Raw genomic sequence first — 144179 nt, 5'->3', positions numbered from 1 at the left:
GATGGGTTCCTACTTGAAATTCCATGTAGGTACATCTTTTATCGGCATATGCTTTATGCTATTCTTGGGAAGCCTTCAGGTTTCCTCGTATCTTCTTCACCTTTTGTTCCGTTTCTTTTAGCACACCCAAACCACAACACTAATCTATCCTTAGGATAATTCAAGTTAAGGGGAGTCCTACATCATCGCCCATATAATACCTCAAAATGACTCATCCTTAAGGAAGCAAGATAATTATTATTGTATGTGAATTTCACCAAGTGGATGTATTCTTCCCATTTGGTAGGTTGTTTCATGAAATACATTCCTAACATGTCCTATGATACTTGATTCACTCTCTCTTTTTGCCCATAAGTCTGCAGGTGATAAGCAGTGTTGAATTACACCTGGGTACCCAATCCTATAAATAAATACTTCCAAAAGGCTGAATCTAACTCTACATCTTAAACATAGCTTATTGTTTTAGGTATGTCATGTAAGTAAAAAAAATCTCATAAATATATCAACAATTTGGACTGCCTTATAAGTAGATTGCATTGGAATAGAATGTGTAGTTTTACTTAATTTATCAACCACAACCATTATTGAATAATTTTGTATTTTTGATTTTAGTAAGCCATTAATGAAGTCTAGGGCGATAATCTCCCATTTCCACTAAGGGATTGGTAAGGGGTGAATTAGACCTGCTAGATGTTGGTGTTCTTCTTTCACCTGTTGACACTCTAGACACTTCGTTAGATATTCAACTGCTTCCTTCTTCATGTCAAGTGAAAAATATATTTTCTTATAGCCATGATCAATTTCTAATACCCGGAGTGGGAAACATAAGGGATTTTATGATACTCATCCAAAATCAATTGTTTTATAGATAGTTGATCTAGTAAATAAATTCTATTTTTATAAATCAAAGAGCCATTATTATTAATGTCATATCCTAACTGCCTCTCAATGCTATTTTCTTGCTTAATTTTATGTTGTAGAAATTGATATTATTGATATTTTGAGGATGCATCTTTAATTTGATCTTAAATATCAATTTTTTCTTGACTAAATGAAACCTCATAGATAAATTCACTTTCCTACTTAAGACATATGTTACTCAGTTTTCTTTTCCTTTCAAAGGCTTAATGTCAAAGTCAAACTCGCTTAAAAGAGGTCCACCGTGCTTCCTGGGCATTAAGTGTAGGTTGCTTAAATAAATTTGTCAAGCTACTATCGCCAGTCATCAAGGTAAACTTCTTCCCTAAAAGATAATGTTGCCATGCCCTTAAAGCATGAGTCACCACTGTTAACCCTATATCATAGGATGAATACCTTTTTTTGTGCTCATTTATTTTCTGAGACTCATAGGCCATTAACCATCCCTCTTGCATCAACATGCCCCTTACTCCTTCCTGACTAGTATTTGTACAAACTACAAACATTTTTTTAGGGTCTACAATTCTTAAAATAGGGGTTGTAGTTAACAAATCTTTCAGTTGATCGAAACTTTCTTTGCAAGCCAGGTTCCAATTGAATGGTTTCCCTTTCTCATCCTATGATGTAATGGGGTATGCTTCCCTTGAAAACCCAACTATAAAACGATGATAGTAGCTTGCTAAACCCATAAAGGACCTAATATCTGCAACATTCTTAGGAATGAGCCATTCCATAATTGTCCTTATCTTTTATGGGTCCAGGACTATCCCTTCTTGGGTCATGACATGCCCCAAATATTGTATCTGGTCCTTAAAGATCTCACACTTACAATATTTAGCATACAATCAATTATCACGTAGAGTTTGCAGTCCCATTTGTAGGTGTTGTTTATGCTCCTCTAGACTCTTTGATTAAACTAATACATTATCAATAAATTATAGCACTAACTTATCTAATTATGGGTGAAATATGTTGTTCATAAAGCACATAAATGTTGTCGAGGCATTAATAAGCCCAAATGGAAAGACCACAAACTCATAGTGCCCATATCGCGTCCTAATTGCAGTCTTACAAATATCTTCTTCTTTAATTTGTATTCAATGGTATCCCGAGCACAAATAAATTTTAAAGAATATGGATGTGCCCTTAACCTAATTGAAAAAATCATTGATTTAGGGTAGTGGATACTTGCTTTTAATTGTTAATCTATTAAATTTTCAATAATCAATACATAATCTCAAAGTACGATCTTTCATTTCGACAAAAAGCACAGGAGCTCCCCATGGTGATACACTAGGGCGAATGTAGTTTTTGTCTAATAGTTCTTGCAACTACATTTTTAACTCAATTAGTTATGGTATACTCATGCAATATAATGCTTTAGACACGGGTCTATCCCTCAAAAATAGATCGACTATAAAACCAATGTCTCATTTAGGGGGAAGTCCCAGAATAATCTCATGGAATACATTTGTAGAATCTTGAACAATAGCAAGATTTTCCAAAGTCATTGAATTTTCCATAGAGTTAGAATATACTACTTGAACTATGAAAACTTGGCAGCCTTTTCTAATACATTTCGTCAATTGTGATGATGAAATGTGCCTTAACCTTACAAGTCTTGTTATTCCTTGAATCTGATGCCTAACACCTCCTTTTTTTAACATAAATACTAATCTTGTTTTTACAATTTATGATAGACCAACGTTCCTCCGGTGAATAAAAACCTATTTAGATGTCGTAAGAGCCTAGCGTAAAACATTCAGATTTATCTCTGTCAGTTGTCCCACCAACTCTACTGAGCACTTTACAACTCTTGTCATCACTCTTATTTTTGCTCCAATGGCCAAATGAACCAACCATGGGTGCTTAAATGTATTAAACTATAATCAACATAATTCTACTAATTTGGGGTTGTTGTAGCTTAAACTTTCCCTGTGCTATATTAAAATTGACACAACATGATACCCTCTAATTCAATCATTGTAGATTGATGCTCAGCTTGGTGGTCCTCTATAGCAATATTTATTCTGGGCATACATCTGACGACATCTTTTAATGTAGATCCCTCTTGAACATTTTTTACCTACTATGTCTTCTCATAGTAAGGATAGCCTCTGAGGTAATGTGTTTCCCTATAACCCCAACAATGTATCGGTCATTTCTGCACTTTACCAACATCAAATTTACCTAATGCTTCTGGTTGTTTGGAACCATTTTGAGGTTGAGATTTTTTGCTGACCCTTTCTAGTAAATTTACTTTATTTCCATTTGCTAAAACTTTTAGACCCTGCAACCTTTATATTTTTACTGTTTAGAGGATACTTCTGACCCTTCTTACCTAACCAATATTGATTATTTTCTCCTTTCCATTTTGACTTCTAATATAAAAGCCACGCTTTAGAGATGGATTCATCCATGATATTAGGGTTATGAAACTCTAAAGGCTCTTTGATAGACATTGGCAAATTTCTTATAAAATGTTGTCCATTAGCCTTTTATTCTCTTATATAAGGAACATACCTCAATAAGGAGGTGAATTTCACAACATACTCGTTCATAGTCAGTTGACCCAATCTGAGGTCATGGAAATCCTTGGATTTTTCATCATAATAGAACTCAGTAAGGTATTTATTTTTAAAATGTTGCTGAAAATTTTCCCATGTTATCTCTTGCTCATAAATCCCATGAACTTCTTTAATTTCTTCCCAGCATAAAGTCACTTTTCCCTAATGTTGGTAGATTGCTAGACGAGCCTTCAAATTATGCCCATACTCATAAATATTGAAATACTTTTTATTATTCATTATCCATGCCTCAGATCCTCCTTCTAATTCACCATCGAACACCAGGGGTTTTATCTTCTTGAACTCCCCTTGAAGCTCTGTTTTCTGTCTTTTTACTGGTTTAAATGATTTTCCTTGAGAGACATTCTCATGTTCTTCTTTTGGTCCCTTATCACCTTAAGGATTAGGTTTAGGACTTTTCTCACGAACACTATCTTGCCTCTTCCTATGTGATTTTGCTCTATTTCAATTATCAGGGGTTGGTGATAAGGCCATTTGATTTTTCCTATCAATTATACTCTTAATTATTCTTTATTGATCTATCATTAATTGTTCATTATCATCCCTTATGTTGGATATTTCTACCCTCAATTTTTGCATTGTTTCAAACAACATAGCAAATATGGATTGAGGTTCTTCACCTAGCTGCACCCACATCTCATGGTTTGGTTATGGTAAGGGTGCATAACTTGGTCTTGTAGGCAGTGTCGTCACGTTTTACAATTCTTCTTTTCCCTCTCCATGAAACACAAACATTGCTTGTTATTATTTATGATTTTCCTTAAATAGGCCACAGTGTTGTAACCTGAGGCTTCAATACCACATGTAACAACTCTCTTGACGAATACTAAATTACCATGACAATATTTGAAAAAATATGTTGTAAGGAAACAATTTATATAAATTTATTCTAAGATAAAAACTAAACTACTAATTAGATTGTAGAAATTCCCACTGTAGATCACCTGATAATGCAATATACTAAAGCAAAATACTTGATCTACTTCTACAAAGAAACTTGCAGAAGCTTAATTGATTTTTAGCAAGATCAAATAGAACACATATAACAGAGAATGAGAAATCAATCACACATGAATACAGAAGAATACTCTGGGAAAAGCCTCAGCTAAAAACCCTACTATCTGTATTATCATACAAGTGGAAATATCTCAGGATTACACAAAGCTTTAGCTCACAATCTATCCATCTCTCAATACAATCCCTCAATGCTTCTCATAGACTGAATAGACACAACATATGTGTTCCTCTAGTCCTCCAAGCCTCCTATTTCTGTGCGTAGTTTCTCCTGGGTCCTCTGGCTGCCACCTGTGTGAATTCACCTCTCACACAACTCACCAAACTCAGAAAGAACTGCGCAATCCTCAAGGAATGAATTCCTTCTGCATGAAAGAGATATCCTCAAGGGAATATTCCTACAACTGATAGTACGTTGTCCCATCCTCTAAAGTCAACTGGGTCTCTGATTGAACTGACATGCATGAGTTATTTATGAGAGAATATTCAATTATCTGAAGTACACTAGTTACATGCATGAATGCATTAACTAATTGAACTCATAATCAGTTCCAAAAACTGTTGGAACTAATTAACTGGACTTAACTCAGTTAATTCAGCTAACTAATTACAACTCAAAGTACAACTCATCCTGATTTCCTTAATTAAGGGATAACTTCCTCAATCAAAGGGATAACTATTGCATGTCTTCACATAGACTTCATGTTTTATTTTCTCCAACTAATTAACTCAAGATGAATTAATTGATTACTTTTCAAATAGCTACTAAGATCAAATTCGAATTTTAATTATTAATTTTAGTCCAGGGACTAACTAAAATTGGAATGTATCCCGAAATGCTATTTATAGGAATGCTATTTTTAGCACTTCTATTTTTAACATTTCTTGTTGCTATTTTCAACACTCCCTCTCAAGAAAAAACGGATTATCTGTCACCCCGATCCTGTCTATGTGGAACTTGAATTTTCATTTTGACAATGCCTTAATCAAAATATTCGCATCCTACTCCTTGGTCAAAACATACAGCAACAACATGATTCTCTTCACCACACAGTCTCGAAGATGATGATACCAAACATCGATGTGCTTGGACCTATCATGAAATACTGGATTCTCAGAAAGTTTGATACAACTATGATTATCACAATAGATCACAGTTGGATCCATCCTCTGATCAAACAATCCAACTATAATTTTCTGCATCCAAATGACCTCACATGCTGCCTAACTAGTAGCCATGTATTTAGCCTCTGCTGAGCTAAGTGCAACTAACCTCTATTTCCTGTTGTGCCAAGAAACTGCAACTGAACCAAGGTTGAAAATTTCTCCTGAAGTGCTCTTCCGATCTGATGGACTCCCTACCCAATCTGCATTTGTGAAGCCCTCAAGCTTCACTACCTCTGTCCATCTGTACCATAATCCATACTGAGATGTGCCTCTGAGGTACCTCAGCACATGCTTCGCTGCCTTCCAAAACAGCTTGGTAGGTTGAACCATAGCTTGAATCAGCTGGTTCACCGCAAAGCACAAATTTGGTCGTGTGTCCACTAAATACATCAATGAACCCACAGGCTGCCGATAAATAGTAGCAGCTACTACCTCACTTGAAGTATCATCCTCCTTCATCCAGTTACCTGCTAGAGGAGTTTGCATGGGCTTGCACTTCTCCATGTGGAATCTCGTGAGTATCTCATTAGCATACTTGAGTTGTGACACAAGCACTTCCCCATCCTTTTGCCACACTTCCATGCCTAGAAAGTAGTGCATGAGACCCATGTCTTTCATCTCGAACTCTCTTGCAAGGTCCTCCTTGCAAGACTTAATCAACTGATCATCACCTGTCAATATCAGATCATCAACATAAAGAACAATGATCAATGGCTTACCTTCTACCATGATGTGGTAAAGGTTCACATCTGCTTCACTCTTTGTGAAGCCCAACCTAGTGAAATAGTTGTCGATCTTGGTGTACCAAGCACGAGGTGCTTGCTTCAACCCGTACAAAGCTCTCTTGAGTCGGCACACATGTGACTCATGATCGAAGGTCTCAAATCCTTCCAACTGCTCTATGTACACCTCTTCCTCAATCTTGCCATTGAGGAATGCAGTCTTCACATCCATCTGATGGATCTTCCAACCCATCTATGCTGATAGTGCCAACATCGATCTGATAGATGAGTACCTTGCTACAGGAGCAAAAGTCTCATCATAGTTGATCCCCTCGACCTGTGAGAAACCATAGGCAACAAACCATGCATTATGTTTCTCCACACTACCATCAGCTGCTTGCTTTACCTTGTAAAGCCATTGGGAACTCACCACTGGCTTATCCTCTAGTCTTGGAACAACATCCCAAACACTGTTCCAAACTATGGAGTCATACTCCTCCACCATAGCATCTACCTAGACTGGCTATTGCGCTGCTTCCTCGAAGGAAGATGGTTCGGTCTCTACACACTCCCCAACCAGGGCCATGTGACCAGTGTACCACTCAAGTGACCTCCTATGTCTGCACTGAGAAGATGCTTGTCCCACATTCTCTCTCGCATCCATCAACAATCTGTCAGTTTCCCTTGAGCATTTATGCCCATATCTAGAAGACTCTGCATGAGTGGATGTCTCCACTCCTGGATTCTTTGCATGTTGCTGCTCTGCATCAGTCTGAAGCTCCTCCTCCTTAGGAACCAAAATTTCCTCCTCTACATGTAACTTGAGCTCCCTCTCAAGGGATACTCGCATGGCCTTCTGCTCGTCAAAGTTTAGATCTATGCATACCACTATCCTCTAACTGGTAGGCAAGAACACTCGATAGTTGTGGGGTGTATCAATGTACCCCACAAGTATCCCCAACTCAGCTGTTGGCTCTAGCCTCTTCCAAGCATCTTTGGTCACATGCCAAAATACTGATGAGCCAAAGATCCTAAAGTGACTCACATCTAGTCTCTTCTCGAAAAAAGCCTCCTCGGGTGTCTTCATTCCCAGTATACAATGCATGCTTCTATTCTGTAAGTATACTGTTGTATTGCATGCCTCAGCCCACAAATGAAGTGGTAGGCCTTGGTCAGGTAGCATTTCCCAAGCTGCTCCCACAATCGTTCTTCTCTTCCTTTCAACCACCCCATTCTACTGTGGGTTATGGGGTGCCGTCAACTCCCGTTTAATTCCTTCTGCTGGACAGAAGTCCTTAGACTGTTGAGAGACATACTCTCCACCATTGTCGCTTCGCAAGGCCCTTATTTTCTTTCCAGATTCTTTCTCAACCAACGCTTTGAACTCACAAAACCTTGAGAAGGTTTTATCCTTCTTATGCATGAAGTAGATCCAACATCTACGAGAAAAATAATCAATAAAAATAACATAATACCTGTGTTTAGCGATGGAGTCTATTGAGAATGGTCCACACACATCTGTATGAACTCATTCTAGGATTGCTCCAGCTCGATTGGCTCGATCCGGAAAGGAATATTTTTCATACTTACCCAAGGTACAACCTTTGCATGTATCCACTTGCTCCAGTTTACCATTGGGAAGTTCGGTAGAAATCTGTTACATGATCTTCAAGGCCCCATGGTGCAAGTGGCCCAATCTTCTATGCCATAGCTTGCCAATATCTTGGCTTTGCACCAGCTCTCCTTTAGAACTCAATGTAGCACAGTCATCTACCTCCAGCTTGTAGAGATTCTTTACTCGAATCCAAATCCTCTTGGTTTGTCCAGTGCCGATGTGCCTCAGGAATGCGTTTCCTTTACTGAAGACTACATCATAGCCCTTGTCTTCAAACATAGCGATGGATACCAGGTTCTTCTTCAGTCCAGGCACATATTTTACATCAGTCAGGGTGAGAGGAGCTCGATGCTCCCTCTAAAACACAACCGTGCCTTCACCTGAAACATGGTACTTTCCATCATCACACATCTCTATGCACATTTGGAGGTCCTTCTCCTCCAAGGTACTGAATAAACTCTTGTCATCGGTCATGTGGAATGAGGCTCCACTGTCCAGGTACCAAACACAACCCACCATCGATGAAACCATGCATGTGATGAGGGTGAAATCCAATTCGAACTGTAAGGCTAGTGCCTCACCATCTGATCATTTTGAGGATCCCTTCTTGGATTTCGTCTGTGGACAATTCGTAGCATAATGGCCCACCTCATGACAATGAAAGCATCGCACTTTCGATTTGTCAATCTTCTTCCCACCATGGGAAGAACTCCATTTGGAATGGGAAGCCTTCCCTCTCTTTCCTCGCCTTACTCGCTAAGGCTAGATTTTCTTCATCATCATGCTTTGATGAAGAACCATCTCTGGTGCTTCTCCTTATCTCCTCCTGCATCAAATCCGACCACAGTCGTTCCCAATATAGGAGTTTCTCTCTTCCATTTATTGAGTCTTGGTAGCTATGCCAGCTCTTAGGAAGATCGAGGAGAGCAAGACTCACCATGTCATCATCAGTTGTCATGATTCCTACACTTCCAAGTTCATCCCTATAGGTGGTGCGCTTGTTCAGATATGTAGAAACCGTGTCGCCCTTTTCACACTTAATTTTTTGAAGCTTTTATTTCAACACCAACTTCCTCTGATCATTGATGTTCTAATATAGATCCTTCAATGTTTTCCACACTGAAAACGGTGTCTCCTTCCCATGGAGACTCGAGACAATGTGGTCTTGAACTCCCTCTAGAAGAATCCTCCTCGCTCTGGCCACACATTTCTTCCATTCCGCCAATTCTTGGCCATTAGCAACTTCTGGCTTGGGGACTTCTTGCTCAAATGAAGTCCTTCAAACCATTGTCCTCTAATACTACTTCCATGCGATCCTTCCAGGCTATATAATTTGAGCTGCCATCTAGGGCATACTCGAGTCTCAAACCGTTGCACCCCATTGGTGAAATTTGAGATGTGATAAGAATTCAATTTCTATAATCAGGAACTTCAAACTTCAAACTTCTCCCTTCTTTGTATATTGTTCTCTGCTTTGATCACCTTTACTCTGATACCATGTAGAAATTCCCATTGTAGATCACTTGATAATGCAATATACTAAAGCAAAATACTTGATCTACCTCTACAAACAAACTTGCGTAAGCTTAATCGATTTTGAGCAAGATCAAATAGAACACATATAACAGAGAATGAGAAATCAATCACACATGAACAGACAAGAATACTCTGGGGAAAGCCTCAGTTAAAAACCCCGGTATCTATATTATCATACAAGTGGAAATATCTCAGGATTACAAAAAGCTTTAGCTCACAAGCTATCCAGCTCTCAGTACAATCCCTCAATGTTGCTCATAGACTGAATAGACACAACATATTCCTTCCTCCAGTCCTCCAATCCTCCTATTTCCTTGCATAGTTTCTCCTGGGTCCTCTGGGTGCCACCTCTGTGAATTCACCTCTCACACAACTCACCAAACTATAACTGTGCAATCCTCAAGGAATGAATTCCTTCTGCTTTTAAGAAATATCCTCAAGGGAATATTCTTGCAATTGATAGTACACTGTCCCCTCCTCTGATCTCAACTGGGTCTCTGACCTGAACTGACATGCATGAGTTATTTATGAGAGAATATTCAGTTATCTGAAATACACTAGTTACATGCATGCATGCATTAACTAACTGAACTCACAATCAGTTCCACAAACAGTTGGAACTATTCTAATTGGACTTAACCCAATTAACTGAGCCAACTAATTACAACTCAAAGTAAAACTCATCCTGATCTCCTTAATTAAGGGATAACTTCCTCAATCAAAGGGATAATTGTTGCATGTCTTCACACAGACTTCATGTATGATTTTCTCCAAGATGAATTAATTAACTCAAGATGAATTAATTAATTATTTTTCAAACAGCTACTAAGATCAAATTCGAATTTTAATTCTTAATTTTAGTTCGCGGACTAACTAAAATTGGAATGTATCCCGAAATGCTATTTATAGGAATGATATTTTTAGCATTTCTTGTTGCTATTTTCAACATAGATGACATGTCTTCTTTCTTTAATTACTGTTACATATATTTCCAAATCTTCCTATCCTAATGGAATTTTCTTTTATTTTATGTTATAGTCTCTTATTTGGCCTACATTAGTTGGTTATTAATTTTTATTTTATCCTCCTATAGTTAGTGTGTTACATGTAAATGGTCCTTATCTAAGTAGGGTTCTGAGGGTATTACCCCTTTAAATAAATCAAGATATTCTTAAGGAGAATAAGCATAGATAATTTTGCATAGCCCTTTATGCTTATGGGGCATACATGTATTATTTTAAAAATGTTGGTGTTAAATTTTCTGATTGCTCTATGTTGTATCAGTTACTTTAGCCCAATTTACTTTTTCATTAATAATGCATCCAATTATTAGCAGTGTAATCAATCATAAATGTAACTGAGTAAAGAACAATATATGCAGTGACAAACAAGACAAACACACAACCATAAGAGACAACATATTGGTCCAAGACCAAGGAAAAATTCCACAAGGAGGAAACCCTTCTAAATCTTCTTCTTTAATAGATCACCATTAAAAAAAAAAAAAAAAAAAAAAAAATTAGTGGAGAGTACAATGAGCTCAATACATATGTTTGCAACATATACCAATCAATCAGATCTATAAATTTGTACAACAGCAGAGGGAAACCTAGATCCACTAGATTGTTGGGATGGTGTCCCCTCAGTCAATTTTGTTAAAATACTGTAAATCTCCACATTTTGAAGTGAGGAGCACGAGTAGCGCAGGTCAAATAGGAGCCAAGGGGTTTTAGGAAGGTCATAACTCCTTATATGTTTGTATTGTTTTGAGATCCACCCATGGTATTATAAGGGTAAATGATATAAAGTGATGTCTTAGCAAGTTTAAGGGAATTGAGTACTTCATGTTATGATATGATTTTGGGTTTGTAATTGTAGATCTTTCTATGTTTTGGGTGAAGGGGAAGGCTTCTATAGCTAATTGCAAAGAGACCTTGGTAAGTCCGCAGCTAAGTGTGTAGGCCCCTGCAGCTATGTGCGTAGGGTCTAGAAGGTTGTATAAGGAAGATCTGAAGTAATAGAAAGACATTTGAAGCAAATTTGTGTCTATTTATTTGCACTTGTGTATTTTCTATATTTACGCACAACTGAATGATATTTACCTGTATTTTATCTTAATTACTCCGCGAAGATTCAGTTCAAATGTTAGATGTTATTTTATGCATGACTAGATAGTTACGTGAAGCTTATAAATTTCTTTAATTAAAAATCATCTAAACCACATCACATAGCCTTCGAGATGCAGAAGCCTGGTTCTAGCATCCCTAATACTGCCTCGGTTTGGAATACAACTTGCGCTACGTGGGTTGTTACCGAAAGGGCCGATAGTGTATGGTTTTTTTGGTTAGCATAGCTAACCCTAAACTTGGGTCCAAGCCCCCTCAAGCCAAAAAATGGTTCTGTTGCTAGGACCGGGATATATCTGAGGGATCTGTGATGTGGAATAAGTTGATATCGACTAAGAAGGAAATCGAGAAGTTGATAGATGAGAAGTTGCAGTTTGCAGGCCAGGAGAATAGGAATATGCGCTTATCAAAAGAAAAGTGGTTACAAAGCTATCTTTACATAGAAGTACACAAAGTTTTATTTTCATCGTTCCCTTGCGAATTATACAAGTGGTTATCCAAATTAGTAGATAACGAACCTACTAATTAGCACGATGATCCTATTGTGTGGACTCCAAAATTAGTCAAGCGAATTGAAGGATATGATTATAAGATTGAGAGCGTGATTGATTACTGGAATGATAGTATCTTGGGTGGTTTCCTCACTAAATTTCAATAGACACATCTATGTCCTATAGTGAAACTAAACGAATATTCTCCAAGGGTCCAAGAGGTAAGTACCTAAAATCACTAAAAACCTAGATTAAAATGCTTTTGTGAAAAAGGAGGGTTATGCCTTTACCTTAATGTTTAAGAGGGGTCCAAATAGATCTACATGAAGTGGAAATCAATTCAAAGTAGATCAAGAAATTTTTTTTGAAAGTAAATACAATCCCTTATTGGGAGAGTTTGGAAGTGAAGAAGAACCAGGTAACCCTATTACGCCCAGAGGTGTGGTGCAGACTGTAGATCAGTGTACTTCTGGAACTGAACATACAACCACTCCACCTACACCTTTTCCTCCACCTCATACACCTCCACCTCCACCTATGCTATTTAGTATGACAAATATTATAAAAATTCTTGTATTTAGGGGTCAGGGATGAGAGTATACCAAATAGTTTTAGTTCTTTGTAGAAGTTGTGGAAAGCACAACAAATCAATGATGATGATATGAAGAAAGCACAACTGGTTACAACGCTACAGGACATGGCGCTTACCTAGTATATCAGATACAACACGACGCACCTACTTCATTGGCTAACACGAAGGATGTGATGAATGTGAAATTTATGAAGTCGAAGTCGAAATATTAGTGTGTGTTTGAGATCAAGGAGATTAAGCATAGGATTAATGAATCTTCGTGGGATATAGATCAGTGACTGAAGTGCTTACTAAGTCAAGCTAACCTTCATATCTTAGATGAACAACATAAGGACTGGTACATAGCTTCACTATTACCTCACTTAAGATTACCATTATCTCAACAAAAGATTGGATCTTAGGCCGAAGCATTAGATATCGCGATGAAGCTAGAAGCTTCGCCGATCCAGGATATGAATGTATGAGTTCAGCAGATCCATGCGCAGTTAGTAAGCTTGCATATGGAGTTGCAAGATCTGAAGAAGTGTTATGAAACCAGGTCACAAAATAGAAGAAAAGATAGATCAACGAATTCAAACTCAGCCTCTTCGAGGGGGAAACCTCCTTTACATTACACAAATGAACAATTCTTGGATGTCACAAATGAAAAGTAGGGGTCTAAGGGATCACAATATAGTCAAGTCGACACAATAATAATAATCTAAGGGCACAACAATACAATAAGGGGATACAATGATAATAATAATAAGGGAATACACTAGTATTATAGGGGCCTAACATGCCCCTCTCCTTCAGAAAAGTGTTGTCCTCAACACTTGAGTAGTTATGGATGCTTCTATACAAAATTCTCATCCTCCCATGTGGAATCTTCAGCGGGTAAGTTATTCCACTTGATGAGATACTCTGAAATTTATCGATTTCGTAGTTGTTGAGTTCTTGTTTCTGTGAATGCTTCAGGTTTCAATATGATATTTTCTTCCTTGTCAAGTTTTGGCAATATTGTTTGAACTAGGAGCTCGTCGCCTATAACCTTATTTAAGCATGAAACATGGAAAACTTGATGCACTCAAGAAGCTGTAGGAAGCTCCAATTTTTATGCCATAGTACCAATCTCTTGCAACACCTTGCACGGACCATAATACTTTGGTGATAATTTATTATCCTTCTTAGCTTGTTTGAGGGACATTTGTTTGTATCATTGTATCCGTAGAAATACCCAGTCAACTACATAAAAACTTATTTCGCTGCAATGTTGATCTACCTGTTGTTTCATTCTATTATGTGCCAAAGTGAGGTTATCCTTTAAGAGTTTGAGAACTTTCTGTTGATGCTCGATGTGATCTTCCACTGCTTGAACCTTAGAATTTTCTCTTAAATATGATGTGATGGATGGTGGATGTTATCCATAAAGTGCCATAAATGGGGTCATTTTTGCTGCAGTATGGAAGGAAGTGTTATACCACCATTCAGCCAGAGGAAACCATTTGACACATTATGTATGTTTACTAGATACAAAGCAATGAAGATATCCTTCCAAAAATTTGTTCACTAACTCAATTTTCCCATCAGATTGAGGATGATACGATGAGCTATGACCTAACTGAGTACCTAAACAAGAAAATAATTATGTCCAAAAAGTTCCAGTGAAAATGGGATCTCTGTCGCTTACAATAATCTTTGGGTTTCCATGTAGCTTTTTAATTGTTTCCATAAATGCAGGAGCTACTGTATTGGCTTTAAAGGGATGAGACAATGCACAAAGTGTGCATACTTTGTAACTCCATCAACTAACACCATGATGACACTCTTTCTTTCAAACTTGGGTAAACCTATGATAAAATCCATTGAAACCTCCTCCCAACGTTGACTTGGTATGGATAAAGGTAGTAATAGACCTGGGGTCTTAATTGTTTCAACTTTATTTTGTTGGCAAACCAAACATTCCACCACAAGCTTTTGAATATCATATTTAAGGCCATCCCAAAAAAATTCCTTCTTAACCGTGTGGTAATTTCTTAAAAATCCTGAGTGCCCTCCTAAAGGAGAGGTGTTCAATTCCATAAGAATATTTGGTTTGAGTTGGGAATTATTAGAGAGGTATAAGAGATCTTTGTACCATAATGAATCCTTTTTCCAGCTAAATGTATCAGATGTACTGGGGTCTTGTTGTAATTTTTGAATGAGTTTCCACACTTCTTCGTCATTCTTCCATTCATCCCTTGCTTCATTTATCCAATCTGGTTGGATAATAGAAATGGCAGAAAGCAATGCTTCCACATCCTCATATGTTCTTGAGAGTGCATGTGCAACAACATTTTTCTTCCCCCTTTTGTAGATGATTTCAAAGTCATACCCCAACATATTTTTGACCCATTTTTGTTGTTCTTCTGAAGATAATCTTTGTTCTAAAAATTATTTAAGACTATCATGATCTGTTTTTACCTTGAAGTGTCTTCCCATTAGGTAATGTCACCATTTCTTAAGTGCATGTAGTATTTCCAACATTTCCTTCTCATAAATAGCTTTGTGTAAATACTTTCCTTTGATTGGATGACTTTCGAAAGAAATGGGTCTTTCTTCTTGCATTAAAAAAACACCAATTCCATTTCCCGAGGCATCACGTTCTACAATAAAAGTTTGTGTGAAGTCTGGCATAGATAAGGCCAGTGCTTGGCACATTATCTCTTTAATATGTTCAAAGGATTCTGTTGCTTCTAGAGTCCAAGAACATGCGTATTTCTTCAGTAATGTTGTTAGAGGTGCTGCTATTCTCCCATAATTCTTAACAAACTTGTGATAATACCCTATCAACCCTATAACACCTTCATGAGATAAAATATGACCCAAATATTCCACCTCTTGTACTCTAAAGAGACATTTGGAGGTTTTTGCATATAATTGTTTCTCCTCGAATAGTTTGAGCACTCTATCAACATGTTGAACATGATCCTTCCAAGACTACTTGTAGATTAGTACATCATCCAAAAATACTAACAAAAAATTTCGAAGGAAGGGTTTGAAAATGGAAACCATCAAACCTTGTGATCCGGACTTAAACAGGAATGCAACAAATTATAGAGATAACCATAAACACAGATATGCAGCGGAAATAATACTTCATTTCATTAATGTAAAATACTGAAATATGCTTACAAACAGTAATGGAAATAAACCAACTAGGGCGATGGTAGCTTATCTCTAAGAGGAGATGTGGTCGCTACATGCCTCTGAACTCTGTGTTACAATGAGGCTCGAAGGCCTATTTATTGTTGAGAAACAATGGAAAACCCTTAACATTCCAAAACCTAACCCTAGAAGATGAAACGCCAAACTGTGGGCCCTGTTTGGGTAAATTGGTACATCAACTTCCCGGGGTTGTAACTTTGGAATACGATCTCCGTTTGACGCGTACAATAGCTTGTTAGAAACATCTATCCGAGCACTACCACTTTGGGAAGGGAAACATCGGTCCATGGACCCATGTTGCCCCCAGATTTTCCAAAAAACGTTGTTTAGGGCCTCAAAACGGCTCTGGAAGTTTAGGACCCTAAAAGCTGCTAAAAATAATAAGTTGTGCTACAATTAAGGAAACTAAAAATGCTGAGAGAAACAATGGTGGGGGTCTAGGTGGACTTGGCAGGTGGCCACCAATATCCACCTAGATCAAGACCCAAAAAACTGCTAAAAATAGTAAGTTGTGCTACAATTAAGGAAACTGAAAATGTTGAGAGAAACAATGGTGGGGGTCCAGGTCAACTTGGCAGGTGGCCACCAATATCCACTTGGATCATTCCTGCCCCCTTAGGAAGCAATGGTCCCCATTGCATTGAGTTCCTCCATGAGATGAGGAAACTTTTGCTGAACTTGGTCCTTGGTGAGCCACTTGCCCTAGTGAAGGAGTTGGCCTGCTTTGACAACTCGATACAGTTGGATATTCTGTTGGCGAGTGTTCTTGATCTATGTGTCCATGATCTGATCAGTTGCAACTTGTTCCATGCAATCTGGATTTAATTTTGTGGGTGTGAGCTATTCTGCAATGTCGGATGTGTCTAGCAATGGAGGAAAGTATGGCTAAAGGCGGTCCACATTGAACACTGGGTGTAGGCCAAGGAATGGGGGAATGTTGAGCTCAAATGCATTGTCTCCCACAGCATTAGTAATGGTGTAAGGACCATATCGGAGTGGTCTCAGTTTCCGATAGACTCCAGTAAGGCGTTCTTTTTGCAAATGCAACTAGACTTTGTCGCCCACCTGAAACTTGTGTCACTGCTTGTACTTGGCATTTGATTTCTCCAGAATGTCATGGACCTGCTGGCAAATATGTTGGCTGTGCTCAATGAAGCTGGTTGCCTTGTTTGTTTCATACTGGACATGAGCTGACTCTGTGTGAGTAGCTACAAGTGGCATGGCCACATCAATGGGGCATAGTGGCTGGAATCCCAAGCCCACCTGAAAAGGGTTGTGCCCAATCGAGCTGTGAAGAGCTTGGTTGTAGGTGTGCTGAACATAGGGAGGCTTTCGTCCCATGTGCGTGGATGCTTTGAGTTGTACATGCACAAAATGTGTACAATCATCCTATTAACAACCTCTGTCTGGCCATTAGTTTGAGGATGGAAGGCTGTGGACTTAGTGAGTTTGGCGTCCAGCATGAACCAGAGACTGGACCAAAATGTACTGAGGAACCGACTGTCCTGATCTGAGATGATAGACTATGGGATCCCAAAGTGCACCCACACACTCATTCAAAGAAGAGTTTAGCAGTGGCTTCTACTGTGATATTCTTCTTGCAGGCCGCCATAATGGCCATCTTCGATAACCTGTCGATGACCACAAAAACACAGTCATTTTCATGCTTAGTGGAAGGAAGGCCCGACATGTAATCCATGGAGATGGATTCCCAAAGTCGACTAGGGGTAGGAAGCGGGGCATAGAGGCCTTGCTTCTTGATGGTCGGTTTGGCAATGGCACATGCAGTACAGGGTCTGATGTACTTCCCAACATCTTGTCGAAGATTTGGCCAGTATAAATACTTTTTCAGTACTTCCATCATTTTCTCGACCTCGAAATGCCTAGTAGCCTGACTGTAGTGTGCTTCCCAAATCATCTTGGCATGCTCGCTTGAAGGAACACAAAGGTGACCGAGGTGGCATAACAAGTCATCCTGGAGGTGAAAATCTGGAACATGCCGACCCTCCAAGAGTGTCTAGTATGTGTGGTCCAATTCTGGGTCACTTTTGTAGAGAAGTGGCCAATCAGAAGTCTTGTGCCCACAAGATTTGAGCACGGTGGATAACGCCATGATCGGTGGTCGACTGAGGCAATCTGCAACATTATTGGTGCTTCCCTTCTTATACTTGATATTCAAATGGAACTGTTGCAGGTATGTAGACCACTTCTGATGGCGATCATTCTGCAATTTCCCTTGGATCTCTATGAACTGCAGGGGTCGGTGGTCTATGTGGATGATTGTTTCCTTCCCCAAAATGTAATGCTTCCATTGTCGGCGGAACTGCACAGTGGAATACATCTCTTTATCATAAGTGGGATACTTTCGGACTGTGTTTGAAAGTGTTTCACTATGATATGCCACCGGATGCCCGTGTTGAGTAAGGACTGCCCCATTAGCATAGTCAAAGGCATCTGTCTCGACCTCAAATCATTGTTGTAAATCTGGTAACGTGAGCACTGGTGCCATGTAGAGGCGATCTTTCAACTCTATGAATGCCTTCTGTTGAGATTCAAACCAAAATAATTTTGCTTTTGCTCCTCCCTTGGTGACTTGACTCAAGGGCCAAGTGATATGAGAAAACCCCAACATGAACCTGTGGTAGAAGTTGGCAAGACCTAGAAAGTTGCGGAGCTCTGTCAGAGTGGTTGGAGATGGCCAATCTCGAATGACTTGGATCTTGGTTGGATCCACATGCACCCCCTGTTCATCAATAATGTATCCCAGATACTGAACCTGGGTCATGCCAAAAGTGCATTTCTCCAAATTGGCACATAGCTTGTGTTGCCGCAGTGTTTGGATAACCTATCGGATGTGGTGGAGGTGCTCTTCCCAACTCTAGCTAAAGATCAGAATTTCATCCAAGTATACCACTACAAATGAGTTGGTGAATGGCCGCAAGATGTCATCCATTAGCTTCATGAAGGTTGCAGGAGCATTCGTCAATCCGAAAGGCATAACCAACGATTCGAAAAGGCCCTCCTTGGCTTTGAAGGCAGTCTTCCACACATCAGAGGATTCGATAGGTACCTGGTGATGTCCTGACTTCAGATCGATCTTACTGAAATATTTCGCCCCCTTTAGTTGGTCCAGGAGGTCATCAATCCATGGGATCAGGTACCTATTATGGACAGTGATCTTGTTTAGCACCAAATAGTCAATACAGAGTCTCCAAGTCCCATCCTTCTTCTGTACCAACACGATCGGGCTCCCACAAGGCAATGAACTTGAACGGAAGTGACCTTTCTGCAGGAGCTCCTGAATCTGCCTCTTGATTTCATCGTTCTAAAAAATGGAGCGTCGATAAATTGTCCATTGGGTAGCAGCGCACCTGGGGTCAGATCAATGGAGTGCTTGACCTGACAGTGCAGAGGAACCCTGCGAGGGAGGTGAAGATGTCCTTGTACTCCTCCAGGACCTTGTCCATCTGTAGTTGTCGTGCGGAGGGGCCCTATCTGAAGGCCGTGACCACCATCTTCTTCTTTCCTTGAGGTCGTATCATGAAGAAAACAAATTTCCCGGTTTTGGAAATGAGCTTACTGCATTGTTTTGTAGTAATCAAAGAGATGGAAGTAGGTGGTGCTACCTTTGGTATCCTATACAACTTATTTCCCAATGTAATATAACAGCATGGGGCCTTGATTCATACACAGCGTGTCGCTTCCACAAGTATGGTTGTCCTAATAATACATCGCAAACTTCAAGGGGAGCAATGTCACACAATACCTCATATGTGAAGGGCTTGATGTTGTATGGAAGGCAACACTACTGGCTCACGCGAAGATCCCGTCCTTAGTGAAGCCACCCAATGGTGTATGGTTGTGGATGTGCTATGGTCGATAAGCCCAACTGCTTCACGACCTCTGCTGAGATGAGGTTCTTTTGGCTCCTTCTATTGACAATGAACTGTAGCAGGGAGCCCTTTACCCACATCTGGGAGTGGAAGAGACGCTCCTCCTCCTCTGGATCTTCAGGTTCATTTTTCTGGATCTTGGCGGTAGCAACAGTTGCGTTGGGATCCGCATCAATGATCTGCTTCCCTTTGTCATTCCCCTTGTCGGGTTCTGACTCAGAGTCGGAACATGCATCTGATTCTGAAACCTTTAGCTCAGCCACTAGTGACTGCTTGGCTCGACACTCACTTGTCTTCTGAGTGGAGCTCTTATGGAACTCACACCATTTTCCCGTGTCCTTTTTCAGCTTTGCAGCACTGTTCTATGCTTGCAGCTTTGGTGGGTCCTCTTGGGCTACCCCGCCTTGGCTTTGTCCTTTGTTCTGTGGTTTAGGGGCACCTTTCCCTTGCTTCGGATTCGCAGATCCAAAGTCTCGCTTCTTTTGTTTAAACTTCTGCTCGTCCTTGATGGCATATCAGTATGTTGTGTCGTGTGAAGAGATGTTCAGGAATTCTATTTCTTCCTGGATGTACTTGTGCAGGCAGCCGTGGTATTTGAGTATCAAACACTTCTCCGAATCCTTGATACCCAACTTTGTATGAAGGGTATGGAAAAGATTGGTGAATTCCAGCACGTCTTGGTCCCTTCCCTGCCATAGCGTGGTCCACTTTATGTATTCATCCTCATAGCTTCCGATAGGGTAGTACTGCTCCTTGATGGCATCCCAGAATGAATTCCAGGTGGGTGCGGCTGAAAATAGTGAGTCGATATTTTCGTCCTTCTGCTCGCAGTAGGTTTCCCACCAGTCCTTGACGTGGGGGGCTGCTTTGAGAAGAACGAAAACAATCTTTTCCCGACTCAAAAATTCATGAACAGAAAAATAACCCTCTAGTAGATTTAACCATTTATCTATGGCATCTACATCAATCTGACCCTCGAATATGGGGATTTCAAAATTAACTTGTACCTTAATGGGTGTGGTGTTTCCAAAGTAGCTGTTGGAAGCCGATGCGTTGCTTCTGGGTAGCCGCTGAAGGATCTGGGCAAAGTTGTCCATCATTGCGCTCCGTTGTCGCTTGAGGGCTTCTTCGAGCAAGATTTTGATAGTATCTCCTGCCCCCTCATCTTTATTCTCATCCACCATGGGAGGCCCTTAGGATTTGCGAGGCTGGTCTTGTAAAGATTCAACCAATTCAAGCCCTAACTCCTTATATCCCAACCTCGTTGGGGACATGCAAAGAAAAACAGAGAAAAAGCAGACCGCTCTGATACCACTGATTCGGAGTTAAACATGAATGCAACAAATTACAGAGATAACCATAAACACAGATATGCAGCGGAAATAATACTTCATTTCATTAATGTAAAATACTGAAATATGCTTACAAACAGTACTAGAAATAAACCAGCTAGGGCGATGGTAGCTTATCTCTGAGAAGAGATGTGGTGGCTACATGCCTTTGAACTCTGTGTTACAATGAGGCTCAAAGGCCTATTTATTGTTGAGAAACAATGGAAATCCCTTAACATTCGAAAACCTAACCCTAGAAGATGAAACGCCAAATTGTGGGCCCCGTTTGGGTAAATTGGTACATCAACTTCCCGGGGTCGTAACTTTGGCATATGATCTCCGTTTGACACGTACAATAGCTTGTTAGAAAGATATATCCGAGCACTACCACTTTGGGAAGGGAAACATCGGTCCATGGACCCATGTTGCCCCGAGATTTCCCAAAAAACATCGTTTAGGGCCTCAAAACGGCTCCGGAAGTTCAGGACCCGAAAAACTGCTAAAAATAGTAAGTTGTGCTACAATTAAGGAAACTGAAAATGCTGAGAGAAGAAATGGTGGGGGTCTAGGTGGACTTGGCAGGTGGCCACCAATATCCACCTGGATCAGGACCCAAAAAACTGCTAAAAATAGTAAGTTGTGCTACAATTAAGGAAACTGAAAATGCTGAGAGAAACAATGGTGGGGGTCCAGGTGGACATGGCAAGTGGCCACCAATATCCACTTGGATCACCTTGAAATGTAGAAGGTGCATTGGTAAGGCCAAAATGCATGACCAAAAATTCATAATCACCCTCATGAGTTCTAAATGTTGTTTTCGGAATGTCTCTAGTCTTCATTCTGATTTGATGATATCCTGAACAAAGGTCCAACTTGGTGAAGTAAATTGTTCCATGCAATTCATCCAATAATTCATCAATGATAGAAATGGGAAATTTATCTTTAATAGTGAGCTTGTTGAGTTCCCTATAATCTGGACACATGCACCATGATCCATCCTTCTTGTGCACCAATACTACTAGAGTGGACAAATAACTTTGACTGCGTTGAATTATACTAGCCTCTATCATTTCTGCAACCATACATTCAATTTCACTCTTTTGGGCATAGGGATATGTGTAAGGCTTGATTTTTGGAGGAACACTTCCTTGAGTCAAATGAATAGCATGATCATGATCACGAATAGGTGGGAGGCCTTTGGGAGTCTCAAATACCTTGGAATGATTGTCCAAGACTTTTTGGAGATCTAGAGAAATAGATGATTTTGACATGGGAACCTCTAGTGAAAATAATTGTGCAATTATGCCATGTTGTTCTTTCTTTAGAAGTTTTTTCGTGCCATTAGAGTTGATTATATTTCCTAGTTTCCCTGTGATACCCCTTAATTCAATTTCCTTTCCTTCTGAAAAAAATTTCAAGAAACTTTCTTGAAAATTAAAAGCTATTGTACCCAAAGATTTTATCCATTGGACTCCTAGTACAACATCAACAACCCCCATTGGAATGGAAAGCATTGGATTATTCAACACATATTCTCCCATGGATAGCTTGATATTATGGCACTTTCCAGAGAACTTTATGGTTCTTCAATTTGCAACTATCACTTGAAACTCTGGTGTTGGATATAGGAAGCAATTAAATTCCTTCCCTATCTTACAATGAATAAAATTATGGGTACCGCCCCAATCAATCAACACTATTACCCTTTTCTTCTTGATATGCCCTTCTATCTTGATAGTTTTAGGAGTAGTTATTCCGACCAATGCATTACAAGATATGGTTGGATTTATTTCTTCTTTCTCTAGGATTTATTCCTGGTGTTTATCCTCTTCTTTGATGCTTATTATTCCTTTTCTTCTTCCTCTTCACAATATATGTAAAATAAATTCTTCTCAGCACACTTATGACCTTTAGTGTATTTTCTATCACAACTGTAATAAAGCCCTTTTGCTTTTTTTTCTTCCAATTGTTGGGGTTTCAACCTTGTAGGTTGTGGAAGTCTAGTGGAAACAACATTTCCATCTTTATATTTGTGATTGGTAGGCTTCCTTGTTGCCATAATTTTTCTTGCCAACCTAAATGCCTTCTCTAATGAATCAAGTTCCCAAATGCAAACCTCATGTTGGATGTTATCCTTTAATGTCCTTATGATTACATCAATCCTCTGCTCCTCTGGAATATCTTTTACCCTTATATTCAATTTTTGGAAGTCCTCAATGTGCTCCACCATTGAAACTTTTTGTTTGAGATTTATTAATTGGCTAAGAAAGGTGTTTCTTTTTGTATCCTCATATTGCGCTATCGTTTCTTCCGTAAAAATTTCCCAAGTGATAATTTGTTTACGAGAGCAAAGCCATCGATACCATATAAAATGATTGGGTTCCAAATATAAAGTTGCAATGTGTACCTTTTATGTGTTTTACACATTATGGAGATCAAAATATTGCTCCATCTGTAGTATCCATGTTACGGGATCCTTGCCATCAAAGTTCCTCATATCAATCTTTGGAACATGGTGGGTTTTCAATCCAATGTTAGAGCCTATGAAATCATGATTAACATTTATTTTGTTCTCATCATGAGTTTCCTTTACTACCCGTTTGCCATTAGTAAGCATTTCTTGTAGCAACTTTGTCAGATCTATCTTCGAATCTTCCATGTTTCCTTTAATTTTTGCTTCTATACCATCCATCTTAGCTTTCATGCCATCCATCTTAGCTTCCACACCATTCAACTTAGCTTCCACGCCATTCTTTAAACCATCCATCTTATATTCCATGTCATTCTTTAAACCATCCATCTTAGCTTCCACACTTTTCTTTAAACCATCCATCTTAGCTTCTGTTACGTTTTGTGAGAGTGAAATTTGTTGCACTTGGTCTCGTAATTTTGATATATCATCTTGCATTTCATCATCTTCTTAATGAGTCATGCTAGAGATTTTAGATTTCTTACTAGGTGTTTCCATTTTCTTTCTTCGAGGCATCTGTTAATGATAATTATGCTTCACTATGTCCTTTGAATTCCTTCAAACTAATTTTGAAAACCAAACTTACGAAAATTTTTAAAAAGACTACACATTATTTTTGGCTTTGTAGGAGCTCGATATTGAATTTGTTGTATCTCTGTAATTGTAGATCTCCAAGGTCTAAAATTTTGTCCTATGGTAGCCCTCTGCATCCTCATTCCAATCCCACAAGTCCGATCAAGATTGGATTTGCCAAGAAAGCATTATTCCAAATCTCCCATGATGATCTGATTACAGACTGGTTCCATGAAGTGAACTTGTACGGAGCGCCATGTGTCACTGGTTTGACCTTCGGACCTGAAACTGATACACAAAAAACTAAAGTTCATCCTATTTCTGTACCTTTTTATGAAATTTCAATCTGATGCTTGAAGAGATATTTATGATGATTTTTCCCCAGTTACCTGTTTGAGATATAATTTGGGAGCCTCCAAAATCCCTAACTTTCTTGGATCATATCTCTGAAACTGTAGTGCTAAAAGATCTGAAATTCATACCCAAGGTTCATAAAGATTTCAGCTCAAATGGGTTTTAATTTTAGCTTCTACAACATTGTATAAATAATGTTATATCGAAAATTCCACGATGGCCTATTTGAAGCAACGAAACTTTAGAATCCCAAAGCTCTGATACCAATTGTTATGCAACCAGATCACAAAATAGAAGAAAAGATAGATAAATGACTTCAAAATCAGCCTCTTCGAGGGGGAAACCTCCTTTACATTACACAAATGAATGATTCTTGGATGTCACAAATGACAAGACCTCCTTTCTATATATAGAGGTCTAAGGGGTCACCATATAGTCAAGCCGAAATAACAATAATAATGTAAGGTCACAACAATAACAATAGTGGCCTTCTATGGGGCACAATAATAATAGTATGGGGACAACATGGGCACAAAAATACAATAAGGGGCTATAATGACAATAATAATAAGGGAATACACTAGTATTGTATGGGCCTAACAAGAAGGGAAAGGAGGTTAAGTTAGAGACACATTCTGATGTTTGGTGCAAAAAATTCAAGGTTGAAGGTCATCATAAGGATCCATTCCTTGTATTCCAGTATTATATAGTTGTGGGAGATCATAACCCGCTAAAATCAGAGTCTTCCACTAGATCAAGCACTGGTGAAAGTACCTGGAATAGTATTTGCCAAGTTTCAAGACATCATTCAAGTGGAAATTGCTCCTTATTACAGAAGTTTATACTGTCTCCAAAGAATTTTTTTTGCAAATTTTCTAAATTAGTTGGCCATGATGAGAGGAATTGTCGAAGCAATGAACTAATAATGGACAAAACTCCACTATATAGGATGCAGGTTGAAAACCATGCGCAGAACGAATAGGGCTTACCTACACCTCACGGAGGATTTCAAGGATGAGGAAGAGAACGAGGACGAGAAACTGGAAGAGGTCAGGGCTAGATTATTTGTTACAACTATGGAGCACCAAGCCACTTTCCATGTGACTGTCAGAATCAAACACACCCTTCGTGTCAATAGTATCGTCAATTTGATCATGTTATAGAATATTTCCCTATAGTAATAGCAAAGATGTGGGAAAGAAGACTCATCAACCAACACAGAATATCCAAATGATGAGATCCAAGCCCCGCGAAGACTATCCCAATGTCAACATAGTCACGCGAAGTGATGTAGCCACTGGTTAAGACAAGGTTGAAGGAAAACAACTAGAATTAGAGTCATGGTTCCGAAAAACTGGTGAGAAGAATGTTGGGTTTGATTTACATAAAGAGAAAGAGACATTCATGGAGGCAAGAAAGAATTTTATGGGTTCAAGTGCTTCTACATCTTAGAACCCAATGTTGATAGCCTCGTGAAAGGAGAAACTTGAAGATGCTATTGCAACCCAAGAGTCAGATCCCACAGTGTTGAAATCATTTCTACACACTTGTATGAAGTTACTATGGGATCAGAAGGTAGTAGAGGGACTGCAGGAGCTAATAGATAATTGTGCCAGCAAGGATAAGTCATCACTAGGACAATGTGCAGTCAATAAAGTAAACCAAAGAAAGAAAAGGACCAGTAGGGAGATGCGGCTAACTTCACAGATCAGTGATTTCGAAATGGATGAGGTAATCCTAGACTTGGGATCTAATGCTAATGTAATACCAAAGAAGACTTGGGAACGTATGGGAAAGCCTAAGTTACAATGGTCACCAATTCAGCTACATATGGTGAATCAGTAGAAGATAATTCCAATGGGGCACCTACATGGAGTAACTGTAGATAATGAAGGTGCAAGAGCAGTGGTTGATTTCAAAGTTATTGAGATCATCGATGATAGTAATCCATACCCAAATTTGCTTGGGATTGATTAGAATTTTGACATGAATTCCATCATTAAATTAAATAAGCGAAGCATGGTATTTGAGAAGAATGAACTTCAAGTAATTGTCCCACTAGATCCAGTTGAAGGTGCATGCTACACAAAATCGAACCATGACTATTATGTATATGGCGACATTGAGCACGTCTATAAGTTAACTGCGCAGAATTAATATTGGATCAATCCCACTGCGGATGGAAGGATTAGCTGGGAGAAGGTGATCCAAAAATGGGTCTTGGATAAACCTCTAAGTCTAAAAGACTTCATATAAGAGGAAAAAGGTGCCCAATGGCACAAATCCTTTGTAAATCAGAGGAAAATGAAAATCATAGGATTCTCTGAGAAATAGTCTCATTGTAGAGATCTCCTCATTCTGAATCCAACGCAACTTGAATGGACGAAAATGGACTTTAGATGAATAAGTTCTCATAAAAAGAAGTTCCCCTTTGTTCTTTGGGAAAGAGGCAAAAATCTGAAGAAATAAGGCCTATTAGAGGCTTAAGTCAACAATAAACAGGAGCTGTCAGATCTGGCTGATCAATGGTCTAGATCCGATCGGCAATCGCAATCGGCGGTGGCAATCAATGGCTATCAAAGGCAATCAGAGGCATGACATGCAATGGGACCGAGCTGATACGATACCGTGATCAACGATATCGGCAGATCGCAATCGGCGTTGGCATAGACCATACTATATGGCAAGACCTCGGGCTGATGCAATATGCGATTACGACAAATCGCATCGCAATATCGCATCAGTGCATTACAGAGGAGCGGAGATATGTTAAACATATATATGCGATCTGATTGCCAGACCCGATAGCACTTTAAAACGATATTCCATAAACATTTCAAATCAAATATAAAGCCATTGCTAGAGGATTTTGCGATATTGTAATGTATTTCTAAAATACAAAGGGATAGGCCATTTGCGACTTGCGACAGTGACTTGTGGGCGGACCCAATATCACTTTAAAACGATATTCCATAAACATTTCAAATCTGATAGAAAGCCATTACTACAAGATTTTGCAATATTGTAATGTATTTCTAAAATACAAAGGGACAAGCCATTTGCAACTTGTGATAGTGACTTGTGGGCGGACCCAATAGGAGTATAGACCAGATTTAAGGGCTTTTGAAGTCCGAAAAGACTGTGTTGTGGTGGATTTTCACAGTTTCAAGGCATTTCTCTATGTTAACAAAAAGCGGCCATTTTAGGGATTTCACAAGCCCAATGCACTCATCCATTACAGAATAGGTGGCGTCCCTCCTTGAGGGCATTTAGCAATTATTGCTAATGCTCAGAGAAGGGATTCGAGCAGACCAAAGCCAGAAGACAAGAAGCCCGAAAGGGAAAATGAACAGGCAGTGTCAATTTGGCTTAAAAAAGCCACAGAACAATAGAACAAGGCGACTGTTGGTTGCTGAGGGTGTTTTTGGGGTTTTGTTGCTGAAAGTGAGGCCAAGGCGAAGGAGGTAGCGCAGAAGCAAAAAGGTAGCCAAGGGAGTCACTTGGAGTTCAAGTGAAAAGCCCAGAGAGCTGTAAAATGATAGAGGGCAGAAAGAAGTAAGAGCTGAAGAGCCATAGCCCGAGCAAGAGCCAAAGAGACAGAGTCAGAGCCAAAGAGCTAGAACCAAGAACCAAGAGCCAGAGCTTCAAGAGCCAGGGAATAACATGGTGTCTGAACCCACTGTTTCTGTGTAAAATAGTAGGAGTTAATCCAAGAGCTTGTAAAACATACTTATTCCATAATCCCAGAGAGCCTCGTTGAATTGACTAGAGCTCACGGAGATGTAGCCCAAGAGTTGTGGGTGAACTCCTAATTAAATTGTTGTTTTTATGTTCATGTTTATTGCTACTCTATTTTCTGTTACATGTATTTATACATCAGTTTCAATACATTAATTTACAGCACATAATCAGTTAAAAACAATTATCAGCATACACCTATATTTTCAAACATTTCTTAATTCCGTATTGGTTAATCAATAAGACTTGGGAATATTTAAAGCTTTGGAAGTGGGAGCGGTCCTTGTAAGTTAGACAGGAAGCCTAAGTGCCACATTCTCAAATCAGAAGGAAAACTCCTGCCAATCAAAATCAGATGAAGAGTTAGAAAACTAGAAGAATCGGTTGCATGAGGTCTCTACGTTGTGACGTATTCAGTGTCCTAAATCATTATACTGTGTGTCTACTTAGGTATGTAAGTTACCCTATTATGATGGCTTGGGTGATGTCAATATATTTCTTAAACATTTTGAAAGGGATGTAGCAGAGGAACATCAGTTCCAAGCCTTAGAGATAGCATTAAGAGCTACACCTACAAGATGGTGGGGTACGCACATAGATAATTTTGCTAACTAGAAGGAATATCGGTGAATGATGCAATTAAAGTTTGGCTACGCGAGCACCCGACTCACTGAAAAATACATAGGGAAGGATGATCCACACATACATCTGGCACGGTGGACTAAGGCATGGGGTGAAATACCTAAACTTGAGTGGGTGCATATCATTATTCAGACCCTGGATGTTATCTCAAAGAATTGGTATTCAGAAACAGAGCTGTGACATAGGACCGCTGACTGGGATGAGATGAAAAAAAAATTCTTTCTCACGTCCAGTTTTCAAGATGGGTTCAAAGGCATTGATGAAGCACTTTAGGAGATTAAAGTAGCAGTCTTTTGAATAGCCATTGAAACTATCACGTGGGTACAACCTGATTGGAAGAAGTAGTTGCAACATGATTTAGAATGTTACAATGTTACAACGGAAGAAGTTGCAAGGATCCATGAAATATTAGTATCCTTGAACTTGAAGGACAACGTGAAGTTGGGGGACCTAGTGCGAAGATCCTTGATATTTCGCAACCAGTGCACACAAAGCAGGTGAACATTGGTTCAAAGGTAGAACCAAAATTCAAGAACATTGGCGACTATTGGGATGAATATATAGTGGATAAGGTAGCTAAATTATTACATGAATATCTGGATTTATTTCCAACCAATTTCTCTTACTTGAAGGGGATAATAGGAGATTTGGGGGTGACGAAGATCAATTTAAAACCTGATGCGAAGCCAGTTAAGTAGCGCCCATATCGGTTGAACCCCAAATACAAGGAAAAGGTACAAGAGGAACTTGATAAAATGATTGCGGCTGGAATAATTAAGCCTATAGAGGAATCTGAGTGGGTCAATCCTATGGTGGTCCAAGAGAAGAAAACAAAAGGTGCTATCAAGATTTGTGTAGATTTGCGGAATCTAAACGATGCATGTATCCATAATCCATTCCCTACGTCGTTTACAGATGAAGTTCTCGAGAATTTCGACGGACAGGAAGCTTACTCATTTACGGATGGATTTTCAAGATACCACCAAATTAAGATCGCGTCAGAGGATAGAAGCAAGGCTACCTTCACTACAGAATGGGGGTCATTCAGGTATACAATTATGTCTTTCAGATTAAAAAATTCTCCTGTAATTTTCTCTAGGGTGGTTGTTGCAGCATTCAAGGAGTTCATTCATAAGTTTTTGGAAGTCTACTTCGATGATTGGACAATGTTTGGGTTGGTCAAGAAGCATGTTTCTAGTTTATACCTGGTGTTAGATACCTGTAGGAAGTACCAGATCTCTCTGAACCTAAAGAAATGTATTTTCTATGTACCTTTCATCATACTATTAGGCCACGTTGTCTGTAAGTGGGGATTGATGGTAGACCCTTCTAAGATATTCATCATTATCAATATCGAGTCCCCTAGGAACCAAGAGTAGCTACGTGTGACATTGGGTCATACTGGGTACTATCGAAATTTTATTAAGGCATATGCACAGATCACTGCACACATGAAGAAGTGGTTAAAGAAGGATTTTACGTTTTGTTTGGATGACAATTATCAGAAGAGATTGGTTACTATGAAGGAGAAGATGGTTACAACACTAATCCTAGTATTCCCAGATAGGAAGAGGAAATTTCATGTACATGTGGATGCGTCTTGCATAGCGTTGGGAGTCATCTTAACACAACCAAGGGTAGGAGATATCAATCACTCGATTTCCTTCGCCACTCAGAAACTATCTAAGGCCGCAAGTAACGACTCAACCACAGAGCGAAAAGGTTTGGAAATGGTTTATGCACTACAAAAGTTCAACCATTATCTACTAGGTGCGCACTTTATGATGTACATGGACCATTCTACTTTTAAGTACCTCGTCAATAAACCTATGTTGGTGGGGAAATTTTGTAGGTGGTTTCTCCTTTTCCAAGAATATGATTTTGAAGTCATAGTGAAGCCCAGGAGATTGAATGCTAAACCAAACCACCTCTCTCAGATCGAAAATGGCGAAGAACCTATAAATATTGAGGAAGGATTACCTGACATGCAACTCTTCACTATCGAGGTTGTGGACAAGCATTTTACAGACATCATTCAGTTTTTATCTACTAGCATAGCTCCCGAAGGGTATACGATGCAGCAAAAGAAGGAACTAGATGTGAAGGCTACCGATTTTTCTGTAATTGTAGGACAACTATATAAGATGGGGTCAGATGAAGTTCTATGCCGATATGTGCCTGAATATGAAAGACACAGTATTCTAGCTGAAGCACATGGTGGTGTCGTTGGAGGACACTATGAGGGTAATGCTACTGCACAGAAGATCCTACGTGCAGGATTATGGTGGCCAACAATACATAAAGAATCCAAAGAATATTGCAGTGCGTGCGATGTGTGTTAAAGGACCGAGAGACCATCACGAAGGGATGAAATTCTATTGAATCCACATGTCATGTTACAAGAATTTGATAAATGAGCAATTGAATTTGTTGGACCTATTCAAGTACCTGGAAAAAGGACAGGGGCACGTTATATTATCACTACGATGGAATACTTAACTAGGTGGATCGAAGCACAACCTGTGAAGGAATGTAGCGTGGACACTGCTACAAAGTTCATATTTTAGTTTATTCTGTCAAGGTTTGGATGCCTGAAAAGTTTGATGAGTGATAGAGGGTCACACTTCCTGAATGAGACAATTGTTGTTTCAACAGAAGAGTTCTAGATGTACAATTAAAACAGTATGCCATATCACTCCCGGGTGAATGGCACTGTTGAAGCTTTCAAAAAGATCTTGGAGAATTCCCTCAAAATGGTATGCAACGTTAATAGGAATGATTGGGATGTGAACATACTAGCGCTTCTATGGGCCTATAAGACTACCTGTAAGAAATTGACACGCCAAACACCCTTTCGACTAGTTTATGGACAAGAAGCAGTAATGTCGATGGAATACACAGTGCCCAACCTATGTATCGCAACAATAACCAAGATGGAAGTTCGTGACATCATGGAGGAATGCATTTTGGTTGACTTCCATCAACAAGTAAAAAAGCTAGAGAAAAGGCATGGCACAATCGACACATCAAGAAACGCACCTTCAAAAATGGAGATTTGGTACTAATGTATGACAACAAGTTTACCAAGTTTCCAGGGAAGTTTTAGATGCACTAGCTAAGACCATATATAACTGAGGACATTTCGGATGGTGGTGCAGTTTAGCTCGTGAATCTGAATGGGGAAGTATTTTCAGGCATGATTAATGGGAGCAGGATAAGGTTTTATTACTTAAAATTTTATTTTTATTTCTATGTAATTTGATCTAGTCAATTTTTTTATATAATATAACATTACATCATCTCTCCCATACTAAGATGGAGAGTGTCTCTTGGCAAAATAAATAAAAATGTAATACCCAGATGCATTATACAAGTGTCAATCTCTGAAGATCCTTTTGCCTCTTATTCATTTGAAGTATCATTAACTTACTAAATAGGATTGCTGACTAGTGGGAACTTGCTAAGAGATGGTGCAAGGTTGATGATTGGAGTTGGTTGTAAATAATTTGAATTTCCTCACTAGTATACCCTTTTCAGGTGTGGAGGTGAGTCTCAATACACTAGTTGTAGGGAACATTTTACTAATTATACTAAATATACTATCCTTGTGAATAAGGAACATATCTATTGAAACAATGTAATATCAACATATAACATGGATTCAACAAGAACTTCATGTAAAACATACATGGTACTCTAGATTATTAGTTCATTTCAGGCCACACGATCATATGAAGACAACTAACACTAGTTTAACATTTCTTGGAGGGCACACTTTATGATTCGACAAGAGGTTCTACAATTTTATTAAGTATTAATAGGATCTGGCCTAGATGTATTACACCAAAGATTACACTGTGGGGTGGGAGTGGGGAGAGGGTAGTGTTAATAAATGTATTAACAAACTTATCATTTTAAAACATTTCATCAATAATTAACTATATAGAAGTGCATCAGAAAATAATTTTCATCATAACAATGAATGAAAGTACGCATCAAAAATTTATCATCACGCCAACATAAGAGAACACAAACTTTTACATGGAAACCCTTGTGTTGGAAAATCAAAAATTATTTTTCTTTTCTTCTTTAATTCATTTACATATATTTCTAGGAACCAACCTACTAGAGACATCAACCCCAAAGATGTGCAAGAACGCACTTGTAATAGGCTACAACCCGATTAAGGCACCAACCTCAAAAATGTGCAAGAACCCACTTACAATTGGCTACAACTTGATTTAGGGACAAAATTCGAAAATGTGCAAACACCCACTTACAATAGGTTACAACCTAACTGAGGCTCCAACCTAAAAAATGAGAAAGAAATCACTTGCAATAGGATACAACCTAATTGAGGCACCAACCTCAAAAATGTGCAAGCATCCACTTGCAATAGTCTGCAACCTTATTGAGGAACCGACCTTGAAAATGTGCAAGCACCCACTTGAAATAGGCTACAACCTAATTGAGGCACCAACCTTGATGGAGGCACTACCTCCTTATTCCCTTGAAGATGTTCTGAAGATATTTTACCTTGGAGGAGGCTTGATCCTTTGTTCATGTTTTTTCTTAATTACATTATTGTCTTCCTTTTGATGGGGCTTCTTGAGAACACTGGCATAAATTCTTGAAGCAACAAAACTTCCAACCTTCTTCTCGTTATCACTGTGATTTGGATTGTGAAGAATGCAAACTTTTATTTTAGGTTTTTATTAAAAGATAACCTTTGGATACTTGCAACTTGCTTCACTACTATATATAGTAATAAATTCTGACAAAAAAGTATGACGATACTAGTAAAATTGGCCATTACATCGAAAATTATAAGACTTAATGTCAATTTTTTTAAATATTTTTCATTAGATTGAATTCATCAGTCTTTTGATGACATGTCTTGAACTCGTTGTAATTTTGACAATATTATGCCTATCATCGTAAGAGTAGCGATATTTGATGGTTGTCACAATACCAACCAAAAAACTTTTTCCCCTATTCACTGCGCTATTAATGCAACAGTGGGTCACTTTTTGACTAGTCAACTTTAAATTGGTCAGCTATCATCGTAATTTCGATGATAAGTAAATTTATAAATGTGTTTATTTTAAGAGACATTGCAACATTTTCAGTATAACTACAATGATTCTAAAAGGTTATAAGTATCCTTGTTGAGTGAAAAAGAGATTTTATTTTATCTATATACATGTACATCAATTCATTACAAAATATAATAGATCTAGTACTCTACTCAATTTTATAACATAATCATCGCATAATTATTTTGGGGGGACGAATGTCAACAAGCGTTAGTAGGGGAAAAAATCAAGGGGATGATCGGAGATGTTATTTCCCTTGCATTAAATGTAGGGGCTTATCTACCGTAAGTGTTTTAAGAGAAACAACTAAAAGAGATTGTAGGAAACATGGGCACATTGAAGGGGGACTGAAGGAATATCATCCCTTGGTAAGCTATATATTCATTATCTATTGTGTTTATATTACTTGTATTTGTATAATTTTAAACATTTAGAATATTTGATATGCCGACTAATTTTAATTTTCATGGTTATTTCTAATTGAAAAGTCAAGTAGGCCCCCTATTTGGTGTTTGAATGCCCCAAGTAGTAGTAGAAATGTTGTACAAGTTGAGGAATATGGAAAAAGTATTGAAGTTAAATTTTAATGATCCAATGAAAGAAGATGACGATAATAACATAGTTCAAGATGATGGGAAAAATGAATTGATCCAAGGCTTGTTCTCTCAACCAGTCAATGATGAGGATGAGGACAATGATGATAATATTCTTGATGAACATTTGCTAGAAAAGGAAACAACAACACTTTATGAAGGCTTAAAATAAAATCTTCTCTCCACTACATTATTGTTGGTTAACTTAAAGGTTTTGAATGGTTTTTCAAATGCTTGTATGACACACAACCTAATTTATGTAATGTGTTTCATCACATATGATACTTGAAGGTTAATTTATTTTCCCTTTTTTTGTGTTGATTAATATATAAAATAAAAATTGAATATTTAGGATTAATATTCTTTACAATAACTAGTGATTTTTTGTGTTGTAGATTATTAGGTGAAATTTTGTTACCATCGTCAAATATTTTATCTCGTACATATTGAGATTTATATGCCATTATGAAAGAAATTGGAATGAAGTATCAAGCTATAAATGCATGTCCTAATGATCATATTATATATTATAGACAACATGCATTGGAAACAAATTGTCTGCAATGTACAAGAAATAGATATCGAATCAATCAAATAATTAAAAAGGTGACTGAGAAAGCTCTTCATTATATTCCCATAATTCCATGTTTGCAGTGATTGTTCAAGTGCAAAAGCCATAGTTTATGGATTACCATGCACGAAAGAGAAGTGGAGATGGTTTTCCTCGAACGCATACCGATGGTTATGTATTTAGGGAAATTGAGGAAAAATTGACGCATTTTAAGGATGAACCTCGTAATGTTAGGATTTCATTAGTAGTTGACGATGTTAATCCATTTGGAGAGCTCAGGTTTATTTACTTTGAGTGGCCAATTTTTGCTATAACCTTCGTCCTTAGATGTCAATAAAGTGGGAGCACATAACGTTGACAATAGTTGTTCCAGGTATTTGTTTACATTAAGTTTCAAATATAACATTTTCATTTGTTTTGTTTGTTGCATAATATCTTATACTTGTTTATTTACTCATATACATACATATCATGGGAATCATTATGTGTAATTTCAAACAATTACTAGGTAAGTACCAATTTAAAGATATGAAAGTATATTTACTAGGTAAGTACCAATTTAAAGATATGAATGTATATATCGAGCCTCTTATTAATGAGTTACTAATGTTATGGGTTGGATTCACTATGTATGGCATCTGTAAACCAATAAGGCATAGGAAGTTTCAATTCCATGCAATACTTTAATGGACAAGTCATGATGCCCCGGGAATAACACATGTTTGTGATATGTAACATTCCAATATTGCACTTTAATAGTGAATAATTATTTGAATATATCATGCATGTTTTTAAATAATCCCTATGTATAATTGACATTAATCCATCTCTTAATGTGGGTATTCAAACAAAGGGTAAATATGCATGTGCAATTTGTGTTCCTAAGATGAAATCTCGACATTCAAGAAGTTTAGGAAAGGTGTTTGATGAGTATAAGCACTTCCTCTTTAAGAACCATAGGTATCACACTATAGAAAAACATATTTTCAATGGGAAAGAGGAGACTTTATTAAAACCACAAAGAATGACAACTCACCTATGGAAGTTGGAATATAATAGAAATTGGAAAGATATGCAATTTGTTTATTTATCATATATATAATTTTTTGAATTTTGAATTTTATATAATTTATTTTACTGAATTTGATAATTATTGTTGTGATTTCTTCTATGCTTCATCATGAAGGTCATGATGGTATTAATAATGGGCTTCCACGGGGAATGAAAAGTTATCACACTCAATTCATGAGGTTTTCCTACTATGAGGACCTAAGAGTGTTCATTTGTTTGATACAATACATATCGGGAAGAATTTGATAGAAACATTATGGAAAATCATAGATGATAGGAGGGATAAAGAAACTTGAATTGCCAAAATTTGTAGTGACATTCAGGAAACCAATCATGCAATGCAATGTGTGATCTAATCAAATAGCGATGGAGACTGAAATTTCCTTTCATGGTTATTAATAGAGAAGAAAAGAAATGATGTAAAAGAGTTCATTCAAAGAATTAAATTTCCCACAAGTTTTTCTTCAAACATAAAAAATATCTTAATAAATAAAGGTGAATTGGCGGGGTTAAAACACATGATTGGCATACCTTCACTGAGGTAACTATTTTGTTATATATATTTATATTTTGGTATACATCTCAATTTTTTCTTGTCCACTTTAGATTAAACAGATAACAAATCATTTTTATTGCTACAATATGTTATACATCTATATCTTCTAGATGACTTAGACAACAGTGTCAAGCGAATTCTATCTTGGGAAATACATAAGCTAAGTAGCGATTTATATGCAAAGTGGTTTTTCAATTTATTGTTCAACTTAATGACATGTGTCTTACTTGTAATGTAATAGATTATGTTTTTCTTAAACATGTTATTTTCTTGTATAATTTGTAGATTATATTATATAATAATTGTGGTTCATCTTAGATTATATTATGTTTTTTTGAAACAATTGTGGTTTTGAGATTAATGTAGAAACTATTCAAACTGAACCCTAGATTAGGATTTTGTTCCTGGTTTATAGGATTCAGTTCAACTTCCCTAAATGTGTGATTGTTATATATATTCCACATGTAATGTATGAGGGATAGAGTGTGTACTGCATAGGCGTTCTTACAAGAGGTGTTTCACACTTGTAAGCTGCTAAGTTGTTTAATAAAGATTGATTCTTTGATTGTTTGACATGGTATCAGAGCTACAGGGCTAAGGAAGCCTGTATCTGAGTGGAGAGAGGCCGACACGATTGAGGTGAAACCAGTGCGGATTTTGGCGAGAAAATCGCATCAATTTCACTTCTACACTTTACGCAATTTTTAATCTTCAGATCAGTGCGAGTGCTTGGAGGAAAATCGCGCTGACCTTGTGCGAGGGGAAAAGGCTATTTTTTTTTGTATTTGCATGCTGCGTGTGTTTTTTAGTGTGGTGGGCTGTTGTTTGGGAAGTGGACAGCTGCAAGTGCGATCTTCATTTGATGAGCTACTACTGATTCGATCGGGACTATTGAGGAGGCCGATGATTAACTCTCGTGGTGTTGAAGGTGGGAACCAGATAACTCAAGTGTTGAAAGCAGCAGAGATCGATAACACTTGAGACTGAGCTGTCGATTGGCACATCCAGAGATTAAACTGTCGTGGAGGAGGAGCCTGAAGGTTGTGTGTGGAGCTCGGTGCTCACCTGAAATCTCAAGGCCACACATCGGAGGGCTGGCAGACCATGCATCAAGGCGATCTGGAGTGAAATCAAGCTGCTCACCTGAAGCTTGAGAGTGTTTTTTAAGATCCGGGTTTGTTTTTTTAATTATTGGGGTTGAATTTTTTTATTCATTCAAGATGAATAACGAATTAGCAGAATCTTACCTCAATGAAAACAACAAGCTAGATGTATCCAATTACTTTGGTTGGAAATTCAAGCTGCAAACCTTGGTTGATGAACACAATGCATGGACGATTGTGAACAATGATGAGGTGAAGCCAAACCTAATTGCAGGAGGAACAACAACAACAATCCAAGACTGGGACAAGCAGGAGACTAAGGCGAGAATGCTCCTAAAATTGTCAGTCAAAGATTGCATTATCCTCCATATCCGTGATTGCAAGACTGCACCAGAGATCTGGAAGACGCTCAAGGATCTCTATGAGGTCAAGAACACCAATCGACTGTTGTTCTTGAAGAGCAAGATTCTCTCCATCAAGATGGAGGAGAATGAGACAGTTGTAGCATTCATTTCGTGGATCAAGGATCTCAAGAACAAGTTGGGTGATATCGGTGAAGTTATGTCAGATACAGATCTGGTCACGATTACCATGAATGATATGACTAATGAGTATCATATGTTCATCATTGGCTTGAATGCAAGAGAAAAATCCCCCCTATTTGAAGAATTGGTAGGAATCCTCTTGTAGGAGGAGGAGAGACGACTGACTCATAAACCCCATAGTTCAAATTTGGCCTTAATGGAGAAGAAGAGGCCCTTCAGAGGAAAGCCAAATGCAGCATAGAAGAGCAGCTTAACCCCACATAGAAATATGCCCTCACCTCAAGGTACGTCTCTCAATAGAAATGACTCTGCAACCAAATGTTTTTATTGTGGTAGAACCATCCATATAGCCAGATATTGCATGAAAAAGAAGTTTGATGAAGGTCAGAAGCGACATAAGCAACATGCAGGTCATTTTGTTGATGAGGAACACAGTCAAAACATCAGACTGTTCATATCTAACTCTGCACTTTCGGCTAAGGAGGATGAAACAGATACCTGGTTTGTCGGCTCAAGTGCATCCATCCACATGACAGGGAATAGACAACGGTTTGAAGACTTCAAAGAGACCAGCAGTGGAGCAAACATATATCTTGGTGATGATAGAGGGTACCAAATCAAAGGTTATGGTAATATTCCTGTTGTTTTGCTTGATGGAAATATTAGACATATCCATAATTCTATTTATGTACCCGGGATAAAAAAGAATCTGATCTCTGTTTCTACTATGATTGATCATAATCTCAGGGTAGATATTTATAAATCAAATTGTGTCATTAAAGACTTGTTGGATTCTATGAAGCCAATTGGATTAGGTATTCGTGTGGGAGGATTGTACAAGTTAAATGTCAAAAGTGCACCACATCAGGCATTGGCATCATCTGCCATGACTACAGTGGACTAATGGCACCAGAGGTTCGGCCATACTAAGTTCAAAGATTTGCTACTTTTACAGAAAAGAGGTATGGTCGAAAGTCTTCCTTTTTAAAATCTGTGATGCATGTGCACTGGGAAAGTTGCACAGAGATGAATTTCATGTGAATCTTGATAGAAAGAAGAGAGATATACTCAAGTTGGTACACACATATCTATGCGGGCCTATGCAAACAAGATCGTTAGGCGGTGCATACTATTTTTTATTGTTTATTGATGACTGTACTAGATTTACTTGGGTGTATTTCCTCAGGAAGAAGAGCAACACTTTTGAATACTTCAAGGAGTTTAGAAGTATGGTTGAAAAACAGACAGGTAAATGCATCAGGATTCTCCGCTTGGATCAAGGAGGAGAGTACAAGAAAGCTTTTGTACTCAAATACTGCAAAGATAATGGGATATAGCAGCAGTTTACAGTACCCCACACTCCTCAACAAAACGGGGTTGCAGAGAGGAAAAACAGAACCCTTGTGGAGTGTGCTTGCAGTATGTTAAAAGGTAAGAATCTTTCTAATGGCTTTTGGGCTGAAGCAATTAATACTACAATATATCTAAAGAATAGGAGTCCAACAAGAAGTTTAGATTTCAAAACTCCTTTTGAAGCTTTATTTGGTTATAAGCCTATAGTTAAGCATTTGAGAGTTTTTGGCAGCAAAGCTTTTGCTCATATCCCAAAGGAAGATAGAAAGAAACTTGACTCAAAGGCCATCAAATGTATTTTTGTTGGGTATTGTACATAATTTAAGGCTTACAAATTGTTTAATCCCTCTACTCATAAAGTGTTTGCGAGAAGAGATGTAGTGTGTCATGAGCAGGTTAATGATGGAAGCCATGAGAGTGCTAAGGAAGACTGGCATGTGCCCTTATTGGTGGAAGAAGGAAGTGATGAATCACGTGACAAAAATGAGTAGCAGTAGCAGGAAGGGAAAGAAGGTGATGTAGCTGTCAACCCAAGTCCAAAAAATGATGATCAGACAAGGTTTGAAGCTACCCCGGCACTCAGGAGATCAGATAGGAAAGTCTAGATGCCATCAAGATATAGGGAAAATGCCTTTATAACTAGTATGATGAATGTTTTTGAACCCTCTAGTTATAAAGAAGCTAATCAATATAGTGAATGGAGGGATGCTATGGAAGAGGAATATGAATCAATTCTAAGAAAAAAAAACTTGGGATTTAGTTAAACTACCTAATGGCAAACAACCCATAGGATGCAAATGATTGTGTAAGCCTAAATATAAAGCAGATGGGAGCATAGATAAGTATAAAGCTAGGTTGGTTGCAAAGGGGTATTCACAATAAGAAGGCATAGATTATGATGAAACATTTGTCCCTGTAGCTAAATTAAACACAATCAGAATGATAATTCCTTTAGCTACCAAACACCATTGGATGATTCACCAGCTAGATGTTAAATCTACATTTTTAAATGGGGACTTAAAAGAACAGGTCTACTTAGTGCAACCTGAGGGGTTTGTCAAACAGGGGGGAGAACTTCTAGTTTGTAGGTTGAAGAGAGCATTGTATGGATTAAAACAGGCACCCAGGTCATGGTATGACAAAATTGATTTATTTTTCTTGCAGCATGGTTATAAAAGAAGCAAAAATGACCCTAATCTTTATACCGTGTTTGATAAAGAGGGGAGGATTGTTTTGATTTCTTTATATGTAGATGATCTAATCATTACAAGGAATGTTAATGATCTCATTAAAGAAATCAAAGAGCAAATGTCACAAGTTTTTGAGTTGAAAGACCTTGGAGAACTACACCACTGTTTGGGTTTGGAAGTCTGGAGGAATTCTGGACAAACTTTTCTGTGACAAAGTATGTATGTAAGGATCTTATTGGAAAAGTTCAGAATGGATCAGTGCAAAGCTACAATAGTACCCTTGCAACAGAACTTAAAACTTTAGAATGATGATGGATCTAAGGAGGCATATGCAACGTTGTATAGACAGCTGGTTGGGAGTCTCATCTACTTGAATACAACTAGGCCTGATTTGGCTTATGCAGTCTATGGATTGAGCCAGTTTATGTCAAATCCCCTTGAGAGCCATTGCGTTGTAGCTAAAGGTGTTTTAAGGTATCTCCAAGGAACCTTAGATTTTGGTATTGTTTATACTGATTCGTGTGATGTTAGATTGACAAGTTTTTCAGACTCCGGTTAGGCTGGAAATGTAGATGACAGACGATCCATAACAGGCTATGCATTCAACATTGGATCCAGGGTCATCTCATGGAGTAGCAAAAAGCAGAACACAGTATCCTTGTCTCCTGCGGAAGCTGAATATCAAGCTATGTGTGCATCGACATGTGAAGCAGGTTGGTTGAGGAGACTTCTCCTTGATGTTGGAGAAGAACAAAAGGTTGCAACAGTGATCAAATGCGACAACCAGAGCTCCGTCAAACTTGCAAATAATCCAGTATTTCATAAGAACACAAAGCATATCGATACACAGTTTCATTTTGTCAGGGAGAAAGTTCAGTCAAAAGAAATCCATATTGAGTATTGTAATACAATGCTGCCGATATTTTTACCAAACCTCTTGGTAGAATCAAATTTGAGTTGTTTAGGGAAGTGTTAGGTATATCTGTGAATCCAATTCTCCATTAAGGGGGAGTGTTGAGATTAATGTAGAAATTGTTCAAACTAAACCCTATATTAGGATTTTGTTCCTCGTTTATAGGATTCAGCTCAACTTCCCTAAATGTGTGATTGTTATATATATTCCGCATGTAATGTATGAGGGACAGAGTGTGTACTATAGAGGCAGTCTTACAGGTGGTGTTTCACACCTGTAAGTTGCTCAGTTGTTTAATAAATATTGATTCTTCATATGTTTGACATGTGGTTCATCTTCACGATCGTCAATTGCATTATTTAATTAATTTTTATTATTTTTTTTTAAATTTAGGAAATGCAATATGTGTTTTGCTATTTATTACAAGTGCCCATAGGAAGTGTATAAAACATTGGATATTTTGTTTGGCCTTATATTAGTTTGTGGTTGACCAAAATGTTTCGAGAAGATTTAACATTACAAATTGAAGTTTATTATTGTTTTTAATTTTTAAATTTATTTATCTTAATGTGGCTGACTTCTTATTTTTTAATGATTACATGTGTACAGTCATTATTTATATATAGTTACTATTTTTTAGAATCTTATGAGTTGTGTAATGATGGTAAGAGCAACCTTTTCATAATAATATAATGCCATGTGATATAATTACTGTAATAGAATTTTTTTGCAATAAAAATGATGCCAAATTGTATGACTTTTTAGTTACAATAATCATGAGGTAATTCCTGTAATTACGTTTTTGCAATTGTAATTTCATTATATTATTTTAAATATGTTATAATACTATAAACCTAAATTAAAATAGATGAATAATAATCATTATCAATTATTCAAGTTTTAAATCTATATAATTATTCATCCGTCCGCCACTGCAATCTGCGTTAGGGACGTCAGACGCAGACGTCAGTCCATGACTATATCCAATTTTTGCCCTTTTATTATATAAAACTCGCAAATTCAGGGTCAAACGATTCTTCAGGGCCAGTCCCGTGAACCATGCTAACTCCCCGCACCTAAATTATTCATTCGGAGCTCTCACAATCAATTCAATATTAATTTGTATATTTTAAAAAAAATGCACACCATTTCACCTCCCCTACAAGTAACAGTGGGCCAGTTGCACTCCCTCTCATAACAGTTGTGGGTCAACTCTTCGATCCTTCACCACCACATTTCCATGGCTCTTTGCACTCCTCATCACCACCACGTTTCCACGGCTCTTTGCACTCCTCATAGCAGTTATGGATCAACATCCACCGGAGGTATATGCCTATCAGCGAATTAGAGTATGAAATCTCCAAGTAATGAATTGCAAAGCCTAAGCTCTAACATTAATAAAGTTAAAACCTAGTGGTATTAATAAAGTTAGAAGGATGCCCTTGATTTCCCATTATCCCAAGGGCGTGCTTGGCTTTATCCTAGATAGACATTCAAATTCCCTAGTATCCCCTACTCTAAGGATTTCTGAAAGAAAATATAGGACTAAGTTCTTTAGGAGTTTCAAAAAATATTCTTAAATAAATTATGAATTCATTATCCCTCGCAAGAAAATTTCAAATTGTACTAAAGTATTTGTTGATACTTATGCATGGAAATATTACTTAGATTTTTTCTCAATTTTAATAACCACTATGTAAAGAGGTCCCATGTGCTTCTTTAAGAGGAAATACCACCCAATAAAATTTCATACTTCTCGATGAAGACACTATATAAGAAAGACACATAGGCCCTATGTAACCTCTAACACAACCAGTGTGTAAATTAGAAGGGGGGAGCCTTGAAAGCATCATCCAATATTATTCTCATAGACATAATTATTCTAGAGAAGATTTAGAGGAGATCCCAAATATCCTCTTTCGTAGACCAACATGATTAATGAAACAATTAGGAACCAACAAAAGGGTTTTATGGAATAAAAGTTGATTGAGAATTATAGAAGGGTTTCTAATAGGTTGAGGCTCAATGGTTGGATTACTAAAATCCACCTTGAACTCAAATTTTGAGATGGTAGTATTAATAAAATTCGGCTCCAATTAAACTTTTGAGGAGAAGACTTACTTTTATCCACTGAAATCCAATTCGGCTCCAAATAAAATTTTGAGGAGAAGACTTACTTTCATCCACTGAAATCCATCTTGAAGTGGCACTTAGAGCCCAAAAAGGCCAACTTTCATTCATTCCTAAATCATGCTTGTTTACTAATTTGAATTAGATCATTGCTAAAAAAAGAGAGAAAAAACTCTTTTTCAACTTTGTAATAAGCATCTAATAGTTTTTGGAAAAGTTTAGAACATATCTAAAATTTACTTGGAAGTTGAAATGAAGCATTGTGACGGTTGGGTTCACAAGGAAACACATTAAAAATGAAGGTTGTGGTGAAGAAGGGAATCAATGAGTAAGATTCAAAGAGAACCGGGGGAACTTGAAGGGAGATAGCCGAGATGAAAACTTGAAGAGTGAAACATTCATGAAGATAAGAGGATGAAGGAGTCAAGGAGCCTATCCATAATGAGATAAGGTGTCTATGAGTCATGGTTATCTACACTTTTTTTTTTCTAGTAAGTAACAATGCATGAGATTTCTTAGCATGTGCAAAGCATAATAAATCCCAAACAAAACTGGTTTTTCCATTTATTTTCAAGGTAGAATCTACTTTATGGTTGGAAGTTTTGTCCTAGATATTGAATGTGAATTCATTCACTGTGATTTTGTTGTTGATTCAAAGGCAATTCCATCAATAAACTGCTATTATTAATTAATAAAATGTTGGAAGTTTCAGTTTGATTGAACTATTCACTAGCCATACCTCAAACTATAAAATTTCCCTTATTTTTGTTAGTACACTTAGTCATACATCTCTATTCTCAAGAATTTTTAATGGAATTTACACGTACAATTAATGTAACAACCTCGAGTTAAAAGTTAAAGTAATCAAAGTTAATAAAGGTAAAATATGACCATGGGCAAGGGAGACTTATTCTAAGCTAAATGTTGGGAAAATATCCTAGTGGGCATCACTTGTTGTGTTTTATGGCTAAGGGGAAATTGGCAAAGTAAATGTCTAATGCTTTCGAAAGGAAAAAAGGTATTGTGGAACATTATTTATGAAAATAATGGAAATTAGGAGAAAAGGAAAGTGAAAGGTCACAAGCTACATGTGAGGAGTAAAATGAAGGAAAATAATGGAAAATTGAAGAAATTAGAGGCATGAATAATAAAAGGATTTAGAGCATCAGTTCGTAAAATTTGTCAGTTGTTTCTCAGTTTAGTGTTAGAATTGTCTTAGAGAGGAGAAAGCACCAAGAGGGGAAAGAAAGTAAGAAAGCAAGGAAAGGAAAGGAAAAGCAAGGAAAAGGAAATGAAAACAAGGATCAAGCAAACTCAGCGGGAATATTTGTAGGTAGCAGACTGCATCTGTGATTTCCTAGTTGATTTTGACATGCATGGTATGTGCATGTTGGTATTTTGTTTTTTCTTGTCATTGGAATGGATTTTGTTGAGATTCGAAATACAGGCTGAGGTGGTCTCGGGAAAATTCCCAAAGGCCTGGGAATCATTTTATTGGTAATGGAAGGATACATTGAAAATCATGAGGGTGGAGACATGAAAATTCCTCAAGGATGGTGAAGAAATTCTGAGGCATCCAAGCTTGGTTCGATTTTGTGATCTTGACATTGGTTTAGGTGTGATCATGATATGGAGAGGGTGGATGTGGTTTAACCTCTAGATTCCCTTGGTTGTCTTTGGATTGGTTTGTCCCATGAGATCCCACATTCATGCTTGGAATATGGCATGAGGGTGATTGGTTGAAGTTATATTTGGCTCAGCCAACCTATGGTCGGATGGAATGAGGAAGTCCCAAACCCGGTTGGTAATTTCCAATGGTTAATAAAAGCTAAGTTTCTCTTGTTTTTGTTAAGGAAATGTACTGGATATTATGTGGCTTTAATGTTTGTTCTCTTATGGTTATTTATTTGTTTATGTGTTGGTAATAAGCATAGTTTTATGACAAATCTTAGTCATGGCTCTTTTCATGTTTTCACTATAACTAAATAAATAATGAATCTAAGACCTAATTGGTGTCAAGACAGCTAATGAGAAAAGGTAGTGACCCTTCTTGTTAAACCTCATATATGTTTTCAGTCCCTTATGTTGAGACATTCATGACTTGTATGTTGCATATCTACCAAGTGTTTTACAAAATGTAAGTCCCGGTTAGGGACGGTTAGGGTAGGTCCTGGTTCTAATTTTTGGTTTACAACCATCATCTTCATGCCTTTTATGATTTTTGGAAGTTTCATAGCTTTTTGGATAGATGCTAAGCCCAAGCCCTAGAAAATAGCCTTAATTCTCAAAGTTGTTGGCACAAAATTGGCAGAAAAAGGCCACAGTCACATCGATTCAGGCTTATGGGAGCGACTGGGAACCCATAGTTGCATGGAGGCCTTGGCAAGGGAGTGATTGGGGCTCTAGGTCAGGGAAAATGTGAGTTGTCTCAGGGATTTGACACCTAAAAGAGTTGGGCTATGCCCGGGGTTCCTGTGGCACCTGAGGGATGTCAATAAAGTCTACCTATGTTGACTCCATTTCCTTAAGGTCATCTAGGAGGTTGAGTCATATCATAGTAACTCCTCATCTCATGCTTACCGCGAGTAAGCTGTTGAAAGTGGGTAGATGTGAGAGGAGGCGCATTACATGGTGGTAACAAAGTGGGTTTCACTCTCTTTAGGTCATGTCTGATACCACAGGGTGGCATCAAAGCATGGTTTCACTCTCTTTGGGTAAGTTTGATGTTGTCAAGGTTATGGTTGTCATGAATGGGATCAGGGTATACAATTGGTATAATCATGTGTGATGTTGTTGTGATGTTATATTATTACACGGATATGTTTATGATTATGCATTTTCATGCTAATGTGAATGGATCTTACATATGAGATAAGCCTCCCCTGAAAATAACTAAGGTATGTATTTGGTTTATATAACATGGTATACTTGCAGGAAGAAGAGAAATCAAAGATGATGAGAAAAATGGTAGACTACACTTCTCGTGACACTTCCTACAGATTAGTTGGGTAGTAACAAGAAGAGTATTCCCCTGGTATAGCAGATACATTAAGGAGCTTGGGGACAGATATCACAAGTTGCAAATATGACAATGACAGGTTGGTTGAGGCTCAAGAAAGACTTGAAATGGCTCAAGAAAAGAAGGTAGAGGGTAATGTAGAAATCCTTCAGATCTTGTCAGAGTTACAGAGACAGGGAAAACTAAGGACCAGTCAAGAGCAAGAAGAGAAAACTAATGGAGCCTATGGTAGCTATTCTCAATCTGGATACAAGTTGGATAGAGGGGACATAGTTTGATCAGGTGATCAGTATTTAGCTCAAAAATCAAAGTTCTCAGAATCGTTCAAACCCTTAACAACCACGTCTGTCTCAGCGATATGATCCCAACGCAATGTGTTTCACTCAAAATAGAGGTCGTATGAGGAAGATATTGTGTTATGTTCACTTTGCAAATTGAATAATTTTGAAAAAAAGTACAGTCACTGCACAGTGAGAAATCCGTACTACTGATGTGGTAGGTGACTGGGCAGGTCAAAGGGTTGGTCAATGACTAATGGGATCTCGCCAAGTGGTGTGTTATGGTTGGTCTGCAGTGTGGTGAGTTGGCTTCATTTTATTGGTTGGAGGAAGGACCAATGAAGAGGAGACATGTGGCAAGCCCTGAGGCTGCCACGTGTCACTCCCCAAAGGTCTGGCAACATTGGCACATTGTAAAATGTTATGGGTAGGTCGGCGGAGTCAAACCCGCGACCTCGCCTGCAAAAACTCCACGACTTACCACAACATCGCCACCATATGTCCTAACCTATAATGTTTGTGGTTTATATTTGAAATTTTATGCTAGCGGAGTTTGAGGTAAACAATTAGAAATAACCCCTCCCATGTGACCACTACCACAAACGTCAGCTAAAGCTAATCATAACTGTGCACTATTAGGTATAAATGCAACATTATTTCTAATTAATGTGGCCTTATCATTAAATAAACACCAGATTAAGTTGGCGGGATTTTTGGCGGACTAACAAATTTGGAATTTTCTCCAAAATTAGCAGGATTAACTAGAGTTCTCCAGTTTTAGTGGAGATTTCCCAGGAGAAACTGTTTTGGCCATAACGCTTCTAATTTTCAACCAATTTGGGATCAGAAAAAGTCATTCTTAGATGATTTTTATGTTCTTAGCACATTGAAGTAGGTTTTAGGAGCAGTAGAGCATTATAATAATCACCTTTTTCCATTATGTGCTAATACAGAGGCCTGAGCCATGGAAGTTGGACCAAGGAGATGCAACCCAACAGGGGCGAACTCCTTCATCAAAACATTGTGTTAAGTGTCCATTTGATGGTTTGTTATATATTTGTCTGATGATGTTCAACATTTCATTTACATGCTATTTTTCTCATGAATTTAACATAAGAACTTGAAAAATTTACATGTTACATTCACAAACACCATAAGTGAAACCTATGCCCATGAAGCAAATGACAAGCAATTATTTTTAATTCTAAAGTTGAAATTAGCATAGAAAAACTAACATTCAACAACAAATCAAGTTGGTATCAGAGTAAAGGTCATTTGCTTGATTTCTTGAGTTTTGTGCAAGTAGGGTTTTAATGGTTCCAAATTTGTGATGCTTATTAAAGTTGCAAAGAGGAGAAGGGAAACTATTGGTTGCAACACCTGAGGCGAGAGCCACAAGGCCATAATCTCCACCCAAATTTTCAATCCCAGCTGCACTTGAAACACCTCAAGTTTTACCTTCAATTGAGGTTGAGGAGGTACAAGCAGTACTAGAAGTTGAACTTGAATCGAAATCCATCATGTCTGGAGCAGGAAAGACTGAAGGTCTTTTAGAAGAGGAGGCATACAAGAAAGATTTCTATGACTTAACTACCATGGTTAGAGTCCTCATTGAAGAGAGGAATACTACAATGGCTGGAGAGAGTTCTAAGTCCCCACATGGAGAGGGAAGCTCATAAGATAAAAAAGATGAAAATAAGGATTCAAAGGGTGATGGAGGAAAGCCTACTCCATCTCCACCATATTCATCATCTTCATCATCCTCATCATCACAAACAACATACTTCCACCACAAAAACTGTTCATACTCATTCAAAAACACCAAAAGGAAAAACTCCCTTACTCAAATTGGACATTAAGTTCGAACTTCCCACGTACAATGGTGAGTTCAATGCAGAAATGTTAGACAATTGAATTCGAAAATTGGAGATTTATTGCAGAATTCAGAACCTTCAATAAGATGATATAAAAATCCAGTTGGCTTCATTAAGGCTAGAAGGAGCAACACTAGTTTTTTGGGAAGCAAAGACTCAATGTACAATGGTGAGGTCAATGCAGAAATGTTAGACAATTGGATTCGAAAATTGGAGATTTATTGCAGAATTCAGAACCTTCAATAAGATGATATAAAAATCCAGTTGGCTTCATTAAGGTTAGAAGGAGCAACATTAGTTTTTTGGGAAGCAAAGACTGAAGAGGAAATGTGAATTCATGGTAAGATATCCATTTCTTGGGTTGAATTTGTTTCTTTAATTAAAAGACAGTTTTATCCTTTAGCCTATATGAAAAAATCCATTATGAGTTGGAAAAATTTTAGGCAACTCAAGGGCCAAACAGTTCAAGACTATACCCAGGAGTTTAGGAAAAGGGCTTTGTTGTTAGGAGTAAACTTGAATTCCTAAGATACTCTCTTGAAATATATTGGGGGTTTACATACTTACTTAAAACAAACTATCCTTATGTTCAATCCAAGCAATTTAGATGAGGTATGTGTGCAAGCCATGCACCTTGAAGCAAGAGGAAAGAACATTCAGGAAGAGGGTAGTAAGAAGAAGCCATTCAAGGGTAAGGAGAAAGAGAAGGGTGGAAAATGGAAAGGAAAGAGGAATGCAAGTGTAAAGAAAGAATGGGAGAAAACTATATGCCAATATTGTTCCAAAGCGGGGCATGATGAAACCCATTGTTGGAAACTACATCCCGAACTAACGCCTAAGAAACCAAACAATAAGGGGAAACAAAAGATGATCGCTACCACACAACATGATCTTGGATCTGATTCCGGTGATGAGACCAAGATTTCAGCCATGGTCACAAAAGGAAAAGAAGCTATAGCAAGCACTAGTTCCTCACACAGTCACAAAAACACACCAAATGAAGAATCAAGAATAGAGTTGTTCCATGTAAGGGTAATTTCAAATCATACAAAGATTGATGCATTATTTGATAGTGGGTCACAATCGAACTTAATTTCAAAAGACTTGGTCAAAAAGCATAACCTTGAAACTGTACCTCATCGTAAGCCATATCCCTTGGGTTGGATAGTCAATAATGCAAATTTATAGGTTACAAGGAAATGCTTATTCAAATTTTCCATTATTGAAAAATTCATTGATGAAGTTGAGTTAGATGTAGTTCCATTTGACATCTCAGGAATGAATTTTGGAAGCCCATGTTTGTATGATAGGAAAGTAGTATTTTATCACCATGAGAACAAATATCTATTGCTCAAGGATGGAGTGGAGTATATTGTGAGATCCCATCGCAAAAAGTTAAATATTTCTTCAGTTAATTCAAGGCGGATGAAGAGACTAGTAAATGCAAGTAAAAATTTTGTGCTTCTCATGATCAAGAAAAAGAATGATATCGATTATGAATATTTTGAAAGTTGTGATGATAAGTTTAAATCTGATTTGTCTGAACTGTTAAGAAATCATGGTGAGATGTTTCAAGAACCAAAGGGGTTACCTCCCAAGAGGGGAATTCATAATGACATATAGTTGCAAAAGGATGTTCCACTTCCAAACATTGGCATGTATCACATGTCAATCATGGAGAGCATGGAAATCAAGAAGCAAATTCAAGAATTGTTGAACAAAGGTATCATATGCCCATCTACTTTGCCATGTGGTTCACCCATTTTCTTGGTGCCAAAGAAGGACAGGACTTGGTGCATGTGTGTGGATTTCCATGCACTAAATAAAATAACGGTAAAGACTCATTATCCACTCCCAAGAATTGATGATTTTCTTGATCAATTGAGGTATGCAAAGTATTTCACTAAGTTAGACTTACGAAGTGGTTATCATCAAGTTAGAATAGTTGAAGATTACATTTGGAAAACCACATTTAAAACTAAACAAGGATTGTTTGAGTGGCTTGTTATGCCTTTCGGTCTTACAAATGCTCCAACTACTTTCATGGGAGTTATGAATGATGTATTGAGACCATCTCTAGATGATTTTGTCACTGTTTACTTAGACGATATTCTCGTATTCAACAAATCCAAAGATGAACATGTCATGCATGTGAACAAAGTACTTGATGTCTTGAGAAAAGAACAATTGTTTTTAAAGATGTCAAAGTGTGAATTTGGCAAGACGTATTTAGTATATCTGGGACACATTGTTGGAGAAGGTGAGATGAAGATAGACCCCTCTAAGGTTGAGGTCATTGTGAATTGGCCCAAGCCCAATACAGTTACAGAGGTGAGAAGCTTTCTAGGGGTAGCACAATATTGGAGGAAATTTATTACTCATTTTTCTTCCATTACAGCACCACTACATGCATTGACTAGTGTCAAGAAAGTCTTCCATTTGCGAGATGTACAAAAAAAAGCAATCGATACTTTAAAACAAAACATTAGTTTAGCATCGGTATTGGCTCTTCCGGATCTTAGACAGCCATTTGAGATTCAAACAGATGCTAATGATTACGCCATGGGAGCGGTTGTTATGTAGCATGGTAAGCCCATTTCATTTCATTCTAAAAATTTTAATGGTGTTGTGACTAATTATCCCACTTATGAAAAAGAATTTTATGCATTGGTACAAAGTGTTAAAAAAAGGAAACACTACTTGATGGGGAAGGAGACCATTATCCATACTGACCATCAACAATTGCAATACTTACAGTCACAGTAAAAGTTGTAGCAATCACAAAAATTCAGATGGATGGGTTTTATACAACATTTTCATTTGGTTATCAAATACAAAAAGGGAATCTACAATAAGGTAGTTGATATACTTTCTAGGCCTATTTTAAACTTATCTATTATACTCAAGCACATTTCTGTTTTACATGAAAGTTACATTGAGCAAAATGCAAATGATAATGACTTTCAAGATGTGTATCCAAGCTTGAGGAAAGGAAAACAAATTGAAGAGTTAGATTGCCATGTACATAATAGTTTGTTGTATCACTTGGGAAAGTTATGTATTCCACAGGGAGAAAGAAACAATATCATAAGGGAGGTGCACACTTCATTGATTGTTGGACACTTTGGTGTAGGAAAGACAATAGCGAATCTCCAAAGGTATTGTTATTGGCCACACATGTTTGATAATGTATCTCATTTCATTAGAGGATTTTCTTTGTATGCAATAAGTAATCCTAGAAATAGGAGACTAGGATTGTACACTCCACTGCCGGTACCTTCACGTCCATGGGAGAGTATCTCAATGGATTTTGTAGGAGGTCTTCCATTGTCAAGGAAAGGTCATCATTACTTTTATCTAGTTGTAGGTAGGTTTGGCAAGATGTGTATTCTAACGCCATGTAAAAAGAAAATTACAGTTGAACAAACAACTCATGTTTTGTTTCAAAATATTTGCATTCATTTTGATCTTCCTACTTCCATTGTAAGTGATCGAGATTCTCAATTTGTTGGGAATTTTTGGTCAAATTTGTGGGACATGATGGACAGTAAGTTGAAGAATAGTACAACCCTTCATCCGCAAATAGATGGACAAACCAAGGTCGTTGACATGATAGTAATTCATCTTCTTAGAGGATATTGCAGCAAACATCCCAATTTGTGGGAAGAACAATTTCATTACTAATCTAAAAATGAGAGCTTATACTCAGATTAAGGTATTACAGACTTATGTGCATGGATTTGCCTATATTACTTGGTGCAACGGATCAATAATATTGAAAATAATATAGACAATGAGTAATCAGAGAAACATAATAGACATAACACATAACACAACAAAGTAATCAAGGAGTTCACCCAAAACTCCTGGGCTACGTCTCTTGGTCCAACCTTCAATGGTGACCTCTCTATTATGTCTTTCAAGAGCAGAGTTTTACAAAAGTGAGCACAATTTGAGTCTCACACAATAGATACAAAACAACAAGACTTTACTTGGATCCCCCAAGTTTTTCTGAGTGCATAGACTCTCCTCACTGAATCTCTGTCTCTGTTTTCCTCTCTATCTCAGCTCTCCTGCTCTCTTGTTGCTGTCTTTGTCATTCAGTGGCTTTTTAAGCCAATCACTGTTGTCTGTTCGTTTCCTCTTCTGGGCTCTCTAGCTCCTGGCCTCTGTCTGCTCAAATCCCCCTTTGAGCGTTAAGTAATCATTTGTTAATGCCTTCAGGGAAGGTGGCCACCTATTCTTCAATGGAAGGGACAATCGGCGCATTGAAATCCCCAAAATGGTCATTCTCTGTTTACATAGAGAAATACACATAAAACGCTGTAAAATGCCTTTTATCGAACTTGAAATGTTATTAAATTTTCCCTATAATCCATTAGGTCTGCCCTTATATCGCTATCACAAGTCGCTCCGTCGTGGTTTCTTTGTATTTGGGTTTATAATGAAAAACCCCAAATACAAAGGAAAACCCATAAAATGGTCATTTATCAGATCTCAAATAATATATATTTGCGTTTAGAAATCCCATCGGGTTTGGCTATATATCGCTATCGCATATTTCCTTTGGCTTCTGATCGCCGATTATGCCAATTGGCCTTATCAGCTATCGGCGCATCGCATGGTCGCTGTCCTTATCGGCATCACCCCTTTATATTGCTCCAATGTGATATTGTGATGCGATATCATCGCAATCGCATATCGTATAGTCCCCGGGCCATTTGATAAGCGCTCCTTTGTATGTTGGCGATGCGATATGGCATGATCACATATCACTGATCTGTCGAGCCACAGTTAAGTCCAGATATTGGATATAGCACAGATATTGGATATAGCACAGATATTGACCGCCATCGCAATTTCCATAATGCCGCACCCGATTACCTCTTCTTGCTACCGTTGATTGTGATATGCCGATCGGAACTGGACCATTGATCGGCCAGATCCAACGGCTCCTGTGCATCGCTGTCCAAGCCTCTGATAACTCTGTTTTCCATTGTTTCTTCAAGTTTTTCTCTCCCAATAGTGTTATCCACCTTTATTAAAGGTTCATCCTTTGCTATAGTTTTTTATTCTTGAATACTTAAAGGGTGTTTTGGATCCATTTTGGATCACGCCTTCCCACTGAAAAAGCTTTTGGACCATCAAAAGTTGGTTTTTAAGCATCGATCAAGTGAGGATACAGCTTCCTCACTTGTCCAATCTCTATCCATCGTGCACTACTTGGTTTCGAACCTTTGAGTCTAATTCTGAGGTACTCAACATCCCCTCTGCACGTAGTTCTCACCTTCCTGTCCAGAACTGTATCTTCCTACAACTCATTGAGATATTCAGGCAATGGATCATCAATAGAAGGCAACTGACTTTGCTCTTTGGGACCTTCAATCAATGAAGGTTCAAACAGTCTCAAGTTCTTTGCATTAACTACTAAATAGATGTGCATGTAAGCTGGAAAATCAAGGTGAAAAGCATTCTCACCAATTTTCTCAAGTATCTTGAAAGGCCCATACCTTATTAGTTTCAGCTTCTTACCTTCGCCTTGTATCCTGTCTTTGTTGAGGTACATCCAGACTTGATCACCAACTTGGAAGCTATGCTCAACTCAATGCTTGTCATAACTTGCCTTGTACTTGGCCAGGCTTCTTTCTAGCTATTCCTGCACTGCCTGGTGAATTTCTTAGACCTGTTCAATGAACTTGGTTGCTTTGTCCACATCACTGTGTCCATCAATTGTTATGTCTTTTCCAAACACAAAATCCAAGGGAGACTTTGGTGTAAAACCAAAACAAGTCTCAAAAGGACATCTCTGAGTAGAAGAGTGCTTGGCACGGTTGTAAGCATGTTGCACATAACATAAATGTTCATCCCAAAGCTTGGGATGCTTGCTGCAATAGCCCCTGAGCAACTGGATCACTGTCCTATTGACCACCTCTGTTTGGCCATCTATTTGTGGATGAAATTTTGTGCTCTTCTTCAATCCGGTGTCCATCAATTCCCACAGACTTGACCAAAACTTCCCAACAAATCGGGAATCTCGATCAGATACAATGGAAGTGGGTAACCCAAAATGAACCCATACATGCTGAAAGAACAACTTCGTTGTTTGTTCAGTTGTAACTTGCTTGTTACAAGGTATCAAAATACATATTTTGCTGAACATGTCCACAATAACATATAAATAATCATGACCTTTTCTAGATTTTGGCAATCCCCCAACAAAGTCCATGGAAACACTTTCCCAAGTACGAGAAGGAACTAGAAGTGGAGTGTACAAGCCTAATTTCTATTACTGGGCTTTCTTTTAGCACACATGGTACACCCTTTTATATATCTAGAAACTATTTCATGCATTCTTGGCCAATAACAGAACCTTTGCAGTTGTGAAACTGTTTTACTTACACCAAAATGACCTGATATTAGAGAAGTATGTGCTTCTCGAATTATGTTAACTCTTTCTATTTGTGGAATGCATAACTTTCCCAAATGATACAAGAGTTGGTCCTTAACATAATATCCAATTCTTCTACTTGTTTTCCATGACTTAAGGTTGCATATACATCTTTAAAATCTACATCTTGAGCATATTTTTCAATGTAGCTTTCATGCATTATTGAGTTATGCTTAAGTATAGTAGATGCATTTATGATTTGTCTTGATAACATATCTGCAACCTTATTGTGTATGCATTTCTTATATCTTATGACAAGATGAAACTGTTGTAGAAAACCCATCTGCCTATAGTGTCTTGAATGCTACAGTTTAGTTTGTGAGTGCAAATATTGAAGTGGTTGATGATCTATATGTATAATTGTTTCTTTGCCCATTAGGTAATGTTTCCACTTTTTCACACTCTATACTAATGCATACAATTCTTTATCATATGTGGGATAATTAACTACTGCAGAAGTAAATGTCTCAGAATGATAACAGATGGGTTTACTGTGTTGCATCAACAGCTCCCATGGCATAGTCACTGGCATCTATTTCAATCTCAAATGGTTGTTGAAGATTTGGCAATGCTAGTACTGGTGTTGTACTAATTTTTTCTTTCAAGGTGTCGAAGGCTTTTTTCTGTTTGCCTCCCCACTAAAACACCTTGTTCAATCCTGTTAAAGCATGTAAGGGAGCTGCAATCAAGGAAAAGTTAGAAATAAACTTTCTCCAATATTATGTTGCTCCTAGGAAACTCCTAACTTCTGTAGCAGATTTGGGTTTAGGCCAGTTCACAATGACTTCAACCTTAGAGGGATCTATCTTCAATTCACCACCCCCTACAATATGACCCAAATAATTTAAAGATGTTTTGCCAAATTCACATTTTGATAATTTCACATAAAGATTTTCTCTTTTCAAAACATCTAGAGTCTGATTTACATGCTTCAAATGTTCTTCCCATGTTTTACTGAAAATAAGAATGTCATCTAAATATACAATTACAAAATCATCAATAAAAGGCCTGAGTACATCATTCATAACTCTCATGAAAGCAGCAGAAACATTAGTTAAGCCAAAAGGCATAACCAACCAATCATACAGCCGTTGCTTTGTTTTGAAAGCATCTTGTTCTGCAACTCTGACCTGATGATATCCACTATGCAAGTCCAGCTTGGAAAAGTAAACTGCTCCTTTCAACTGATCTAATAGATCATCAATGCGAGGAAGAGGATAACAATTCTTGATCATTATTTTATTTAGTTCTCTGTAATCAATACACATCCTCCACAAACCATCTTTCTTTCTCACCAACACAATTGAAGATCCACATGGTGATGTGCTTGGCCTTATGAACCCTTTATTGAGCAGCTCATTTACCTACTTCTTGATCTCTGAATTCTCTAAAGCGAATAACCTGTACATTCCAATGTTAGGCAATGGAGCATCTTGCTGCAAATGAATATCATGTACTATTTCCCTTTTGAGTGGCAGATTAGGTTCTTGAAATAGAATATCATATTCTGAAACAACTTTATCTAAATCAGCTTTCTATTTAGCATCACAACCTTCAAATACATTGGTTTTATCAGGGGTCTTTCCTTTAAAACCATTAGTAAAAATTTCTTGCATGAATTTACAATTCTTTTCATATACCCTGAATTTATGAGAGAATAGTTATTTTTGAGTTGATCAGCTCTTACAATATATTCTATTCCATCTTTTGTGAGTTTATACTTATTTTCAGTTCTATAGAAAATGGTTTTTCTATCATACAAGTAAGGACTTCCTAAAACAATACCACATATATCCAAGGGAACTATATCTAACTCAACCTCATCTACAAAAGTTGAACCAATAGAAAACCTAAGTTTACATTGTCTAGTCACTTGTAGCTTTGCTTTATCACATACCCAACCTAATGGATATGGCTTCGTGTGAGGTGTTGTTAGTAAGCCCAACTTCTTTACAATTGTTTCAGAAATTAAGTTTACTTGTGATCCACTATCAAATAAAGTATCAATTTTTTGGTGCTTGGAAATAACTCTAATATGAAAAATATCATGTCTTTTCCTCTCATTATCTTCATTATCAATAGATTGTGTAGAATTACTTGTAGATGCTTTAGAATTTTTACCTTTTATACTTGTGGTTGTAACTGTTGTTTCATCACCTGAGTCTGACCCCAAATATTTCTGAATAGTAGCAGTGGTCCACTTCTTCTTACCACTAAACTTCTTGGGTTTCAGCTCCAGATGCAAAGACCAGCAGTGTTCATCATCGTGTCCATCCTTCTTGCAATGTGTGAATGAAGGTTTATCCTTCTGTACAGCGTTTTCCTTCCTCTCCTTCCATTTTTGCTTCTTCTTTTCCTTGTTCTTGCTTGCAGAGGGTTTTGATAATCCCCCAATCTCTGGGTTCACATTCTTTCCTCTAGCCTCTAGATGTGTAGCCTGAAATGATACATCATCTAGGCTAGTGAGATTAAACATGAGAATGGTGTGCCTCAAATAGCTATGCAGACCACCTATATACTTTAACAAAGTTTCAGGTGAGTCTAGAGATATGCCTAGAGTTAAAGCTCTTTTTCTAAATTCCTGGGTATAGCTTTGTACACTTTGGCCCTTTAATTAGTGAATAGTTTGCCAACTCATCATCGCTTGTTGCATATAAGCTAGCAGATATAATTTTTTTTTAATGGAAAAATCAAATTCATTCCAGGTAGAAACAATTTTACCATGCTTCTTCAAATCAGCTTGTGTCCTGCCTTCCCACCACACTAATGCAGTTCCTCCAAGGCGAAGGCTAGCCAGCTGAATCTTTCTCCTTTCTGAATCAATGTTATACACCCTGCAATATACATCAATCTGTCTAGTCCAGTTATCTAGCTTTTCTGCATTGAATTCTCCATCATAGGTTGGAAAATCAAATTTCACATCTAATTTAATCACAGATGTTTTCTTCTTTTTCTTTTCAGGGCTAGGAGATGAGGATGATGGAGGTGATGGTGGAGGAGATGATGGAGGAAGCTTTTCCCCTTTCCCTTTTCCCTCTGGGGCATCTAGAGAAGGTTCCTCTACTCCTTTGTCTGGTTTAGAGGTTGAAGTTATTTCACTTCGACCTTTCTTAAATTCTCGATACATCTCTTCCACCATGGCCCTCATGGTCATGAAACTATCCATGAACTGAGATTTTGATTCCAATGGGGTTTGTTCTACCATTCTCCTCCTAGGATAGACTCTTCCAATTTCTGGATTAGTGTCAACAAGTTCTCCTTCTCCTAATTTGAGCTCTGACCTAGTTAGCATTCAACAATCTAGCAGAAGCTTGTCTAACCTTAGCAAACCTAAAGCTCTCATACCACTTGATCTAAAAATGAGATCTTATACTCAGATTAAGGTATTACGGACTCATGTGCATGGATTTGCCTATATTACTTAGTGTAATGGATCGATAAGATTGCGAATAATATAGACAATGAGCAGTCAGAGAAACATAATAGACATAACACATAACACAGCAAAGTAATCAAGGAGTTTACTCAAAACTCTTAGGCTACGTCTCCTGGTCTAGCCTTCAGAGGTGACCTCTCTATTATGTCTTTCAAGAGCAGAGTTTTACAAAAGTGAGCTCAATTTGAGTCTCACACAACAGATACAAAACAACAAGGCTTTACTTGGATCCCCAAAGTTTTTCTGAGTATACAGACTCTCCTCACTGAATCTCTGTCTCTGTTTTCCTCTCTGTCTCAGCTCTCCTACTCTCTTGCTGCTATCTCTGTCATTCAGTGGCTTTTTATGCCAATCGTTGTTGTCTCTTTGTTTCTTCTTCTGGGCTCACTACCTCTTGGCATTTGTTCACTCAAATCCCCCTTTGAGCATTAAGTAATCATTTGTTAATGCCTTCAAGGAAGGTGGCCACCTGTTCTTCAACAGAAGGGACCATCGGTGCATTGAAATCTGCAAAATGGTCGTTCTCTGTTTACACAGAGAAATACAAGTAAAATGTTGTAAAATGCCTTTTATCGGACTTGAAATGCTATGAAATCCACCCTATAATCCATTGGGTCCGCCCTTATATCGCTATCGCAAGTCACTCTATCGTGGTTTCTTTATATTTGGGTTTATAATGAAAAACCCCAAATACAAAGGAAAACCCGTAAAATGGCTGTTTATCGGATCTCAAATAATATATATTTGCGTCTAGAAATCCCATCGGGTCTGGCTATATATCGCTATCGCATATTTCCTTTGGCTTCTGATCACCGATTACGCCGATCGGCCTTATCGGCTATCAGTGCATCGCATGGTCGCTGGCCTTATCGGCATTACCCCTTTATGTTGCTCTGATGCGATATTGTGATGTGATTTCATCGGAATCACATATCGTATAGTCCCTGGGCCATTTGATAAGCGCTCCTTTGCATGTTGGCGATGCGATATTACGCAATCACATATCGTTGATCCGTCGGGCCACGGTTAAGTCCATATATATATCTATATATATGTATATATATATGTATATATATATATATATATATATATATATATATATATATATATAGATATATGTATATATATACATATATATATATATATATATATATATATATATATACATATATATATACATATATATATATATATATATATACATATATATAGATATATACATATATATATATAGATATATATAGATATATAGATATATACATATATATATAGATATATACATATATATATATATATATATATATATATATATATATATATATATATATATATATATATATATATATATATATATATATATATATATATAGCGATGCGATATAGCACTAATAGATCTAGACTGTCAGATCTGCGCGCTTGATCGATGGTCCTTGTCTAATCGCGATTGACTACCATCGCAATTTCCATAATGTCGCGCCCAATTTCCTCTGCTTGCCACCTCCAATTGCAATATGCCGATCGGATCTGGACTGTTGATCGGCCAGATCCGATGGCTCTTATCCATCGATGTCCAAGCCTCCGATAACTCTATTTTCCACTGTTTCTTCAAGTTTTTCTCTCCCGATAGTGTTATCCGCCTTTATTAAAGGGTAATCCTTTGTGATAGTTTTTTATTCTTGAAGACTTAGAGGGTGTTTTGGATCCATTTTGGATCAATTACATACAACAGAGAAAAGCATTCTTCCACAAACACATCGCCATTTGAGGCATGTTTTGGGTACTTGCCAATATCGTCATTGGACTTCATATTTGAGAAAGATGTTGCCATCAATGGTATTAGAAACATTGATAAGGCAAGGAAGTTCATTGAGAAAATTATGTTGATACACCACACAGTGCAAGAACAGCTTGAAAAGAGTCAAAGAAGCTACAAGGCAAGGCATGATAAATGTCGTGTCAATCATAAATTTCAAGTTGGAGATGAAGTTTGGTTATATATTAGCGAAGAGAGACTTCAAGGGGAAGGTATAAATTTGAAGCCAATATGTTATGGTCCTTTTAAAATTCTAGAAAAGATTGGTAACAATGCATTTAAGCTATACTTGCTTCCTTATATGCAAATATACTCTATTGTTAATGTTGGGAATTTGACATTGTTTGAGCCTCCATTGATTTATGATCAAGGAAAGCATGTTTATCTGCCATTAATAGATGAGTTCTCAGCAAGATATCTTGATGAACTTTAGAAAGACCTCATACTTGACAGAAGAACCATAACTTCAAAGAGAGGGAATGTCGAATACCTTTGAGTGGGACTCAAGGGATAAAATCCTTCTAAGGCCAAATGGATTTAGATCAAGAAGGTGAGGGAGTTTTACCCTCACTTGCTGAATAACTGATAGTATCTTTTGGGGTCCAAAGGCTTGTAGTGGGGAGGAACAATCAAGTGATTAGTATTTAGCTCAAATACCAAAGTGCCCAGAATCATTCAAAACCTGAACGACTACGTTTGTCTAGGCAATACGATCCCAATGAAACTCATTTCACTCAAAACAAAGCCCGTGTGAGGAAGATATTTTGTCCTGTCCACTTTTCCAAATAGAAGAATTTTGCAAAAAAGAGTACAGTCACTGCACAGTCAGTAGTCCATACTGTTGACGTGGCAGGTGACTGGGTAGGTCAAAGGGTTGGTCAATGGCTAATGGGATCTCGCCAAGTGGCATGTTGTGGTTGGTCTAGAGTGTAGTGAGTTAGCTTCATTTTATTGGTTGGAGGAAGGACCAATGAAGAGGAGACATGTGGCAAGCCTGGAGGCCACCACGTGTCCCTCCCCAAAGGTCTGGCAACATTAGCCCATTGTAAAATTTTATGTGCAGGTCGTCGGAGTCGAACCTGTGACCTCACCTGCACAAACTCCACGAATTACCACTACACCGCCACCATATCTCTTAACCTATAACGATTGTGGTTTATATTTGAAGTGTTATGCTGGCAGAGTTTGGGATAAACCATTAGCGGTAACCCCTCCCATGTGACCACTACCACAAGCCGCTAACTAATGCTAACCATCACCGCACGCGATTAGCGCTAACTACAACATTATTACTAATTAATCCACAATTATTGCTAATTAAACTATGGATTAAGCTGGCGGGACTTTTGGTAGACCGACATATTCGGAATTTTCCCCAAAATTAGTGGGATTAACTGGATTTCTCTAGTTTTAGTGGAGATTTCTTAGGAGAAACTATTTTGGCCATAACTTTTACAATTTTCGACCAATTTGGGATCATTAAAAGTCATTCTTAGATCATTGTGATGTTTTGAGAATATTGAAGTAACTTTCAGGAGCAATAGAGTATTTTAAACAACACCTTTGGCCATTTTGAGCTAATACAGAGGCTCAATCCATAGAAGTTGAACCAAGGAGATGCAGCCCAAGAGGGGTGAACTCCTTCATCAAAACACTATGTTAAGTGTTCATTTGATGGTTTTCTATATATTTGTCTGCGGTTCTTCATCATTTCATTTACATGCTATTTCTATCATGAATTTAATGTAAAAACTTGACAGATTTACTTGTTACATTCACAAACACCATAAGGGAAACCAATGGGCTTGAAGCAAATGACAAGAAATTGTTTTTAATTTTGAAGTTGAGATTAGCACAACAAAACTAACATTCAACAACAAATCACAGTTAGATGTGGAAGAACCTTGCATACACCTGACAGGAAGACTGGTATATATGGGCATCACTCTAGTTCCTCATCTAAGATACATCATCACAATCATCACCATCGACATCCTTAAAGGAGGGGTGATTATTTTCCCATGGAGTTCAATAAAGTCAAGCCTGCTACATTTGATAGAGAGATGAAGAAGCCAAAAGATCTAGAGGCATGGTTGCTTGGGATGAATAAATTATTCAAATTGCATAACTATTCAGAAAACATGGAAGCTAAGATACCCACTTTTAGTATTAAAGGGAAAGCGAATATTTGGTGGGAAGGTGTGAAGAATTTCAAGGGCATTCAAGAAGAAGATTTGATTCGGGATGATATCGAGAGGATCTTCAATAAGAAGTACCTATTGGAGAGGAACTATGTTGACAGAGATAAGGATTTTTATGAGTTACAAATGGGTTCCATGATAGATGATGAGTACACTAGAAGATTATTGGAGTTGTTGAGGTATGTTCCATATCTCAAGGAGGATAAGGCTAAGATTCAGAGATTCATTAGTGGATTGCTAGCAGCATATAGAGACTAGATTGATTTTAATGAGCCTATATCATTAGAGGAAGATATTTGTAAGTTAAAGCTTTATTATGAGCAGTCAAAGCAAAAAGTTGAGCCTAAACATGAGTTGAGGGGAAATGAGAAAGTAAAAGGAGAATGGCCAACGAAGTGCGGCAGAGCTCAAGACGTAGGTGAGAAATAAATTGTTTCTCCTTAGAAGAAGTTCAGTGCAACTGAGAAGGGACATGTGTCGTGACCTAGAGAGAAATAGACTAGAGGTGATAGTAGAGCATTGGTATAGCCTTGGATATGTCACAAAGATCATCGTAAGAATGATTGTCCATTGTACCAGGGAGGTAGGCTTTAGATCTATAGTTTTCAGGAGGTGCAAATAGTTGGGGATGTTGGTCATAGTATCCCTCAGATTTATGCAGTTGTGGACAACAGGAAGACAGATCACTAGGCATCTATCATTGAGATGGACGATAAGCTTTTTGATCAAGTTATTTCTATTTTGATTGATCCTGGATCTAATTATAGTTATGTTAATCCTGACCTGGTGGATAAGTGTGGCTTGAAAAAAGAAGTGCATGCAGAGTATTGGTTGGTGCAGTTGACTATAGGTACAAAGAAGAGAGTTCATCATTGGGTAAGACCTTGTACATTTGAGTTGAATGGTATGCCTTCAACAACACATTTGAATGTACTTCCATTGGGATTGTATAGTATACTTTTGGGTATGGATTGGCTATATCTTTATAGGACCAAGGTAGATTGCTATGACAAGGCTATTGAGTTCCTAGATGATAATAAAGAGAAGAGAATCTTGCAGAGGAAGAAGAAGCCTACATCAGTGAGGATGGTCACAACTATGTAGGCTAAGCACATTTGCAGAAAAGAGTGTGTGGCATTTGTAGTTTATATTTCCAGTGACAAGGGTAAGGATGTTGAGGATACAAGAATCTTCAAGAGGTACCCTGTATTGCAGCAGTTTCAGGGTTTATTTCCAGTAAATATTCCAGAGTTTCCTCTGCACAGGGAAGTATACATTTCTATTGAGTTGGTACCAAGAGCAACACCGTCATTAAACACACCTTATAGGATGAATTAGTAGAGCTAAATTTGCAGCTGAAGGAAATTCTTTAGAAGGGATACATTAAGCCGAGTGTATTGCCTTGGGGTGCACCAGTATTGTTTGTAAAGAAGAAAGATGGTACTCTCAGGTTGTGCATTAACTACATGCAGTTGAACAAGGTGATGATCAAGAAAAGGAATCAATTGTCGAGGATTGATGACCTGTTTGATCAATTGAAGGGAGCTGCAATGCTCTTAAAGATATATCTGTGATCAGGATACCATCAGGTACGCATCAAAGAATAAGACATCTACAAGAATTCCTTTAGGACCAGGTATGGGCATTATGAGTTTGTTGTAGTTCCATTTCCTTCGACTAATGTTCCAGCTAATTTTATGTGTTTGATGAATAGTGTGTTGCATCCTTATCCAAACAAGTTTGTTATTGTATTCATTAATGACATCTTGATATATTATAATAATGAGGAAGAGCATGTTGAGCATTTAGCAATAGTGTTGAGGTTGCTAAGAGAGCATCAATTGTATGCTAAGCTTAGCAGTTGCAATTTATTTCAAACAAAAGTACACTACTTGGGACATGTTGTTTCTAAGAATGGAATAGCAATAGATCTAGAGAAGATAAAGGGTATCATGGAGTGGCCAACTCCTAGAAATGTGGAGGAATTCAGATCATTCATGGGCTTAGCAGGTTAGTACAGGAGATTCATCAAGAACTTCTCATGCATTTCATATCCTATTACATCATTGAAGAGGAAAGGTAAGAACTTTGAATGGGCATAGGAGTGTGCAACTAGTTTTGAGTAGTTCAAGCAGTTGTTCAGAAATGCTTGAGTGTTAAAGATTATAGATCCATATAAAGAGTCTGTAGTATGTATAGATGCTTTCAAGAGAGGGCTTCGTGGTGTGCTTATGCAGGAGGGATAAGTGATATGCTATGAGTCCAGGGAATTGAATCAGCACGAGCATAACTAAGTGACTCATGAACTTGGATTAGAATTTATTATTCATACCTTGAAGATGTGGAGACATTATCTTCATGGCAGGAGGTTTGTGTTGATGAGCGATCAAAGTGGACTAAGATATTTGTTTGACCAACAGAATCAGAAGGCCAATCAACCTAGATGGTTGGATACCCTTAGTGATTTTGACTTTAAGATAAGGTACATTAAGGGAAAGGAGAATAGGGTTGTGGATGCCCTCAGTGGGAAAGTGTAGTTGAACAATGTTGCAACAATGAGCTCATATGGGACAAGTTTACAGGATCAGATATTACAAATAGGACATCAGGATGATAGGTACACAAAGATTATGCTCAAGTTACAACAGGATATAAGTGATTAGGATGTGGATTATCATCTTGCAACAGATGGCTTGGTGAGATTTAGGGACAAGATCTATGTGTCACATGACAAGGAACTCAAGAAGATTATGTTGAGGGAGTTTCATGTAAAACCATATTTAGGTCATCCAGGATATTAGAAGATGTTGACAATAGTAAATAAGTTCTACTACTCTCTGAATCTGAAGAAGGAAGTGGTAGAGTTCGTGGCAACATGTTTGGACTGTCAATAGGTCAAATCATAGTGTAAGCATCTAGGAGGGTTTCTTCAGCCTATTATGATTCCAGAGTGGAAATGGGAGTTCATTTCCATGGATTTCATCACACGTTTTCTGAGGACATCTAGACAGCAAGATTCCATCATGGTTTTGGTAGACATGTTGAAAAACGTAGCTACTTTTTTCAAGTGAAGACTACTTGTTCATTTAACATAGGTCTTCATCGAGAAGATCGTGAGATTTCATGGTGCTCTGAAGAAGATCGTGTCGGACAGGGATGCCAAGTTCACTTCCAAGTCTTGGAAGGATTTGTTTACATGATTGGGGATAGAATTGGCCTTTAACACATATTATCATCCAAAGACAGATGGACAAACAAATAGGGTCAATATGATATTGGAGGACATGTTGAATATGTATTTAATGCATCAACAAAGGCGTCGATATTCATAATTTTGACAGTATTATGCATATCATCATGAGAGCATCATTATTCGATGGTTGTCACAATACCAACCAAAAGACTTTTTTGCCTATTCATTGTGCTATTAAATGTAACAGCGGGTCACTTTTTGACTAGTCAACTTTGACTTGGTCAACTATCATCGTAATTTCGATGATAAGTAAAATTATAAATGTGTTTCTTTTAAGAGACATTGCAACATTTTCAGTATAACTACATTGATTCTAAAAGGTTATAAGTATCCTTGTCGAGTGAAAAAAAAAAAAAAAGAGATTTTATTTTTTATATATCAATTGCATTACAAAATATAATAGACTTAGTACTCTACTCAATTTTATAACATAATCATCACATAATTATTTTGGGGCGAAGAATGTCAACAACCATTAGTAGGGGAAAAAATCAAGAGGGTGATGGGTGATGTTATTTCCCTTGTATTAAATGTAGGGGTTTATATACTGTAAGAGTTTTAAGAGAAATAGCAAAAAGAAATTGTAGGAAACATGGGAACATTAAAGGGTGACTAAAGGAATATCATCGCTTGGTAAGCTATATATTCATTATCTTTTGTGTTTATATTACTTGTATTTGTATAATTTTAAACAGTTAGAATATTTGTTATGTCGACTGATTTTAATTTGCATGGTTATTTCTAATTGTAAAGTCAAGTTGGCCCTCTATTTGGTGTTCGAATGCCCCAAGTAGTAGTAGAAATGTTGTACAAGTTGAGGAATATGGAGAAAATAATGAAGGTAAATTTAATGATCCAATGAAAGAAGATGGCATTAATAACACAGTTCAAGATGATGGGAAAAAGGAATTGATCCAAGGCTTGTTCTCTCGAACAGTCAATGATGAGGATGAGGACAATGATGATAATATTCTTGATGAACATTTGCTAGAAAAGGAAACAACACCACTTTATGAAGGCTTAAAATAAAATCCTCTCTCCACTACACTATTGTTGGTGAACTTAAATTTTTTGAATGGTTCTTCAAATGCTTGCATAACACAGAGCCTTATTTATGTAATTTGTTTCATCACATATGATACTTGAAGGTTAATTTTATTTTCCCTTTTTTGTGTTGATTAATATATAAAATAAAAATTGAATATTTATGATTAATATTCTTTACAATAACTAGTGATTTTTTGTGTTGTAGATTATTAGGTGAAATTTTGTTACAATCGTCAAATATTTTACCTCGCACATATTTATATTTATATGCCATTATGAAAGAAATTGGAATGAAATGTCAAGCTATAAATGCATATCCTAATGATCATATTATATATTATGGACAAATTGCATTGGAAACAAATTGCCTGCAATGTACAAGAAATAGATATTGAATCGATGAAAATAATAAAAAAGGTGCCTGATATGCACGGAAGAGAAGTGGAGATGGTTTTCTTCGAATGCCTACATATGGTTATGCATTTAGGGAAATTGAGGAAAAATGGATGTGATTTAAGGATGAACCTAGTAATGTTTGGATTTCATTGGCAACTGATGATGTTAATCCATTTGGAGAGCTCGGGTTTATTTACTTAGTGTGGCCAATTTTTGTTATCAACAATAACCTTCCTCCTCATATGTCAATAAAGTGGGAGCACATAAGGTTGACAATAGTTGTTCCAGGTATTTGTTTACATTAGTTTTTCGAATATAACATTTTCACTTGTCTTGTTTGTTGCATAATATATTATACTTGTTTATTTACTCATGTACATACATATCATGGGAATCACTATGTGTAATTTCAAACAATTACTAGGTAAGTACCAATTTAAAGATATGAATGTATATATCGAGCCTATTATTAATGAGCTACTAAAGTTATGGGTTGGATTCACTATGTATGGCATCTCTAAACCAATAAGGCATCGGAAATTTCAATTCCATGGAATACTTGTATGGACAATTCATGATGCCCTGGGAATAACACGTTTGTGATATGTAACATTCCAATATTGCACTTTAATAGTGAATAATTATTTGAATATATCATGCATGTTTTTTAAATAATCCCTTTTAATAATTGACATTAATCCATCTCTTAATGTCGGTATTCAAACAAAGGGTAATTATGCATGTGCAATTTATGTTCCTAAGATAAAATCTCGATGTTCAAAAAGTTTAGGAAAGAAGGTGTTTGATGAGTATAGACATTTCCTCTCTAAGAACCATAGGTATCACACTATAGAAAAACATATTTTCAACGGGAAAAAAGAGACTTTATTAAAACCAAAAAGAATGACAACTCACCTATGGAAGTTGGAATATAATAGAAATTGGCAAGGTATGCAATTTGTTTATGTATCATATATATAATTTTTTGAATTTTTACTTTTATATAATTTATTTTACTGAATTTGATAATTATTGTTGTGATTTCTTCTATGCTTCATCATAAAGGTCATGAAGCTATTAATAATGGGATTCCATGGGGAATGAAAAGTTAGCACTCAATTCATGAGGTTTTCTTACTATGAGGACCTAAGAATAGTTCATTTGTTTGATACAATACATATCCGAAAGAAAGTGATAAAAACATTATAGAAAATCATAGATGATAGGAAGAATAAAAAAACTTGAATGGCCAAAATTTGTAGTGACATTCAAGAAACCAATCATGCAATATTAAAACTCAATATTAACCCACTCCATAAGACACGATTTTAATCCTCTCATAGAAAAACCCTATATTGTTACCATTACCATGTTTTCATTTCCAATCCTATATTGTTATAGTGCTTTATATATTTATAATTTTATTTTATTTTATTTAAATATTTATAATATTAAATATATTAAAATAAATATTTATCTTCATATTTATTACTCGTTTAAATTATATAACTACTAGTTTAAAATCTTCCATTACAAGAAAGCTCGATCCGTAAAACTCAATATTTGGATAAATTAAATGGTATTGTACTCCCAAGAAGAATTATCTACCTCAGGCTCCAACATCTTCCATTATAAGAAAGATCAATCCATAAAACTCAACATATAAAGCTCAATCTGTAAAACTCAATATTTGGGTAAATAATATGATATTTGACTCCCGGGAAGAATTATCTACCTCATGCAATTTTTTTTTTTGTAAGCTAGGGTAGTACCTTCCTTTTCTATTTATAAAAACAAGTTGTTCCAGATACAACAGTTTGGTGGCCTCAACTTGCCCATATGGGAAACCAAGTCTGTTGGCCACCTGAGTCTGTTATATGCCATCCAATAACAAAATTTAATCAGTCTTGCAATCCACGATAAGTAAAATTCACATCTAAAAACACTAATCATGCTCCAAACTAACATACAAACATCTGAAAAGAAAAAGCTAGCCGCAAAATGATCAAACTGGAAACTGTAAAAAAACTAATCCTTTCGGTCATCTTTGTCGGATTCCACATTAGCAGGAGTTTCCGTCGAGTTGCCTGGTGCTAGAGACAGCTTCATCAACCGTTGTTGGATCTCATCTAGCTTACTGTCTTGCATAATCATGATAATCTATAGGTTTTTCATGTCCTTTTTTATATTGGGCATGCCTTGGGCTGTTTCTGCCATTTCTCCCACCACCTGCTCCAGAGCCTTAGCTAGTAAACACTTCAAAACCCAGTACACATGTAGAGCTTGCCGATAAAGCGTCATTCTTCCTCTGGTGTGCCCTGGATCGGGGATAATATCCCCCCATTCCTCCATCTCTGGTTCAAGATCCTCTTCCATTACGTCGTCATCGATCTCCTGAATTAGTTGACGAATGTTAGCGTCCGTCCCTTCTCTATAAGCATGAGTGGCTTCTTGGACTGCCATCCTCATGGATTTCCTTCCTCACCTCTGACTTGCTGGCGTCGAGGTTGACGGATCACTTCTGCCCGGCTAGCTCTATCGCCCTCTGCCTCCACAACTCCTGCCTCTACCCAGGCGAGCCATCTTTTCCTTTATTGCCTCCTGCTTGCAATTATCAACAACAAAAGTTAGCTTTCTAGGAGCTACAATCTTCCCATCAGTCAGCATTTCCTTGTTGCTTATCCTTCCTTCCCCACTCCGACCTCCCCCATTATTTTGGAGAATCGATGGTCTCTCCCCCCTGGACTAAGGTAGATGGGCAAGCCCTCTATCTTGCTGTCCTCCGCATGGATAGGGTTCTTAGTTTTCTCGGGCTGACCCTTTGCCCCGCTAATACAATTCCCCGGCATACCTATGCTCTGATCCTCGTGCTTCCTCACCATGCATACCTCTGACCCGTTCAGACACAACCCCTCTCCTGCAATTCCCAGCTTACCCCCCTCTTCCACCTTACTATGCATGGCAAAGTAAATTGCAAGCCCGCTCATACACAGCCCCTCCCCTGCAATTCCCATCTTTCCCCCCTCCTCCACCATACTAAGCATGCCAGAGTGAAATGCAGGAGGTGAGCCAAAGGAAACATACCCGTAATCACGCTCGACCGCAGAAGATCCCAATGCCCGCGCTGCTCTGTTCTCCTCCTCCCTTCACTGCATACTAAGCTCTCTTCCCACCCTTGCCACCCTCATGTACCCCATCCCATCTGGCCCACGTCCCATCCCACTACCGCCGCCGTTTCTTACCTCCTCTCCCCCCACTCTCCTGCCACTACGCTACCTCAAAACTCCCACAGGCATGCAGGACGCCACCACGGCCATTTGATCTACGATGAGGGCAGTAGGTGGTCGTCCTGGCCGTCCTCTCCCTTGCGTTGTCCTCCTGTTCATACTTTCCCTTTTCATCACCCCGATCGGGGGCCACCTGTGTCTGTTATCTTGAGGTCGTGTCTTCATGGTAATCTTGGGCAAGGATTACTTTGAGGGGCTCTAATCTGGGCTCCTCTAGTTGGGGCAGCCAGATACTATCCAGCTTGCCTCCTTGTTCATTACTTCCCCAATTAGCTAGGAAATCAGCTGCTCTGTTGCCTTCCCTTCTTACATGATTGATGATCATATATTCAAATCGCTTTATAATGGTTTCCAAATCTTGGACCAGGCTAGCCATCCTCCAGCTTTTCGCAACTTTGTCCCATGTCTTCCCGTTATTAAGTTTCCTTATCATGTCAATAACCAGTTGGGAGTCGCCTTCTACTTCCAAGTTGTTGTATCCATTTCTTATCACTGTTCTTAGTCCTTGATAGACAGCCATAAGCTCAGCTTCATTATTGCTCATGATACCACCATGGTCTGAGTATACCCATCTTGTTCTGCCTTGGTCATCCCGGAAGATGCCTCTGAGCCCTGCCGGCCCCGGGTTGCCTTTGGAGGCTCCATCAAAATTCAGTTTGATGAAACCTTTAGAGGGGCGAGAGAAATGGATAGGGCTAATGCTGCCTATGTCAGGGGGTTTCCGCATCTGAGGTGCTACCATTCCTTGTTCTAGATTTAGCTTGTTCAGAATCTGTTCTTCCTCAGGTGTCGTTTTCCAATCCTCTTGACTCCAAACTTCCGCTAGAATAGTTTCTCTTATATGACTCAGGGTTCTTTTCCAGACCTGCTCTAGAGGCAACTCTTTGTTTTGAAAGATTCTCTGGTTTCTTTCTTTCCATATCATCCACATATTCATGCCTACTGCTAGACTCCAGGCTCTTCTTACCACTGGGCTCGTGAATTGACCTCGTCCCCATTGTTTGATTGTTTCTTTGATGTTATGATGATCTCTATTTGTCCTTCCAAAGAGTCTCCTTATTTCTTCCCATTGCTGCTGGGCAAAAAGACAAGAATTCAAAAGGTGTTCCTGCGTTTCCTGATCCTGTTTACAAAGACAACATCTGGGGGGACCCTGAATTCCACGTTTTTGAAGTTGATCCCATGTCAGAATGCGACCTTTACCAACAAGCCATAGGAAGTGAGTCACTTTTGGCCACCAATTTCCTTTCCATATTTGTTTCCATAGGGGTGTCAGGTCATCTTGTTCTTGTTGCGTGATGAGATTGTAGGCTTCTTTGATCGTGAAGTTTCCCTTCATTGAATGACCCCATCTCAATATGTCTGGACCTATTCTAATAGCTATTTTCCTTGTCTTCATTTCTTTTATATACAACTCTCTTTGTTCCATATCAATATTCCTATCCCATTCTTCCGGATTTTTCCAAGTTCTCTAGGACTCCTCTTGGCATTCTTCGTTCCAGAACTCGCTAACATAGTTCAAACCTTCCTCTTTTGCCTTCTGGCATGTGTTTCTTAGTCCCCGAACATCATTCAGTTTCTCCCTTTGTTGCCAAGCTTCTTCCCAGAATTTGGCTGAATTTCCGTTCCGAATTTCCCAGAAGGCATGCTTGGATATTATGTCTCTGTTTTGACTGGCTAGATTCCATATTGTCGAGCCTTTTGGGATTTCCTCAAGTCTTAAGATTTCTTCTGTTGTTGCTGGCATGTTATATTTTTTCGTCCAGATTCTTTTCCATAGGTCTCCTCCTCCCATCATCCATCTCCACCAGAGCTTAGCCCCCATTACTTGGTTCAAAGTATATGGATCTCTCAAGCCCAATCCCCCTTCATCTTTACTCTTAACCAGGCCCTTCTAGGATATCAATGCCCATTTTCTTTGTTGCTTCGGTCCTCCCCAGAGGAATTTTTTGAATATCTCCACCATTTTGGCGCACGCACCTTTGGGGGCAGCCATTGCCGAGAGTTGGTAGATTGGAATCGATTGCAAGACCGCTTTGACCAGTACTACTCTTCCTGCTATATTCAGGGTTCTGAAGGACCAATTATCCAATCTACTGGTAAGTTTCTCAATGGTTTGTTGCCAATTCGCCATCTTTAGAGGATTCAGGGCTAGCGGGGTGCCAAGATATTTTGTGGGCAAATCGCCCAAACGGAAACCCAATAATCTTGTCAAATATGTTTTGACATTTCCTGTAGTGTTGAAGAAGTATGTGCATGATTTCTCCTTATTGATTTGAGTACCAGATGCTTCCATGAAGAGGTCTAGGATCCCTTTTATTCTTTTTACTTCTCTGAGAGAAACTGCACAAAACAACATGATATCATCCACAAATTGTTGGTGTGTGATTGGAAGGTTATTACCCCATATCCAGAGCCCTTTGATTTTCCTTTCCCGCAATTCTTTTTTGATATATCTTCCTAGCCCTTCCACCACAATGATGAACAGGAAGGGGGATAGAGGGTCCCCCTGCCTCAGTCCTCTAGAGGCATTGAAGGTTGTAGATGGCGTCCCGTTTAGAAGAATGGAGAAATTCGGGGTGGAGATCATATCAGAGACCCATTCTATCCATCTATTGCAAAAACCGAAGGCCGCTAGTACCGATTTAAGGTATGCCTAGTTCAGACGATCATAAGCCTTAGAGAGGTCCAATTTGATCATCATTCCAGCTTCTTTTTTGGATTTCAAAGAATGCACTACTTCTTGTGATGCTACCAATCCATCCAGAATTTGGTGACCTTCCATGAAACCTGTTTGTTCCGGAGAGATAATGCTAGAAAGGATTGGCTTAAGTATTTTGGCCATAAGAGTTGCAATAATTTTATATATTACATTACAAAGGGAAATGGGTCTAAAACCTTGGGGATCTTCAGACTTAGCAGTTTTGGGAATAAGAGACAGGAGAGTCGAGTTTAAGCCTGGACATACCTTCTGGTTTCTTCGAGATTCTTCCACCACGCCCAGAATGTCTTGTCCCAAGAATTTCCATCTCGCTTGGTAGAATTCCACTGTGAAGCCATCTAGTCCAGGAGCTTTGTTCTTCTTCATCCCTTTCATGATCTCTTCCACTTCCTCCAGTGTTGCTGCCCGCATAAGAGCTAGGTTTTGATCTCTGGTAATCATACTTGGTATCTCATTGCAGATTCTCTCAATAGCTTCTCTTCTGTCTTCTTGGGGTTCCGTAAGGAGGTCTTTGAAATGACTTACCAGAGTCTATTCCATTTCCTCATGTTGAGTTAAGCGAAGTCCTTCTTCATTTTTTATAGAGAAGATTCTATTTCTCTGTCTTTGCTGGATCATTGCCTGATGGAAGAACTTTGTGTTCCTCTCCCCCTCTCGTAACCAGTTCACTCTTGATTTTTGTCTCCAAAGAATCTCCTCCTGTTTCCTTCTTTCTTCAATTTGGCTTATCAGAATCCCTTCCTCTCTAGCAAGTTCCTCGCTTCTACCTGCTATTATAATTTCTTGTTGAAGTTTCTTCATTTTCTGGTCTAGAAGTTGCTGATCCTTGAATATGTTTCCAAATTCCTCTTTGTTCCATTTTTTAATTTTCTCTTTCAGTTCCTTTAATTTTAATTGGAAGGTCTGCATTCTGCTTCTTCCCCTTTGTTGGCTTTGTTTCCACCATTCTTCCACTTTCGTCATGAACTTCTAGTCTCTGAGCTAGAAGGCCTCAAACCTGAAAGGGCGTTTCTTGGGGCTAGCTTTGATGTCAAGTTCCAGTTTAATCGGCCAATGGTCAGAACCCATTCCCGGAAGTATCATTGCTTCAATGAAGATGTCCCGGTTTATGATCTGTTTTGATATTAGGAATCTGTCCAGCCTCGAGGCAATTTGGTGTATGCCTCCTCTTCTGTTGTTCCATGTGTGAATCCCATTTATCGTTGGTATGTCGACCAGTCTTTGTTCCATAATCATTTCTCCAAAGGCTGCCATATCCGAATCTGATCTTCTGAGGCCTCCTCTTTTTTCCTTTAGAGATGTGATCATGTTGAAGTCTCCTCCTACAATCCATGGAGTTTCTGGGAAGAGGTTTTGGATTTTTCCCAAGTTCTGAAGGAAGATCCTGTGTTCTCCCGGTATATGTGGACCATATACTCCGGTGAGAAGGACCCATTCCTGTGATCCAATATTCCTGAATTTTCCTGAAAGAATTCGAGGTACACTAACCCAATTTTCAAATTGAATCTCCTCTAGGTTCCAGAGAATTGCCAGGCCCCCTGCACTGCCTATGGCATCCTGACCTATTATCTCATAATGCGGCTTGAATTTGCTCATAATATCTTTCAATTTCTGTTCGTTGATCTTTGTTTCTTGGACTATCATTATATTGGGCTTATCTCTCTTAAGTCTCTCTTTCAGATATCTTTGTTTCCCCCTACTATTCAGCCCTCTAATATTCCATGTTGTAATTATCATTTTAACAGTTTGAGGGGTTGTTGGAATACCTCTGACAGAGGTACAACTCTTCCTGAGTTTACCAACATTTCTCCAACCATTTGGATGGTCTCGCTCATAGGTCTTCTTCCTCGTTTTCTTCCTCCCTTCCCTGCAGTACCCGCATCTGTGCTTTGTCCTCCTTGTGATCCTAACTATTCTGGCTGATTTATTATGACTGCCCCTCTTTTCTCCTTGTATCTTTGGAACATGTCTTTGTATAATTGCTTTTGGTCTTCTGGGATGAATCTTTCATCCAGATGCCTCCATTCATGTAGAAGTCTCTTCATGACTTGTTCCTCTTCACTTCCTTTGTCCTTCTAGGGGTCTATCTCCATTTGGGTCTGGTCTTGAGGGTTTTCTGTTCTCTCCCCTTCCTTCTCGAGTTCCATACTTGTTTGCGTTTTATTTTTCCCCTTGTCTACCTTTATAGGCTCTGCTATTTCTTCGTCGCTATCTTCACCTTCCGCTTCCATTTCCTCTTCTTGTAATACCCCGAACTTGTTTTGATTTTCCTGAGTTAATTCCTTAGAGGGTGGTTTTTGATTAGTCAGTCCTTTTTGAGGTTTTCTCCGACGAGGCACTTCTGTAAACCCTTCATCATCCTCCCTGCTCACCGCTTCCTCCTTCCTTGCTTCCTCCTTTTTCCCAAGATCTGTTGTTGCTCCAGTTGCATTCAAAGGGCATGATTTGAAGAGATGACCGTATTCATGGCATCTTCTGCAGCGGAATGGAATATGCTCATAATCCACTGGTTGTTGCCACACCTCATCGTGGTATTCCACTTCAATATAGTCCGGAAGCGGTTCTGTGATATTCATGTACACACAGATCCTGGCGTAGGACATATATCTACCTCTTCTGGTGGTTTCTGCCACTTTGACAAAAGTCCCGATTGAGTTCCCGATACCCTCCAGAATCTCTGGATCCCAGAACTCGATTGGGAGTCCGAACAACCTGACCCATATTGGTGCCGCTAACATTTTCTCCTTGTCTGGGTTGTAGCATTCTTCCCAGTGTCTCATAAAGAGACCTGCATTGTTGAAGAAGTAGGGTCCCTCCTCAAAGACTCTCTCCTTATCTTCCAGGTTGGCAAAAATGACCGTGAAGAAGCCCTTAGCACCTAATTTTAGGTCAATATGCCCCTTGGGCTTCCATCTCTATTGTATCCATTTGGCCAGTTCTTTTTCAAACGGCCATGACCCCACAAACTTACAGATCAAAGCATGATCTTTCATATATCCTTTGTATTCTTCGAGTTTGTTGTTTGGGATTACAAACTTGGGTTTTTTTCGTCGCTCTAGGCAGGCATATGTTTCCCAACCCCGCTTGCCATCGAACCCCCATGGCCGGCGCATCCTTGCATCATTTCCCTGTGCTTCCGTTTGATCCATTCCTGCTTGTCTCGCCTGCTGCTACATTTTTATAGGAGGGGATCTCTCCCCCCCACCCAAATCTGTCATTTCTTTATCAGCCCCACCTGTTTTATGTCTACCTTCCTCCAAGCGACCCGTAACTCTCCCTTGTCCTGATCTGGTGCAGGTGGCTGCAGGTTATCCCTGCACCCTGTCTAGGGCTCAGGTCTGCCTGAGGAAAACCTTGCCGAAACCCTAACCCTAAACGCTTACCTTCATCGCCCTCCCCTGTCCGCTCTTGATTCTCAACTTTCCAAATGTAAATAATCACCTCATGCAATTTGTTGATTCGAAGTTTAACCCCAACAAAATTTGGTGCAAATGCAAACAATATAGACTCGTTCAATTAATCAGTGTCACTGCAATTCCACCAAAACGCCACACTCCAAACATGTACATTGAGTTTGTTGTATAATCACGTGCCAAATCTCCACCTCTGTGAATTACTTGTGGAAGATGAAAGTGAGAGTTGTATGAAATGTAAAAGTTTACATAAATTTTGTTTACTCTTAAAAATCTTTTTGGTCTATGATAATGGATGAAGTTCTCATTCGAAATATTGGATGGATAATTGGAATGATCACTTAGATCACACAGTGCATTTCCCTAAATTTATAACAATATGAATCAGTTTGGAAATCTAGGATCACTCAAACCATTTTGATAATAAACATGTGACACTCAGCTATTGAAAATAACATCAAAAAAATATAAATATAAAGATTACACAGTATGTAATTTAATTTAAATACAAAGTAAAAAAATTAATTAATTATACATAATAAAAATCTATAATAATGTTAAAATAAAGATTTTTAGATATTATTTTAGAACTTTAAAAAATACCATTGATAAGTCTAAGAAAATTTCGAATAAACATTATATCATCTGAATTTTTTCATGGTCAAATAAAAAATTGTCATATTTAATAGCCAAAATAAACTATGAAAAGCTAATACTATAAACCTAAAACAAAATAGATGAATAATAATCATTATCAATTATTCAAAATAATAATAATTTTTAAATTTATATAATTATTCATCCGTCCATGACTGTATCCAAGTTTTGCCGTTATATAAAACTCGCAAATTCAGGGTCAAATTAATTTGTATATTTAAAAATAAAAAATGCACCTCATTTCACCTCCCCTGCAAGTAACAGTGACAGTGGGCCAGTCCCGTTAACCATGCTAACGATTCTTCAGGGTCGAATTATTCATTCGGTGCTCTTAGGGGCGGCATTGACAATCTCACAATCAATTAATCTATGTATATTAAAAAAAAAATAATAATAATAATTCTTGTTCGCAGAGAAATGCACGCCATTTCACTCCAACTCTTCGGGACTGTATCGAATTTTTGCCGTTATATAAAACTCGCAAATTCAGGGTCAAACGATTGTTGAGGGCCAGTCCCGTGAACCATGCTAACTCCCCGCACCTGAATTATTCATTCGGACCTCTCACAATCAATTAATTTGTATATCTAAAAAAGAAATGCACGCCATTTCACCTCCCCTGCAAGTAACAGTGAGAGTGGGCCAGTCCCGTGAAGCATGCTAACGATTCTTCAGGGTCAAATTATTCATTCGGTGCTCTTAGAGGCGCCATTGACAATCTCACAATCAATTAAAAAATGCACGCCATTTCACGCCAACTCTTCGATCCTTCACGACTCTTTCCACTCAGAAATGCACGCTATTTCACGCCAAATCTTCGATCCTTCACGACTCTTTCCACTCCCTCTCACAGCCGTTGATAAATAATAATAATAATAATAATAAATGAAACTCCTGGTAGCAATAGCAACATCCAAAGGAGGTATACGCCTATCAGCGAATTAGACTGTGAAATCTCCAAGTAATGAAGAAGGGAAACACAACTCTTCGATCCTTCACCACCACATTTCCATGGCTCTGTGCACTCCTCATCACCACCACGTTTCCACGGCTCTTTGCACTCCGTCTCATAGCAGTTATGGATCATGGCCGTTAGGGTCAAATTATTCATTCGGAGCTCTCACAATCAATTAATTTGTATATTTAAAATAATAAAAAATGCACGCCATTTCACCTACCCTGCAAGTAACAGTGGGCCAGTCCCGTGAACCATTCTAACGATTCTTCAGGGTCAAATTATTCATTCGCTGCTCTTAAAGGCGGCATTGACAATCTCACAATCAATTAAAAAATGCATGTTCGCAGAGAAATGCACGCCAACTCTTTGATCCTTCCCGACTCTTTGCCCTCCCTCTCATAGCAGTTTCCACGACTCTTCGCACTCCCTCTCATAGCAGTTGTGGGTCAACTCTTGGATTATATGAAAACTTTATAAACTTAATTGTTGTAGTCATCCAAAAGGTTATTTTCTTATAATAATAATAACTTTCATCCTTATACGTTAATGAGAGGCATTGTTAGCTATTGGTGTTTATATTTATATTCTTGTAGATGTGAGATTAGTCGTAGATTATATTTTTTTATTGTCTTAGGTATGGATATTACAATTTATTTATTTTAATTTTTAGATGGTTAATAAAATTGTGTAAAATAAATTATTATTTTTTTGGTGATTTATATAATATTCTCAATGTTAATAAAATTGTGTAAAATAAGTTATTTTTTTGGTGATTTATACAATATTTTCAAATTTCCAAGTGTGATAGTTTTACGTAGGTTATATTCAATGGATTATTGCCTTTATTATTTGTGTTTAATTTTTGTTTTGTGTCGATCATTTATCTAAGACTCTTCGTTAGGATTTAGATTAGTTTTATTTCTGCATTTAAATTTTTAGTTGTATCTCAATTTAATTCATAAGACTAAATTATGGTAGTATTTTCCGTTGTCCATGTAACATGTGTACAAGGGCTATGTGGGATGAGTTAACAATAGCCTTGAAGTAAATGGTTGACGAAAATTTACAACCTAGTGGTATTAATAAAGTTAGATCTAAGCTACAATTGGTTAAAACCTAGTGGTATTAATAAAGTTAGAAGGATGCCCTTGATTTCCCATTATCCCAAGGGTGTGCTTAGATTTATCCTAGATAGACATTCAAATTCCCTAGTATCCCCTACTCTTTTAAGGATTTCTGAAAGAAAATACAGGACTAAGTTCTTTAGGAGTTTCAAAAAATATTCTTAAATAAAAAATGAATTACGTGTCCCTTGCAAGAAAATTTCAAAGTGTACCAAAGTGTTTGTTGATACCTATGCATATTAGTCATGATGACGGCCTCATTCTACCCATGCCTAAGTTAAGCTAGAAAAACTCCTCGGGATTTTTTTATCGGCTAACTCTAATGGAGCTTTGGGTTGAGCTTTGGGTTGCCAGATGGTTTCAAAATACGAGTTGAGGTGGTGTTGAGAAAATTCCCAAAGGCTTGGGAATCCTTTTGCCGGTAATGGCAGGATACATGGAAAAGCCTGAGGGTGGAGACAGGAAAATTCCTCAAGGATGGTGAAAAAATTTTGAGGCATCCAAGCTTAGTTCAATTTTTTCATCTTGACATCGGTTTAGGTGTGATCATGATATGGAGAGGGTGGAGGTGGTTTAACCTTTGGATTCCCTTGGTTGTCTTTGGATTGGTTTATCCCATGAGATACCACATTCATGCTTGGAATATGGCATGGGGGTGATTGGTTGAAGTGATATTTGGCTCAACCAATCTATGGTCAGGTGGAATGAGGAAGTCCTGAACCCGGTTGGTAATTTCCAATGGTTAATAAAAGCTATTTTTCTTTTTTTTTTGGTAAGGAAATGCACTGGTTATTATGTGGCTTTAATGTTTGTTCTCTTATGGTTATTTATTTGGTTATATGTTGGTATTAAGCATGGTTTTATGACAGACCTTAGTCATGGCCCTTTTCATGTTTTCACTATAACCGAATAAATAATGAATCTAAGACCTAATTGGTGTCAATACAGCTAATGAGAGAATGTAGTGAACCTTCTTGTTAAACCTCAGATATGTTTTTAGTCCCTTATGTTGAGACTTTCATGACTTGTAAGTTACATATCTACCAACTATTTGACAAAATGTAAGTCTCGGTTGGGGATGGTCAGGTCAAGTCCTAGTTCTAATTTTTGGTTTACAACCATCATCTTCATGTCTTTTATGATTTATGAAAGTTTCATAGCTTTTTAGGCAAATGCTAAGCCCCAACCCTAGAAAATAGCCTTAATTCTTGAAGTCGTTGGCACAACATTGGCAGAGAAAGGCCACAGTCGCATTGATGTGGGCTTATGGGAGCGACTAGAAACCCATAGTTGCATGGAGGTCATGGCAAGGGAGTGATTGGGGCTCTAGGTCAGGGAAAATGTGGGTTTTCTCAGGGATTTGACACCTAGAGGAGTTGGGTTACTCCTAGGGTTCCTATGGCACCTGAGGGATGTCAATAAGGTCTAGTTATGTTGACTCCATTTCCTTAAGGTCATCGAGGAGGTTGAGTCATATAATAGTAACCCCTCATCTCATGTTTACCTCAGGTAAGCTGTTGAAAGTGGGTAGATGTGAGAGGAGGCGCATTACATGGTGGTATCAGAGTGGGTTGCACTCTCTTTGGGTCATGTCTAATACCACAAGGTGTCATCAAAGCATGGTTTCACTCTCTTTGGGTAAGTTTGATGTTGTCAAGGTTATGGTTATCATGTATGGGATCAGGGTATACAATTGGTATGATCACGCATGATGTCGTTGTGATGTTATATTATTACACAGATATGTTTATGATTATGCATTTACATGTTAATGTGAATGGATCTTTCATATGAGATAAGCCTCCCCTAAACATAAGTAAGTTATGTATTTGGTTTATCTAACATGGTATACTTGCAGGAAGAAGAGAAATAAAAGATGACGAGAAAAATGGTAGACTACACTTCTCGTGACACTTCCTACAAATTAGCTAGGTAGTAACGAGAAGAGTATTCCCATGGTATTCCAAATACATTAAGGAGCTTGAGGATAGAGATCACAAGTTTCAAATATGAGAATGATGGGTTGGTTGAGGCTCAAGAAAGACTTGCAATGGCTCAATAAAATAAGGTAGAGGGTAATGTAGCAATCCTTTAAATCTAGTCAAAGTTACAAAGACATGGTAAACAAAGGATCATTCAACAGCAGGAAGAGAAAACTAATGGAGCCTATGGTAGTTGATCTTGATTCAGATACAATATTCATAGAGGGGACAGAGTTTGATCAGGCGATCAGTGTTTTCCTAAAAAATCAAAGTGCTCAGAATTGCTCAAAACTTTAACAACCACGTCCGTCTCAGTGATATGATCCCAACGCTACTTGTTTCACTCAAAACAGAGCCCGTATGAGGAAAATATTGCGTTATGTCTGCCTTGCGAAATTGAAGAATTTTGTAAAAAAAAGTACAGTGACTACATAGTCAGTAGTCTGTACTTCTGACGTGGCAGGTGACTGGGCAGGTTAAAGGGTTGGTCAATGGCTAATGGGATATCGCCAAGTGGCATGTTATGGTTGGTCCTGAGTGTGGTGAGTTAGCTTCATTTTATTAGTTGGAGGAAGGACCAATGAAGAGGAGACATGTGGCAAGCCCTGAGGCCGCCACGTGTCCCTCCCCAAAGTTCTGGCAACATTGGCGCGTTGTAAAATTTTATGGGTAGGTAGGCAGAGTCGAACCCGCGACCTTGCCTGCACAAACTCCATGACTTATCACTACACCGCCACCACATGCCTTAACCTATAATGGTTTCGGTTTATATTTGAAATGTTATGCTGACAAAGTTTGGGGTAAACCATTAGCAGTAACCCCTCCCATGTGACCACTACCACAAACCGTCGGCTAATGCTAACCATAACCGCGCGCGACTATGTCTAACTACAGCATTATTTATAATTAATCTGAGCTTATTGTTAATACAACTACAGATTAAGTTGGCGAGATTTTTGTGGACGGACAAATTCAAATTTTTCTCCAAAATTAGAGGAATTAACTAGAGTTCTACAGTTTTAGTGGAGATTTCCTAGGAGAAATATTTTGGCCATAACTTTTGTAATTTTCAACCAATTTTGGATCAGAAAAAGTCATTCATAGACGATTTTGTTTTTCTTAGAATATTGAAGCAAGTTTCAGGAGTCGTAAAGCATTGTAATAACCACTTTTTTCCATTTTGAGCTAATACAGAGGTCCAAGCCATGGAAGTTAGACCAAGGAGATGTAACCCAGGAGGGGTGAACTCCTTCATCAAAACATTGTGTTAAGTGTTCATTCGATGGTTTACTATATATTTTTCTGCTGATGTTTAGAATTTCATTTACATGCTATTTTTCTCATGAATTTAACATAAAAACTTGACAAATTTACATGTTACATTCACAAACATCATAAGTGAAACCTATGCCCATGAAGCAAATGACAAGCAATTGTTTTTAATTCTAATGTTGAAATTAGCACAACAAAACTAACATTCACCAACAGATCAATTTGGTATTAGAGTAAAGGTTATTTGTTTGATTTCTTGAGTTTTGTGAAAGTAGGGTTTTAATGGTTACAAATTTGTGATGCTTACAAGGTTAAAGCTGCAGAGAGGAGAAGGGAAACTATTGGTTGCAACGCGAGAGGTAATGCCTAGAAGAAGGAGAGCCACAAGGCCATAATCTCAACCCAAAGTTTCAATCCCAGTTGCACTTGAAACATCTCAAGTTTTAACTTCAATTGAGATTGAAGAGGTACAAGCAGTACCAGAAGCTGAGCTTGAATCCAAAGCCATCATGTCCGGAGCACGAGAGATTGAAGGTCTTTCAAAAGAGGAAGCATACAAGAAATATTTCTATGACTTAACTTCCATGGTTAGAGTCCTCTTTCAAGAGAGGAATACTAGAATGGCTAGAGAGAGTTCTAAGTCCCCACATGGAGAGGGAATCTCATAAGATAAAAAAGATGAAAAGAAGGATTGAAAGGGTAATGGAGGAAAGCCTCCTCCATCTCCACCATCTTCATCATCTACCTCATCATCACAAACAACATCATCTTCCACCTCCACCACAAAAACGGTTCATACTCATTCAAAAACCCCAAAAGGAAAAACTCCCTTCCTCAAATTGGACATTATGTTCAAACTTCCCATGTAAAATGGTGAGGTCAATGCAGAAGAGTTAAACAATTGGATTCAAAAATTGGAGGTTTATTTCAGAATTAAAAACCTTCAAGAAGATGATATAAAAATCCAAATGGCTTCATTGAGGCTAGAAGGAGCAGCACTTGTTTTGTGGGAAGAAAAGACTCAAGAGCAAGTGTGAATTCATGGTAAGATATCCATTTCTTGGGTTGATTTTTTTCTTCAATTTAAATACAGTTTTATCCTTTAGCCTATATGCAAAAATCCATTATGAGTTGACAAAATTTTAGGCAACTCAAGGGCCAAACAGTTCAAGACTATACCCAAGAGTTTAGGAAAAGGGCTTTGTTGTTAGGAGTAAACTTGAATTCCCAAGATACTCTCTTGAAATATATTGGGGGTTTACATTCCTATTCAAAACACACTATCCTTATGTTCAATCCAAGAAATTTAGATGAGGTATGTGTGCAAGCCACGCACGTTGAAGCAAGAGGAAATAACATTGAGGAAGAGGGTAGTAAGAAGAAGCCATTCAAGTGTAAGGAGAAAGAGAAGGGTGGAAAATGGAAAGGAAATAAGAATGCAAGTGTAAAGAAAGAATGGGAGAAAACTATATGCCAACATTGTTCCAAAGCGGGGCATGATGAACCCCACTGTTGGAAACTACATCCTGAACTAAGGCCTAAGAAACCAAACAATAAGGGGAAACAAAAGATGAACTCTACCACACAACATGATCTTGGATCCCATTCTAGTGATGAGACCAAGATGTCAATCATGGTCACAAAAGGAAAAGAATCTATAGCAAGAAATAGTTCCTCACATAAACACAACAACACTCCAAATGAAGAATCAAGGATAGAGTTGTTCCATGTAAGGGTAATTTCAAATCATACAAAGATTAATGCACTATTTGATAGTGGGTCACAATTGAACTTAATTTCAAAAGACTTGGTCAAAAAGCTTAACCTTGAAATTGTACCTCGTCATAAGCCATATCCCTTGGGTTGGATAGTCAATAATTCAAATTTACAGGTTACAAGGAAATGCTTATTCAGGTTTGCCGTTATTGAAAAATTCATTGATAAAGTTGAGCTAGATGTAGTTCCGCTTGACATCTCAGGAATGATTTTGGGAAGCCCATATTTGTGTGATAGGAAAGCGGTATTTTATCGCCATGAGAACAAATATCTATTGCTCAAGGACAGAGTGGGTTATATTTTGAGAGACCACTGCAAAAAGTTAAATATTTCTTCGGTTAATGTAGGGCAGATGAAGGGACTAGTAAATGCAAGTAAAAATTTTGTGCTTCTCGTGATCAAGAAAATAATGATATTTATTATGAATGTTTTGGAGGTTGTGATGATAAGTTAAAATCTAATTTGTTTGAATTGGTAAGCAAGCATGGCGAGATGTTTCAAGAACCAAAGGGGTTACCTCCCAAGAGGGGAATTCAACATGAGATACAGCTACATCAGGATGTTCCACTTCCAAACATTGGCATGTATTGCATGTTGATCATGGAGAGCATGGAAATCAATAAGAAAATTCAAGAATTGCTAACTAAAGGTATCATACACCCATCTACTTCACCATGTGGTTCACCCATTTTCTTGGTGCCAAAGAAGGATGGGACTTGGCGCATGTGTGTGGATTTCCGTGCACCGAATAAAATAACGGTAAAGAATCATTATCCACTCCCAAGAATTGATGATTTTCTTGATCAATTGAGGTATGGAAAGTATTTCACTAAGTTAGACTTACGGAGTGGTTATCATCAAGTTAGAATAGTTGAAGAATACATTTGGAAAACCACATTTAAAACTAAACAAGGATTGTTTGAGTGGCTTGTTATGCCTTTCAGTCTTACAAATGCTCCAACTACTTTCATGAGAGTTATTAATGATGTATTGAGACCATCTTTAGATGATTTTTTCATTGTTTACTTGGACGATATTCTCTTATTCAGCAAATCTAGAGATGAACATGCCATGCGTGTGAACAAAGTACTTGATGTCTTGAGAAAAGAACGGTTGTTTTTAAAGATGTCAAAGATGTCAAAGTGTGAATTTAGCAAGACTTATTTAGTGTATTTGGGACACATTGTTGGAGGAGGTGAACTGAAGATAGACCCCTCTAAGGTTGAGGTCAACATCGGTATTGGCTCTTCCAGATCTTAGACATCCATTTGAGATTCAAACGGATGCTAGTGATTATGCCATGGGAGTGGTTCTTATGCAGCATGATCAACCCATTTCATTTCATTCTAAATTTTTTAATGTTGTTGTGACTAACTATCCCACTTATGACAAAGAAATTTACACATTGGTACACAGTGTTAAAAAATGGAAACACTACTTGATGGGGAAGGAGACCATTATCCATACTGACCATCAACCATTGTAGTACTTAGAGTCATATTCAAAGTTGCAACAATCATGACACTTCAGATGGATGGGTTTTCTACAACAGTTTCATTTGGTTATCAAATAGAAAAAGGGAATCTACAATAAGGTAGATGCTATGCTTTCTAGGCCTGCTGTAAACTCATCTATTATACTCAAGCACATTTTTGTTTTACATGAAAGTTACATTGAGCAATATGCATATAATAATGAATTTCAAGATGTGTATGCAAGCGTGAGGCAAGGAAAGCAAATTGAAGAGTTAGATTTCCATGTACATAACAGTTTGTTGTATCCCTTGGGAAAGTTATGTATTCCACAGGGAGAAAGAAACAATATCATAAGGGAGGTGCACAATTCATTGATTGTTGGACACTTTGGTGTAGGTAATACAATAGCGAATCTCCAAAGGTATTTTTATTTTCCACACATGTTTGATAATGTATCTCATTTCATTAGAGGATGTTCTTTGTGTGCAATAAGTAATCCTAGCAATAGGAAACTAGTATTGTACACTCCACTTCCAGTACCTTCACGTCCATGAGAGAATATCTCAATGGATTTTGTAGGAGGACTTCCATTGTCAAGGAAAGCTCGTGGTTACTTTTATGTAGTTGTAGAAAGGTTCAAAAGATGTGTATTCTAACTCCATATCAAAAGAAAATTATAGCTAAACAAACAAATCATCTTTTGTTTCAAAATATTTGTGTTCATTTTGGTCTTCTTACTTCCATTGTAAGTGATCGAGATTCTTGATTTGTTGGGAATTTTTGGTCAAATTTGTGGGACATGATGGACACTAAGTTGAAGAATAGTACAACATTTCATCGGCAAATAGATGGACAAACCAAGGTGGTCAACATGACAGTAATTCATATTCTTAGAGGATATTGCAGCAAACATCCCAAGTTGTGGGATGAACAGTTACATTACATACAACATGAATACAACAGGGCAAAGTATTCTTCCACAAACACATCGCCATTTGAGGCATGTTTTGGGTACTTTCCAAGATCGCCATTAGACTTCATCTTTGAGAAATATGTCTCCATCGATGGTCATAGTGACATCAATAAGGCAAGGAAGTTCATTAAGAAAATTCAGTTGATACATTACACAGTGTAAGAACAACTTGAAAAGAGTCAAAGCAACTACAAGGCAAGGCATGACAAACACTGTGTCGATCATAAATCTCAAGTTGGAGATGAAGTTTGGTTATATATTAGTGAAGAGAGACTTCAAGGGGAAGGTAAAACATTGAATCCAATCCGTTATGGTCCTTTTGAAATTCTAGAAAAGATTGGTAACAATGCATTTAAGCTAGATTTGCCTCTTTATATGAAAATATACTATGTTATTAATGTTGACAATTTGAGATTGTTTGAGCCTCCTTTGATTAATGATCAAGGAGAGCATGTTTAGTTTCCATCAATAGATGATTTATCACTAGAATATCTTGATGAAATTTAGTAAGATCTCATACTTGACAGAAGAACCAGAACTTCAAAGAGAGGGAATTTCAAATACCTTCAAGTGGGACTCAAGGGATAAAATCCTTCTAATGCCAAATGGATGTCGATCGAGAAGGTGAGGGAGTTGTACCCTCACCTACTGAACAATTGATAGTATCTTTTGGGGTCCAAAAGGCTTCGAATGGAGAGGAATGATTAAGTGATTAGTATTTAGATAAAAAATCAAAGTGCTCAGAATTCCTCAAAACCTGAATCACTGCGTTCATCTCGGCGATACGATCCCAATGCAACTCGTTTCACTCAAAACAGAACCTGTATGAGGAAGATATTGTGTTCTGCCCGCTTTGCCAAACAAAAGAATTTTGCAAAAGAAAGTACAGTCACTGCATAGTTGGCAGTCCTTACTGTTTATGTGCCAGATGACTGGGTAGGTCAAACGGTTCGTCAGTAGCTAATGGGATATCACCAAGTGGTGTGTTGTGGTTGTTCTATAATGTGGTGAGTTGGCTTCATTTTATTGGTTGGAGGAAGGACCAATGAAGAGGAGACATGTGGCAAGCCCAAAGGCTGCCACGTGTCCCTCCCCAAAGGTCTGGCAACATTGGCACATTGTAGAATTTCATGGGCAGGTCGGCGGAGTCGAACCCGTGACCTTGCCCACGCAAACTCCAAAACTTACCACTACACCACCACCATATCTCTTAATCTATAATGGTTGTAATTTATATTTGAAATTTTATGCTGGCGGAGTTTGGGGCAAACTGTTAGCGTTAACCCCTCCCATGTGAGCATTACCACAAATCGTCGGCTAACGCTAACCATAACAGCGTGCGATTAGCACTAACTATAGAATTATTGCTAATTAATCCGAGTTTATTTTTAATTAAACTACGGATTAAGTTGGTAGGATTTTGGCGACCGACAAATTCAAAATTTTCCCAAAAATTAGCAGGATTAACTGGAGTTTCTCTAGTTTTAGTGGAGATTTCTTAGGAGACAATGTTTTGGCCATAACTTTTGCAATTTTCGACCAATTTGGGATCAGAAAATGTCATTCTTAGATGATTGTGATGTTCTAAGCACATTGAAGCACATTTCAGGAGCATTAGAGCATTATAAACAACACCTTTGGCCATTTTGAGCTAATATAAAGGCCCAAGCCATGGAAGTTGGACCAAGGTGTTGGCATTATGATTCAGGTATTGTCCTTGATGGCAACTCACTCAGATGAAAGATCAAAGTATAGCAGGAAATAGAAAATAATTACATATCAGTCTTCATAGAATGAAGAAAGAGAGGTATACACAGGTTCACCATTGGCCAAGCTGTGTATACACACAGTTTCACTGTATACAAGTCGTGTATACATACACACGCAATTTCACGGAAGGAAAATCGTGCATACCTTGGAAAACTAAGTTTTTGGTCCAAAGTATTTGGTCCATGGTATTTTGATCCATGGTATTGGTCCAAGGTATCTGGTCCAAGGTATTGACCCTAGGTATTTGGTCCAAGGTATTGGTCCTAAGTGGTTTTGTTCCATGGTATTGAGAAAGGCCTAAAACTATAAAAGGAGGAGAAGATCATTAGGCCAAAGCGTCCAAGTATCAAATATCTGATGAAGTGTGATATCTAGTATGCAAGTTATTGGGTTATGGTGCATTGTTGGATCTGAAACAAGGATGAATCTTAGTTGATGATGAGGGATCAGATCTAATTATGGATCGAGATCTTAAGGCGTAAAATGAACTATCATTAGGTGTTTTTTCTCATGTATATTCTAGATCTGAATTCTGACGCATATATTATTCTGTAAATGATATGATCTGGGTATAACTAAAGTCTGGAATAGCTGCAGAATTCTGAATTTATATTTGCAGATATATACGTTGGTTGGCTTTGAGGAAAGCGTGTATACACACAGGTTCGACACATGGAAGTAGCGTATACCTTATAAAATATGTTTTAGTTGCTTCTATTTGTTGTTGTAGTGTTCTGGGTTCTGGCTTGGGTTCTGGTTACTGTATTCTGGTGACAACATTCTAAATGATCAGATTGATGGGTTGTCAAAGTGATTGATTGATTCGGTTGTGGTTGGTTCAAAAGGAGATTGGTTGATGCATATATATTTGATGATTGAATGATGTTGTTGATGGATCCAATCTGAAAATTTATGAAACATGGTCCCTGAAGGAAGAAAGAAGGTCGTAGCCTTCTGTAGGTCAGCGCCTACATACTAGCAAACATATTGGCTAGTACAAGAGCTAGGGGGTTGTAGCTCCCTTCCAGTAGAAGCTGGAGAACGAGAGAAGGTTGTAGCATTCTGCAGGTAGAATCTTGCATACTGGTATAAGACTACACCAGTACAAAAATTGTAAACATAATTTTCTTATTATTAAAAGAAGATAGAGATGACAGCAGTAGGTGGTTTTCACCCACATTGGGTTTCCAGCTTGTATTTTGGTGTTCATGTGTGTTGCTTATGTGTGATGATTTATTTTTCTTTTATTTCATTGTCTAACGAATTCTTAAAATACTAATTAAAGTTTAATACATGATAATTTGGGTAAATCAAAATATCTCTGCATATACGCTGGTTGCATTAAGTACAGTTACATATACATGCTAGTTCACTCAGTTGAAGTAGAGTATACAAATCAATTTTGAAAATTAAATTATTGATCTGATAATACTGATTCACCCCCCCTCTCAGTATTATTTCCAACAATTGGTATCAGAGCAGGTCCTTCAAAAGAAGCTTGATCGCTTGAAGGAAGATCCATCATCATGAGTAATCAAGAAAGCGGGGGATCCATCAGATCGCCAATCTTTTATGGGAGCAACTTTGTTTATTGGAAGGTAAGAACCACAACCTATCTTCAATCACTTGGAACAGATGTTTGGGAAATCGTGGAAGGAGGATATACATTTCCATCAGCAATTCCTACATATACGGCAGGTAAAAAGCAATATGAAACCAATGCCAAGGCTGTCAATACATTATTGGGAAGTCTATCACAATCAAAGTTTGTCAAAGTTATGCAGCTCAAATAAGCCAAAGAAATATGGGACAAAATTGTTCTAAGCTACGAAGGAGACTCTCAGGTAAAACGTGCTAAACTGCAAACTCTCAGAATTCAATATGAAACTCTCAAGATGCATAATGATGAAAGTATAGCTAGTTACTTCTTACGTATAGATGAGGTTGTTAATTGCATGAAGAATCTGGGTGAAGAAATAAAGGAAGTTACCTTAGTTGAAAAAGTTTTAAGATCCTTATCTGCTAAATTTGAATCAAAAGTATCTGCCATAGAAGAAAAGAAGGATCTACAGACTATTACTATGACACAGCTTCATGAAATATTAACTGCCTTTGAGATGAGAAAGGGAGGTCCATCAGATATGAGAGAAGCCGCATTTAAAGCTTTAGCAAAAGGAAAAGAATATATCAATGAATCAGGACATATTTTAGAAGAAGAAGAGGAAGTAAACTTTGTCAAGAAGCTTCAACGGGGTTGCAGAAGATTCAAAGGTAAACTACCTTTCAAATGTTTTGCCTGTAGTAGAGTTGGTCATTATGCTGCCAAATGTCCTCATAAAGATAAATATGATAAAGGGAAGGAATCCTCAAAATGGAATAGAAAACAAAGTGTAAGTAAAAAGAGCTACTATACTCATGAAGATAGCGTCAATTTATCAAATAGTGATGAAGATGAAAATAGTAATGACTATAGACTTCTGATGGCTTATGAAGATGATGATTTTTTGGATGATTTAGATGACAATGACCTTTATGAAGAAATCTCTAAACTCAAAATCTATTTAGAAGAAAAGAATATGATTATAGATACCTTGACATACCAACTTGCTAAAAGAGAAAAACACAATGAAAAACTAGAATGTCAAAATTGTAGGTCTAAGAAAGGATCTTGAGAAAACAAAAGCTCTCAATCTTAGATTTGCTAAAGGATCAGAAACCTTAAATGAAATTATCAAAGTGCAACGTTCTCCTCTAATAAAGACAGGTCTTGGATATACTGAAGAAGCATCTCAATCACAGAAGCCATCAACCTCCACTAAAAGCTATCTTGATGCAGCAGAGAGCAGTGAACAGTTTGACAATCGACAGCAAAGGCATAAAGCATATCATCGGGTAAATTAGGCTCAATTTACTTCAAGGATGAACAGAAGCCACAACCAACCTCAGGTAAATAGTACTCAATTTGCTTCAAAGATAAATATCAATAGAAACTACAATCACTAGGTCAGTAGATTCAATAATCGCAGGAACTTCTTTAATGGTCAATGTTTCTCATGTCATAATTTTGGACACAAAGCTGCTCAATGTGTTGCTTACAAAACCATCATGACTAGAGAAGCACGAAATCAAAGACAAGGATCAAGAAAAGTTCCTATAATAACTTTTCTCTTCTTGAAAATGAAATAGAATGCTCAATCTGTAACAACTTTGGCCATGAAGAATCTGAATGCAGGAGTAAATTTCGGAAAATATCTCAAAAGGAGCAAACTCCATTAAATCCCAAAATATGGAGAAAGAAAGAACCACAAATAGAAAGATGTGGTATAGCCTTGTATGCAGAAGGACAAGAAAACCAGTGGTACATCGACAATGGATGCTCAAAACACATGACAAGTGACAAAGAAAAACTACACTCATATAATGCCTTAGAAAAGGAAAAGAGTGTCTCATTTGGAAACAACACTCCTGCTGTCATAAAAGGTAAAGGCTCTGTTTTCTTGAAAGAAAAAGTTAAAGCTGAGAATGTTATGTATGTTGATGGCTTAAAGCATAACCTGTTGAGTGTGAGTCAAATGTGTGATCAAGGAAATGAAGTAGTGTTTCGATCAAATGGATGTGTTGTTCGTGAGCTTGACACAAGAGAAACTGTGATCAAAGGTACAAGAACTACAAACAACCTATACATACTCAAGGGAGTACAACAACAATGCTACCTAAGTAAAAATGATGAAAATTGGCTATGGCACATAAGATTGTGACATCTAAGCTTTCCTCAAATAAGAAAAGCATGCAGATTCCAGGTTGTTCGTGATCTTTCAGATATCAACATTCCTAAAAATACTATATGCAAATCATGTCAATTTGGTAAGCAAACTAGATCTCACTTCATCGAAAAGGAAGGGCCAGCTAGTAAGCCTCTTGAACTTGTTCATATTGATTTATGTGGACCATCAAGGAAAGAGTCACCTCGTGGAGAAGAATAGTATATTTTTCATTGATGATTTTTCCAAAATGTGTTGGATAGGTGTTCTAAAGCATAAATATGAAGCATTTGAAAAGTTCAAAGCCTTCAAAGCTTTGGTTGAAAATTAATTAGATCGAAAAATCAAATGCCTCATATTTGATCGAGGAGGGGAGCTTACCTCGGATGAATTCTTTGACTTTTGTGAACAACATGGAATAAAAAGGCAGTTCTCCACCACAAGGACTGCTCAGCAAAATGGAGTGGTAGAAAGGATGAACAGAACTGTTCAAAAAATGTTTCGTGTTATACTAGATGAATCTATAACTCCTGCATCCTTCTGGGGTGAAGCTACATTTGCCACCATCACTATTCTCAACCAAGCAAATGTTCGGGTAAATAGCACTCAAACTCCACATGAACTTTGGTATGGTAAGACTCATACTGTAAAATACTTCAAATTTTTTGGAAGCAAATGTTACATCAAAAGGTCTGATGAAAAACTTGGTAAGTTCGAACCCAGAGCAGATGAAGGTATTCTTCTTGGCTACTCTTCCCGAAGTAAAGGATATAAATGTTATAATAAAAGACTTGGGAAAATTATTGGAAGTATTGATGTTGTGGTTGATGAAGCATGCAAAAATCCAAAACAGATAAAAACCGAAGACTATGACAATGAAGAAGATGAGGATCATTTTCCCACATCAAATCACCCTAATTTTGAAGAAGAAACCAATGAAGCACCAGAAGAAGAGATAACGATAGAAGAAAAGACTTCGTCTAGGTATGTTTAGAAAAATCATCCAGAAACTCAAATTTTAGGGGAAAAAGGGGCAAGTGTGTAGACAAGAAGAACCATTGCCGAAGCCTAAAGCTATCTAGCATTACTATCTTCCACTAAACCTCAAAATGTAAATGAAGCATGCAGAGATGAATGTTGGGTCAAGGCCATGAATGAAGAACTTGAGCAAATTGAAAAGTATAATACCTGGGAATTAGTTCCTAGACCTCATGATAAGAATATCATAGGAACCAAACGGATATTCAAAAACAAGTTGAACGAAAATGGAGAAGTTATCAGAAACAAGGCCAGACTCATTTGCAAAGGATATGCTCAACAAGAAGGTATAGATTTTGAAGAAACTTTTGCACCTATTGCTATACTTGAAGCCATAAGAATGTTTCTTGCTCTTTCTAATTTTCAGAAATTCAAAGTATACCAAATGGATGTAAAATCTGCCTTTCCTAATGGAGACATAGAAGAAGAAGTCTATATTGAACAACCAGAAGGATTCATTCTTGGAAATGATGCAAAACTTGTATGCAAACTCAAAATGGCTCTCTATGGTCTAAAATAGGCTCCAAGGGCTTGGTATTACCATCTTGACAAATATCTCCACCAACAAGGTTTTTCAAAGGGGTCAGCAAATAACAATCTATATACAAATATTGACACTGGTAAATTGCTAATAATTGTTGTTTATGTTGATGATATCATTTTTGGTAGCAATGAAGAATCCATGAGTTAGAATTTTTCTTCAGTAATGCAGCAAGAATTTGAAATGTCCTTGCTTCGTGAGCTTACCTACTTTCTTGGTGTTCAAGTTCAGCAAAATAAAGATGGTATTTTTCTCTTACAAACCAAATATCTGAAACAGATCCTGAAAAAGTATGGCATGGAAGATTCTAAACTAGTATGTACCCCAATGGTAACAAGATTCAGTCTCAGCTCAAATGATGAATCACCAGTAGTACATCAACCAACTTACAGATCCATGATTGGAAATTTGATTTATCTAATAGGTACCCAACCTGACATCATGCATGGAGTAGGAATAGTTGGAAGATTCCAAGAAAATTCAAACGAATCACACCTTCAAGCAGTCAAAAGGATTTTCAAATATCTTCAAGGAACACAGAACTTTGGTTTATGGTATCCTAGAGATACAGATCTTACACTTCATGCATATACAGATGCAGATTGGGTAGGAAGTGTTGATGATAGAAAAAGAACTAGTGGTGTTGCATTCTATATGGGTTCCAGGTTAGTGTCTTGGTTCAGCAAGAAACAAAGTTCAATTGCATTATCCACAGCTGAAGCAGGATACATGGCTGTTGCATCTTGCTACACACAACTACTTTGGATGATGCAAACCTTTCAAGACATTCAGATCACATGTACTCCTCCCATCTCCATTCTATGTGATAATACAAGTGCCATCAGTATTTCAAGGAATCTAGTCATGCACTCCAAGACCAAGCACGTACCCATCAAATATCATTTTTTACGAGAACAAGTGCTTGAACAAAAGGTAAAATTGGAGTATGTTCCCTCCAAAGAACAGGTTGCTGATATATTCACTAAACCACTGCCCAAAGAGACATTTGAATATCTCATACAAAAGCTGGGAGTAGTTGCTACATCATCATGCTATTAAATCTTATGTTTTTAGAGAAAGGTGGTTATACGTGAGTTTCATGAAGCGAAGTCGCATGAATACACGGGTTTCTATGGGCACAATCACGTATATGTTGGTTTAAAGAAAAGCAGTGGGCCAGACTTAAAAAAAAGGGGGGTCTATTATGGCTCTGTCAATTATCTGCTCTGTTGATAACATATGGAAATATATTGGTCCTCATAAAGTTGTTGACAACTTGATGTATATCTGATTGATGATGATGCTTTGATATCTCTTACTGACATATGCAATGATCAGATTTGACAGTGAACAGGTGGAACAGGTTCAGGGGGAGAACATGGTATGCTTCTAATAAAGCATTGTTGGCATTATGACTAGAAGTCTTTGGTACCTAATGAGTTCTTACTTTATTATGATAAGGGAACGAAGCAAGTTGATCTTGATGAGCTCAAGAGGATGAGTTGATATATGCCGACATAAGGTTGATGATATTTTGGGAACTAATGATGGACATATACAGGTTGCTGGTCTGGATGTTGTTAACAGATGTTGTTGATAGTGCAGATCATATGATAGTTGCTGATGACTATCATGGTCCTGTTTCAGATATTTGGTCTCTGTTACATATATCATGTATATCATTTAATGTAAAGGTCATGAAAAGACCTAATTTGTAACCCTACTATGAATGGGATGGATGATGTAATGTTTCTTGTTTTTGTCATGTATAAACAATTGGTATATCCCGACTTGGTTGGGTGGATGAATCAAATTTGGTATATCCCCACTTTGTTGGGAGATGGATGTATGTATGAGTCATTGGTGATAGGAAGGTCATTGGTGATGTATGTATAAAGTCATGTTATTCTTTTAGAACATCTTTTTGTAGACTTTGCTTGTGCTTAGGGGGAGCATGGACTCAATCATAGGAGCTCAATCAGCACACTTTAGCATATAAGATATTTCAACATGTACTAAGGGGGAGCATGACCCTTTGCTCTTGATGTCAAAGGGGGATAGTGACTTGGTTTTGCCATCAAGTCCAAAGGGGGAGATTGTTTACATTATGATTTAGGTATTGTCCTTTATGGAAAATCACTCAGATGAAAGATCAAAGTATAGCAGGAAAACAGTAAAGAGTTACATATCAATCTTCACATAATGAAGAAAGAGAGGTATACGCAGGTTCACCATTGACTAAGCTGCATATACACATAGTTTCATTGTATACAAGTCACGTATACATACACATGCACTTTCACGGAAGGAAAAGAGTGTATACCTTGGAAAACTAAGTTTTTGGTCCGAAGTATTTGGTCCATGGTATTTTGATCCATGGTATTGGTCTAAGGTATCTAGTCCGAGGTATTGACCCTAGGTGTTTGGTCCAAGGTATTGGTGCTAAGTGGTTTTTGTCCATGGTATTTAGAAAGGCATAAAACTATAAAAGGAGGAGAAGATCATTAGGCCAAAGCGTACAAGTATCGAATATCTGATGAAGTGTGAGATCCAGTATGCAAGTTATTGGGTTATGGTGCATTGTTGGATCTGAACCAAGGATGAACCTTAGATGATGATGAGAGATCAGATCTAATGATGGATCGAGATCTTAAGGCGTAAAATGAACTATCATTAGGTTTTTTTGCTCATGTATATTCTAGATTTGAATTCTGACGCATATATTATTCTGTAAATGATATGATCTGGGTATAACTAAAGTCTGGAATAGTTGTAGAATTCTGAATTTATATTTGTAGATATATATGCTGGTTGGCTTTGAGGAAAGCGCGTATACACACAGGTTCGACACATGGAAGTAGCGTATACCTTATAAAATATGTTTTAGTTGCTTCTGTTTGCTGTTGTAGTGTTCTAGGTTCTGGCTTGGGTTCTAGTTACTGTATTCTGGTGACAACATTTTGAATGATTAGATTGATGGGTTGTCAAAGTGATTGATTGATTTGGTTGTGGTTGGTTCAAAAGGAGATTGGTTGATGCAGATATATTTGATGATTGAATGATGTTGTTGATGGATCTAGTTTGAAAATTTATGAAACGAGGTCCCTGAAGGAAGAAAGAAGGTCGTAGCCTTCTGTAGGTCGATGCCTACATACTAGCAAACATATCAGCTAGTACAAGAGCTAGGGGGTTGTAGCTTCCTTCCAGTAGAAGCTGGAGAATGAGAGAAGGTTGTAGCCTTCTGCACGTAGAAGCCTACATACTGGTATAAGACTGCACCAATACAAAAATTGTAAACATAATTTTCTTATTATTAAAAGAAGACATAGACGATAGCAATAGGTGGTTTTCACCCACATTAGGTTTCCACCTTATATCTTGGTGTTCATGTGTGTTTATTATTTGTGATGCTTTATTCTATTTTTACTGCACACTGTCTAATTAATTCCTGATATTCTAATTAAAGTTCAATACATGATAATTTGGGTAAATCAAAAGATCTTTGCATATACACTGGTTGCATTAAGTATCGTTGCGTATAGACGCTAGTTCACTGAGCTGAAGTCGTGTACACAAATCAATTTTGAAAATTAAATTATTGATCTAATAATACTGATTCAGCCCCCGCTCAATATTATTTCCAACATAAGGAGATGTAGCCTAGGAGGGGTGAATCCTTCATCGAAACATTGTGTTAAGTGTTCACTTGATGGTTTCTTGTATATTTGTCTGTTGTTGTTCAACATTTCATTTACATGTTATTTTTCTCATGAATTTAACATAAAAGCCTGACAAATTTACCCGCTACATTCACAAACACCATAAGGGAAACCTATGCACATGAAGAAAATGACAAGCAATTGTTTTTAATTCTAAAGTTGAAATTAGCACAGGAAAACTAACATTCAACTACAGATCACAACTACATTTGGAAAATCCTTGCATACACCTAACAGGAAGATTGGTATGTATGGGCATCACTCTAGTTCGTCATCCAAGAGATATCATCACAGTCATCACTGTCTGCATCCTTATAGGATGGGTGAGTATTTTTCCGAGGAGTTCAAGAAATTCAATCCCACTACATTTGATGGAGAGATGAAGAAGCCAGAAGATGCAGAGGCATGGTTGCTTTGGATGAAGAAATTCTTCAAATTGCACAACTATTCAGAGAACATGAAAGCTAAGATATCCACTTTTAGTCTTAAAGGGAAAGAAAATATTTGGTGGGAAGATGTGAATAATTACAAGGGCATTCGAGAAGAAGATTTGATTTGGGATGATATCAAGAGGATCTCCAAGAAGAAGTGCCTATTGGAGAGGCACTATGATGATAGAGATAAGGATTTTTATGAGTTACAAATGGGTTCCATGATAGATGATGAGTACACTAGAAGATTATTGGATTTGTTGAGGTATGTGCCATATCTCAAGGAGGATAAGGCTAAGATTCAGAGACTCATTAGTGGATTTATAGTAGCATATAGAGACTAGATTGATTTAGATGAGCGTAGATCATTAGAGGAAGATATTTGTAAGTTAAAGCTTTTTTATGAGCAGTCAAAGCAAAAAGTTGAGCCTAAACATAACTAGAAGGGAAATGAGAAAGTAAAAGGAAAGTGGCCAACGAAGCGTGGAAGACCTCAAGATGTAGGTGAGAAATAAGATGTTTCTTCTTACAAGAAGTTCAATGCAGTTGAGAAGGGACATGTGTCACGACCTAGAAAGAAATAGACTAGAGGTGATAGTAGAGCATCGTTACAGTCTTGGATATGTTGCAAATATCATTGTAAGAATAATTGTCCATTGTACCAAGGAGGTAGGCCTCAGATCTATAGTATTTAGGAGGTGAAAATAGTTGGGGATGTTGGTCATAGTATCCCTCGAATTTATGTAGTTGTGGACAACAGGAAGGAAAATCACCACGCATCTATCATTGAGATGGATTATAAGCTTTATGATCAAGTTATTTCTATTTGATTGATCCTGGATCTAATTATAGTTATGTTAATCCTAGCTAGTGGATAAGTGTGGCTTGAAAAAAGAAGTGCATGCAGAGTAATGGTTGGTGCAGTTGACTATAGGTATAGAGAAGAGAGTTCATCATTGGGCAATACCTTGTACATTTGAGTTGAATGTTATGCCTACAACAACACATTTGAATGTACTTCCATTGGGATTGTATAGTATGATTTTGGGTATGGATTGGCCATATCTTCACAAGGCCAATGTAGACTTCTTTAACAAGGCTATTGAGTGCCTAGATGATAATAGAGAGAAGAGAATCTTGTAGAGGAAGAAGAATCCTACATTAGTGAGGATGGTCACAACTATGTAGGCTAGGCGCGGTTGCAGAAAAGAGTGTGTGATGTTTGTAGTTCATATTTCCAATGACAAGGGTAAGGATGTTGAGGATGCAAAAATATTGAAGAGGTATCATGTATTGCAGTAGTTGCATGGTTTGTTTCCAGCAAAGATGCTAGAGTTTCCTCTGCATAGGGAAGTTCATGTTTCTATTGAGTTGGTACCAGGATAAACGCTGTCATCAAAGACACCCTATAGGATGAGCACTCCAGAATTAGTAGAGCTAAAGTGATACATTAAACCAAGTGTATTGCCTTGGGGTGCACCAGTATTATTCATAAAGAAGAAATATGGTACTCTCGGGTTGTGCACTGACTATAGGTAGTTGAACAAGGTGATGATCAAGAAAAGGTATCCATTTCCGAGGATTAATGACTTGTTTGATTAGTTGAAGGGAGCAACAATGTTCTTAAAGATATATCTGTGATCATGATACCATCAGGTACGCAACAAAGAAGAAGACATCTACAAGAATTCCTTTAGGACCATGTATGGGCATTATGAGTTTCTTGTAGTTCCAATTGGTTTGACTAATGTTCCAGCTAATTTTATGTGTTTGACGAATAGTGTGTTGCATCCTTATCAAGAGAAGTTTGTTATTGTGTTCATTTATGACATCTTGATATATTATAATAATGAGAAAGAGCATGTTGAGCATTTAGCAACAATGTTGATGTTGCTAATAGAGCGTCAATTGTACAGTAATCTTAGCAGGTGCAATTTATTTCAGAAAAAAGTACACTACTTGGGACATGTTGTTTCTAAGAAAGGAATAGCAGTAGATCTAGAGAATATAAAGGCTATCATGGATTGGCCAACTCCAAGAAATGTGGATGAATTCAGATCATTCATGGACTTAGAAAATTAGTACAGGAGTTTCATCAGGAATTTATCATGCATTTCATATCTTATTACATCATTGCAGAGCAAAGGTGAGAAGCTTGAATGGACATAAGAGTGTGTAGCAAGTTTTCAACAGTTCAAGTAGTTGTTCACAAGTGCTCCAGTGTTAAAGATTTAAGATATGTATAAAGAGTCTGTAGTATGTATATATGCTTTTAAGAGAGGACTTCGTGGCGTGCTTATTCAGGAGGGATAAGTGATATGATATGAGTCTAGGGAATTAAATGAGCATGAGCATAACTAAGTGACTCATGAACTTGAATTGGCATTTATTATTCATGCCTTAAAGATGTGGAGACATTATCTTCATGGCAGGAGGTTTGTGTTGATGAATGATCAAAGTGGACTTGATATTTGTTTGACCAACGAAATCTGAATGCCAAGTAAGCTAGATGGTTGGCTACCCTTAGTGATTTTGAATTTAAGATCAGGTACATCAAGGGAAATGAGAACAGGGTTTTGGATGCTCTCAATAGGAAAGCGCAGCTGAACAATTTTGCAGAAATGAGCTCATATGGGACAAGTTTACAGGATCAGATCTTACAGATAAGACATCAGGATGACAGGTACACAAATCTCATGCTCAAGTTACAATAGGATACAAGTGATTAGGATGTGGATTATCATCTTGCAGCAGATGGCTTGGTGAGACTTAGGGACAAGATCTATGTGTCATATGACAATGAACTCAAGAAGCTTATGTTTAGGGAGTTTCATGTAAAACCATATGTAGGTCATCCAGGATATCAAAAGATGTTGACAATAGTAAATAAGTTCTACTACTGGCCGAATCTGAAGAAGGAAGTGGCAGAGTTCATGGCAGCATGTTTGGACTTTCAGTAGGTCAAATCATAGTGTAAGCATCCGGGTGGGTTGCTTCATCCTATTCTGATTCCAGAGTGGAAATGGGAGTTCATTTCCATGGAATTCATCACAAGTTTTCCGAGGACATCTAAACAGCATGCTTCCATCATGGTTTTGGTAGACAGGTTGAAAAAGGTAGCTACTTCATTCCAGTGAAGAATACTTATTCAGCTAGTAGAGGTCTTCATCGAGGAGATTGTGAGATTGCATGGTGTTTTGAAGAAGATCGTGTCAGACAGGGATGGCAAGTTCGCTTCCATGTTTTGGAAGGAGTTGTTTGGAGGATTGGGGACTGAATTGGCCTTCAACACATCTTATCATCTACAGACAGATGGACAGACAGAGAGGGTCAACAATATATTGGAGGACATGGTGAATATGTATTTAATGCATCAACAAAGGAGATTGGAGGAGTACCTTCCATTGGTTGAGCATCGATATTTGTAATTTCGATAGTATTAAGCATATCATCATGAGAGCATTGTTATTCGATGATTGTCACAATACCAACCAAAAGAATTTTTTCCCTATTCATTGCGCTATTAAATGTAATAGCAGTCACTTTTGACTAGTCAAATTTGACTTGGTCAACTATCATCATAATTTCGATGATAAGTAAAATTGTAAATGTGTTTCTTTTAAGAGACATTGCAACATTTTCAGTATAACTACAATGATTTTAAAAGGTTATAAGTATCCTTGTCAAGTGAAAAAGAGATTTTATTTTTTATATATCAATTGCATTACAAAATATAATAGATCCAGTACTCTACTCAATTTTATAACATAATCATCGCATAATTATTTTGGGGCGAAGAATGTCAACAAGAATTAGAAGGGGAAAAAATCAAGGGGGTGATAGGTGATGTTATTTCCCTTGTATTAAATGTAGGGGTTTATATATCGTAAGAGTTTTAAGAGAAACAACTAAAAGAAATTTTAGGAAATATGGGCACATTGAAGGGGGACTAAAGGAATATCATCCCTAGGTAAGTTATATATTCAAAATCTTTTGTGTTTATATTACTTGTATTTGTACAATTTTAAACAGTTAGAATATTTGTTATGCCGATTGATTTTAATTTGCATGGTTATTTCTAATTGTAAAGTCAAGTTGGCCCCCTATTTAGTGTTCGAATGCCCCAAGTAGTAGTAGAAATGTTGTACAAGTTGAGGAATATGGAGAAAATATTGAAGGTAAATTTAATGATCCATTGAAAGAAGATGGCGATAATAACACAGCTCAAGATGATGGGAAAAAGGAATTGATCCAAAGCTTGTTCTCTCGAATAGTCAATGATGAGAATGAGGACAATGATGATAATATTCTTGATGAACATTTGTTAGAAAAGGAAACAACACCACTCTATGAAGGTTTAAAATAAAATCTTCTCTCCACTACATTATTGTTGGTGAACTTAAAAGTTTTGAATGGTTCTTCAAATGCTTGTATGACACAGAGCCTAATTTATGTAATGTGTTTCATCACATATGATACTTGAAGGTTAATTTTATTTTCCCTTTTTTTGTGTTAATTAATATATAAAATAAAAATTGAATATTTAAGATTAATATTCTTTACAATAACTAGCGATTTTTTATGTTGTAGATTATTAGGTGAAATTTTGTTACCATCGTCAAATATTTTACCTCGCACATATTGAGATTTATATGCCATTATGAAAGAAATTGGAATGACGTCTCAAGCTATAAATGCATGTCCTAATGATCATATTATATATTATGGACAAATTTCATTGGAAACAAATTGCCTACAATGTACAAGAAATAGATATCGAATCCATCAAATAATAAGAAAGGTGCTTGAGAAAGTTCTTCATTATATTCCCATAATTCCATGTTTGCAGTGATTGTTCAAGTGCGAAAGGCATAGTTTATGGATTACCATGCACGAAAGAGAAGTGGAGATGGTTTTCTTTGAATGCCTACATATGGTTATGCATTTAGGGAAATTGAGGAAAAATGGACGCGTTTTAAGGATGAACCTCATAATGTTTGGATTTCATTGGTAGCTGACGATGTTAATCCATTTGGAGAGCTCAAGTTTATTTACTTACTGTGGCCAATTTTTGTTATCAACAATAACCTTCCTCCTCATATGTCAATAAAGTGGGAGCACATAGGATTGACAATAATAGTTCCGAGTGTTTGTTTACATTAATTTTTCGAATATAACATTTTCATTTGTCTTGTTTGTTGCATAATATACTATACTTGTTTATTTACTCATATACATACATATCATGGGAATCATTATGTGTAATTTCAAACAATTACTAGGTAAGTACCAATTTAAAGATATGAATGTATATACCGAGCCTCTTATTAATGAGCTACTAAAGTTATGGGTTGGATTCACTATGTATATGGCATCTCTAAACCAATAAGGCATAGGAAATTTCAATTCCATGGAATACTTGTATGGACAATTCATGATGCCCCAGGAATAACACATGTTTGTGATATGTAACTTTCCAATATTGCACTTTAATAGTGAATAATTATTTGAATATATCATGCATGTTTTTTAAATAATCCCTTTGTATAAGTGATATTAACCGATCTCTTAATGTGGTTATTCAAACAAAGGGTAAATATGCATGTGCAATTTGTGTTCCTAAGATGAAATTTCGATGTTCAAAAAGTTTAGGGAAGAAGGTGTTTGTTGAGTATAGACACTTCCTCTCTAAGAACAATAGGTATCGCACTATAGAAAAATACATTTTCAATGGGAAAGAAGAGACTTTATTAAAACCACAAAGAATGAAAACTCACCTATGGAAGTTGGAATACAATAGAGATTGGCAAGGTATGCAATTTGTTTATGTATCATATATATAATTTTTTGAATTTTTACTTTTATATAATTTATTTTATTGAATTTGATAATTATTGTTGTGATTTCTTCTATGCTTCATCATGAAGATCATGAAGGTATTAATAATGGGCTTCCACTGGGAATGGAAAGTTATCACACTCAATTCATGATGTTTTCCTACTATGAGAACCTAAGAATAGTTCATTTGTTTGATAGAATACATATCGAGAAGAGTGTGATAGAAACATTATGGAAAATCATAGATGATAGGAGGGATAAAGAAATTTGAATGGCCAAAATTTGTAGTGACATTCAAGAAACCAATCATTCAATGCAATGTGTGATCTAATCAAATAGCGATGGAGATTGAAATTTCCTTTCATGGTTATTAATAGAGAAGAAAAGAAATGATGTAAAAAAGTTCATTCAAAGAATTAAATTTCCTAAGTTTTTCTTCAAACATAAAAAATATCTTAATAAAGAAAGGTGAATTTAGTGGGGTTAAAATACATGATTGGCATACCTTCATTGAGGTAACTATTTTGTTATATATATTTATATTTTGGTATACATCTCAATTTTTTCTTGTCTACTTTGGATTAAACAGATAATGATTCATTTTTATTGTTACAATATGTTATACATCTATATCTTCTAGATAACATAGACAACAATGTCAAGCAAATTCTATCTCGGGAAATACATGAGCTAAGTAGCAATTTATATGCAAAGTGTTTTTTCAATTTATTGTTCAACTTAATTACATGTGTTTTACTTATAATGTAATATATTATGTTAATATTATTTTTTTTTTTGAAATTTTCTTGTATTATATGTAGATTATATTATATAACAATTGTGGTTCATTTTCACGATCGTGAATTGCATTATTTAATTAATTATTATTATTATTTTAATTTTAGGAAATGTAATGTGTTTTGCTATTTATTACAAGTGCCCATAGGCAGTGTATAAAGGATTGTATATTTTGTTTGGTGTTATATTAGTTTTTGGTTGACTAGAAAGTTTGTAGAAGATTTAACATTACAAATTGAAGTTTATTATTATTATTTTTTTAATTTATTTATCTTAATCGACTTCTTATTTTGTAATGATTACATGTCTACAATTATAGTTTTATTTATACATAGTTACTATTTTTAGGATCTTATGAGTTGTGTAATAATGGTAACAACAACATTTTCATAATAATATAATGCCATGTGATATAGTTACTATAATAGATTTTTTTTGCAATAAAAATTATGCCAAATTGTATAATAGAAATATTCTCCAATAACTTCTTAGTTACAATAATCATAATATAATTCTTAAAATTATATATATATAATTCTTAAAATTATATATATATAATTAAATAAAAACTAATAAATCAAAATCAAAACAAAATCCATCTAGATGAAAAAACATTATTTTTTTTATTTAAATATTTTTCCTATTTATAATTTTTTTAATTTTATTTAAAATTTTATAGTATTAAATATATTAAAATAAATATTTATATTGATATTTATATAATTGCTAGTTTAAAATCTTCCATTATAAAAAAGCTCAATCCATAAAACTGAACATAGAAAGCTCAATCCGTAAAACTCAATATTTGGGTAAATAAAATGATATTGTACTCCCGGGAAGAAGTATCTTCCTCATGCAATTTGTTGATTCGAAGTTTAACCCGAAAAAAATTTGGTGCAAATGCAAACAATATAGACTCGTCCAATTAATCAGTGTCACTGCAATTCCACCAAAACTCCACACTCCAAACATGTCCATTGAGTTAGTTGTATAATCACGTGCCAAATTTCCACCTTTGTGAATTACTTGTGGAATGTGAAAGTGAAAGTTGTATGAAATGTAAAAATTTATCTCTCTGAAAAGAAATGTAAAAATTTATATAAATTTCATTTATTTTTAAGGTTTTTTTGGTTTTTGATGATAGATGGAGTTCTTATTCAAAATGTTAGACCCCCCATTACTTATATCACACAGTGCCCTTCCCTAAATCTATAACAATATGAATCACTATCACAAAGTGCCCTTCCCTAAATCTATAACAATATGAATCACTATCACACAGTGCCCTTCCCTAAATCTATAACAATATGAATCACTATAGAAATTTAACATCACTCGCACCATTTTGATGATAAACATTTGAACCATATCCATCGCTATTAAAAATCACATTAAAAAAAATAAAAATATAAAAATTACACAGTAACTAGTATCTCTAATTTAGTTTAAATACAATTAAATTAAAGTAAAAAATTAATTAATTATACAAAATCAAAATCTACAATAATATTCTATATATTTTTTTAAAATTAAAAATAAATATTTATAAATATGGTTTTAGAACTCATAAAAATAAGTCATAGTCAAGTAAGAAAATTTTCGATAAACATTATATGATCAAAATTTTGTCATAATCCATTAAGAACAACCATTGTAATATTTAATAGCCAAAATAAACTATGAAAGTATTATATTTTAAATATGTTATAATACCATAAACCTAAAACAAACAAAATAGATGAATAATAATCATTATCAGTTATTCAAAATAATAATAATTTTTAAATCTATATAATTATTCATCCGTCAGCAACTGCAATCTGCGTGAGGGTCAGTCCGTGACTGTATCCAAATTTTGCCATTTTATAATATAAAACTCGCAAATTCAGGGTCAAACGATTCCTCAGGGCCAGTCCCGTGAACCATGCTAACTCCCCGCACCTGAATTATTCATTCGGTGCTCTTAGAGGCGGCATTGACAATCTCACAATCAATTAAGAAATGCACGCCATTTCACGCCAATTCTTCGATCTTTCACGACTCTTTCCACTCAGAAATGCACGCCATTTCACGCCAACTCTTCGATGCTTCACGACTCTTTCCACTCCCTCTCACAGCCGTTGATAAATAATAATAATAAAAAATGAAACTCCTGGTAGCAATAGCAACATCCACCGGAGGTATACGCCTATCAGCGAATTAGACTATGAAATCTCCAAGGAAACACAAATTGTAGAGTAGGATCTTATGAGTTGTGTAATGATAGTAAGAGCAACTTTTTCGTAATAATATAGTGTCATGTGATATAGTTATTGTAATAGAATTTTTTAAATAAAAATTATGCTAAATTGTGTAATAGAAATTTTCGCCAATAGTTACAATAATCGTGAAATAAATATAAAACAAACAAACAAAATAGATGAATAATAATCATTATCCATTATTCAAAATAATAATAATTTTAAAATCTATATAATTATTCATCCGTCCGCCACCTGCAATCTGCGTCACGGACGTCAGAAGCAGACGTCAGTCCATGACTGTATCCAATTTTTGCACTTTTTATAGTATAAAACTTGCAAATTCAGGGTCAAACGATTCTCGAGGGCCAGTCCCGTGAACCATGCTAACTCCCCCGCACCTAAATTATTCATTAGGAGCTCTCACAATCATTTAATTTGTATATTTAGAAAAAAGAATGCACGCCATTTCACCTCTTCTGCAAGTAACAGTGACAGTGGGCCAGTCCCGTGAACCATGCTAACGATTCTTGAGGGTCAAATTATTCATTCGGTGCTCTTGGAGGGGGCATTGACAATCTCACAATCAATTAATTTATGTATCTTTTCGCAGACAAATGCACGCCATTTCACTCCAACTCTTCGATCCTTCTCCCTCTCATAGCAGTTTCCACGACTCTGCACTCCCTCTCATAGCAGTTGTGGGTGAACTCTCTTTGCACTCTCTCTCATAGCAGTTGTGGGTCAACTCTAGGATTATATGAAAACTTTATAAACTTAATTGTTGTAGTTATCAAAAAGGTCATTTTCTTATAATAATAATAACTTTTATCCTTATATGTTACTGAGATGCATTGTTAGCCATTGGTGTTTATGTTTATATTCTTGTATATGTGAGATTAGTTGTAAACTATATTTTTGTTTTATGCTCTTAGGTAGGGTTATTACAATTTAAAGATTTTAATTTTTACATTGCTAATAAAATTGTGTAAAATAAGTTATTTTTTTGGTGACTTATATAATATTTTCAAATTTCCAAATGTGGTAGTTTTGTATAGGCTATACTTAATGTATTATTGTCTTTATTATTTGTGTTTAATTTTTGTTTTGTGTCAATCATTTATCTAAGACTCTTAGTTAGGATTTAGATTAGTTTTATTTCTGCATTTAAATTTTTAGTTGTATCTCAATTTAATTCATAAGACTAAATTATGGTAGTATTTTCCGTTGTCCATGTAACATGTGTGTAAGGGCAATGTGGGACGAGTTAACAATAGCCTTGAAGTAAATGGTTGATGAAAATTTACAACCTAGTGGTATTAATAAAGTTAGAAGGATGCCCTTGATTTCCCATTATCCCAAAGACGTGCTTGGATTTATCCTAGATAGACATTCAAATTCCCTAGTATCCCCTACTCCTTCAAGGATTTCTGAAAGAAAATACAAGACTAAGTGCTTTAGGAGTTTCAAAAAATATTCTTAAATAAATTATGAATTACGTATCCCTTGCAAGAAAATTTCAAAGTGTACCAAAGTGTTTGTTAATACCTATGCATATTAGTCATGATGACGACCCCATTCTACCCATGCCTAAGTTAAGCTAGAAAAATTCCTTGGGACTGTTTTATCGGCTAACTCTAGTGGAGCTTTGGGTTGAGCTTTAGGTTGCCAGATGGTTTCGAAATACGGGCTGAGAATCAGAGGTGGTCTCGAGAAAATTCGCAAAGGCCTAGGAATCCTTTGGCCAGTAATGGCAAGATACATGGAAAAGCCTAAGGGTGGAGACAAGAAAATTCCTCAAGGATAGTGAAGAAATTCTGAGGCATCCAAGCTCAATTCGATTTTGTGATCTCAACATCAGTTCAGGGTGATCATGATATGGAGAGGGTAGAAGTGGTTTAACCTTTGGATTCCCTTGGTTCTCTTTGGATTGGTTTATCCCATGAGATCCCACATTCATGCTTGGAATATGGCATGGGGATGATTGGTTGAAGTGATCTTTGGCTCAGCCAATCTATGGTTAGGTGGAATGAGGAAGTCCCGAACCCGGTTGGTAATTTCCAACGGTTAATAAAGTTAAGTTTCTCTTGTTTTTGGTAAGGAAATGTACTGGTTATTATGTGGATTTAATGTTTGGTCTCTTATGCTTATTTATTTGGTTATATGTTGGTATTAAGCATGGTTTTATGACAAATCTTAGTCATGGCTCTTATCATGTTTTCACTATAACTGAATAAATAATGAATCTAAGGCCTAATTGGTGTTAAGACATCGAATGAGAGAAGGTAGTGACCCTTCATGTTAAACCTCAGATATGCTTCCAGCCCCTTATGTTGAGACTTCCATGACTTGTAGGTTGCATATCTACCAAGTGTTTGACAAAATGTAAGTCCCGGTTGGGGATGGTTAGGTCAAGTCCTGGTTCTAATTTTTGGTTTACAAGCATCATCTTCATGTCTTTTATGATTTTTGGAAGTTTCATAGCTTTTTGGACACATGCTAAGCCCCATTCCTAGAAAATAGCCTTAATTCTCCAAGTTGTTGGCACAAAATTGGCAGAAAAAGGCCACAGTCGCACTGATGCAGGCTTATGGGAGCAACTGGGAACCCATAGTCACATGGAGGCCTTGGCAAGGGAGTGACTGGGGCTCTAGGTCAAGGAAAATGTGAGTTGTCTTAGGGATTTGACACCTAGAGGAGTTGAGCTACTCTTGGGGTTCCTGTGGCACCTAAGGGATGTCAATAAGGTCTACCTATGTTGACTCCATTTCCGTAAGGTCATCTAGGAGGTTGAGTCATATCATAGTAACTCCTCATCCCATGTTTACCCCGGGTAAGCTGTTGAAAGTGGGTAGATGTGAGAGGAGGCGCGTTACATGGTGGTAACAAAGTGGGTTGCACTCTCTTTGGGTCATGTCTGATACCACAGGGTGGCATCAAAGCATGGTTTCGCTCTCTTTGGGTAACTTTGATGTTATCAAGGTTATGGTTGTCATGAATGGGATCAGGGTATACAATTCGTATGATCATGTGTGATGTTATATTATTACACAGATATGTTTATGATTATGCATTTACATCTAATGTGAATGGATCTTGCATATGAGATAAGCCTCCCATGAAAATAACTATGTATTTTGTTTATCTAACATGGTATACTTGCAAGAAGAAGAGAAATCAAATATGAGGAGAAAAATGGTAGGCTACAATTCTCGTGACACTTTCTACAGATTAGTTGGGCAGTAACGAGAAGAGTATTCCCCTAGTATAGCAGATACATTAAGGACCTTGAGGACAAAGATCACAAGTTGCAAATATGACAATGACAGGTTGGTTGAGGCTCAAGAAGGACTTGCAATGGCTCAAGAAAAGAGGGTAGAGGGTTATGCAGCAATCCTTTAGATCTTGTCAGAGTTATAGAGATAGGGAAACTTAAGGATCAATCAAGAGCAGGAAGAGAAAACTAATGGAGCATATGGTAGTTGATCTCGATTTGGATACAAGTTGGATAGAGGGGACACAGTTTGATCAAGTGATTAGTATTTATCTCAAAAATAAAAGTGCTCAGAATCGCTCAAACCCTTAATGACCACGTCCGTCTCAGCGATATGATCCCAACGCAGCATGTTTCACCCAAAATGGAGCTCGTATGAGCAAAATATTGCGTTATGTTTACTTTGCCACATTCAAGGATTTTGCAAAAAACAAAAAGTACAGTCACTGCATAGTCAGCAGTCTGTACTGCTAATGTGGCAGGTGACTAGGCAGGTCAAAGGGTTGGTCAAAGACTAATGGGATCTTGCTAAGTGGCATGTTGTGGTTCGTCTGCAATGTGGTGAGTCGACTTCATTTTATTGGTTGGAGGAAGGACCAATGAAGAGGAGACATGTGGCAAGCATTAAGGCTGCCACATGTCACTCCCCAAAGGTTTGGCAACATTGGTGTGTTGTAAAATGTTATGGATAGGTCGGCGGAGTCGAACCCACAACCTCGCCCGCACAAACTCCACAACTTACCACTACACTGCCACCATATGTCTTAACTTATAATGGTTGTGGTTTATATTTGAAATTTTATGCTAGGGGAGTTTCAGGTAAACAATTAGCGGTAACCCCTCCCATGTGACCACTCCCACAAACTGTCGGCTAACGCTAACGATAATCGAGCGCGATTAGGTCTAACTGCAACATTACTTCTAATTAATCTAAGCTTATCATTAATTAAACTTCAGAGTAAGTTGGCGGGATTTTTGGCAGACCGACAAACTCATAATTTTCTCCAAAATTAGTGGGATTAACTAGAGTTCTTGAGTTTTAGTGGAGATTTCCTAGGAGAAAGAGCTTTGGCCATAACTTTTGTAATTTTCAACCAATTTGGGATCAGAAAAAGTCATTCTTAGATGATTTTGATGTTCTTAGCACATTGAAGCAAGTTTCAGGAGGAGTAGAGCATTGTACTAGTGTCTCTATTATCCTCTACCATATTTTACTTGTCATTTTCCTCATCACTTCCATGGGCATTCATCATATGTTTTATTATCATATGGAAAAGAAATTTTCATACTTAATAAGATTAATAAAATCAAGATTAATATTTAATTAAAATTAAAAGTTAAATAATGCTTTAAGCATTTATAGATTAAATAATAAATAGTTTATTAATAAAGTAAATTTTATCTCCAAAATTTAACATATATTATGAATAAATATATTTTGTAACGATATGTTGGAAGTAATGTTTCTATGTATCATTGTGTGATTTTTTAAGTTTATATATAGAAATAGTTATTTTATAAGTATGTGAGTGAATTATGAGTTATAGATTTATTTTTTTGGAATTTTAATTTAAAAATAGGTAATCAAAATTTATGAGTTATAAATTTATTGTTTGACTAGCTCTCCACTATTTTATGTCTAAGTTATAGGAGTTGACTCCATTTCCTTAAGGTCATCTAAGAGGTTGAGTCATATCATAGTAACCTCTCATCTCATGTCTACCCCAGGTAAGCTATTGAAAGTAGCTAGATGTGAGAGGAGGCACGTTACATGGTGGTATTAGAGTGGGTTGCACTCTCTTTGGGTCAGGTTTGATACCACGAGGTGGCATCAAAGCATGTTTTCGCTCTCTTTGGGTAAGTTTGGTGTTGTCAAGTTTATGGTTGTCATGAATGGGATCAGGGTATACAATTGGTATGATCATGTGTGATGTTGTTGTGATGTTATATTATTACATGGATATGTTTATGATTATGCATGTACATGCTAATGTGAATGGATCTTGCATATGAGATAAGCCTCCCCTGAACATAACTAAGGTATGTATTTGGTTTATCTAACATGTTATACTTGTAGGAAGAAGAGAAATCAAAGATGACGAGAAAAATGGTAGACTACACTTCTCGTGACACTTCCTATAGATTAGTTGGGCAATAATGAGAAGAGTATTCCACTGGTATAGAAGATACATTGGGGAGCTTGAGGACAGAGATCAGAAGTTGCAAATATGATAATGACAGGTTGGTTGAGGCTCAAGAAAGACTTGCAATGGCTCAAGAATCAAGGCAGAGGGTAATGTAGCAATCTTTTAGATCTCGTCAGAGTTACAGAGACAGGGAAAAATAAGGATCGGTCAAAAGCAGGAAGAGAAAACTAATGGAGCCTATGGTAGTTGGTCTCGATCTGGATACAAGTTGGATAGAGGGGACACAGTTTGATCAGGTGATCAGTATTTAGCTCAAAAATTAAAGTGCTTAGAATCACTCAAAACCTTAATGACCTCATTCGTCTCCGCGACATGATCCCAACGCAACTCGTTTCACTCAAGACAGAGCTCGTATGAGAAAGATATTGCATTATGTCCACTTCTCCAAATTGAAGAATTTTGCAAAAAAAAAAAAGTACAGTCACTACACAATTAGCAGTTTGTATTGCTGACGTGGCAGGTGATTCGGCAAGTCAAAGGGTTGTTGAACGGCTAATGGGATATCTCCAAGTGGTTGGTCTGCAGTGCGTTGAGTTGGCTTCATTTTATTGGTTGGAGGAAGGACCAATGAAGAGGAGACATGTGGCAAGCCCTGAGGTAGCCATGTATCCCTCCCCAAAAGTCTGGCAACATTGACGCGTTGTAAAATTTTATGGGCAGGTCGATGGAGTTGAACTTGTGACCTTGCCTACACAAACTCCACGACTTACCACTACACCGCCACCATATGTCTTAACCTACAATAGTTGTGGTTTATATTTGAAATGTTATGCTGGCGGAGTTTGGGGTAAACCATTAGCGGTAACCCCTCCCATGTGACCACTACCACAAACTGTCGGCTAACGCTAACCATAATTGCGCGTGATTAGGTCTAACTGCAGCATTATTTCTAATTAATCTGAGTTTATCGTTAATTAAACTTCAGAGTAAGTTGGCAGGATTTTTGGTGGATCGATGAATTCATAAATTTCTCCAAAATTAGTGGGATTAACTAGAGTTCTCCAGTTTTAGTGGAGATTTCCTAGGAGAAATTGTTTTGGCCATAACTTTTGTAACTTTCAACCAATTTGGGATCATAAAAAGTCATTCTTAGATGATTTTGATGTTCTTAGGACATTGAAGCAGGTTTCAGGGGGAGTAGAGGATTGTAATAATCACTTTTTTTTTTCCATTTTGAGCTAATACAGAGACCCAAGCGATGGAAGCTAGACCAAGGAGATGTAGCACACGAGGGGTGAACTCCTTCATCAAAACATTGTGTTAGGTGTTCATTTGATGGTTTGCTATATATTTGTCTGTTGATGTTTAGAATTTTATTTACATGCTATTTTTCTCATGAATTTAACATAAAAACTTGACAAATTTACATGTTACATTCACAAACACCATAAGTGAAACCTATGCCCATGAAGCAAATGACAAGCAATTGTTTTTAATTCTAAAGTTGAAATTAGCACAGAACAAACTAACATTCAACAACAGATCAAGTTGGTATCAGAGTAAAGGTTATTTTCTTTATTTCTTGAGTTTTGTGTGAGTAGGCTTTTAATGGTTGCAAATTTGTGATGCTTATAAGGTTAAAGTTGCAGAGAGGAGAAGGGAAACTATTGCAACACTTGAGGTAATGACCAGAAGGAGAGCCACAAGAAAATAATAATTGAGATTGAGGAGGTACAAGAAGTACCAAAATCTGAGCTTGAATCTAAAGCCATCATGTCCGGAGTAGGAGAGATTGAAGGTATTTCATAAGAGAAAGCATACAAGAAATATTTGTATGAATTAACTGCCATGGTTAGAGCCCTATTTGAAGAGAGGAATACTAGAATGGTTGGAGAGACTTCTAAGTCCCCACATGGAGAGGGAAGCTCATAAGATAAAAAAGATGAAAAGAAGGATTCAAAGGGTAATGGAGGAAAGCCTCATCCATCTCCACCATATTCATCATCTTCATCATCATCTTCATCATCCTCATCATCACAAACAACATCATCTTCCACTTCCACCACAAAAATTGTTCATACTCATTCAAAAACCTCAAAAGGAAAAATTCCCTTAGTCAAATTGGACATTAAATTTGAACTTCCCATGTACAATGGTGAGGTCAATGCAGAAAAGTTAGACAATTGGATTCAAAAATTGAAGGTTTATTATAGAATTGACAACCTTCAAGAACATGATATAAAAATCCAGTTTGCTTCATTGAGGCTAGAAGGAGCAGCACTAGTTTTGTGGGAAGCAAAGACTCAAAAGGAAATGTGAATTCATGGTAAGATATCCATTTCTTGGGTTGAATATGTTTCTTCAATTAAAAGACAGTTTTATCATTTAACCTATATGCGAAAAGGCATTATGAGTTGGAAAAATTTTAGGCAACTCAAGGGCTAAACAGTTCAAGACTATACCCAGGAGTTTAGGAAAGGATCTTTTTTGTTAGGAGTAAACTTGAATTCCCAAGATACTCTCTTGAAATATATTGGGGGTTTACATTCCTACTTAAAACTCACTATCCTTATGTTCAATCCAAGCAATTTAGATGAGGTATGTGTGCAACCCATGCACCTTGAAGCAAGAGGAAAGAACATTCAGGAAGAAGGTAGTAGGAAGAAGCCATTCAAGGGTAAGGAGAAAGAGAAGGGTGGAAAATGGAAATGAAAGAAGAATGCAATTGTAAATAAAGAATGAGAGAAAACTATATGGCAACATTGTTCCAAAGCAGTGCATTATGAAATCCACTATTGGAAACTACATCCCGAACTAAAGCCTAAGAAACCAAACAATATTGGGAAACAAAAGACGACTACTACCACACAACATGATCTTGGATCTGATTCTCGTGATGAGACCAAGATTTCAGCCATGGCCACAAAAGGAAAAGAAGTTATAGCAAGAACTAGTTCCTCACATAGTCACAACAACACTCCAAATGAAGAATCAAGGATAGAATTGTTCCATGTAAGGGTAAGTTCAAATCAAACAAAGATTGATGCATTATTTGATAGTGGGTCACAATCAAACTTAATTTCAAAATACTTGGTCAAAAAGCTTAAACTTGAAACTGTACCTCATCATAAGCCATATCCCTTGGGTTGGATAGTCAATATTGCAAATTTACAAGTTACAAGGAAATGCTTATTCAAGTTTGCCATTATTGAAAAATTTATTGATGAAGTTGAGTTAGATGTAGTATAGGATTTTTGTCCCCTAAATACAAGACATGTCTTTGTGCCAAATGGATCATTAGAGGAATGAAAGGGAAGGAAACTTGGAAGATCTTGCTAAATATTCACATGAACTTATCGATGCTATATGGCTATAAGATATCGATCAACCTAATTTAATGTTTAAACATTACTAACCACTACATCTCATGTTTAGGTGAAGGGAACCTTAGTATCCTAAATAGGAAGTCCTTGTAATCCATTAAGCACAAGTTGACATGGAAATATTACTTAGATTTTTTCTCAATTTTAATAACCACTATCTAAAGAGATCCCATGTGCTTCTTTAAGACGAAATACCACCCACTAAAATTTCATACTTCTCGATGAAGACATTATATAACAAATACATATAGGTTCTAGGTAACCTCTAACAGAACCAATGTGTAAATTAGAAGGGGGATTCCTTGAAAGCATAACCCAATATTAATCTCATAGACATAATTATTCTAGAGAAGATTTAGAGGATGATCCAAAATATCCTCTTTCTTAGACAAACATGATTGATGGAACAATTAGGGATGGAACCAACAAAAGAGTTTTATGAAATAAAAGTTGATTGAGAATTCTAGAAGGGTTTCTAATAGGTTGAGGCTCAGTGGTTGGATTAATAAAATCCAACTTGAACTATAATTTTGAGATGGTATTATTGATAAAGTTCGGCTCCAAATAAAAGAGGAGAAGACTTACATTTATCCACTAAAATCCATCTTGAAGTGGAACTTAGAGCCCAAAATGGCCAACTTTTATTCATTCTTAAATCATGGTTGTTTACTAATTTGAATTAGATCATTGCTAAACAAAATATAGAAAAACTCTTTGTGAGCTTTGTAATAAGTAAAATTTAATACATATGTAAAATTTATTTGGAAGTTGAAATGAAGCATTGTGACAGTTGGGTTTGCAAGGAAACACATTAAAAATGAAAGTTGTGGTGAAGAAGGGAATGAATGAGTAAGATGCAAAGAGAACCAAAGGAACTTGAAGGGTGATAGCAGAGATGAAAACTTGAAGAGTGAAACATTCATCAAGATGAGAGGATGAAGGAGTCAAGGAGCCTATCCATAATGAGATAAGGTGTCTATGAGTCATGGCCATCTACATTTTTTTTCTCGTAAGTAACAATGCATCCGATTTCTTAGCATGTACAAGCATAATAAATCCCCATCAAATCTAGTTTTCCCATTTATTTTCAAGGTAGATTCTACTTTATGGTTGGAAGTTATGTCCTAGATATTGAATGTGAATCCATTCATTGTGATTTTGTTGTTGATTCAAAAGAAATTCCATAAATAAACCACAAGTATTAATTCATAAAATGTTGGAAGTGTCAGTTTGATTGAACTATTTACTATAGCCATATCTAAAACTATAATATTTCCTTTATTTTTGTAAGCAAGTTGCATTATATGCTCTGTTAACTCAATACAAGATTAACCCTCAACCCATATTTTTTTTTTGGTTTAATGTATTTTTAGACCTAAGTATTTTACTACTACACTCAGTCATACATCTCTATTCTCAAGATTTTTTAATGGAATTTACACGTATAATTAATGTAATAGCCTCGGCTTAAAACTTAATGTAATCAAAGTTAATAAAGGTAAAATATGACCACGGGCAAGGGAGACTTATTCCAACCTGAATGTTGGGAAAAATATCCTAGTGGGCATCACTTGTTGTGTTTTATGGCGAAGGGGAAATTGGCAAAGGAAATGGCTAAGGCTTTGGAAAGGAAAAAAGGTATTTTGGCACATTATTTATGAAAATAATGAAAATTAGGAGAAAAGGAAGGTAAAAAGTCATAGGTTGCATGTGAGGAGTAAAATGAAGGAAAATAATGGAAATTTGAAGAAATTAGAGGCATGAATAGTAAAAAGGATTCAAAGCATCAATTGGTAGCTTTTGTCAGATTGTTGTCAATTTAGTGTTAGAATTTGTCTTAGAGAGGAGAAAGTGGCAAGAGGAGAAAGAAAGTAATTAAAAAATGAAAGGAAAGGAAAAGCAAGGAAAAGGAAAGAAAGGCAAGGATCAAGTAGCTTCAGCGGGAATACTTTTAGGTAATAGAATGCATGTGCGATTTCCTAGTTATTTTTGACATGCATGGTATGTGCATGTTGGTATTTGGTATTTTATTGTCATTGGAATGGATTTTGTTGGGATTTGACAATGGATTTTAGCCTAGCCTTGCCATTTCCATATAGCCATGGTGTGATGGGATTGTTCTTGGTTTGAGATTTGGGTTTCCAGATGGTTTCAAAATCTAGGGTTAGGTGGTCTCAGGAAAATTCCCAAATCCATAGATATCCTTTGATAGAAAATGGAAGGATACATGGAAAATCCTAAGGGTGGAGACAAGAAAAATCCTCAAGGATGGTGAAGAAATTTTGAGGCATCCAATCTCGGTTCAGTTTTGTGATCTTGACACGGTTTAGGTGTGATCATGGTATGGAGAGAGTGGAGGTGGTTTAACCTCTGGACTCCCTTAGTTGTCTTTAGATTGGCTATCCCATGATATCCCACATTCATGCTTGGAATATGGCATGGCGGTGATTGGTTGAAGTGATATTTGGCTCAACCAATCTATGGTCGGGTGGAACAAGGAAGTCCCGAACCCAGTTGGTAATTTCCCATGGTTAATAAAAGCTAAGTTTCTCTTTCTTTTGGTAAGGAAATGTATTGGTTATTATGTGGATTTAATGGTTGTTATCTTATGGTCATTTATTTGGTTATATGTTGGTTATAAGCATGGTTTTATGATAGATCTTAGTCACGGATATTTTCATTGTTTTACTATAAAAGAGACAATAATGAATCTAAGACCTAATTGGTGTCAAGATAGCTAATGAGAGAAGGTAGTGAACCTTCTTGATAAACCTCAAATATCTTTTTGGTCCTTTATCTTGAGACTTTGCATTCTTGACCTATAGGTTGCATATCTACCAAGTGTTTGACAAAATGCTAGTCCCAGTTGGGGATGGTCAGGTCAAGTCTTGGTTCCAAATTTTTGTTTACAAGCATTGTCTTCATGTGTTTTATGAGTTCTTGTTGGGATAGGGTACCTAGGGTCAATTTTGGGGTTAGTTAACCCAATTTTTGTAAAAGTTTTGTAAAAGAATGTAAAGTCCCCATGAAATGTGGATGCGGAGCGCGCAACTAGATATGAGTCAAAGGTGATTTTAGCCCCTTCTTTGGGTCAGTGATAGGTTGGTTGTTGAGACTCACCCATGGTCCATGGACCATGGTATTGTATTGAAGAAAACTATATATAGTTGAGTCATAGCGAGTCTTAAGAATAACTTTGAATGAATATTGTTTTTTTGGGCAAGTGAGGCAGGAAAGATCTGTTTCCTGTACTTAGGCGAAATGGTAAGGATCCTATAGCTGAGTGCAGATGAGGCCTTGGTAAGTCCATAGTTGAGTGCACGGAGCCCTGCAGCTGAGTGCGTGGGGCAAAGAATTCTGTGAATTGAACGTTGGAACTGAATAAAGACTAATTTTAAAGAAATATATTGCATTTGATTATTGTTTATTCTATTTATGTTATGTTTTGTCACTCAATAATATGTTTTCCATGGAATAATGTATAAATTCTGAACGAATCTACTGAATATATAATATTTATGCATGAATTAAGTAATCATCTATTTTCGCACAGATAAATGTTGAATATGTTATGATTTATGATGAATAAGATATATCTGCGTGACAGTCGATCTAGGCTTATTAAATAGTGCATGAAAGTGGATAGTTTGCCTCTTTAGGGTCTTTAAAGACTGATCGCAAACCTTTGCGAAGGTGTAAAGGCTATTTTCTCAGAGTTACAATAGCGAACCATAGAAGCATATCGATCTGCGCGAAGGTAGATATGAGCTATAAGAGCTTAAGACTGCTTGTCACGCTATCTCTAGATTCAGAAGCCTGGTTCTACCATCCCCCAATATTGCTTCGGGTGAGACTGCAGTGTTATGTAGGTTGTTGCTGAAAGGGCCAGCAGTTAGGGTTTTGTTTGTTTGCACGAACAACTCTAAACCTAGGTCAGGCCCCCTTCAGTCAACAAATGATTTCGTTGTCAAGACCAAGATCTATCTAAGAGATGTGTGATAAATGGTTTCCTATGGAAGAAAGAGATCGAGAAGTGGATTGATCGAAACGTGCACGCTTTCGCAGCTCAAGAGAACATGAACCCTAAATTATCCAAGGAATAGTGGTTGCAGATATTTTTGTACATAGATGAGACTGATGCGTTCTTCTGTTTCTTCCCCAAAGATCTACACGAGTGGTTGTCTAAATTAGTTGATAGTTAAGGGACGTGGAGGCTTGATGGTCCTATAGTGTGGACTCCTGAATTGGTGCGACATCTGGAAGTATCAAAAAGCAATATCACATGGGTTGTGGATCATTGGATTAACCACACATTGGGAATATTTGTGACTTATTTCCTTATCGACATAAGTATTAGCTATAGCAAATAAGAACAAAGGCTCTTTAAAGGACCACGAAGTAATATTTGAAATCATTAAAGACTGTGATTAAAATGTTGCTATGTGAAAAACGGGTTATGCAGTCACCTTGATGTTTCGGGCTACGCGAACTGGAAGATTCTTTAGAAGAAATGGAGGATCCAGCCCAGAATATAGTCTGCTCATTGAACCCCCTTCAAGCAACAATGAAGGGATGGTGCTAACTACGTTGTTATGAAACCAGCTGAAGAAAAGATAGAAAAGATAGATCAACGCCTTAGAATTCAGCCTCTTCGGGGGGGAAACCTCCTTGTTACACAAAAATATCGTCACCATGAATATTTTCAGTCAGTATGGGTCTATCATCACTTATACTGTCCTCCTAAGCAAGTCTAAGACCTTAGCTCTTCATGTCAAGCTTTGAGAATGAGAGAAAGACATTAAAAATCAATAAAGCTCTGGTTCCGCACTTTCTCTCACTATTACCTGTGGTCCCGCACCCTTTGTTCATGTTACCTGCGAACTTGCCCACTCTATCTGTAAAGGTGTGGGTGCGGACCCCTGTGAAAGTCAAAAAGGCACAAGTCTATTATAAAAAACTCACTTTGGGTTAATTCTAGATGATTCTAGAAGGAATTTTGACGTGGATTGTTCGCTCTGATGTGGTTCATGCATCCCAAAAGAGAAGGAGCTAATCCCTTGACTAAAGGAGCTATCCCTTTGAAGGAGGACCTAGTAAATTCCCTCCATTGCACTATAAATACAGGCATTGGGCTGGTTGCTAGAGAGGTTAGAAGCTGAACATTTTTTAGGGTAAATGCTGGTGAAATCAAGACTTCCTAGTTAAGCTTGAGAGGAGAGATCACATACCTTTTTGCTTCATTGGGAAGTGAGTGAAACTTGTCAAAGTAGAGGAGACTTCTTGTTGGACCCTGGGAGGAGCTTGTACAGCATCAAGGCACAGGTTGTAAAGTTCTTCTTTGATTTGAATTAATACAATCAGATTCATTTTTCTCAACAAATTGTCTTATGTCATTTGTTTCATAAATTCCTTGATCATTATGATGGATATGCTTTATGATATTGCTTTTTAGGTGCTATTTAATTTGTTTGCTTGTTTGTGTTTGCAGATTTGCTACAAGGGAGCTCATTTGGACCAAAGGAGCGAGGCTTCCACAAACTTGCATTGGACCCAAGGTAGGCCTAAAACACTTGTTTTCCTTTGTTTATGATTGCATATTTAGAGAAATATAGTTTTTGATTGGCTTGCTTGTCACTAGATATCGTTAGATACTAGGGAGGTTGGTTTTGTCCGCATTATCGACTCATTCTGTGTGACAAAATGGCGACTCCGCTGGGGACTTGATTTTTTCCTTGTTTTTACTTTGACCTGAGAAACTGTGTTTTTTTTTCTGTTTTTGGCTTGATGTGTGTGGGATTGGGTAGCTTTAGTAGATCTTGAGTTATTTTTTGTTTTTCATACTTTTGGGAGAGGACCGCACCCTTTGCTTGTAGCACAGTGCGGACTTGTCCGCACTTTTGCTTTACATACAGAGCGGGACCGCACATATGTAAACTGTGTGCTTGCGGACCCTGCTAAAATTTTGAAAAACTTAAGATTTTCTCTTTTAGTCAGTTTAGGTTTTGTTTATATGTTTTTAGCCACTGCCCGGACCTGCGTGTGACTTGTCAGAAACTTTTCTTAGGTTGATTCCATTGGCGTTAGGGTTTTAGGTGAAATTCCTAGAAATTTTGTACATCGGGCTTGATTTTCTTTTGGTCTTGTAGTAGCTCTGAGCTTAGAAGCAGTAGAAGCCTCAGATCACCTTGGCTTTTACTAGCCTTCTTATGAGTCTGACCATTTGCAAAATCTACCTTTGTTGAGAAATCCATCTTGTGTTTTCTCTTTGCAAAATTTCGAAAAGCTTGTGTTAAAAGTTTGGATTTCATTTTTAGAAAAGAAAACAAAAGATTAGTTGTTTTTTGACTGATTTGTGATTCTGGACAAATTAGTCCTTAGTTTGCATTATAGCTAAGTAAAACATCCTTGAAAATAGATCTTGTAAGCTTTTACTTCAAATAGTTTTTTAGTTTTTTTTTAGATTTTATAGATCTCAAGATTAGATTTGTCAATAGTTTTGAGTGTTTTATAAAAATAGAAAAATCTCTTTTGAAGAAAAAATTTGTTTTTGTAGTATTTGAATGTTTGGAAAAAGAAAAGGGAAATTTTTGTGAATATAACTAGTTGTCTCGTTTTGAGTGCATTGGAAAAAACGAATAGCTCTTCTTTTAATTTGTTTGTTAAGAAATATTTGTGTTTACAAGCATTTGCATTCTCAAACTCTTTCCTAGCTAGAAATTCATTGAAGGGAAAAGATTGCTTAATCATCTTAAGTGCATTTTTTAGTGATTTCGAGATGAGTCTTCCACCATGAGTTTCATCTCCGCACCTCTTGACTTAAAGAAAAACCAATAAAAATAATGCTTAAAGTAAAATCTATCTAGTAATATTTTTATTTCTAGGGCTCTATTACACCAACATAGCTTAGGTTAGTGTCTTGGAATAGGTTGTAATTAACTCTCCAAGACAGTAAAACAAACAAGTAGTTGTATCTTGCGGTAGGAGAAAAATCCAATTGTTGCATCTATGCTCTGGGAAAGCTCCTCTTAAAGGAGAAGCACGAGATCGTGTCCGAACCAGTGTGGGAATCAATCCTTCCTCATTGGGAACGACGCCAGATATTCACGTATTAAAAACGGTAAACCTCGGATTAACCAATGTTGAGGAGCCTGGGGTCACTTGTTGGTAAACCTTGGATTATGTCAAGGAGCCTTCAAGGGGATTGAGCTTGTTACTCTGCCCTTGCGTGCGTATCGGATCGTAGATTGTTCCCCCAGGTATATTTGTTTCCGTTGGTAACCATACTGACCATATTCTATAGGATTCTTCCAAAGGTGACAGTGGTGGGAAGATCCCACTGTACCTGGAGCAGACGTTGGCTAGACTCACTTAGATTTTCTAGGGGGTTCTCTTCACTCGAGACGGTTTTAGTGGAGGAACTTGTGCCAGTCTATTCATTAAGCAGGTTGCCGGGGTAACTGTTCCAACCGCCATTTCTGTATTGAACTCTACGACGTTGGATTTCATCACCAACTAGTGTTTTCAGTACGGAAAGTTACTGTTTGTGTGTGGTTTGATCTCCTAGATTCTTTAGGCTTGTGATTCAAATTTGTTTGGTTCTTTAGAAACTTTAGGTGGTTTTCATTGAGATTTTACTTTGTTTTCATGTGAAGTAGTTAAAATATTTAATCGTGGTTGAATTACCGAGGAAGTCCCATAGACTTCAGGGCCAACCTCCTGAGTTTTCACCGAGCCAGCCTAAAGGGCTACAAGCCCTGGTAACTCCTAGAGACAGTAGAGTTGGGTCACCTGAAGAAGGAGAGTCTTCTTTAGTGGTACATCCTGATTATCAAGCTCTAGTAGCAGATTATAATCCACAGTCTGTGTCTGTTTCTGAAGTTACTGGTAGCTTTTCATCTACTAGTGACATAGGTGAAGAACCTGATATATCTGAACCTGAAACTGAATTTGCTGCTAGTCCAACATCGAGGCTTGCCTCTCCAACTTCTAGTGGTCCTGGTTCACCCAGGGTAGAAGGAATAATTACCCAAAATCTTCCTTCTGGACTAATAGCTATTGAAGAACTTGCTACTCCGGAAGAAGAAGTAGGCATCCCTATCCCTGAAAATCAACCTGTTATAGAGCTTAGGGAGCGTGAATCAATCTTTTACAGTCCACCTAGGAGCAGTGCTTGGTATCTTTCATTGACTAATTTTTTGGAAAACCTGGGTCTAAGTTTTTCACCACCTCGTATTCCTTATCACCCAACACCTAGAGGTTACTATCCTCCGTTAAATATGTCAAGATAGTCATCCATGTTTTCTCAATCTCCAGAAACCTTTATATTTGGCGGTCCTTCTGTTCCCTCTGGGTATCAGTCACTTACTGGTACTTTTTCTGGAGCGTCTCCTCAACCTATTGAACAAGGGTTATTAACTGGAAATAATGGAACTAAGCCATTGAGTGTAGAAGATATTCTCATGATGTCAAGTGCTATTCCTAATCCTCAACCTCAAGGTGGCCAGTTACCGCTTGGGGGGCAGCCTCAAAATCCTCAAGTATTGCTTGGGGGGCAACCTCAAGGTACCCAATTTGCGCCTGGGGGGCAACCTCAAGGACAGTACATACCTACGGGACAGTACGTTCCTCAAGGTCAACCCCAGACTCAATATGTACCTCAAGGTCAACCCCAGTATCAATATGTACCTCAAGGTCAACCCCAGTATCAGTACATGCCTCAGGGTTATCAACCCCAAGGTCAATACCCAACCCAAGGTTACCAACCACCTTCCAGTCAGTCATATGTTCAAGGATCTGGAAATGTACTGTTGAATTATCAACCCTACCCTCAACCTGGTTATGGTCCTCAATATTCTCAACCTATTATGGGTCCGCACCCCGGAATGAACTTAATGTGGGATCCATCTCAAAATCAACAGGTCTTGCAACCGAATGTGCAGGTGTCATCTCAAACTGGACAACCCTTAGTTTCTGGTTCACCCCAGCAACTGGTCCAGTCTACTATTCAAACTTCTGCACCTTCCATCTCAAAATCAACAGGTCTTGCAACCGAATGTGCAGTTGTCATCTCAAACTGGACAACCCTTAGTTTCTGGTTCACCCCAGCAACTGGTCCAGTCTACTATTCAAACTTCTGCACCTTCTGTAGTCTCTCAACCTGGGCCTAGTACGCCTCGTACTCTGCCTCAAACGGCTGTTGCATCTGCTGCAACATCTGTTCAATCTACCGCACCTACTTCTGGAGTATCGACAGCTCCGGTTTCTATTGTTCCTGTGTCAACTCCTCAGACATCTTTACCTCAGTCTGGACCCACAATCCAAACTTCGGTTCAGATGCCTGTAGGACAACCTGGTCCAAGTACGGTTGTCACAAGCCAACCTCAATTTACTTATCAACCATACCAAGGACAGTACCAATTCGGTCCTGCTGTGCAGCAGCCAGTCTATCAGTATCAACAGTACCCTGGGTATACATATCAACAACCTCAACAACCCCAGTATGGTCCGATTAATCCTGGTTTTCCGGGACGATATAATATCCCAAATGCGATTCCAATTCCTAGTTATCCTGGATATCCTCCTCCTGGGGCTAGTCTCATGACCCAGAGTTTTAGGGACCCTAATTGTCAGTTACCGTTTATCGCAACTTTGGACTTGCCTGACTTGTCGCGCCTTACGAATGATCCAATTAACTATCTTCCGTTTTTGCTGCCAATGCCGAATAAGTTGCCTAGTGATATTCCCAAGTTTGAAGGTAAATCAGGAGAGGACCCGTCGAACCATGTGATGACTTATCACCTCTGGTGTACGTCTAACTCCATTTCAGATGATTCAATCTGTTTAAGGCTTTTCCAGCGCACTCTAATTGGTCTTGCGGCCAAGTGGTACATTGAGTTACCGTGAGGCACTTTTTATAACTTTAGTCAGTTAGCTACTTCGTTTTTAACTCATTTTCAGTTGCCAATCAGATATGACAATGGCACATAATTACTAACTTCATTAAAGCAGTCGACATCCACTTACATTTCAAATCACATTCATGAATGGAGACGTCGACGGCGTTTAGTGAAGGTTTTTATTCCGGATCAGATCTTAGCCGAATGGTTTGTAAAATCTTTATTGCCAAAGATCACTGAGGATGTAGCTAAGGCCGGAGTCGTTACTGAGGAGCAAGTAATTGCTCAAGCACAATACCTTGACTTAGTTTATACTTAGTCAGGTACGTTACACGAGAAAATCCCCGATCTTCCCAAATCAAATCAAATTGCTGTAGCTCCTTCTGGGTCTCATGCCGCTGATGGTATGATTGGTATGGTTAATACCAAAAGTAAGAAGAAGTCTTCCAAGAATTCTTCTCCTATCATAACCTTGCCAGATTCCCCGACAGGAGATTCTTCCGCGGAAATTTCCACCGATATTCATGTTGTAGAGTCATCTACAGCCAAATCAAAATCCGGTGGGAAGAAGAAACGGAAGAAGAAAAATAAAACAGATAAAAATTCGAAAGAGAAACCAGAAAAAGCGGAATCTACTGATGAAAAACGTAGACCTCGTTATCCTTGTCTCATTTGTGAAGAAGAGCATTTTACAAGAGACTGCCCTCATTGTGCAGAGGTTGCGAAAATTGTCAAAGGTTCCCAAACTCCTACTGTTTTGAGGATCCTTTTCCAAGTCAAGACAGTAAGATGATAGGTTCTTCCTCAAATGCCTCCGAAGAACCCATAATGATGATGTCCCATGTTAGGATTGCGACTCGATCGCAAGATTATGGTAGTAAAAGTCCTATTGATGGTAAAGAAGCAGAATCTTCTCATTCTAATCCATCAACCTTAGCTCCCGGTTCTGATCCGCTACAAATCGAGAAACCTAACCCAGACTTAGTAATCAAACCGCCCGCCAAGGGTATACTTCGAAAGTCAGCTTTCAATCCACATGCGAGAGCGGCTCAGAACTATAACATTGTTGAAGATTTAGCTGTTTCACCTTCAGCAATGTCGGCTTTGGAAGTGCTGCAATCATGCCCAGCACTGCGTAAATTACTATTGTCGGCTATAGGAGCTGTTGACGTTCAGGACTCGAACCTTATAATTTTCGATCTAGAAAATAGTACACCTCGATTACCTCATCAAATGGCTTTCCAGATCCTAGTGTTAGTCAAAAATAGACCTTGTTATAGGACTGTGATTGATGAGGGAGCCTCAACGTGTATTATGTCGATACAGTGTTGGAGATCGCTTGGTTCTCCTACGCTAAATCAATCCCCGATGATTCTAAAGGCCTTTGATGGTCGTGGGTTTCATCCTTTTGGCATTCTACAAGATTTACCTATAGGGTTTGAAGGCAAAACTGTTAATCTAGATGTGGAGGTGGTTGATGCCCCTCTAGATTACAACCTTCTCTTGGGTCGTAGTTGGTCTTATGCTATGACAGCTGTCATTTCATCGGTCTTTCAGCTTATAAAGTTTCCTCATAATGGAAAGATCGTAACTATAGACCAGCTAACTTACTTTTCATCTGACCCAGCCTCTTCTGAAAGCATTCAGCATGTCGGCAAAACAACTATCCTGTATAAGGATGTTGGTGTAGGACTAGTTAAAGATTCTGGTTTACTAGGAACTTTTCATTTTCCTCCTATCAACGCATCATCTTCTACTGCAACCATTCATATGATTTCGTCAGACACTATTGTTTATGATGATCCTTGGATCGTACCTTCCGAATCTGAGATAGACTCATTTGGTGATGTTATGCCTTTGAGTCCATATGAAATTGCGTATCAGGCCGTGCAGTCATTTTCCGACCCATCTTCAACCAAAATTGACTTAATTAATGTGGTCCATGAGGAATCACTTTTCACATCAAACTCGGATTCAACAACGTTTTCTAAACTTGTTCACACTAATGAGCAAATTCGTGAAATCCTATGTGTCGATGATTTACCATGGGAAGATCTTCATCATAGATCTTCGTTTTTACCCGAGATTGATCGTTTTGAAAATGATTTTTCATCTATTTTTACGACTGAATATGTCAAGGAAGCTCAGAATCCCATGAAAAATCCTGATTTAGAGTTAAATTTGGGAAACATTTCTCGAACTGTTCCTATTGACATTTCGGTTAAGCCCGGAATTGTTGAGAACATTCATATAGGTGCCTCTTGTATGGATGATGAATTTCAAACATATAAGGCACTATTTCAAGAATTCTGCGACGTGTTTTCCTGGTCATATGAGGAAATGCCAGGAGTTGACCCCGCAATTGTTGTTCATGAAATCAAAACTTACCCAGACGCTAAACCCGTCTGGCAACGTTTGCGTCAGATTCACCCGAGAAAAGCTGCTGCTATTAAAGCAAAAGTTGAAAAATTACTCAAAGCAGGGTTCATTTATCCAATTCCATTAAGGATTGGGTATCGAATATTGTTCCTGTTAACAAAAAGCAAGGAACAATAATAATATGTATCGATTATAGGGATATTAATCGAGCTTGTCCAAAAGACAATTATCCAACTCCCTATATCGATCAAATCATTGATGATTGTGCCGGCAGCGAAATATTCTCCTTCATGGATGGTTTTTCCGGATACAATCAAATCAATATTCTACCTGCTGATCAACCAAAAACGGCTTTCATTTGTCCATGGGGGACATTTTCTTATTGCAAATTACCTTTTGGGCTCAAGAACGCTGGGGCAACTTTTCAAAGGGCCATGTCTTATGCGTTTCATGACATCAAGCACATTGTGCAACCCTATCTCGATGATTTGCCTGCTCATTCATTACATTGAGCTGATCATCTCATCCATTTACGAGCAATCTTTATGAGGTGTAGGCATTATCGGATTAGGTTGAATCCACAAAAGTGTGTTTTCTGTATAGAAACGGGTCGGTTACTGGGGTTTGTTGTTTCGAAAGCCGGCATTCGCGTCGATCACTCGAAGGTTGAAGCTATCATCAAATTGCCTCCTCCTTCGAGTCTTTGCCAACTCCAAAGTTTGTAGGGGAAAGCAAACATTTTACGTCGATTCATTCCTGACTACGCCGAGATTACAAAGGGTTTTACCCGGTTGTTGAAACAGAATACTCCATTCTATTGGGATGAGATAGCTGAGAAATCTTTTGAAGCACTAAAACACGCGTTGACCCATGCACCGTTATTGCATCCTCCCAACTACAACCAGGACTACTTCTTGTATCTCGCCGCTTTGCATTCCACCATCGGAATGGTGTTAGTTCAGGAAGATGAATTCGCTAGTGAACATGTGATATATTACCTTAGTCGAAATTTAAATCCAACTAAGCTAAAATACTCACATGTGGAGAAATTAGCATTGGCAGCTGTTCAAGCTGTCCAACGTTTTCGTCATTACATTTTACTACGTAAGACTACAGTAATTTCTGATTGCAACCCTATGATCTACATTTTTACCAAGCAATTGCTAGGGGGCAAGTACTCCAAATGGATTGTGATCCTGCAGGAGTTCTACTTGGAATTTGAAAAGTCTAAGTCGAAGAAATCTTTAGCTTTTGCGGAGTTAATGTGTGACTTCCCGCGTGCTGACATGGAAACTGTGGCAGAGGAGCCCATTGCGGACGAATCCTTGTTTCTAATCAGCACTTTAGATCCGTGGTATGGGGATATCATCGTTTATCTCCAGACCCAATCCTTTCGGCCAGAAATTTCAAGGTCAGAACGTCGAAAAATACGATTCCAGTCCCAACAATTCAGAATTATTGGAGATACTCTTTATCGCCATGGGGCAGACTCTGTTTTTCGACGTTGTTTAACTCATGAGGAAGCTGAAAGGGTTCTAAATGACTGTCACTCTGGAGCGTGTGGCGGTCATATGTCTGGGTATGCCACAGCCCAAAAGATATTGTGCGCTGGCTACTTCTGGCCATCTTTGTTTAAAGATTTTAATAACGCGGTCTGAAAATGCCACAACTGCCAAATTTTTGATCGAAAGATGCGCGCTCCACCTGCTCCTCTCCACCCTATAATTGTCGTCGGTCCTTTTGCCAAATGGGGTATCGATTTTATTACATGTAACCCTCACTCGGCCAGGGGGCATGCGTATATCATCCTTGCGGTAGATTATTTTACCAAGTGGGCCGAGGCGATGCCTACATTTGAGGCAGACAGCAAAAAAGCTGTGATTTTCATGTTCAATCATATAATTGCTAGGTTTGGTGTTCCACAAGCGATTATCACTGATCATGGGCGTCATTTTCGAAATGTTATGATGACTGAACTTACAGGCCAGCTTGGCTTGCGTCACGATAGTTCAACTCCTTATTATCCACAAGCTAATGGTCTGGTTGAGGCCATCAACAAAGTTATAGTTATCATGATCCGACGAATCATTGGGATTCATCAGTCGAATTGGCATAACATGCTATTTTCAGCGCTTTGGGCATATCGAACCTCAGTAAAAACGTCAATAGGGTTCACTCCTTTCCAACTAGTTTATGGTCTGGAAGCTGTGTTACCCATTGAATGTGAAATCCCGTCATTGCAAATGGCCATCAAGTTACTTCCAGCGACTTCCGAAGAGGAAAGACGTTTGTTATACTTGGCTTAGCTAGATGAGAATCGACGCGATGCTGCATTAGCGATCGAAACTCATGCAAAACGTATTAAAGCTCAGCATGATCGAAATGTGACCCCTCGAAATTTTTCGGAAGGAGACCTAGTCTTATTGTATGATCAAGCAAATGATAAATTAGGCGCTGGAAAATTCGTGCCTATGTGGCATGGTTCTTATGTTGTCAAGTGAAAGCTAGCAAAAGGGGCCTATGAATTGGTAGACTTTGACGGGGACTCTTTAGGTAAACCCAGAAATGGTCTTTACCTGAAGAGGTATTATGCTTAAAATGGGTGTGGAGATTTTTAGTTAGGTTAGTTTTCTTTCTAGCTGGTGTGTTTTAGATTAAAAAGTGTGCTTAGCTTAGAGAGTGTTTTTCGTCATTATTCCTGCTTATCTTGGTTTTGCTCTTGATATTGTAGATGTCAACGCCTCTCCAAACATACATTGGTTTCGCTGATGGTGCTTGTCGTAGTACATGGAACATTTCTTCCGCAGCTTGGGTTATCTATTCGCCCTCTGACGAGTTGGTATCTATGCATGGGGTAAGCCTCGGTCAAACAATGAACAACATTGCCGAGTATAGTGCAGTGATTGAGTTATTATCTGAATCCATCTCATTTGGGATTCGGAGTTTGATAGTGAGGTTAGATTCTGAACTCATTGTATTACAGCTTAATAGAGTATATGCCATTAGAAATCCAGTGTTATTGAGATTATTTTTGAGAGTGCGTCTCTTGGAACGTGAATTTGATTATATTGAATATCAGCATATTCCAAGATCTTTAAATACATTAGCAGATGCAATTGCTTCTCGAATGTTAAGTAGACATTTGCAATAATCATACAAGTAAATGTAAAAACATTCCATAACATGTTTTGCAAGATAAGCCGGTAATAGTGATATAGTATAATATAGGAGTGTGTCAAAATATACGTCGTCCTCGATCATAGGTTGAAAAACACCTTATGATCGGCAAAAATGGTAGTACAAAAAGCAAACATGTCATATGTGTCTACAATAGGCGATCATCCTATCACTGGTGATGATCTCGATAAGAAACCACTGTACAGGCCACCTTACAAAGGAACCTCCTAAAAGGTCCTGGGACCCCAATCACATAGCGCTGTAGTCGACGAGGAATGTCATCTATGCTGGTCTCCGGAATGTCTCCTGTCAAGCACTCTAGATGGCTCTCCAATTCGGCCAAGGTCTCTGCTGATTCGTCCTGTGGGGCTGGTGCCGCTGCAGCTGGTTGTTTCCTCTCGTAAGGCCGGAGAGCAGCTGGTTGCCATGGGCCTACATCTGCATTTGAAACTTTTACTGTCAATTTTGGGACGAGATAAAAAAAAATTTAAATTAGGAAAATGTTGAAAATGATTTTACTTGAGTCATCCCATTGCTCTCCTGGTGGAAGAGCCATGTCTGGGTCACCGCGAAAATCTACCCCAGCATAAGGAAAGTCCTGAATAGCAAAAACCTAGTTTTCTAACCAATGGAAATACTCAGGTTTGAATCGAGCGACCTCTGTCCCCTCGTCAGGATGACGGGCCATAACTGCAACCCATCGCATCAGTTTGGGCTCTCGAGGAAGTCCAGCTCCAACAGTGAGGTACTGTGGGACCAACATTGGGACCCTCTCCAGACCAAAGCTCACAACTAAAGCACCATATCCAAAGGTCTTTAGTTGTCCCTTCTTGGCTCTAGTCAGTTGGCCTTTTACATTAGCCAACACAGCGTCGCACCAGTTGAAGATGGTGCGTCGAAAGCAGTCAACTGCCATCCGCATCTGGGATCCAGTGGCTATATGTAGTGCTGCACTCCCGCAAAGTCTGGTAACAGTAAACACGATAACCATGAGTTCAGGACGGGATATGGTCTTGATATCTATCCCTTTGTCTCTGGTCTGGACATTGCACCACTCTAGCCGGAGGCTATCGACAGACTGGCCACCTAGCCTAGTCCCGAATAGAGTCAAATGTTCACCTCTCTTAGGCAAACCAGTCAGAAAGTATATGTCTGCCAGCTCTATTTCGAGCTGGTGACCACCAATGAAGAAGCACTGGTCCTGTATGCTCCACCTGTCTACCAGCCACTGCAAGAAGTCCACCTGGGCCCTCATGCTAGGTATGGACCAGAATTTGTATAAGCCGCATGCCTTCGATGCATCAATCGAAGGTTGGTGATTTATCACGGCAAGATCTACGTCCTCATGCTCCCGTTCTCGCCAATCAAGCATGATGTATACTCTACATTCAGTGAAAAGGCGAATTAGAATATGTAAAATGAAAATTTTTGGGTCAAATTTGAGTTAGTTAGGGTTTAAAAACCCTTGTGCAGGGTATGCACCCTCTCTATTAGAGACAGTGCGTGGGTCCGCACCTTGCCTTCACGGAAGGTGCGGACCCCTAACTTTTTTCCCATTGCGAAAAAGTCGGGGTCCGCGGGTCCCCTGTGTTACACCTGCGGGCCCCCGCGTGCGGGTTTTTGACCTAAAAGCTCCTAAAAAATGAAATCAAACCCTAAAAAACAATTTGAAACGAATGAAATTGAAGAGTACGATGATGTGGATTACCTGGAGGAGACGGCGTTCGATTTCGACGGACGGATTTTCCGCAATCTTCACAGGAAGTTTCTGACCAAAAGCCCTCTTTTCTCACCTCAAATGTCGAATGGTAAAAATGAATTGTAAAAAACCCTTTTTATAAGTTTTTTGGATGAATGAATTGTTATTTTGTTTATTTTTCACTTTGAAAAGGTATTTTTGAAGCATTTTTATCCATATTAAACAGGTATGAGTAATGTTTCGGTTTTTGTGCAGAATAACGGATTTTTCAGGTGAAATCGGTCATTTTCAACGAAAAAACATTAGAGTCACCTTTAAGCTCTTTTCTGACTCCTAAAACATGAAAAGATTGCCGAGTTTTCTCTTTTTAAGCTCGTTAAGATGGAACTAAAAAGACGGTCCTCTTACAGCCCTTTTCTGACCGTAAAAACATGAAAAGATTGCCGGATTTTTGTCGTTTCAAATTCGATATTGGTCATAAAATGACGTGTCCTTGATTGCTTTTTTACTTTTTCAGATCAGAGGCACTAATATCAAAATTACTCCTTGGTCGTAATCATCAAGCGGTTCTCTCAAGTATTATTTTATACCTTTTCGGGCTTGGGAGACACAAATTTACGAAAAAGGAAAACCATGGAGTTTTCTTAAGTTTTTTCAGACTCTCTAAAATTGAAAAACGTTGAGTTTCTCCTATACTGGAGTTGTTAAAATTTAACAGTAAAGGACCTGTTCAATTACAAACAGGAACGGACCACTCCTTCTTAGGGTTTGAATTTAAACTAAGTTGGACTCATCCGAAGGATGAGCTTATAATCAAGCAAATGTTATCCTCCTCAAGCTTGTCAAAAATAAAGAGGTACTTGCCAGAAATGGTGGGGGAAAAGAGAGAAAAATGAGCCTGTTTGTCATACTTTGTAACCAATCTTGAACACGACACTTTTATTCACCTGTGTTGGGAAATCCTTTGCCTAACAGTTGATCAAACCACATTGAAAGTCTTCAGCCGGTTTCTGGGTATTAACTTTGGGTCAATTGTCACCAAACCATCTTCTGTGTCGTTATGTGTTCAAGAGGTCAGTGCAAATAAGCCATTCATCTGCAAAATATCTGTCATCCATCTTGACCATCCCTGAGTCAGTCCTTGCAACTAAATTTCTTCAAACTTGATCTATGATTTCGTGTTGTGGGCTTGCCTATGACGGATCGCTTTCTATCGACTTTAGCTCATTATCTAGAAAGATGATCTAGAAATCGTCAGTACCTTGGGATTTGCATGCCTCAATGGCAGGTTTCTCGCCTTCGATGATAGGTTGCATCATTGACCTTCGATCAAAGGATTCAGTGACATGTTTGACATCAACACATCTAATCACATCTCATGGATTGTACTGAGTACTTTGAGAGCCATTGACATTACTGGTAGTTTCTCTCACACTTGTTAACAGTTTACATCATTGACTAGTAATCAAGTGGTTTCTACCTTGTTCGACTTCAACACATTCATTCGCATGGATAGAATCGTACTATTTTGGGAAGTAGAAATGAAGACCCTGGATCTAGTTTCCACCATCCAGGCTGCGAGGAATTTTGTATTCATTATACAGTGGACTATTCATAAACAGATGGTTGCGTCCATACTGTGTCTACATGTGTCTATACTTATGATGTATTACAAGATCATTCCTATATCAGAGTAGTAGTTAGTTTTTAGTCAGTTTTGATCTGAGTATGGGAAAGCCTACCTCAGCGATGATATGATCTCATATATATATTTTGCATTGAATGTTTTTACAGGTTCCAACCGGGCTCTCCACAAGATGATCCTCGAAATGATAAAGTACTTCACTCTTCCTATATGATAAATGAAATCCTCATCTACTATAGACTTCGCACTTTAGGGGGCAATCTGTTACACAAAAATATCGTCACCATGAATATTTGCAGTCAGTATGGGTCTATCATCACTTATACTGTCCTCCTAAGCAAGTCTAAGACCTCAGCTCTTCATGTCAAGCTTTGAGAATGAGAGAAAGACATTAAAAATCAATAAAGCTCTGGTTCCGCACTTTCTCTCACTATTACCTGCGGTCCCGCACCCTTTTTTCATGTTACCTGCGGACCTGCCCGCTCTGTCTGTAAAGGTGTGGGTGTGAACCCCTGTGAAAGTCAAAAAGGCGCAAGTTTATTATAAAAAACTCACTTTGGGTTAATTCTAGATGATTCTAGAAGGAATTTTGACGTGGATTGTTCGCTCTGATGTGGTTCATGCATCCCAAAAGAGAAGGAGCTAATCCCTTGACTAAAGGAGCTATCCCTTTGAAGGAGGGTTTTATCCCTTTGAAGGAGGACCTAGTAACTTCCCTCCATTGCACTATAAATACAGGCATTGGGCTGGTTGCTAGAGAGGTTAGAAGCTGAACATTTTTGAGGGTAAATGCTGGTGAAATCAAGACTTCCTAGTTAAGCTTGAGAGGAGAGATCTCATACCTTTTGGCTTCATTGGGAAGTGAGTGAAACTTGTCAAAGTAGAGGAGACTTCTTGTTGGACCCTGGGAGGAGCTTGTATAGCATCAAGGCACAGGTTGTAAAGTTCTTCTTTGATTTGAATTAATACAATCGGATTCATTTTTCTCAACAAATTGTCTTATGTCATTTTTTTCATAAATTCCTTAATCATTATGATGGATATGCTTTATGATATTGGCTTTTCAGGTGCTATTTAATTTGTTTGCTTGTTTGTGTTTGCAGATTTGCTACAAGGGAGCTCATTTGGACCAAAGGAGCGAGGCTTCCACAAACTTGCATTGGACCCAAGGTAGGCCTAAAACACTTGTTTGCCTTTGTTTATGATTGCATATTTAGAGAAAGATAGTTTTTGATTGGCTTGCTTGTCACTAGATATCGTTAGATACTAGGGAGGTCGGTTTTGTCCGCGTTATCGACTCATTCCATGTGACACTCCTTTACATTACATAAATGAACAATTTTGGGATGATTCAAATGACAAAACCTCCTTTCTATATATAGGAGTCTAAGGAGTCACAATATAACCCAGCCGACCTAACAATAATAATATAAAGCCACAAAAATAACAATAGAGGGAGTCTATGGGGCACAGTAATAACAATATGGGGATAATAGGGGCACAACAATATTAATAAGGGATGCAACTACAATAGTAATGGGGTAATTACTAGTATTATAGGGACCCAACATGCCCCTCTCCTTCAAAAAAAGTGTTGTCCTCAACACTTGAGTAGTTCTGGATGCTTCTATATAAAATTCTCATCCTCCCATGTGGAATCTTCAGCGGATAAGTTCTTCCACTTGATAAGATACTCTGAAATTGATCGATTTCGTAGCTGTCGAGTTCTTGTTTCTGTGACTGCTTCCGGTTCCAATGTAATTTTTCCTTCCTCGTCAAGTTCTGGCAATATTGTTTGAACTGGGAGCTTGTCACCTATAACCTTCTTTAAACATGAAACATGGAAAAATGGGTGCAATCGAGAAGCTGCAGGAAGCTCCAATTTGTATGCCATAGTACCAATCTTTTGCAACACCTTGTACAGACCATAATACTTTGGTGATAACTTATTATCCTTCTTAGCTTGCTTGAGGGACATTTGCTTATATGGTTGTAGCCGTAGGAATACCCAATCACCTACATCAAAACTTCTTTCGTTGCGATGTTGATCTGCCAGTTGTTTCATTCTATTCTGTGCCAACACGAGGTTATCCTTTAAGAGTTGGAGGACTTGTTGTTGATGTTCGATGTGATGTTCGACTGCTTGAACCTAAGGATTTTCTCTTAAATATGATGTGATGGATGGTGGCTGATATCCATAAAGTGCCATAAATGGGGTCATTTTTGTTGCTGTATGGAAGGAAGTGTTATACCACCATTCAGCCAGAGGCAACCATTTGACCCATTGTGTCTGTTTATCAGATACAAAGCAACGAAGATATCCTTCCAAATATTTGTTTACTATCTCAATTTGCCCATCAGATTGAGGATGATAAGATGAGCTATGAGCTAACTGAGTACCAAGACAAGAAAATAATTCTGTCCAAAAATGTCCAGTGAAAATGGGATCTCTGTCACTTACAATAATCTTTGGGTTTCCATGTAGCTTTTGAATTGTTTCCATAAATGTAGTAGAAACCGTACTAGCTTTAAATGGATGTGATAATGCACAAAAGTGTGCATACTTGGTAAGTCTGTCAACTACCACCATGATGACACTCTTTCCCTCAGACTTGGGTAAACCTGTGATAAAATCCATTGAAACCTCCTCCCAACGTTGGCTTGGAATGGATAAAGGTTGTAATAGACCCGGTGTCTTAATTGTTTCAAATTTATTTTGTTGGAAAACCAAACATTCCGCCACAAATTTTTGAATATCTGATTTAAGGCCCTCCCAAAAAAATTCCTTCTTAACCCTGTGGTAAGTTTTTAAAAATCCTGAGTGCCCTCCTAAGGGAGAAGTGTGCAATTCCATAAGAATCTTTTGTTTTAGTTGGGAATTCTTACAGAGGTATAAGCGATCTTTGTACCATAAAGAATCATTTTGCCAGCTAAATGTATCAGACGTACTGGAATCTTGTTGTAACTTTCGAATAAGTGCCCATACTTCTTCGTCATTCTTGCATTCCTCCCTTGATTTTTATATCCAATCTGGTTGGATAATAGAAATAGCGCACAACAATGCTTCCACATCCTCATCCTTTCTTGAGAGTGCATCTGCCACCGCATTTTGATTCCCTTTTTTGTAGATGATTTCAAAGTCATAACCCAACATCTTTATGACCCACTTTTTTTGCTCTTCAGAGGATAATCTTTGTTCTAAAAAGTATTTAAGGCTATCATGATCCGTTTTTACCTTGAAGTGTCTTCCCATTAGGTAGGGTCGCCATTTCTTAAGTGCATGGGAGCTACATTATGGTGCGCTATTTGTCAGGTTACAGAGCAGCACGTGACTGATAACTGCCATTTATTGTAGAAGTTTGTACAAACCCCTCAGTAGTTGTTTTTCAATTTTTATAAGTCTGTGGGACATGATGAACACCATTGTATGAGTTATGAGCTGATGATGGATAGAACCCCTACCTACATAATACAGGTAGAGAACCGACCTCAGGATCAGGGCATAGGAGCTACGCATGGCAGATTCCAAGGATGAGGACGAGGAAGAGGTGTTGAACCAGGTTGAGGGCATGGGCCGGTAATCTTCTATAACTGTGGCGAAGCAGGGAAATTCACACAAGATTGTACAAACCCCACGCATCCCTCATGTTAATATTGTTGAGAGTTAGACCATGTCATAGAGGAATGTTTGGTCCTTATGACAAAGATGCAAGAAAATAAGGCACAACCTACGTAGAACATTCGAATGATGAGGGCTAAACCCCGCGAAGAAGATCAAAGCATAACTATGATGCTGAGAAGTGGTATGGCGACTAGTGCAGATAAAGGTAAGTAGCGTGAGGAAGACGTCTAGGTGTGCAAGGCGCTGAAAAGGAAGTAGATTTTTATCTTAATCGTGCTAAAGAAAAATTCATGGAAGCCAAGAATAAATTCGTTTTGGCCTCTACCTCAAGAAGTCAGGAGAAAACACTGGAGACTAGTGCGACGCAAGAGGTAGATTCTTCAGTACTAGCTACCTTTCTGAAGACTTGTATGAAGTTAATGCATCATCAAAAAGTAGTAGAAGGATTGCAAGAGTTAATTGACAAGTGCGCAAATAAAGAAAAGACTTCCTTGAACAACACAAATTGAGAAATATTGGTAAGAATAAGATGCAAACAGGGCACAAGATGAGGATAGATGTGCAAATATGTGAATATGAAATGGACTAGGTAATCTTGTATATGGGATCTGATGTGAAGGTCCTGCATAAGCATACATGGGAAAGGATGGGGAGACCTGCACTACAGTGGTCTCCTATTCAGTTGTGCATGGAAAATCAATAGAAGATTATTCCGATGGGGCACTTATATGGTGTAACGGTGGACATTGAGGGTGCGAGCATGATGGCTGACTTTGAGGTCATTGAAATAGTAGATGATAGTAAACCATACCCCACACTACTAGGGATTGACTGGGATATTGATATGAACGGGGTAATCAACTTGAAGAAGTGGAAGATGATGTTTGAGAAGAAGTCACTCAGGGTTGTAGTGCCACTAGACCCTGCAGAAGGAGCACGTTATACTGAACCTGTTCGTGACTGTGTAGAAAGTGATGATGATCTGGATTAGATATATAAGATAACAATGTGAGATGAATATTGGGTCAATCCCACAACTGATGGATGAATTGTGTGGGATAGGGATAGCTCCTGTATCTTAGTTTCGGATGAAGAACTTGAAAACTTGTATGATCGGTTGCATGAAGTATCTATGCTCCGTTGCAATAGGATGACTAAATTGTCGAGGTGTGTGTCGACTGATTTGGAACTATTTTTAGATGAATTTGAAAGGGAAGTACCGGAAGAACATCACTTTCAGGCACTGGAATTGGCTCTGCATGCTAGCCTTCCCATTGGTAGGGTACGCATGAGGAGAACTTTGTTGGATGGAAAGATTACAGAAGAATGACGAAGTTAAGGTTTGGGTATGCTAATACTAGAATGATAGAAAAATACAGTGGGAAGGATGATCTACATAATCATTTGGCACAATGGACTAAGGCCTCGAGAACAGAACCACAAACAGAATGGGTGCACATTTTTTGTCATACCTTAGATACCATCCCAATGAAATGGTATTTGGAGACAGAGCTTCACCATGGAACAATTGAATGGGACATCTTAAGGGATATTTTTCTATTAACTTTTAGCTTTTGGGATAGGTTTGAGAGCATTGATGGGGCACTATAGGAGATAAAAGTAGCTATATTTATAATGCCAAAGGAACTGGTATAATGGGCTCAACTGAGTTGGAGTACACAGCTGCGCCATGTGTTGGAATGTTACAATGTGATTGTTGAAGAAGATGAGGAAGATCCATGGAATATTACAATTCCAGCGACAGAAAGACAGTGTGAAGTCGAAGGATCGAAGGTGGCAAACCCAGATATATTAGAACCTTTGAAAACTAGACAAGTAAACATTGAATCTAAAAAATAACCTAAGTTCATGAAGATAAGAGACTATTGGGACGAAGATACGGTTGATAAGGTAGATGAGGTGTTGTGCGAGTACCAGGATTTATTCCCAATGAAGTTCTCATATTTGAAAGGGATCATCAGAGATTTAGGTGTTATGAAGATTACATTGAAGCTGAATGTGAAGCCTGTTAAGCAGAGGCCTTACTGGTTGAATCCAATATATAAAGAAAAGGTGCACCAAGAACTAGATAAGATGTTGGATGCTAGTATTATTGAGCTAGTAGAGGAATTGGATTAGGTAAGCCCAATGGTGGTCCAAGAAAAGAAACAGAAAGGCAAAATTTGTATATACATACATCTAAGAAAGTTGAATGGTGCATGCATGCATGATCCGTTTCCAACACCGTTTACTAACGAAGTGTTAGAGAATGTTGGTGGGCAAGAGGCATATTCATTTATAGATGACTTTTTGGGATATCATCAAATAAAGATCACGCCAGAAGATCAAAGCAAAACAACCTTCGGGACTGAACAGGGTTGCTTTCAATATACAGTTATGCCATTCAGATTAAAGAACGCGCCTGCAATCTTTTCCTAGGTTGTGATAGTGGCATTCAAAGAGTTTATTCATAAATTCTTGGAGGTGTATTTTGACGATTGGATTGTGTTTGGATTAGTGAAGCACCATGTTCAGAGTCTGCGCCTTATACTGGATACATGTCGAAGGTATGATATCACACTGAACTTAAAGAAGTGCATATTATGTGTGCCCTTTGGAATTCTTCTTGGCCATGTTTTATGTAAGAAAGGACTGATGGTGGACCCTACGAAGATTGTTGTAATTGTGAATTTGGAAGCTCCTAGGAATGTGAAGCAACTGCCCGCAACATTGGGGTAAACTGAGTATTACTGAAAGTTTATCAAGGCATATGCTCAGATAACTGTGCTGATGGAGAAACCATTGAAGAAAGATGTGATGTTTTGTTGGGATGAGGACCGTTAGTGCAGTTTGGATGTCTTGAATGAAAATATGGTGACAACGCCTATTTTGGTGTTTTCGGACTGGAAGAAAGAGTTTCATGTGCATGTCGATGCCTCTTGTATTGCGCTAGGAGCAATATTAACATAGGTAGATGAAGGAGAGATTGATCATCCGATAGCCTTCGTGAGAAAAAAATTATCAAAAGCTGAGAAGAATTACTCCACTACAGAGCACGAAGTATTGGCTGTGTTCAATGCACTGCAGAAGTTTCAGCGTTATTTTTTCGGTGGACACTTTAAAATGTATGCAGATCACTCCGCGTTTAAGTACCTAGTCAATAAGCCTCTGTTGGGGGGAAGATATGTCGATGGTTACTATTGTTTCAGGAATATGAATTTGAAGTTATTGTGAAGCCTGGAAGGCTAAATGTAGGCTTAGACCATCTATCAAGGATTGAAGCAGGTGAAGAACAAAGAAGTTTGAAGGAAGGACTGTCAGATGCACAGATCTTTGCAGTGTGCATCGCGGATGATCATTTTGTTGATATAATTTAGTTTTTAACAACAGGAATAGCTCCCAAAGGTTATTCCACTTAGTAAAAGAAGGAGTTAGTAGTCTACGCTACAGATTTTTCAATGATTGTAGGTCATTTGTATAAGATGGGAATAGATGAGATACTACAAAGGTATGTTCCTGAGTTTGAACGTACTAGTATCCTCGCTGAAGCACATTGAGAAGTGGGAGGAGGTCACTACACAGGAAAAGCGACCGTGCAGAAGATTTTTCATGCTGGGTTATGGTGGTTGACATTACACAAGGATTCTAAGGCATACTGCAAGGCATGCGATGCCTGCCAAAGAACAGGGAAGCCTTCATGAAGGGATGAATTGCCTTTAAATCCTCAGGTTTCATTGTAGGTATTTGATAAATGGGCCATTTAATTTACAAGTCCAATACAACTACCGGGTAAGAAGATCGGCACAAGGTACATCATTACCGAGACAGAGTATTAACCAGATGGGTGGAAGCACATCCAGTGAAGGATTGAATAGCTTCTACTGCAGCAAATTTTTTGTTTGAATATGTCTTAACAAAGTTTGGATTCCCTAAGATATTGATGAGTGATAGGGGTACACATTTCTTGAATGAAACGATCAACACAATGCTTGGATAATTCCAAGTGTATCATCAGAAGAGAATGCCCTATCACCCATAGGCGAGTGGCATGGTGGGAGCTTTTAACGAAATTTTGGAGAATGAATTGACAAAGTTCTGCAACGCACAGAGGAATGACTGGGACCTGCGCATCCTCGCAATGATATGGAATTATAGGATGACCTAAAAGAAGTTGATAGGCCAAACATCGTTTAGGTTGGTCTATAGAATTGAAGCAGTAATGCCTATGGAGTATATTGTGTTAAGTTTCCGTATTGCAACATTGACAGAAATGTTGGATCACGAGACCTTGGATGAATTGCTTATGAAAATAATGGAGTTATAAGATGATCATTTTCTTATATGATTTCACCAGCAAGTGTAAAAGGAACGAGAGAAGGCATGGCATGATAGGCATATCAAGCTGCACACTTTTAAGATAGGTGATTTAGTGCTGCTATACGATAGCAAGTTCACACAATTTCCAGGGAAATTTCAAATGCACTGGTTGGGGCCATATGTTATTAAGGAGATCATGAATGGTGGCTCAATTCAGCTCATGAAGCTGAATGGGGAACAGTTTTCTAGGAAAGTGAATGGAAGTAGGCTGAAGCTATACACAGGGGATCCTACCCTTGCGCAATGACTATATGGTAGCAGGACATTCTTAGTAATCTAGGTAGTTGCAAGGGAATGTGAGACTATAAACATCGTTGCCCGACGAAGTGAAAACTATGGTAGGGAGGCTGCATGACAGAAGACAGGAGTGCGACAAATGAAACTACGCTGGATGGGTTGCACCATGGAGGATGGTACCCCGCAGATGGGTCCAAAAGTAGCTGTTGGAGTTACTATTCATGATTTGATGGCCAAATTTCAGTTAAGAGGAGCGGGTAGTGTTGAAATATGGCAACAAGAATATTATAATTTAATTTGTCCTTGAATTAAATTGTGAATTAAAATCAAATTTAGTCTTAACAACTACTTGGAAATAATTAATTAATTTATTTTAGATTAATTAGTTGGAGAAATTCAAGTTAGAAGTCTTTCTGAAGTCATGCAAGAGTTATCCCTTAAATTAAGGAGATAAGATTGAGTTATATTTGAGTTGTAATTAGTTAACTGAGTTTACTGAGTTAAGTCCAGTTAAATTAGTTCCAAATTGTTTGAGGAACTAATAGTGAGTTAACAGTTAGTTAATGCATTAATGCACTCAACTAGTGTTACTCCAGTTAGCTGAAGATTCCCTCATCAGAAACTCATGCAAGTCTATTTTGAGAAAGACCCAATTGAGATTGTTCAAGGACAGTGTACTATCAGTTGCATGTGTTTTCTCATGGAGAAAACTCATGCATGCAGTCA

This window comes from Pinus tabuliformis, chromosome 1_1 (genome assembly GCF_031772625.1).
Source record: "Pinus tabuliformis cultivar Carrire ecotype Pingquan chromosome 1_1, CPIR1, whole genome shotgun sequence".
Lineage (NCBI taxonomy): Eukaryota > Viridiplantae > Streptophyta > Pinopsida > Pinales > Pinaceae > Pinus > Pinus tabuliformis.
The sequence above is the reverse complement of the archived record's forward strand: the minus strand, read 5'-3'. Positions refer to the sequence as shown.